General features: G+C 42.6%; 11 protein-coding genes across 12 annotated transcripts; 6 read left to right on the top strand and 5 right to left on the bottom strand.

The window, feature by feature from the left end:
• Window positions 1-3,697: 3,697 nt before the first annotated feature.
• elmod3 (ELMO/CED-12 domain containing 3) lies at window positions 3,698-14,235 on the bottom strand. Of its 2 annotated transcripts, none has more exons than XM_080499731.1 (13): window positions 14,190-14,235; window positions 12,093-12,861; window positions 11,322-11,393; window positions 11,163-11,237; window positions 11,014-11,080; window positions 10,622-10,690; window positions 10,455-10,543; window positions 9,887-10,010; window positions 9,630-9,752; window positions 9,398-9,528; window positions 8,348-8,424; window positions 8,106-8,233; window positions 3,698-7,704 (listed from the first exon to the last, which is right to left on the bottom strand). In XM_080499731.1, exons 2-13 carry the CDS (start codon window positions 12,126-12,128, stop codon window positions 7,454-7,456), a joined length of 1,242 nt encoding a protein of 413 aa, XP_080355857.1. In that variant the 5' UTR covers window positions 12,129-12,861; window positions 14,190-14,235; the 3' UTR covers window positions 3,698-7,453. The 2 variants fall into 2 exon arrangements, with proteins under 2 accessions (XP_080355857.1, XP_080355858.1); XM_080499732.1 differs by lacking the exon at window positions 14,190-14,235 and adding an exon at window positions 13,489-13,529.
• A 4,760-nt stretch (window positions 14,236-18,995) lies between these two features.
• star (steroidogenic acute regulatory protein) lies at window positions 18,996-21,295 on the bottom strand (the record flags this gene model as incomplete). The annotated part of the gene is made up of 7 exons (XM_080499749.1): window positions 18,996-19,123; window positions 19,257-19,350; window positions 19,962-20,146; window positions 20,260-20,418; window positions 20,619-20,746; window positions 20,905-21,012; window positions 21,232-21,295. The coding sequence occupies 7 exons, from the start codon at window positions 21,293-21,295 to the stop codon at window positions 19,004-19,006; spliced, it is 858 nt and encodes a 285-aa protein (XP_080355875.1). The 3' UTR covers window positions 18,996-19,003.
• Window positions 21,296-25,480: 4,185 nt separating this feature from the next.
• On the bottom strand, window positions 25,481-51,428 carry grk5l (G protein-coupled receptor kinase 5 like). Its single transcript, XM_080499773.1, has 16 exons — window positions 50,989-51,428; window positions 37,269-37,364; window positions 37,041-37,153; window positions 31,768-31,845; window positions 31,418-31,515; window positions 31,063-31,155; window positions 29,874-29,937; window positions 29,641-29,781; window positions 29,375-29,565; window positions 29,198-29,235; window positions 28,928-29,017; window positions 28,641-28,849; window positions 28,390-28,527; window positions 27,981-28,118; window positions 27,718-27,849; window positions 25,481-27,628 (listed from the first exon to the last, which is right to left on the bottom strand). The coding sequence occupies exons 1-16, from the start codon at window positions 51,038-51,040 to the stop codon at window positions 27,545-27,547; spliced, it is 1,755 nt and encodes a 584-aa protein (XP_080355899.1). The 5' UTR covers window positions 51,041-51,428; the 3' UTR covers window positions 25,481-27,544.
• A 2,597-nt stretch (window positions 51,429-54,025) lies between these two features.
• lsm1 (LSM1, U6 small nuclear RNA associated) lies at window positions 54,026-56,876 on the bottom strand. The gene is made up of 4 exons (XM_080499696.1): window positions 56,739-56,876; window positions 56,559-56,627; window positions 56,305-56,420; window positions 54,026-54,648 (listed from the first exon to the last, which is right to left on the bottom strand). The coding sequence occupies exons 1-4, from the start codon at window positions 56,782-56,784 to the stop codon at window positions 54,478-54,480; spliced, it is 402 nt and encodes a 133-aa protein (XP_080355822.1). The 5' UTR covers window positions 56,785-56,876; the 3' UTR covers window positions 54,026-54,477.
• Window positions 56,877-57,805: 929 nt separating this feature from the next.
• On the top strand, window positions 57,806-63,232 carry bag4 (BCL2 associated athanogene 4). The gene is made up of 5 exons (XM_080499177.1): window positions 57,806-58,019; window positions 59,678-59,797; window positions 59,984-60,214; window positions 60,345-60,614; window positions 61,597-63,232. The coding sequence occupies exons 1-5, from the start codon at window positions 57,909-57,911 to the stop codon at window positions 62,056-62,058; spliced, it is 1,194 nt and encodes a 397-aa protein (XP_080355303.1). The 5' UTR covers window positions 57,806-57,908; the 3' UTR covers window positions 62,059-63,232.
• Window positions 63,233-63,745: 513 nt separating this feature from the next.
• LOC308132177 (dual specificity protein phosphatase 26-like) lies at window positions 63,746-65,482 on the top strand. The gene is made up of 3 exons (XM_080499175.1): window positions 63,746-64,221; window positions 64,716-64,927; window positions 65,085-65,482. Exons 1-3 carry the CDS (start codon window positions 64,043-64,045, stop codon window positions 65,279-65,281), a joined length of 588 nt encoding a protein of 195 aa, XP_080355301.1. The 5' UTR covers window positions 63,746-64,042; the 3' UTR covers window positions 65,282-65,482.
• An 879-nt stretch (window positions 65,483-66,361) lies between these two features.
• LOC308132653 (serpin A3-5-like) lies at window positions 66,362-67,995 on the top strand (the record flags this gene model as incomplete). The annotated part of the gene is made up of 5 exons (XM_080499821.1): window positions 66,362-66,986; window positions 67,073-67,143; window positions 67,250-67,443; window positions 67,561-67,708; window positions 67,798-67,995. The coding sequence occupies 5 exons, from the start codon at window positions 66,362-66,364 to the stop codon at window positions 67,993-67,995; spliced, it is 1,236 nt and encodes a 411-aa protein (XP_080355947.1).
• Window positions 67,996-68,659: 664 nt separating this feature from the next.
• carnmt1 (carnosine N-methyltransferase 1) lies at window positions 68,660-72,472 on the top strand (the record flags this gene model as incomplete). Its single annotated transcript, XM_080498933.1, has 8 exons — window positions 68,660-68,796; window positions 69,064-69,277; window positions 69,759-69,925; window positions 70,150-70,290; window positions 70,590-70,768; window positions 70,959-71,072; window positions 71,450-71,553; window positions 71,638-72,472. The coding sequence occupies 8 exons, from the start codon at window positions 68,660-68,662 to the stop codon at window positions 71,839-71,841; spliced, it is 1,260 nt and encodes a 419-aa protein (XP_080355059.1). The 3' UTR covers window positions 71,842-72,472.
• Window positions 72,473-73,347: 875 nt separating this feature from the next.
• On the top strand, window positions 73,348-74,743 carry LOC308132056 (uncharacterized protein). The gene is made up of 2 exons (XM_080498999.1): window positions 73,348-73,771; window positions 74,003-74,743. The coding sequence occupies exons 1-2, from the start codon at window positions 73,385-73,387 to the stop codon at window positions 74,168-74,170; spliced, it is 555 nt and encodes a 184-aa protein (XP_080355125.1). The 5' UTR covers window positions 73,348-73,384; the 3' UTR covers window positions 74,171-74,743.
• A 4,085-nt stretch (window positions 74,744-78,828) lies between these two features.
• Window positions 78,829-96,177, top strand: trpm6 (transient receptor potential cation channel, subfamily M, member 6; the record flags this gene model as incomplete). Its single annotated transcript, XM_080499359.1, has 37 exons — window positions 78,829-78,999; window positions 79,286-79,499; window positions 79,580-79,704; window positions 79,815-79,986; window positions 80,072-80,246; window positions 80,641-80,764; window positions 80,941-81,013; window positions 81,304-81,404; window positions 81,531-81,665; window positions 82,326-82,379; window positions 82,554-82,688; window positions 82,792-82,914; window positions 82,987-83,261; window positions 83,655-83,883; window positions 84,851-85,003; window positions 85,104-85,259; window positions 85,421-85,549; window positions 85,655-85,906; window positions 85,993-86,167; window positions 87,165-87,279; window positions 87,359-87,555; window positions 87,647-87,779; window positions 88,098-88,536; window positions 88,662-89,358; window positions 90,685-90,782; window positions 90,899-90,998; window positions 91,271-91,317; window positions 91,916-91,980; window positions 92,063-92,088; window positions 92,189-92,239; window positions 92,341-92,406; window positions 92,496-92,794; window positions 93,364-93,446; window positions 93,520-93,725; window positions 93,852-93,903; window positions 94,020-94,132; window positions 94,910-96,177. The coding sequence occupies 37 exons, from the start codon at window positions 78,829-78,831 to the stop codon at window positions 95,002-95,004; spliced, it is 5,853 nt and encodes a 1,950-aa protein (XP_080355485.1). The 3' UTR covers window positions 95,005-96,177.
• Window positions 96,178-100,031: 3,854 nt separating this feature from the next.
• rorb (RAR-related orphan receptor B) lies at window positions 100,032-103,857 on the bottom strand (the record flags this gene model as incomplete). Its single annotated transcript, XM_080498976.1, has 10 exons — window positions 100,032-100,196; window positions 100,441-100,553; window positions 100,713-100,823; window positions 101,051-101,158; window positions 101,295-101,427; window positions 101,753-101,874; window positions 102,260-102,691; window positions 102,955-103,096; window positions 103,214-103,299; window positions 103,839-103,857. The coding sequence occupies 10 exons, from the start codon at window positions 103,855-103,857 to the stop codon at window positions 100,032-100,034; spliced, it is 1,431 nt and encodes a 476-aa protein (XP_080355102.1).
• Window positions 103,858-120,766: the final 16,909 nt, after the last annotated feature.

Here is a 120,766-nt window from a genome sequence, read left to right as displayed (position 1 = left end):
AAGAGAGTTCAGCAGGCGGGGAGAGGGGGGGGGGACACACCACACACACACACACGCACTCACACACTCACACACTCACACACACACGACAAGAGAATTGTTTGAGCAGATGACAGAATTATAACCTTTTCAGATTTGGTGTTTTCTTTGCCATCCCCCTCCCGTCTCCTCTCCAGGGGGCTGTTTGGAGAACCTGTCAGGCTCCTGAAGTGCTGAATGTTTTAAATATTTCACCTCTCGTCTGGTCAAGGTTATCATCCAATCTCCCCCCCCCCCCCCCCCCCCCGCAGAGAGAAGGTGATATGATTGATTGATTTGGACATGAAAATGTAACTCCAGATGAAAATTTCATGAGCTTTTTTTCACGACAAGTTAAATAGTTTGACTATTTTTCTTTAATTTCTCGACTAATCCTTAAGAATGTAATTAAAGACAAATGAAAGAAGCTTTCCAAGATAGATACATTAGGTCTGCTGGCTCAGGCCAACAATTATACAAAGCAATGATCTCATTTCGCAATATTTTTTTCATAGAAGTCAGCAAGATGAGGTTTATTATCTTGAAACGTCTGATGTTGAAATAAAGCAGTGTAATCAAAATACTGCACAGCCCACTGACGTCCTATTAACTCCCCTCAACCCCAGCCATAAAAATAATTTCCTCTGAATGAGTTGCAAGCTGAGGATGACCAGAAACACTCGCAGAGACACAAACACTATATAGCGCATGAAAAGCTGCTAAAACAATCCACTGCATGCTATTGCACACTGTGGTAAAATAGACTGAAGAGGATCGCATCTATGGAGGATATGATGACCACTGTGAGGAGCGAAGCAGATCATTGTATCATGTAGAGGCTCTTCCAGCTGGCAAGCGACGCAGACCAGACACAGGGGAGCTGCGTACTCGGAAAACACCGAGGCCACTTGACAACAGTAAAAGCGCTGGAAAATATAATGCGAATCACATCAATGGTCTGAGACAAATGACCAATTTGTGATGAGTAACGTCTGCTGCCTTCTGATGGAGGGAGGACACTCCTGAACCAGGACATTTCAGGCTTCGATTGCAGATTCAATGACCTCAAACACCGAACATCAAGCTACTTGAGTCCATTCCAGTCATTGTGTGTGATTAAACGTTCACTTCTCTACGTTTTACGACTGATTTATGTCTGTTGACAGTATTTTCTTCATGTGTATTGAAAAGAAGGAAAATATTAAACGTATGACTACAATTTGTAAAAATGTTTTTTTTACATGCAGTTAAGAACGGATGCATCTTAAACTCGAGTCAAATACTATACTTGTTCAATTGAAATACTAAACACCACAGCCTATTTATATATTACCTATAATTTATTTTATTTGACTTTATTTTGTAGTATTTCTTCATTCAGTTTTATATTTACTTTAGTTTATTGTAATCGTGCATTTTTGATTATTGATATCATTATTAGTACTTTTTTTTGTTATTTTCTATGTAATGGGCACATTTTTGTAAGCTCCCTGTAATTCAGTGAAAGGATGTTCAACCAACTGATCAGACATCAATAAGTTGTTCAGTTTATTCACATGAAGTTCAGCTGGACCTTGACCTCATCTGTCTTTGATACCACTTCATCCAGTTCAGGGTCATGTTGCATTGGAATCGTTTCCAGCTAACAAATTTTGATGACTGAGAGAAACTATGAACAACTTAAAGTCACCACCGAACCTCAAAAACATGTTTTTGGACTTTGGGAGGAAACCACAAGTAAAAAAAACCCCCAAAAAACCAGACACACGTGTGAAGAACATGCAATTCCTCACAGAAGGCCCTCAAACTGGACTCAAACTGGAAATGTGTCACTGTGAGGCGAGAGTGCCCACCACTGCACCGCAATACACAACCATTGCACCGCCGTTAAATTCCCACACGTCAGCATAAGCGGAGGAGCGTGCATTATGTGAAGCGTCTGTGCACGCAGCCCTGAGTGGAGCATCGGGATCTACAGGGCAGGAAACAATGACATCAGAGAAAGAGAGAGAGGGAGAGAGAGAGAGAGAGGGAGAAGAACAGAGTTGGGGGAGGGAAGGAGAGTGTCAAAGTGAGAGGAGAGTGCAGTAATCCAGCAGGCTCACTAGGTCCAAATGGAAGCAGCTCTGATAGAATGCAACGCTGCACCGTTCCCCCTCACTCTCATAGGGCACCCACATGTTTTCACACTTCCAGCAGGACATCTGATATGTAGCTGATTTCTGCCTTTTACGTTTTTAACCCTTTAAAGGGCTCCGGAGAGACATGAAGCGAACAAAACAGCGCAACTTACTAAAAGTACTCTTGAAGCGAAGCGCTGCTCTGTAAAGACCGCCTGCTTGGCAGACAATTAGACGGTTTGGAAGTGTGCTGATGGAACCATAATTCTGATCCGGTTCAGAGAAAGAAAAAAAAATGGCTGAACTAATTTTTCCATGCAGTGTGTGCTATGATTCAGCAGGTCACCACATATCCAGTCATCTGGCACTGTGGGACTGGAGCCCCGGGTCTGATTGAGCACAGATGTGGAAGCAGGCAGCATCACCAGTCGTTTGGAGGCACATCAACCTTACTGAGCCACCAACAAGAACATCCCAACCTTGTGCTGGAGAGGAGCAAACTGCAGCAACAAGGAGCAAGCAGAAATCTTAAATGCTGACCCGGGAAAATATTTTTTTTTAAACACTGAAGCTTGGAATATTGTCAGTAAAAGACTTTTAACAGTAACCTTTTAATACCTGCATGGAAGGTCGATCACCAGGATCACATATTAGGTTCACTACAACACCAAACCTCCAAGATAACAATAAACCAGGATTGTTTTGGAAGTAAAAAGCACTGTGGGAAAAAAAAAGTGAAATTCAAAATTCAAGTAATTTTGATGCAAAAATGAGTGAAACCTGTGCTAAAATCCTTCGTTTGATACGTTTATATGTTTAGAGGCTTGTTTTGCAGACTCATTGGGGAACATGTGTACCAATAGAAACAATTAAAGTGTGCACTCTAGTGGTTGGATTAAAGAAGAGCTAAACTATTTACAGTTGTGCCCTGATTCCAGACAGAACAGCATTTCTATTAACTATTAACATGCGGATATGAACATTAAAAAAAAAAAAAAAGGAGAGGGCTGTCTGAAGGTGTCATCCATCAATTAAACCGAACAAAAACTGCTTTGGAAAGTGTTAAGATACTTAAAGATTTAGGAATATTTTGCGTACCTTTATGTTTTGACATGTTTGCATTAAGCACACATTAAAGAGTACTACTGCGTGTGAGGGAGGATGTCGGGGGGGGTCAATCTGGTTTAATCCGGGGCTCTACAACCTTTATGAACAAGAGTTTTATATTTTGCAGCTTTCCACTAAGTAAAACCAAATTGGAGCCACAACTTTTGCTTTTTGTGACATTTTGGGTGATTTCAACCTCATAAAGTTGTGCAGCCATTTTTTTTTAAATATAACTTAGACATTTAGGCTAGATTTGTTTTTCAACATTCCTATTTCACAATTTTAGTTGTTTTTCCCCCCCTGTTCTTGTGGTTTGATGTTTATTTACACTTCATTTTGTTGAAGCTTCATGGAGCCACGGTGACGACAATACCAGAGAGGCCACTCACCATGCAGAACAGTCAAAGGAAGACTCGGTGGTTTAGTTTTTAAACAGCATTTATTTAGCTTTCTCCATACAATACATTTAATGTACAGCACATACTGTATTCTGAAATAACTCTTCAGTATAAAATAGGGCTTCTACAATCAAGGTACAGTCATAAAATGCTCTGAGGGACATGACGACGGCAACAGTTAAAACACCTTCATATAAAGCGCAGGGTATTGAGAGAAGTGATTGTATTTGCCGAGCTGCTGCTGTCTCAAGCAGAACTTCAGGCCACACCTCTCAGAGCATCCCACAACCTGCAAGAACCCGTTTCTCTTTTCTTTTTTTTTTTTAATTACATTTTTTCTCTTGGTTCTGGTTTCTCAACTCCAAACGATGAACAACGCATAAGAATATGATCTATTACATCTGCTGAAAATATAAGTTTTGATAATATGACAGGATAAATCAGGCCTTGTTTGGATACTGAATATATACCAAGGTAAAAGCATACACAGTATTATGACTGCTAGTCAAGCCTATATCTTTACAATCATATATTAAACAGTTTGCTTGTGACAGGAGCTGTAAAGACAGGATTGTTTTGAGTGTTTTTTTCTTTTCTTCCCGACATCAAACACTTAATCACTGCAAAAGTATACTGTACTACCACTGAAGCCACAAGAAAACCAGCTTATTTCGACATGGTAAACATCAGCCAATTGTAGACCGGTTTGAAAAGGAGTTTTTTAAATCTGCAGGTGTGCATCAGAGCGTGTGAGGGCCCATATAGTGTCTATAAATGTATCTTTAAATAGAGTATACGTAACATTGACCAGCCTTTGTGTTAGTTTGCTATAACGTAGTGCTTTGGGGGGGTGAATATACATTATATATGTCCAATTAGTATGAGAAAAGGCCTAGGTAGAAGAGAACATAAAGAGAAGAGTTGGACTGAGAGGCCAAACGAACATCAGGAGAGAGAAAGAAGAGATTTGTCTCAGGTTTTGAGGTAAGCAATGTGTTTCAGTATAATGCCCTACAGACAATCATACAGTTACAATCATTAATTCTCTATATACAAACTTCCTGATTTACATACACTGTACTGCTCCTCAGTTTAAAATTTAACAAAACAAAAAAAAACAAAAAAAACAAAACGAGATCACATCAGCGGTGCAACGTCTTTTAGAATGAGGAGGAGGGGAATCTGAACTTCTTAATGAGGTGGACGATAGTGAATATTACAATATGGCTATTGAAGATGGCCTGTTTCCTCTTGCATACGTCACACATACTATCAAATATCTACAACAGTGCAAATTTTCCTGACCGATTAAAACACTTGCAAACAGTTGGCAAATCTACACCAGCTCATCTCTGAAGTTTTACATGTTGGGGCACAGTTTAAAAACTGTGGTCAGTTGACATCGGAAATTTGTTAACATGCCTGCGATTTAACTCGGGGAGCAACGCCGACCCCGACTTACTGCGTTACATTAATGGAGGAAGTCTACTGTGGCACGATGGCTCAAATGAAAAGAGGGGTGGGGTGGTGGAAGAGAGGGCAAACCAGCACTCTAACCCCGCGTGGCTCCACTGGACGTAGGCACCAAATTTACTATCACCTTCTTAGAAGACAAGTTTGAGCTCAATACCACGTCAAGCCGATCCCACAATCTCTGGGATAAACAGACACTGTGCCGCCGAGTCGCGTGTCTACCGGAGGAGGCTGGAGGGAAACCAAAAAAAAAAAAAAGAGGATGAAATGTATGTGCTATAGTAGTAACAGTTTGCGCACTCATTGACACTACAGACTGTAACTGAGACGTGACATCAACAAGCTTTACGAAGAGGAGGAGGAGACTATAGGATGCTACAGTACTAGTGCTACCTGAACATGCTACAGATTGAGACTACAGCGATGGGGGATGGTTTCACGCGAGCACAGAGCAGGAACCAGCTTTGCTGAGGAGCTCGACCCGTCCCAGGCCACACAGCCACCGTGTGGTGGTTTGGATTTTCTTTCAAAAAAAAAAAAAAAGCAAATCAACGACCGTGTCGTTTTGGGTTGAATGTCGTCCACACGACTGCCATGTACCATTTCTTAAAAAAAAAAAAGAAAAAGAAAAAAAAAAAGGACAAAAGTACCGTTTGCAGCTTGGTGGATGAAGTACTTAGTAAAGCTGGCTTATTGTGTGCAGAGGAAAGCACCCCATCTCTAGTCAGTTCCTGTCATATGAAACACACACACACACATTCGCTTGCACGAGTGCACAAACCCTGAAGTTAGGAACAATTTCTATCATCACACAGCACTAGCGTTTTGATTATCATAGAGTAAGAGCTGGGATTGCATACTGTATCATACATCTCCTACATCCCCGAGGAGAGGCACCCTTCATCAATGTCAGCTCATGTATTTTAACACACACACACACACACACACACACACACACACACACACACACACACACACACACACACACACACACACACACACACACACACACACACACACACACACACACACACACACACACACACACACACACACACACACAAACAGGAATACATTTTTTAACTGGTCCAAAAAAAAAGAAAAAAAAAAAGAAATTACAATCACATGCTTTTAACGGAATGTAGAGAAAGCTCATTCCAGACTTTCGGCTTCAGCCCAGCGCGCGGGGCTCCGTTATGAAGCACTTCCTTCGCTTTAATCGTGAAAAGACGAGAAGTCGGACGTTGTGGACGTTCGGATGAATCAACGATGTGAAAACCTTTTTCTTCACGGTCAGCCTGAAGATTGATAACAAAACTCTGAAGTGCTCGTTGTCATAACAGAGAAGTTATGCTTAAAGGGACAGCTGCCCCCTTCAGAAAGGACTAAATAGTATTTTTTGTTTGTTTTTTTTACTTTTTCTAGTTATTTAAAATATATTCCCACTTTACTCGGGGAGCTCTGGACCTAGTCTAGCAGACCGCTGGAAACGAACAACTGGATGGACCTTCACACATCTGTACTGAGAGTCCGTTCTGTATCCTGTTGACATATTTCTGTCACCCTAACAGAAGGCAAAGAGATCAGACCGTCAAAACAAGCTGCATTGAAAGCCCAATGTGTGGCTTTTTTTTTTTTTTTAAACATAAGAATGTATATTCGTAAATTTCTGCTCAGAACTATCTGCATTTATTTTCTCTCTTGCCCACTCCTTTGGTGCCGACTGAAAACCTGCTTACGCCCGCCCTCTAGCCAGGCTTCCACGTCATTCATTTTTCTCCCCGTCGCCATAAAATTAACAAGAGCGTTCCAACGATACGCAGAAGGGGGGGGGGGCTGCCCTTGGTGGCGCGGCGCGTGATAAACCTGTATCTCTGAATGAGAGCAGATGCAAAAACCTTTTTTGAAAAGCCGCCCTGTGCCTCTCGACGACGCCTCTACTCCTGGTCGAATGTGGCAGCGAGTGATTTGGCTGCTAAACCCACAGAAAAGTGCAAGTATCCATTTCCTTCTGTTATTGTGACATCTTGCGTTACTGGCTTTATATAATTCACTGGTTTAAAAAATAAATAATAATAATAATAATAATAAAAAAGAAGAGAATTCAAATATAACTCTGAAAGATCGACATGCTAAATTTAATCAAAGTGCAACACCCCAGCCTCAGTGGAAGGAGTGGAAGTGTTTGAATAGGTTCAGATAGCAGGTCCTAAATCTGGTGGGGCTCTTCCTCTAGCTCTGAGTGAGACACACACACTCGCACGCGCACACACACACGCGCGCACACACACACACACACACACACAGACACACACACGTACACACACACAGTCTAGCTTAGATGAGTCTGGCCTCTCCCTCCATGTCTGGCGGTAGATCACACACTCCTGTGAAGTGCATCTCCTTTCCCTTGCTTCCCGGCCCCGTCCCAGCTTTGGCCCCGCGCTCCCCCAGGCTGGGCGAGCTCTGCTGGGCCTGAGGGTCCGGCGATGTCCCGCGGGGGATTCCACCTGCCCGCCGCTCTTTCAGGAAGACCTCTAGTCGGCGCAGCATCTGCTTGGGGTTCTTTTTGGCAAACAGCTCCACTTCTGCGGGAGAGGAAACACAGAAAGTCGGGGGACTCACGCCGGGACGACAATCTGGAATCAAACCGTGCTTCCGCAGTCTGGACGTTCCGTTTCAACGTTATTTCAGCTCGAGGAAAAGGCAGTTTCCTCGCTGCACTCACACATTTAAGCGCAATACCAGAGCGAATGAGAAGGGACCGAAAAGCGCTGAGGAGCACAACGAGTACTCAGGAATAAATGACATCTCATTTGTTTCATACACTACTTAGAAAACCAGAAGTGACTTTTTTTTCTTGGCTGGACTTCAATGTGTCATTTTTTGTGTGTGCTTAGGAAAAATACTTAGCTGCTGCCTTACATTCTAAGCTTACGGTGAAACTGGACTTTTTTTTTTTTTTTTTTAACAGCAAGATTTCTCCCACCTTTTAGTACAAAACCAGAGTCGGCGATGGTCTTCTGCTGGGTCTTCCACAGTTGGTACAGGTGCAGGTAAGTGGCAACGTAGAACTCATTAAGGACGCCAACCACCTGCTGACGACGATTGCACTCCCTGGACACAGGCAGAGAGGGACGCGTTGGGAGGAGACGCCGCGTGACAAAGAGACGCAATGTGGACACGGCGAGATGACGCAGGGGAGGGACGAAGTGAAGGAGGGGGACTCACTTGGACAAGGCCTCCTCTCTGAGCACTTGGAGGGCGATGCGGGTCATGTTGATTGACATCACACTGAATGGAAAGTTCTGAAAAATGAAGACATAAATAAATAAAAAATACAAGGTAGAGACAATATTCAAAGCTGCACATGTTTGGTGACCAGCTGTAGTGACCCATATCAAACAGGTGTGGTGCAATTCTAACAATTCGAGCAAAAAGCCTTGAATTCTGAGCGCAGGCAAACACCAGCACATTTGGTTTGTGAACGAAGCATATTGGCGTCATCGACAGAGCTCGTGCACAAGAAGTATCTGAATGAGGGATTTGCTTATCATCACTCGAATCTGCCGAGGAGGTTTGAATGGAGACCGGCGTGCCTCCGAGCACAAAGTGAAGTTTAATAACACAGAGTCTGAAGTGTTGGCGGGTGAAGTTCAGCTGAGGAAATATCTTTCAGCACACCAACACCAGAATGTTTGTGTTTTTGAGTGCTCTTGTATAAATGCCTGATATAGCAAATACAAAAAGGTAAATACACTAAATCAAGTGTTACTTTTCCCATTGATCAGACACAATCGTCAATGAACCGAGTTATTAGACCTGCCTTCACACGTGTTTTACGCACAAGATTATTACGTTTGCACGCCTTTCCAACCAGGCCAAACCTAATGAAGTCATCCCACCGTAAATATAAATCATCTGTTAAAATGTCATGGACACCACTCGAGGGCAGAAACTCTCAGTCCACTTCGAAATCCTTGAAGTGAACCGTGGTCCATTTGAAATGCATTATTAATGCAGCATAGGGCATTTTAATGGATCAAACAATAGGAGCGCCTCCTCCTTGCAGGCGATCATTGCAGGTGTGCGCAATGAAAGAATTCCTACCGTTCTAATGATAATAAACATCGTACAAGCCGCCGTGAGCGCTCAGCTGGTAATAATCATCGCAGTGACACACAGCATCGTTGTGGTGATTTTGTCTCCTTGTATATAAAGAAACCAAACTGTAATACAACTATAGAAATGCCCAATGAAATAAAAAAAAAGAAGTGATACCTGTGTCGGGTGTTGTGATAACTTGTAAATGTCTCTAGCCAGCGGTAGAGTTTCTGGGTCCATCACAAAGTACAAAGTATGCATCAGTCCCAGGAAGCCTGTACCACGCAGGTCCGTGGCTGGATCTGTACCTGCAGTGCACAAAGCAAACGCAGAGGAAGATGAATGCGGCGTAAAATCGTGGCTTCCTCTTAAAAGAGAATTCTGTAAACCCGAAGAGCGGGAGTCTCACCCTGAAAGCCGATGTTTTCCCAGTGTGAACCGTAGCGAGGGCAGTCCAGCCTGCTGCCAATCAGCCTCTTATAAATGGTCTGGAGGACACGCATGTGGACTGCCTGGCTGTTGTCCACATGGCCTATAAGAAACACACGCACACAGAAACATGCTCAAAGGAGGGGAGGGAAAACAAAAAACCCTCTATTACAGGCAAGTCATGAGTTTTACACCCGGCAGGACGAACACAACCAGACTGACCAACGGATCACTCACACTGTGCGATGGCAAACACCAGGTCCCTCTCCTCCAGGAGCTCCCTGTGCAGCCGCGGAGGCCCGAACAGGAAGTGTGTGATCGCAGCCAGTCCAGTCCTGCGGATGGTTGGCTGGATGTTCTTCTACAAAACCCCCCCCACACAAAAAAACTTAAAATTTACAGCTAAATGTCTCATGAGCTTGTTCCTTCGTTATTTTATCCACAATTAATACTCATTAGCCAAAGGATTGTTTTACTCATGTTTTCTACCGTCAGCAACTTACTTGTCTGTCGTTATTTTAATTGTAGTTTAACTTCTGCTTCTCTGTCAAACGTCTATGTCTTTGTCACGGCACCCTTGTGTGTTTTATTGGTACAATAATAAAGTGAAGCTGTGGTTACAGTTCATTGTTCAGGTACATGTGCAGTTTCGCGGCTCCTGGACGTCACTGCAGATCAACGACTATTTCCCCTTTTCCCGCTCTTGCGCTTCTGCTTTCAATGAGATGTTCCTCATTTTAAAAGGCCCATTGTTTTACAACGTTTGATGCTTTAATGTGTGGTTCCTCCATGTTGCATTGCTTACCAGCAAGTCCCCGAGGTCTGTGGTCTGAAAGTACTGCAGGGCCTCGTTGAAGGGGATGAGCGGGGTCGGGCTTGAGTCTTCGGTCAGAACTGTGGAGACACGGCATCAAGTTGCTGACAAAGTCTTGGCTTGATCAGAAGTACACAAACAGGTGAGACGAATCTGACCTGGTTGAATGTTCTCCAAAGCGTCCCACTCCTGCCTGGCCTTTTCCAACTCCGAATTTTCAGTTTCCTCTGCAAAGGAAACGACAAGACGATAGATGAGAAAAGTAATCCACTAAGATGTTCACACGCAAACTTTAATGTAGCACTCAGACGGGATGAGCACAAACTCCACCAATGAGCTGTGCTCAAACTGTCACATCCATCTCAGTCATAAATCCCTCCCGTCTGATTGATCCTCCAGAGTGCCTCTCTGAGCCCGCGCCTCCTCCGAGGAGGCAACCTTTACTCCTGAGTGAGCTTTTACCTGCAACTGCTGCCTTGTATCCAGGAGACACACCCAGACTCCTGCGGTAAGAAGATGCGTGACAAAAGGAGAAGCAGCGTACGTTTACCTGCAGGGTTTGGCTGGTCCTCGGCTGCCAGTGTCTGCAGGAGGCCGTTCTGCTTCAGGGCTGAAATCTGGACCAGAGACAGACGAGAAGTCACAGTGAAGAAGAGCGTCGCTGCTCCGAGGGAGATGCCAAGGAAATGGTTCAATTACCGGCAATGATCTGAGAGGCGCACTTCCATTGGTGTGGTCTTTGACATTATGACCTATAACGACTCCATTCATGACCTGCAAGGAAACAAACAAGCAAATTCAGAATTAAAAAAAAAAAACTAATTTCGAGAATGAAATTGGTTTTGGAGCTGCACTCACAGGTTTATGGTTGGAGTGTCCATTGGTGATCTCCTCAAACGGTTTACATTCACAGGACAAACCATTCAGACCCTAACGGAGGGAGGCGACACAGGACAGACACTCAAGACGTGTCCACAGTGTATGAAACAAGACTGGTGATTCATTATAAACGCATGCTTCATTATATTCCAATATAGTTGCATCACCCCCCCCCCCCCCCCCAAAAAGAACGTGATCAAACCTTGATTAAACCTTAAAACTTCTGTATATTAGTATTTGTTTTGCCTTGACAGACAAGCTGAATGAAAATATGAAAAGAAATTAAAAGTGCACTTCCTTTGAGGGAAAAAAAAAGTCCTTGTCTGGTTACATTGCTCTCAAGCGTGGAGAGGAACAAGCTTTGCTTGCTGTTTACAAATGAAGGATACAAGGATAAGCGTTGCACGGCGAGAGGTAATGTTATGGCTAGAAAATCAAGCCGGGGATAAGGGAATCACCCCGTCAGCTGCCACCGCCAGCAACATGCCAAATCAGAGATTAGAGCCGAGGACGCGAAGGAACCGTTGATCTCGGACTTTAAGGTAAACACGTGTGACAGAACTGCTTAAACAAATGACCTCTTTAATTGCTCAGCATTAAAACATAGTGTGGACTCGGAAGGCTCCCATTAGACCCCCGCTGAGCGTGACCATGTGGTCAGACGGTTGCGCTCCAGTAAGACTGACCAACACGGAAGTGCGTCGCCGCCGGTTTTCATTTTCACGAAACAAAAGGATCTATTGAGGGTACCTCGATGCGGGTCGTGACATCAATGTCTTCCTCCATTGCATGCAAGCGTGTCGGTGAATGAGCGCGTTCCTGATGCCGGCCTCTAAAGGCTTCTGAAGTGATAAGCAGGGATGGGTTGAAGAGCTGATGCAGGGACCACCATGGTTTCTGTTGTGCACGCGCCTGCGGTGACTCAAGGTCTCTATAGTTGACTCATTTTCTCCTTCATACACCGTTATCTTGATGTCCACATTTATCAGCTGCTGGAGGAAACCACCGCAGAGTCCATCATACTGCGTAACGGCGAAGGATGATTGTGTGGGTTGTTGTTTTTTTTTTTCTTTTCTTGATGGCAGTCTGGTTTGATCGTGGGGTAACGTGCAGGTATCAGTCCACAAGTGCTGGCTGGAGTAAAGGGTTATCCATCAATATACGCCTTTCCTGGAAACCTGCCTCCTTCCTCGCATCCAAAGATCTGCCCCACTCCTCAACCCCACCACAGGTACACAGAAGCTGGACAATGACATTGCTCTTCAGGGCTGGGATCTCCTTGTCCAAGAAACTTCATTACTTGGGCACTCCGGAATAGTCTCATGTGCATCTACGGGAAGTATCCTTTTATTTTACTTGCACCAAAGCTGTGTCGAGGCTTCCACCTTCCTCCAAAAAAAAAAAAAAAAAACCCCAGTCGGTAGAAAAATTTTAATTGCAGGAGTTTAGAGGAACATGGGTCAGGGGAGGTCTCGGAGAGCCAAAGTCCTCAGGAGGGATGGTCACAAGCACACAAGCCCTGAAAAGTAGACCAAAAACAATTATTCAACAAAACAAAGTTAATACATCCAAGATGCAAGTAACACACAAATCAATCATTACCTACTGTATACACAGTAATGTTAAAAAAAAAAAAGTCACGCAAAACCGATATTCAACCATGACAAAACCGATTTAAAGGAACATTTTATCCCAATAAGCAGCAAATAACACGTAAGAGAAGGTGATTGTAGTCAGAATGTTAAGCTGAAAGCACCTCAAATATTTTTTCCATCTTAAGTTCCTGTATAAATGTTTCAGATTTCATTAGATTGCCTTGCTATTTTCGAACATAGTCCTCCTGCTGCTTTGTTCTGGTGTGATGACTTGCTGGATTCTATTTCTCTTTATGTACGGGGATTACAACATTGGTAAGAAAACTGCCCCAATAAAGTGTCGTCATCCAGATGTAGCTAATCCCTATTAGACAAGTGATTTACTGACACTTTACATTGTTCCATATGCACCATAGATTGAACCCACGATTACCTATTAAAATGTGTTACAGGCAAACAAATGTTTCCACCTTTTCTGCAAAAAGGTCTTACAGCCTGCACGGGGTATATATATATGTGTGTGTAGTATACAAGATGCATAATGTACTTACCACACTTTGACTTTATTTGTAAGTATTTTCAATGCGCAATGTTGCGGCTCTGCACTCTTAAAGTTAAACCCGCAGCCGAGCGCTGCAGCCTCGGCTCGGACCAATGTCGACGAAACGACACAAAACCCTCCTTATTTTTATTTATTTATTTATTTTGAATTTTTTTTTTCAGATGACAGCCGTGGACAGTGACACACCGTGGAGTTGACAGCGACTCCCGTTATTCTCCGGAACGGGCGACGGGGTTAGCAAACATGTCAGCTAGCAGCCCCGCGGGCACAAAGACGCAGCTCCGCGGCTTCCAGCGGAAAAAAAACCACACACACACACACACACACACAAATAAAAAAAAAACACGCAGCCGCTGCAACGAGACCCGAACCCAATCTGCGACGAACACCCACAAAAAAAACAAAAAACCCCGAGATATGTCGCGAAATCCGCCCGTGATTTGAAAGTAGCGGAGAGCCGGTGGAGAGGAGAGGAGCCAGCTGCCAGGCTAGCAGCGGGGCTAACGGCGGAGAGCTACCGGACTGTAACGGGGATGGAGTCTCTCCTCAAACCTCACGGCAACGCGGCAACAAAGCAGCTCCTGTCTCCGCCGCCTGATGGACACGCTGGAAACATTGCGACGCCGCGGCCTGCAAAGCGATTAAGCGATGTATTGTCGGTTGATTCGTTTTTTTTCTCTTTAAAAGTACCTCAGTTTCTGATTGTTTCTCCCTCCAATCTCAGCTTCCCTTCCCCCGTCCAGTGGCCACGGTAATTTCCGAGTGCATCATGGGAAATGTAGTCTTCCCCGTCCGACATCAGCTTCATTACGTCATCGCTTCTCTCTCGCTCAACGGAGCCTGACTGCGACCTCCTTCTCTCTCTCTCTCTCCCCCCCCCCTCCATCGACACCACCATGCTCCAAATACAGCCACAGTTCCACTGGTTGGGTTAGGGTTAGAATTACATTATTAAATAACGTTATGAGTAATAATGTCATAGATGACAACAGCATCTTTTAATCTAACCTCCTCAACATGGGCCTTGATCACAGCTTCATATTCATCCCAAATTCAAGCAGATGTTTTGCATTATTTTGGTGCTGTGTGTGGCTCAATTTTTTTTTTGTCCAATTTTAATAATTTACATCTGACTTTGGTCATCTCTGTGTGTTGTGCCATTGTTTTGTGTGGCAGAGAAAGATGAGCTGACCTCGGGCCTTAAGGTACGCACACTGCAGCTTAAAGAAACTAGAAAATTCCAGAGGAAATGTTTTTTTGCCTATCTCTCCCTACCGAAATCATTTGATCTCCATCTCTGTCTCCATGGTGACAGATGGAAATAAATGGATCTCGTCAACTGTTCATCTCCTCCATGAGGTGCCTCTCCCATCTGCTTTGTTCAGGCCATGTTTTTTTCCCCACAGTTTTTGGTAATTTATTTTGGGAACGGTTAGCGGAATCATTAATAAAAGTTGTGCCAACCCATTCACTAACATTCTACATGATTTGATGTGCTTTTGCGTGTCTGTGCTCTCCACAGTGCAGGACTATAATTACTCATAGAAAAAATGTTAGAAAATAAATAAATGAATTAAATTAAATTAAATTAAATTAAATTAAATTAAATTAAATTAAATTAAATTAAATTAAATTAAATTAAATTAAATTAAATTAAATTAAATTAAATTAAATTAAATTAAATTAAATTAAATTAAACGGCCATCCACACAAAAACGGTCATCGTTGCACCTTGCCACTGAGGCAGGCACAAGAATTACTTTTTATTTCAGCCTGCAGCCTCCCTAATACCTTCTTTCAGGGATAATATTATCCATAGACACAGCCCAGGCATTTTCATAAACTAAATTATGACAACATTATTCCAGAAATAAATTAACCAGTTTTATTGAAACCTCCAAAGACAGGTGTGGAATATGAAACCTGGCCCATTGCACACAGACGACCAGGATATTTCTGTTTGTCCTTTCATGGTTGTTTTGTGTTGCATTTTTACCCAAAGCTGAGAAACAATGCCTTGACCTCTGGCCTTCAAGTAGAAACACACGGCTGTACTGCGAGGACAAATTACTTTTCAATTGCTCAGCATTAAAATAAAGTGTAGGTAGAGACTCTGACCATTTTTTAATAGGTGCTGTTTTTAAAACATGGAGTGCTGGTTATAGACATAGTATGTGTTTCCTATGCGTCCCTTCAAGGCTGGCAGAAACATGAAACATATAATAATGAGCTTGAGCTATTTTGTCACTCAGTGCCTATGTTGCACTTTTTTTTTTTTTACATAATTTTGTGTAATTTCAGGGCCATTTTAGATGTTAAAAAACTATTTTGGTCTAATTTTATTTATTTCGTGTCTCACCTTGGTCACCTCTATGTGGTTAAAATAAAGTTGTTTTGTGCATTGTTTTTTCTTTCTCTGGCTTAATCTAAATTATTGAAACCTAGAATCTAACATCTAGAAACCATCTCGATGCTTTTCTTTCTTTAAATCAACTTCTTCACTTCTGTCTGGGGCAGGTTTGGTTTGTTTGTTTCCATTTTGCATGTTATCACTGACACTTTAATCACATTTCTGTCATTTCATACTTCTTGTTGACCTTTTGCCTCTTTGTGGGTGTAAAATTTTTTTTTTTTATGACAATTGTGTGTCTTTTGACTATTTTCCATATCCTTATTGGTTCCCACTATTTGCATTTCTATCCTGTAATTTTGCCTCAGTATTTTTACACGTTTCTTTTATTCACCGTTTTGTTTTTATTTCTCATCCCTTTGAACATAATCGATCCGCTGCTCCCTCTGTGTCACTTTTTCAGTCTTTTGGTTTCCCATCTGTTTGCAGCCACCATGCATTTTGTTGTGAATTTTCAGTGATATTTTTGTTTTTGTTTTGCATTTCTTTGCTGCAATCCGGCTTCTCAGGTTGTTTTAAATCCCTCATTTACATCTCCTTTGCATCCACCCAAACAGTTCATCCCGCGGGGTCGCAGGGTTTGCAGACCATCACGGGACCAACACAGATAGACGATCCCTCAGGCTCACATTCACACTGACCTACAAGGCCCCTGAGCGCGGGTTCAATCTGGGGATCGTCTCGCTGTGCGACCCACCACAGCAGCAGCCCTCCCTATCGCCTTCATAAACAGAGCGACAACGAGGGCCTTCGACCCAACGACTGTCTTTTCAGCCCTTTTAGAGATTTGCTCTTACCTCTTGAGAGTGTTTGGTGTTGTCTTTTAATTTCAGGAATGTGGGTGTGTTTACATTTCTTGTCTGATAGAATGAGCTTTTTGTTTACAGCTGAGCTCTGGTCAAGGATGCAGAGATGGATATTGAGTGAATGAAAACAAATACTTGCGAGAAAACAAATTAATCAAGGCTGTCATCATTGCCAAGGATTCATTGTTTTGTCTTCCCTATCTTATTACACAACTTAATATAATGTCTCTTTCCTGCGCCCTGGATTTCTCGTCTCTTCTCATTACACACAAATAGTGGAATAAGATCTATGAAGGGAGACAGTTTAAATCACATCTGGTTACGTTCAGATCTTTTAAGGTTTTTAAGCAGATGTCAGTTATTACTTCCTGATATATTCTTACAGGGATTTAAAAAAAAAAAGGTTCTTGCTTTGTATTACGCAAGCAGGACTTCAAACTAATCTACTTGAACATGAATGTCTTTCGAAGCACAAATGAGTCAGGATCAGCAAAACTCCTCATTCTGTCTCGGGAATTACTTCTGGAAAAAGTAGAAAAATGGCTCCCTCAGCGGTCAGCTCACTTTTAAGTTTACTTCAGAATCCCACTTTAGGTCTTCCTGATCAGACATTATTGCATAGAATAGAAGTAGTGCCAGTGACTATCTTACTTCTATATTGATTATGTAAGACGGTCAGTGACACCTTTATTCGTCAACCTCACTGATCCTGCACAGCCCCTGTCGTCAGCTTTGATTCCAAGGAAATGAGTTGTTACAAAACTTTTTTTTTTTTTTGGATCCAACAAAACTACATGAAATGGGAGAAATGTTGCACAACTAGCAGTAATAGAGGACAGATTTCCTGTTTGGGATGAAATCCACTCTTACTCGATCTCAGGGAATGCGCTGCTGGCTCACACTGAGCCGCTCGAGTCGCTGAGCTTCTCACACTTCTCAACGGCCAAACACCTGCTCGTTCTGGCAAAATGTCAGTGTGAAAACTCATCACGGATCAGAAAAACACTTTTTGGGAACTACAATTGTCTTTTTTTTTTTTTTTTGTAAAGAGCCATAAAATCCTAACAACAATGTTTATATGTGAAAGAACATCTTTCATTTATCTGTAGCTGGAGGGAAATTTCTTTTTGGCACAAGGTAAGGAAAAAAACATCTTTACAACAAAGCACGTGTCTCGGCAAAGATTCACAAATGTTGATAAGCAATGAAATGAATACGAGAATAGTTGTATTTTATTTAACTTTGTGTGTATCAGCAAAAAAACCAAGCAACAAATCTTTCAACTGTTAATCTACTTTTCCATCACTGCAACAAAAGCATACATCAAACATATTGAGAGACACGGTTGACTGGTACAGTGGCTGGAATGTCATGCATCTATGCGATATCAATAAATAATACATGGAAGTATAAGTACAGTTTCACAGCTAAGGGAGCAACAACAACACAAAGGTTTTTACAATGAAACAATATAAGTTAGTGGTGCACTCTGTTTTCTGACCAGGTAGAGCAGAGAGCTCATAAATGAGTTGGTATCAAATTGCAGCCTTTCTATTGCACCAGCAGGAGGCGTCAGTGAGGCAGTAACTTTAAAACATAGACTGTATGTGAAGAGGTTTGCTACCATTAACTTGTAGAACTCTGAGGGGACTGTGGAAAAAAATACTAATTTAAAATACAGAAACTCCTCAAGATTCAACAAGTCTACCTTCATTTTTCTTGTAATGTTGTTGAACATCATGAACCCATCATGAAGAAAGTGGAGCAGAAGATTACACAAAAGTGATTGGCAAAGGCAGCAAACAATCACAAATTATTAAATTAGTTCAACATTGTCAGATTATTAAGTCTCTGGTCTATGAACCGGTAGACTCATCCATTCAATAAGAGATTTTACTTATAGACTCAGGAGGCAAATCCTAAACAAGCCATTTCAAAACTTGATTCAAAAAGTTTAAATTATTGTTCTATAATGTGTAAATTTGGGTCTCTGCACCTAAAAGGAGCACAAATGATCTAATCCTTGCCATGGCTAGAAAAAAAAAACCCTCAAACGACAAGAATTTATCAGCGATGTTACATCTTGTGATAGATTTTCTATTTCTGGGAGCTACAATTGTCATAAAACCTCAGAAAAGCACAATCTTAATCAGATTTTCTGAATACATTCACAATTACAGTATTTATTTATTTTAAAAAGCAGATTTACTTGATTCCTTTAATGAGCAGTGGTTGTTTTTCTGCCACTCTTGAGTGCACAGTGCCAAAGCCCCAGGAGACGCCGAGTGTCAGCAAGCAGGAGCCATCCCCATAGAAACATTATCAGCCATCCTTTGCCTGAGGTGGTTGGCAAAGTCCACCTGCGTCTGGGAGAGCACTTTGTTTATGATCGTCTTGGGGATCCAGCCCTGATGAGACGAAACCATAGTTTTGTTCATTTTATTTTCTCAAATACATTTCACAGACAGATTGATTTGAAATTATATGACAACGAATTCCGTCATGATAGTTAAATATCACAAATTATACGTAGTGATTTACCTTTAGATCTAGACTTAGTAACCAGGTGAATTTGGTTTTATTTGGATCGTCAGCACAATGCTTCATAACAATACAGGTGGGCCCATTCTCCGCTCTGAAAATAGAGGTAATTAAACATGTGAGAGCAAATAGTCATTCATTCCTTGCACACAGATCGTTTTCCTCATAACAATCTGTATTTTTATTGAATGATTACACAATCTGCAATCCAAAAGGCTTCATACAAAATAGGAAAACACTCCAAAACGTGACAAAGACTTTCAAGGACAGTACCGGTTTATATTATGAAAACTCATTTTAAAAGACAACATTAAAACAGAGGAGTCCAAATTAGGGTGGAAGATAACACATAAATGACACAAAACTCTTTAAAAACGTTTTCTAACGACATTCTGACAATCTGACATTCAAATATGTCTTGAGCTGTGTGCTACAACTCTCTATAGATGTTTGTCTTATATGGGCTTGCAGTTTGTTACAAGCTATGGGATATAAGAAGGGGAGGAAAAAAATGCTGCGCCAACAAAATGTCAATACTTTGGTGTCTGAACAGGGCATTCAGTATTGAATGAAGGATCTGACAATTTGGCAGGAATCTACCAACGTGCTGCTGAAACAAATAAAAAATGAATTTCTCTCCACACACACACACATGCATGCACATGTCACAGCTGTTAAAATATGTAGACTGACAGATTGATTTACCTGACAACGCCCTTCTGTTCGGGCATTTTTGGGTGTTGAGTAGACATCCCAGCCAGGAAGCAGGTGGAGCCTCGGCGTTTGGCACAGCGGACGCTGACAAAGTCCCTCGGTCCCACCAGGTTACCGGGTGTTTCTGCAGACACCTCATGGGTCACCATTGTGTCCTTGCCAATCTTTTGAAGAATCTGACGCGTCAAAGAGAAGCATTTTTAATGACAAAGACGTCAGTATTTTTTGCTGTGCTGATTAGGGATTTTAAATAAAAAACGAGGAATGATTTTTTTTTGTAAGCGCTTACTTTGACTTCTTTCACATTTGGATTCCATTCCCCCATCTGCTCCATGTTTCCCACCAGCTCTTCATACAGATTGTCCGGGTGTTGCTCCAACACCACTTCCAGCTTGAACACCTTCCCAACATCAGGCAGCACCTTACTCAGGACTTTGTCTCCGTTGGGCTGCAAAAATCGGTTGAAGCAGGAACTATTCAGAAAAGCATGAGACCACGAACGGCCATGCGACATTCCCAAAGGAAGTCGTGAATCATAAGACGGCCTTCTGTGATCATCCCTGCTCGAGCACCTGCAGTCACGACTTCCTGAATGACTCAGTGCCTCTGAGGACAATCACTCAGCCCAGCGTGTGACTTTGTACTCACAGCTACAGTTTCGATGGTCCAGCCGTCCTGCTCGCTGAGGATGCCGATGGCTCTCTGCAGCGCGTTCTCCCCCTGCTTCACGTAGGACATCTCCTCCTCGCTGTGCGCGTCCTCCTCAATCCGAGAGCCTGGAAAGAGAACAGCGGGTCACTAAATCATGGGAACGTCCCACAGTCGTGTTATTGTATTTCAGAAGGAATCGTCACACGGTTTATTATGTCCATCGCTTATATTCAGGGGGACATCTGTATGGAATTAAAGTGACTCTGTAACGACAACAACTCACTGAGGAAGGAGTTGCGTCGACGGGCTTGGCTGATCCAGTTGCTGGGCCCTGGACCAGAGAGTCTGCTCAGCTCATGATGAATGGCAACCATGGCATTCCTTCTCAAACCTGGAAACCATGGACAGACACAACTGTGATCATTCATCATCATTTCACATTCTGCAGCTGGAACCATGGGAAAAACACAAATGAAAGAAAAAAATCAAATTTATCTATTTTAAATCTTTTAGCGCATTAGTGGACCTCAGATTTTCTCTATTATAGAAAACCTGAAATACTTATACAATAAAGAAATACTTTTGAAAACTGTTTTTTTCCCTCACTCACCTGTCATATTCCTCATATGCCGATAGGAGATGCCGGCACACAGTTTAAAAGTTGCAGGCAGCATTTTCTCTTCCAGAAGTTTTTTAGGGCAGCTTAAAAGTAGAAAAATGAAGTGAGTCACAAAGATTCAGATTCTGCTCGTGGTGCAGATAATCTCGAGAGCGAAGTCGTGGCTAAATGGGTGAGAGAGAGCCGTCGAGATTATTCCTCCGTCTGCAGACGTTGGACACAGTGCGTATATATAAGAGCGCTTCCCACAAGGCCACTGTGCTATCATCACGTAGATAAACACACAGCCACATCACCTCACTTCTCCAATGGCCATGTCACCAAGGTCGCCGGACATGATGAGCATGTTTCAGAGTCTCACCAACACGGTGTAAGATAGATAACATCTAGTGCTGTGCCCCCCCCCCCACACACACACACACACACACATACACAAACAAACATTCCCATAGCAGTGAGCATCATGAGGAGACCCTGAGTGACTCATCCACTCCTCCATGATCCGTTCAACTCCGTGGAATTTAAGGGCAACAGTTTTCCATTGAGTTTTAGGGCCGTTTGTTCCCAATAATGACGTTAAAGCAACACATTTCTGGCAGCTTTTGAACAGAGTAGAAACGAGTCGTTAATGTTGCCGTTCTGTTTTGGGATGTGATGACCCTGAACTCTCAAAGAGCTCAAGAGAGATTTTCAACACACTTTTATCACATCACAACTGCTTCTGAATGAGATTTGCTGCTTGTGACAAGGTTAAAGTTTCTTTAAAAAAAAAAAAAAAGGAACACAGATTACATATCAAGCAAGTCTTTTAATTAGTATAATGCTGAGTCCAATATGTTTGATGTTTTAACAAGGTGAGGAGGAGAATACAACTGAAACAAAGCAATTTAATACTAAGAAATGGTTGATTTTTCTAGTATCTCTGAAGTAATGAAAAAGCACATTTTGAAGGCAAAAGTCAAGGTTAACTACAGCGAGGTTATTTCAAATGACATCACATTCATGACAGTGTGCAACTTGTGCTCGCATTCTGGTTATTTTCACAGATAAATAAATAAATAAATACAAGATGCATCATTGCATCAATAATTCTGTTTATTTCTTTACTTAAGTAGCCTAGACTATTTCAGGACTATTTCATTTATTTTCCCATGCAAATTGTAATAGAGAGGGGGAAAAAATGAAAAACATAATACAGAAAACAGGATGTAACAAAATAAACAAGCAGGACCCTTACATGAGGTTAAATAGAATTATTTGGAGTGGGAACAACAGTCCTGACAGGTTTTTCCATCGTTAAAACTTGTCAAACACATCCCATCTCAGCGTGCCGACAGCATAACTTCATCTTCGCCATTCTGCCTCTCTGTCAGTTGACTCACACTCTGTATGGACGTTGTTCCAGGAAGCTTGGCTGAGCGTCAAATGGCACGCCACCATCTGCTATTAACGTGTTTTGTTAAGCTGCTCACATGTTTTGCGAACCTTGCTTACTTCATCCAAGAGAAGTCTGCGCTATCTAAGATTAATATTGCCTCAGTGGGCTCCCACACACACACACACACACACACACACACACACACACACACACACACACACACACACACACACACACACACACACACACACACACACACACACACACACACACACACACACACACAGTAAGGGAAACCTGTCAGGAGAGTTAGAGGCCATCTGATTAGTAAAATGCGAACGAGCTCAGAGAAAATTAACGGGTTCATAAATCCCAAAGAGGGACTGAAGTCACCTTAACCTGAGACCTCGTGTCCCTCTGGTCGATGACTGGACCCATTCATCAGAGCCACCAGCCTTCTGCAAGGTGAACGCAGTCATTTAACATGAGAACACAGGCCCAGTACTATTCGCCCAATGACATGTCCACATCTCCACATTGGAAAAGTCTCTCTCTCTCTCTCTCTCTCTCTCTCTCTCTCTCTCTCTCTCTCTCTCTCTCTCTCTCTCTCTCTCTCCCTCTCTCTCTCTCTCTCTCCCATGTGTTTTTTTTATTGTTCGTGACAACGACTCATCAGTCATCGTGGTTCATATTCTGCTCTTAATGGCTCCCTGTTTGGCAAAAAGCAGCATTATGTTTTAATGAGCATCACTCCTGATTTCTCTAAAGTGGATCCTGCGCTGGCAAAAGTTCTTACAACCTGAAGGTCACAGAGTTTATCCCATAAAAAACTGACTCAGAAATCTAAGTGCCTTTCTATAATTGATTCGGCTTTTGATTTCTAGATAATGTAATCATTACAAACTGGTGATGTATATTAAAGACCAGGAGGGTTGGCCTTACATGTTGTTTTCTGAATTTTAAATGGAATGTTGTGCGAGATCTTCAAGACAAGTTCTTAATTACTGCTACTTGTTAGATCCTGGAAAAGGGATGCTGTTATTTTACTTGTTGCTGAAAAGCAACTCTCATGTTGAAGAAGACCTGTATAAATTAAAATAATAAGAAGCTTTCATGCTGCATATAATGTGTATCCCCAACACTGTGAATACGGCCCTGATGTTGTGTTTTGTATTTTACTTGTTTCCCCAGTGTGTTTCCCTTATGTTTGACTTCCATATGGTTCTGGGCGTCTTACTTGTCCGGTCTTGTTGTTTCGAACCCTCCTTGATGATTATTCTTGTTATGTCATTTGAATATTGACAAGCAGGTGTTTGTTTGATCTGTAAATCTTAAATGTCATGTCATACTGTACATGCATTTTCATCTCTTTGTTACACTCAATTATCCTGACAGGCCACGTCTTGTAGCATCACCTGGTTATCTGTATCTGTTGTCATGTTTGCTTGTGAAACACATTTCTCTGTGGACGATTATGTCTGATTTCATGTGTTTTATGTCTGAGGTGTGTTCCCATGTGCAGGTTAGTGTCTTCCATCTGTACATTGTTAATGCTTTTCTCCTCATGTGCGCATGCAGGTATCAAGTTATAGTCCTGGTTTCTGGCTTGATGGTAGACCCTGTCTTTATCCTCGCCTCATTCCATCCCCGGCTGCACCATCTGTTCAAGAGCTCCCTGTTTAGTTTGGCTTTTGGTTTTGTTTCTATTGGGATTTTTCTGGACAGTCCAGATTGTTTTTGTTTATTTTTGTGATTTGAATCTGATCTGGTTCAGATCATCTGTTTACCTTCCTTGTAACTAGCAGTCGAACATCTTTCATGTTGCTCCCAGGAGAACTGAGTTAATTCAGTATTGAATGAACATGAGGTTAGTCAAACATAAACTATTAGGACAACAGCTTTGGTGAATTCTTAAAAAAACAAAACAGAGAAAGAAAGCAGTTTAAATGTTTGACAAAAGTAACAGTCCTCCTGAAACTTCAATAATTTTACATTAGTCTACTAGTATTTACCATCTTGCTGCCAAAAGCAAACCATTGGCATCGCATTAACAGTTTTCTATGTAATGCATATTACATTTAAATAAGTTTGTTCTGTATAGAAAGTTGCTGAGTAAAATGTTTTGTAACCAACTGAAACTGGTTATGTCATGATAGATATTAGATGATAAAGCGACTGAATTGAATTGAAGCGTTCTTTATTGATGAAAGGTCCAGAACCTGGACTCTTCCACTGTGAAATTACAGCCTATTGTTGTCTGTGGTCGACAATTGTCTCTCTAAGCTATGACAGTTTATCTAGAGAGACATGATACGTACTACATACGTTTATTTTTAAACCATATTACTCTGGTTAAGAAGCACACAATATTATAGAGTAATTCTGAACTTTTAATCTGTTTTTTTTTTTTTTTATAAATTGGAATTGCATTTGCTCCTGAGGCCATGCCATGGTTTCCATTACAGATTACTTCTCCAATGTAGTGCTGCCAATATCAGTGATATTTACTTTGGGCCTTATGCTTTATTCTCCAGAGTACCTGAATTGTTCAATGATATTTTCTTTTCCTTTTTACTGTTAGTGGTGTAATCTTCAAAATCCAGGCAAAATTGAGGGATTTCATTATATTTTGGAGCATGGGATCATTACATCTCTTTAAAAAAAATGTACAAGATATAAGATTTACTGTCAGATGTTTGATCCAAACAATAAAATAGTAATCCATAATGATATTCATCCAAAAAAAAAATCTATTAATACATTCACGAAAACAATTGGAATATCGAATCGCATTGTACATTGAACAAAAGGTCACATAAAAAACAGACGGGAATAACGAGGCAAACAAACAGTAGAGTACTCAAACTATAGTACAGAGTTTATTGGGACTTGAAAGACACAGTGGGTTTGGCTTTCACATGCACTCAGCACTTTGCTGTACATCACATTAAGAAGGAAAAGTCCCTCATCTCCTCCTTCCCTTCATTTCTAACATACTAAGTCTGTGTATTGGTACTGATGCGTTCCTAGGCAAAGCAAACAGAGTATGACAGTCAGAGAATAAACAAAGTGCTGATGTCTGTGTGGGCATCGTCTGGGAGATCATGCTAACAAGGAGGCACTTTAGTCTGATTCCATTTTTTTTTTAATTTTTTTTTTTTATGTCAAGTATGCAGATAAAGAAAAACAGGCTCGCAAGAGATCAGTAGGAATGATCAGAATTACTGCATGGACCAGCTTTCACTATCTCATATAGGGATAATACCACATTCTTAAAACAATCAGAAGAGACTGGGCTCTTCTCTTTTGATTGGCTGTGCTGCTGCGAGAAGGCCACGTCTTTATGTGGTGCTTGTGGGGTCCTCTGGGTCCTTCCCCTCATACTCCGCTCTCCCATGGATTAAAGAAAATTACACCTTTCATAGCTGCTGATACCCCGTGTCTTTGATTACGCTTGGACACAGAAGAAGAGGAAGACCCTTTAGATTTGTGAGGCATCTTGAAGAGCATGTTAAGGGTAAAGTGTCACGGGGCAAACTACAGAAAAATATCTGTATATTAGACAACAATGGCGATGCAGCAATATTTTTAGAGGGAAAAGGCATAGGGAGAACAAGAACACTTTAGTTTTGGATGTAGAAAACAAGCGGCATGTGACAATATCAATACAATAATGTGCCTTAATGATCAGAGGTAAAACATTTTCATTTGGTAACAAAACAGCATGACATTATTTTAAATTGTGCAACTTGTAAGTCAGGCTGAGTGCATGTGTTCCTTTCCACTCCATGGGACTTTGCAGAAAACTGACCACACACACCCAAAAAAAAAAAGGAAAAAAAAGGATTTGTGTTTCTGTACAGCTTATAATTAGATTTTAAAATTCCACTTAATGTCAAATATAAAGTGAGGCTGTAAACCGAGGGAGACGTTTGTGTGTATACGATGGTAACATCAGTGGAATGAGGTATGCAGAAGCAAAAGGGATGCGGCTGTCCATACTTACACTTGTCCATGCAATGACAACACAACACAATTCTCACAACTCTTGCGAGTGTGCGTCTAACAGATTTTTGTATGTACTGTATGCATGTGGGCTTTAAGCAGTATGATATGTTTGCAGGCTCATATTTAGAGAAGGTGTATAAAACGGATCACATATTCTGACCCTCCTGTGGTTCTAAAGGACAGATAAAACCCTAAAAAAAAAAAAAAAATCCTCCAATAATTCAACATTACAACAGTATCACAAAACTAAACTGTAATCTTTGGCCTGAGTGTACGCAAGGCAATATACATTATGTGTTGAGGTTGTTGAGGTGATGTCTTCTGAATGTTTAGGAGTGATCTGAGGTATGGGAGGTGAAACATGGACAAAGAATAAGTTAAGAGTATGAGTTGTGCAGATGGTACCACTTGGAAGGTGGGGTTGTTGACAGATGGAGAGTTACTGGTACAAGATACAGGCCAGAAAGACTGAAAATGGAAGGAAAAAAAAAAAAAAAAAAAAAGGGAATTTCTGGAAAAACAGACAAACAAAAAGTAAATTCACCAAGACCCCATCTTCTATTCCCTGTGGTGGTCTTTATTATACAGTGGATCCCCTGAATATTAGCTTGGTTACTATCCTTTTTCGGTTTTCATCAACATCAGTGGCTCTGTTCTATCGTCCAACAATCCTGAGGGTAAGTAAAGTTTGTCTCATTATTTCCAAACATCTCTGCAACACTGACCATCCAACTACAAATGCCCAGGGTCTCAGGGTCTGCTCATCCCCCCCCTCCCTCCCCATGGGCTGACCATTTAGGCTTTTAGACAGACTGTCTCCGGCTGCTGCTCGTGCCCCAGCTCTGGACCAATCAGCAGCGGGGAAGCCCCTCAGCACACCTTTACGTGTAATGTGGCTCCCACACGGTCACGGTGCCACTAGGGGGCAGAGTTGGACATGGAGTCCACAGAGTTTACGCTGGAAGACTGCACTCGGCTGTTGGAAATGGACACCTCTGGGTGCTGCGGGAGGTGAAGAGAGAAGGAGATCGGCGTGAGTTGATTTGAGCGAGCGTGTCTGGGTTTGTGAGCGTGTCCGTGTCGTCACCCACATGCCTCCTGAAGATCCTGTCCAGCAGGCTGCGACGAGGCGGCTCGGGCGGCTGATTCCAGTCCAGGTCTGGAGGTCTCGTTCCTTGAGACCCAAACACATTCAAATCTCTGAAACACTCCGTTTCTATCATCTGAAGTGGATGACAGGGGAAAAGAGAAGAGAGGCAAATGTAAGACGAGGGGAAGAGGGGAGTTAGACGTGGCGGTGGTGGTGAAAATACACTCTGCTCGGTGCAGTGTCGTACAGAGTGCACACACTTGCCTCATTCTGCCATGGGATGGAAACGCTGCCCGTAGCAAATTTTGAGTAGAAATCGTTGTCGGTTTGGTCCAAATTTACCCCCTTGACTGTGGAGAACTGCTCTATGTCCAGAACATCCTTACAGTACACTGCCCGAGGCTGGGAGAGGGCAATGACCATAAACAAATGGGGTTGAGAATCAAAACAAGAGACGCGTTTATCTTATTAGATAATTTTGCTTTTACAGAGATTAACATGCTGTCCTTAAAAATAATCTTTCCCTCGGGGTATGCGTTTTTGACTATTTTTACTGCAGCAGTGATTCAAATTAGCTCATTCTGATAACGGCAAGATTAGCAGCATTTCTTTTTTTTTTTTAACAAGTAGTCAGCAGTGAGACTGATTTAAACATGCAGCGTGGACTCCTCACATCGGGCACAAAGGGAGGGTCCACTATTCCAGCCTCCATCCTCTTGAAGTTGATGTTTTTGAAAAATGTGTGGGCCTTGATTCCTGCCGCTCCATCCGCCTTGCAGCCCAGCCTCTGCTTCGGGTCTTTGGTGAGCAGCTGGGCGAGAAGAAGCAGAGATGAATCATTCAATTATTCATCATTCATTTCCCCTCCCTCCCTCCCTCAATCCCTCGCTCCCTCCGTACAAACAAGTTTCTATTGAGCCTCACCATTCTACAGATGGCCTTGGCGTCCTCTGTAAACTTGTCGTTGTACTCCTCCTCTTCCTCCTGCACCCTCCTCTCCACTTCCTCCCGTTTGACTCGTTCTTTGCGGGCACGGAAGGGCGATCGTCCCGCAGTCATCTCGTAAACCAGGCAGCCCAGTCCCCACCAATCAGGACTCATGCCGTATTTTTCATTGTTTATCACCTCCGGAGCTGGAGATAAATGAACAAATTGGTTTAAATTTGAGAAGAAAGTTTGCCGCCTGAGATTTTGATTGTCGTGGGTCTTACCCATGTAGCCCACTGTTCCAACCCGGCCTCTGATGAGTTCTCCGTCAGGCACTTTGATGGCCAGCCCCAGGTCAGAAATACGGATGTGTCCTGCAGAACAACAAGCAAGTGAGGTTTCGACCAAGACATGTTTATCTTTCCGCTTGAGGCGCCTGATTTTATACATTCCTGCAGATGATTATGACCCTCTGGTGGTGTGGTTTAACAAACGAGAAGCTGCGCAGTGCAAGCACCGTCTGAAATCTGATCTGCTGAAGATTGAAAACTCACCATTGTCATCTAAGAGGATATTCTCTGGTTTCAGATCCCTACAAATAAAACAAAAGGGGTGTGTTTTAAAATAAAAGGAGCACATGGCAATGTCATACAGAGGAAGGTAATCATTTCTGCAGGAATTTACATGACCCAACCAACATTATAAACGCATCGTAACACGAGTAATCTTACCTGTAGACTATAGATTCCCTGTGTAAATGCTCAAGTCCACATCCAATTTGTGCAGCGTAAAATTGGACCCTGTCTTTGTCGAAGCCCGGGGTGCCCATATTGTAGATGTGAAACTTCAGGTCCCCGCCGTTCATGATGGTCAGCACCAGACACAGAGCGTCTTTGGTCTCGTACGCATACGCTAAACTCACCTACAAGAAAACTGTGTTTAGAAGTTGTGAGAACTGCCGAGACGTGTACGGAAAACCCATTTCTGGTACACTTACGACAAATCTACTGTTGACTTTCTCCAGAATCTGCTTCTCGTTGAGAGCCATGGACTCTCCTTTCCTCTTCTTGATTCTCTTCTTCTCCAGCTTCTTGCAGGCATACATCTTCCCCGTGGCTCTGACCTGGCAGGCGCAAACCTGAGGAGAAAATTGACATTCCGTCCCCATTACTACGTTCACATGACAAGCATCGTGATCCTCAAATCAGCACTCGTGGTCTCGTCTCCCACCTCGCCGAATCCTCCTTTTCCCAGTACCCGGTACTGCCTAAATGTGTCCTTAGTGATTGGTTGCCTGACAGAACACAGACACAAGATCCATTAATACACGTTTATTGATTAAGACAGAGATAATACCTGCACGGCTCGATACCATTTCGATTCCGTTTCCTGTACAGAGGGTAGGGCCTCCTGTACATAATTTTACTTTTCCAGACACGGGCCCAATTAAGGCTGCTCTGAAAGCCTGCTGTTTATGTCTAACTGCGTTTGATAGGCACTTTGCATAAAATATTTTCCTGTCTGGAGTCATCACACTACTTTAAAATGTTGGCCTACTCATATAGGCGGCAAACTATTCTCCTCTATAAACTTCAAATATGCCAATTAATTTATGTGACATTAATGCGTTTGCACCTTTTATAAAGAACCTCTTGAACACCACAAAGGATGAGTCATCTAAACTGGTTTCTTGAGTTTGAAAAAAAAATAATAAAAAGACTTAACTGCAATAAAGCATGGTATGGACGTGTAGCCTATATTCCTCTACAGCAGGAATATCATGTTGTAATTTAAAATTTTAATCAAATCTTCCGGCACCTTGTTGAATCACTGCCTGAAGAATGAAAGAAATTTTGGAGACAAAGAGAGTTTCAATCCATACTCACAAGGTATGCCTAATGCTGTGGCTGGCGAATGTATGATATAAAATAGAATATCATACAGTCTAAGAGCTACACAGTGGAATAGCCATAAACATTCCTCAGGCCGGACTGGGCCTTTGTGTGTTCTCCCAGTGTGTGCATGGGTATTTTCATCAAAAAAACCTTGCATTTAATACAAATAAGTGTGTCCGAGTGTGGTTGTCTGTTTCTATCAATCTGTCCTGGGTGTATCCTGCATTCACCCACTGTTACCTGGGATCGGCTCCGGTGGCCTGTGACTCTGAATTGGATGAGGTGGTATATAAAAAAAACTATAACACATTTTAAAAGGTTAAATTGGCTTCTCCTTCACCTCCTTCAATTGCAATAGAATCCTGCTAAGACTTTAATGAAGCTATATAATATTTTCTCCAGCAATAATATAGATTTTTAATCATAGGTTGGGCTCATAAAATATCCAGTTTACCTTTCCACACTATACATTTTACAATTGTGCAAACTGGTGCAAACACCCACCCCCCCAAAAAAATACTGACCTCTCGAGCATCTTCCACTGCAGAAAGCGGTCAAAGTACATGCTGTTCTGGTAGTCTGCGAATGAAGCCCCGCTCAGGTAGTCGTGGACGGTCCTGATCCAACACACAAGTCATCACACGGGCAGCCGGGAGCACCGGGGAGGATCACATTTGGTTTGCAAAGTGCAGCAAAAATATAACAGGTGAGTCAGCGAGTGAGTGATCGAACGAGCGAGTGAGGGAGTTAGTGGGCAACTGAGTCACCGAGCAACTTAGTGAGTAACCGAGCGAGTGTGTGAGTGAGTGAGTGAGTGAGTGCGTGAGTGAGCGAGTGAGTGAGCGAATGAATGAATGAATGAATGAGGAATCGACTCACTTGCGGCAGTTGCTGAAGATCTCCTTACATGGACTGAGCTCCAGATTCTCTCTGCACTGGTCTGCAAAAACCTCAGCTATGTCCACACGCTGAGGCGACTACATCAACACATATAAACAGACACACACAGACACACACACAAATAATACATCACTTTTTATTATACGAACAACCATTACTTTGTTGCGCATGTGATTTATTGCACCCTTGCAAGTAGCTTTGCAAGCTTCCATTGGGCAGTAACTCAACATCATTGTCTGTTTTAAACATGGATCATGTTTAAAAGTTAGTAATATGACTTCAATTGAGTAGTAAAGAAAGTACAGTAGTAGAAAAGTAAAGAAACTTACTTGTTTTGAAAGAAAAGTCTTGAGGATCTGGTCTCCTCTGCTTTTTCTTTTTTCATCAGGCGTCACCTCATAGTCTTCCTGTAAAAGAAATATTGTGGTGTGATTAACAAAATCCTATCCTTTCATCCATAGATCATCAGTAGGAATAATATTAAATTAATAAAGTGTTTTTCCCATGTAAACATTTACTTTACTTTGGCAGCATGTGTTCCTAGTTTTCTTATTTGTGGGTGCAACTGGAAGTCAAAATAGTGAAATGTGGTTGATCAGTAATTTACAACATAATTAACTGAAATGTAAAACGTTTATGATTGGCATTTGCATTCCGAGGTTGTAAATATTGTCCTGCATTTGTACGGAACGTCTCTTCTTCATATGGAAAACATTTATTTACACTCATTTGGCAAACTGTCATAAAAACATTTTATTAGCGGCTTACAGGCAAAACAGCAGATTTCCTTCCGTCTCCAGAGGATTTCTTTTTTCTCTTCTTACGTATTTTATTGTACAGTAAGTGAAAAATCCATCTAGTTCCTTCAAACATTAATCATAATCACAATTTCCTTTTCGTGAGGCCACAACTCTTGCAACGCCTCAACGCACTTTTCAGCCCGTCTGCAGACGACAGCAGGAGGGTCTGTGACGATTCTGCAGACTTGGGCTGATGATGAAATTGATGTCTCTCCGTCTGTGTAAATAGCTTGCAGTCTGTCACTTTGGGAATAAATTCTGCTGAAAATATCCAGTATTGCACGACTGCCAACTGCCGTTGCCATTGGGGGGGGGGGGGGGGGGGGGGGATACATAATTTGAGGAGAATCTTTGTATGAGGCAGGTCAAACGTTCCTTACCAGAACAATAAAAACCTCTACAAAGGCCATTATATCATGACTGGTCCTGATTCAATGGTGGGCGTCGTTAGTGAGCATACTGGAAACAACCAATACAACGAAAGTTGTTGGTTTCACTTGGTCAAATCATGTATATCTGTTATGAACAGCTCTGTGAAATATTTGCTTTCCGAGACCCTCGACCACCAAACATCATTCTGAGAATCATTTGCCCCATGAACCTCAGTGGATTATTTATATATTATAAGGTGTGATGTTATGCTTTATTTTTTCAGTGTGTTCACCACGGCTTCAAAAGGTAAATACGCTGTTTATGAAAGCTTATTATTTCCATAAAATGTATATTAAATTAATTCTCATTGGAAATAAATGACAAATGGGCAATTTAAATGAAATGTTTGTATGAGTATACTCATGAAATATACAAACACACAAATCTAATGGAGGCTAAAGTTGAGTTTTAAAGCACATGCATGACTTTCCATCGAATAATGGTGGTATTTAAAAACTAAAAATGCGAAAGGGAGAAAATAATTCCATCATCATATTTGTGGATAAGTTAGGCTGCCTGTAATCAACTGTAAGAAGTGTTTTACACTTTCATTTGTGGCACTCTTTTCTTACTAAACAACTAAAACGCCATAACGAAAAGCACAAGGAAAGCTTTTTATAGGCTTCAAATATATGCTGCCACAGAGGACAGCAGTCCTGAAATTATAGACAAGCGTCATCAAGGAACGCTAATGAATATGAAGAAAAACAGTGAGTCCAGGAAGTCGTAATATGAACCCGACAAGGAGGAGCCAGTGAAGGAAGAGACAAAGAAATTCATTAGGTTGATATTCTCCTGCGTATGTCCTCCCTGCAGAGGTCCTCGAAAATACTGTGCACAAGTGTAATGAGACGAAAAAACATGTCTGTGAGCGTGTACTTGTCCAGAGATGTGACCATTTTAACCAAATGTTCTTCACTTCATCAAGACGGTTTTCAAATCTTCACTGCCCGACATTTGATCAAAATGACTAGATTTCCTGTTTCAGTGGTGAAAAGTCCCAGCAATTCTGTGTCACTGCCACTCGCGTAATGACAAATGCTACTTTTGCCTCCAGGTATGAACGGACATCGTTGTTGACACTAAAAAGGTTTGACCGTCGCACACTGGAGATGTCGGACATCTCGAGGAAGCGACAACATGAAAATCTGCGGCGACGCATTTGGTAGCCAGAGCTTTCAACTTCTGAACAGCGAGGAAAGCAACATGGCGACCGCGCCGCACGCTGGCTCGACTCTTTCTATTACTGGGCTTTTTCCAACATGGTCCTGCGTTGCCTGGCAACCCCACAGTAAACATGGTGGGATTCCTTGAGGTCCTGGAGTGTCACAGCATGTCACACCAGCGTCACCAGCTTTCCACTACAAAACACACATGCACACACTCGTGTCTATATGGAGCTCACACACACATACATAAGCTCGGGACTTGTTGAGACTGAGTGCAGAAAAGCCACGGCGTCACTCCCAGTTCAGCTCAAAGACGAAACGAAGGCTGGAGATGAACACATGAAAGTATAACGGAGTGAGACTGAAAGACAGAGAGAGGGCGATCGGAAGAGAGAGAGAGAGAGAGAGAGAGAGAGAGAGAGAGAGAGAGAGAGAGAGAGAGAGAGAGAGAGAGAGAGAGAGAGAGAGAGAGAGAGAGAGAGAGAGAGAGAGAGAGAGAGAGCCGCAAAGGGTGCCAAGCGTTGATTAACTCGGGCTTTGTTATCGGAGGCTCCAGAGAAATTACACACACACACACACACACACACACACACACACACACACACACACACACACACACACACACACACACACACACACACACACACACACACACACACACACAGTAAATGAGCTGTCTGACTCCCACCCTTTGCCGGCGGGGGGTCAGCCAAAGGGGAAAGAAGACACATGCACACAAAAAACTTTTTTTTTTTTTTTTTTAAATTGACGTTTTTGCGCTCTCACTGGTAAGAAACTACATTGAAGGAATCCTGAATTCATCAATCAGCCTCAGTGACCCTCAGTTGGATAGAAGGTGGGAGGATAGATGACAAAGTACCAACTTTAAACTGCAATCAGAAAATATAAACTATACATATATAATTCTAGGTATGTTTTATGATTGTTCATTTGAATATTCTCCATAATCAAAGTCTTTGGATCACTTTCTGCTATTTCACTTGTAATTCCCGCACACCTTCACCAGCTTCTCTTGAATGGATTATCGTTCCTATGTGCTGCTGCGCCATAGATTTAAATGAGGATTTTTTTGCTCTTTTTTTTTTTTCCCAATCATTGAAAAAAAAGTTTTCTGAAACCACGTCCCAGTTTTAAAATACAACAAAAACAGGCCTGATGAATAAATACTGAAGTTCACATATTTGAATATTCACTAAAAATGCATTTGTGATTTGCTGTTTGAAGCAACTGAACAATTAGACATACCACAAATACATAATAGTCCAGTATATACCATAACTGCAAGAACTCACATATACGTATTTATCTCCGGCAAAAAAAAAAAAAAAGAGTCTTCTGACCTGGTTTTATTATCAAGTCTCGTGTACAATTCTGTGAGCGTGGCCTGGGCGCTCGTCACATGGTGAGCAGAATGAGTGCTTTCCCCCCCTTGCTGAGGGTGTTGGTCACTTTTAGGGCTGGGTGGTTTAAAAGGAGGCCAGGAAGAGGTGGGGGGGCAGCAGGGTGTTGGGATTGGAAGGGGTGGCGAGGGAAACAATGCTGTCCTTTCTGTCCCGTCACATGGCCGCAAAGATATTCTGGGCATAGATAGATAAAGACTTAAATGTGTCATGTGGGAGGTATTTCGTCTAGACGCAGAGAAGGGAAGAGAGAAGGGGTGGAAGGGTGAGGCAACAGGCCGGGTGGCTGTGGGGATCTGGCTGGTTGAATAATCACTACTCAGTTTAATTGTCTCCTCCGACTGCAGTGACCCAGCATGGGTGTATTTGCAGGCAACTATGTAATCAACATGAGTACACGACGGCCAAGTGTGGACGGTCTGTGTTGTGACCTAAGGTTATCCATTGTTTAACGAAATCTTCAATAACATTCACACCTGGATACAAGCCGACGATTAAAGTACCAATCATGTGCAGTTCACAATGGAGAAAATTCCCTGTCATTTAAAAGAAAATAAATCCTTGACTTCATTCGAAAATAAAAAAATAATAATTATTATATATATATATATATATATATATATATATATGTATAACTAAATCAAATCCAAATGTTTTCTTTCCTAGGAACACCACTCAAATACTAAATGTTTCGCATTACGCGTTTACTTTGACTGTTAAATTGTCACTTTAATGCCATTGCCATTGTAGCATTATTTCTCTTGTTGCTCCTTTTAAATCCAATCTTATGTGTGTCTTACTGTCAACTTCTCTACTGTAACAATGCAATTTTCTATATGGTAACACTAATAAGACAAGACAAGACACAGTTTATCTGCATCTTGTCAGCAGTAGCATGAGATAATATTAGCAATAAAACTCTGAATTCAATGCTCCACAAACAGGCGAAGGCTGCATGTTTCAGATATCTCAGGTACCTAAAGACTGTAAGACATATTACCTCAGAAATACCTGTACTCTTATACATTCAAATAATTTACTCTGGCCTAAGAAAAGAATAGGTACAATTATAAATAACTTTATTCAGGGCAAGTTGGCTCACACTGTGAAAGTCTTAAATAAACTGAATTCAAAATAGAAAATGCAGAGCTGTTACAGACACTCTGCTGCATGATATTCTGCCATTCTGGCATATTGTATGGTATGTTAGCAAATGATAATAACAACATTCATATTAGTTTATTCCTCTAAAGCTGGTTTGGGCATTGGTGTTTAGAGATGGATTTCAGAGTCTGTTAATTATTCGAGGTTACAATATTCTTCTCAGCCAACTTCCAGTAAAGTAACACCTACTTAAGGTGTACGCATGCATATATTTACTACTGTTGTGGGAACCAAAATGTCTTTGCACATTCACTTTATGAAAATGAAAAGCAATGAAAGACTTGTCAACACCAACTGCAGGAGCAGTTTCCACGAACAAGTCAAACTGGTGGGGTGTGTTATTAATGTAAATGTCAATTAAATCAGGAACATATGTGCTTTACTTTGAGGCATTGCTATGTTGCTTGTTGTTATCAGACAGGACTGAACAACCTCGACATTGGGCCTTCAAAGTTGAACAAAGTGTAGTTTATTCAACTAGTAGTGGTGTGTGTGTGTGTGTGTGTGTGTGTGTGTGTGTGTGTGTGTGTGTGTGTGTGTGTGTGTGTGTGTGTGTGTGTGTGTGTGTGTGTGTGTGTGTGTGTGTGTGTGTGTGTGTGTGTGTGTGTGTACGTACCATTGCGTCCAGTAGCTGGATGCATCGTTGCAGTTTAGGTTTGGTCTCACAGTAAATACGGAAAAGAAGCCGTCCAATAGGCTGTTTCTCACAGATGTTGACATAGTCCTTCTCTGCAGAGATAAAAAAAAACAAAAAACAAAAAACAAAAAACCCATGCAAATAAATAAAGAATAAAAACACACAGCTCAAGGATAACACGAATATACAGAGCGCACAAACACACACCGATGCTGTTTCCCAGTTCAGTACACTGGCTTATGTGGGGAAAGCGAAGGATCTCCTTCCATTTTTTGCTCCGTCCTTTCCTCTTCCCTCCTCCACCTGTGGTGACAAAAAAAAAAAAAAAAACAACAAAAAAAACACAAGGTGAAAATGTTTTATTGAAAGAACTTCATAAAGTTGTCAAAGTCAATTTTCATCACTGAGGAGAATGGACGGCTAATGGCTAAAAGCACTGGGGGTGGGTGGGGTGGGGGGGTGTTTGTGTGTGGGCTCTGCCCCGAATGAAATCATAGTCTCAGTGTGTATATATAATTCATAGATTATGTCTCACTTCCTCCGTAAATCTCTCCTCACTCCACTGACGTTCTTCCTCACTCAGTAGCTTTTCAGAAAAGTGGAACAGTGTGTGTTTAATGTGTGTGTTTGTGTCCACAGGGGCAGAGAAGCCTCTTCTGACCGTCTCAGTTCCCATCAGAACCAGAAGGACTTTTTCCAGACTAGATTCCACAGCACTGAATAATCAGGCATCAGCTCACCACTTTGAATAAACACTTTACAAAAAATGCCTATGCAACATCACTTTATTATTTACTATTGTGATGTCGTTATATCGAAATTGTGGTATAACCAATGCTTTAGCCTCTCTTCTACTGATAATTATTAGGTATTAAACAAACTGTTTTTCTGTGAACCCTACACCACATTCATTAGCTATTTCTTAATACGTATTGACGGCTCTGATGGACCGACAGGGATTTCCTTTCCCCGCTCTGTACGGTGGAAATTTGCAGCGACCGGCCCAGTGTGTGAAGCAGCAAAGAGGAGAAGCAATGACAAGCAGACATCTTTAAGTAATAACCCAGGAATGTGAGCGGCACTACGTCATTCGGGAGACGGAGTAAAAGCTTTTGCAGTTTTCCCATCATTCCTGCAGATTCACTGCCTCGTCTGTTCCTCTTCTGCTGCTGGAGACACATCTGTTCATCAAATACACAATGCGGGGCTTACGTAATGTCGTACAACACGGGAACTTTAAATTGCAGAGTAAATATTAAGGTCACCGATTAGCCAAAGAGTTGGCGTGATTTTAGACCGAATGCAGGCCTCATTATTTTCAGGTCATGGTGAAGCTACCGCACAAAAATCTAATTAACAATTTAGCAAGCTTTCAGATCTTAAGTGTGGAACATTAATTTAAGAAAGGCAACAACAAGACAAGAAAAAAAGGCACTGAAAGGCAGAACAGCAACTGAATAGATATTGTATTCCTGTTTTTGTTTGACCCCCGTGATTGAATATAAGTAGAATAAATTCCAAAATTATAGTCGGCAATTTACTTTTGAAAACGTTTGGAAAGCTTGCGGGGGCTGCTTTATTATACGTCAGGCAGAGTCTGTTTTTAAACCAAGCGACAACACGTCACCGGAGCTCCAGCACACAGAATGGAAGTCATATCACCATGGGCAAACACTAAGCATGACCGTATTAATAACTCAAGTGAGACTCTCCTTAGAGAATCATTAACACACAGCACCTGCTGCTCATCAGCAGTACCGTAGACCAAGCAAGCTAGAAACCGGCACACTTCCTTATTGAAGCCCCAGTGGTTCTTTGGAAAGGGTTAAAATGCAGTTGTGCTCCCCACCAAGACGTCAGCCTGCTTCGCTGTGTGGTCCAATAGTTCAGTCTCTTTTAATAAAAACATGGCGACTGCCAAAAAGGCTCAACGGTGCAGCGAGTGGAGAAGGTCATCCCCCACAGGGCCACCGAGCTAAAAATGAACGCACTCGTGCTACTGTGAGCAGTTTGTGGAAAGACGCAGCCATGAAATGGCACCGATTTCCCGTGAAGGGTCAAACCCGTGTCAGATAATTGTACCAAACGTCGGCGCTCCACCCATGCATTCAACTTCAACACAATGCTGAGATATTCTTCCCCGTTCCTCTAGTTTCCTCTGGCCCTATTTTCAGTCCTATTTCCACATTTCCAGTTCTCTCCCTTCATTCAACTGTCTCTTTCTGTTCGCACCTCATTTGTCCTGGAATCCTTTGCTGCCTCGGTGAGGCCTTCGTCATCACCTCTACCTCGTGGTGAGTCGCGACTGCTTCAGGGACGTCAGCCCCCCTCTGCTTTAGGGTTAAATAAGGTCGGAACTTTAGAGCTCAAACGGAAAACAACCGAAAAATATCAGCTGTTCACCTGATTTTATCCCCCCCAAGTAAAGTTTGTATTTGTCCTTCTCCACTTTGTGACAGAAAGGTTCAAATGCCTACACTTTCCTCATTTAAGAAGTACAGATAGTTGTGGAGGAGAAAAATACTAGATCGAACTTTTTAAAACAACAGGCAATCTGTATTAAAAGTTAAAAAAAAAACTATAAAGTAAGTCTTTAAAGAGCAGTCATGGTTGGAGTTGGAGTTATTCAACCACCCATGAGCGAACATGCCATGAATGTGAAATGTTCCAGCCAGGTTAGTATTGTACCAGGAATTTAAATTAAATTTAAGCCACATGGGGATTTAATTTGTTGCCCACAGGTCAACTACTGACAATCCAACATTCAACGTGAACCTATTTGATGTGAGGGTAATGGTACGTGGCGGGACTTCAGACTTTATTGCATGAGCTGCTTTATTTACGGTTTCCGTTAAAAAGGTTTTTGTTGTGACTTCTTTTTGGCTGACCTGCTACTGAAGTGGCTTTAATCACTATGCAAGTAAATTAAATTGAATGCATTCCTGCAGAGAGTATATACATGAACCTTACAGTTGCTCCTTTATCATCTCCACACTTACCTAAAACCACTTTAATAGTTATAAAGGATGAGAGTTTTAAAACCTTTATTCCTGCAGTCTTAACCTGTTGTCTCATGACTCACGTTTCGTTCAGTTGCTTTCCAGACCCAGAGAGTGAAAACCACTGAGAAAGAAAGATAATGAAGTTCAGTTCAGGCAGTTCATTCTTTTCAGCAAATAAGTGCCAGCAAATCACTTTCCTGCATCTTTGTCAGCATATTTAATTTGTCCGGAAGGTTCCGTGCAGAGACCCGTGAGCACACCCAACCACTCCTTCAGACATGCAAATACTCTGCATATATAATCTGTACTTGACTTGAATACTTATCCCTCAGTGATTTTGGTCTGTGTGTCCAAGGCCTAAAAAAAACAAAACTCTTTTCACCAATTCAAAGTAGCTTATTGTGCTGCATTGCTTTTGTGTACATGTACACTGCTATAAAAGGAGGAAATAATCAACCAAGACTTGAAGGAAGTTTAAAAGAAAAAATGGCCGAGAAATACTCATGTTCAAGGCAGTACTAAGATTTTAAAAGCTCTTGTTTAGAAGAACTGGATTATTAAAAGCAAGGTTATGCCCATTAATGTGATTCATAAAATCTCGCTCTCAGCCCTTTGTTTCATTTCTTTCCCCACAGAGTCGCTCTCACTTTCAGATGGTCTGTCACTTACACACGAGCTGAAATATGCACTGCTCCGTGGATTGGCTGCACACAGGAACTTGTCAGTCTAATTCATTCCATGTGGGCAGTGTGGTCGCCACCCTTTATTTATGTTTCTGCTCTGACATCACAAAGGCTTGTCAAGTGAAGCAAAAATAAGGTCAGAGAGGCAACGACATCCGTCTGGCGCGACACCAGGGGGTTACCGGCATCCCAAACATTTGTGTGTATGTGTGTGTGTGTGTGTGTGTGTGTGTGTGTGTGTGTGTGTGTGCACACAGTGTTTCTACTGTGACCTCTCTCTAGTAATGTCCTCATGCTCAATTTAACCAACTCGGGCAGTCCTGCAGGCCCCATCAATCCACACATTCAAAAACGTCCCGGCTTAACTGGGAGGTTATATTCATAAAGTGTTGACACACACACACACACACACACACACACACACACACACACACACACACACACACACACACACACACACACACACACACACACACACACACACACACACACACACACAAATCCTTCCCATTAAACTGCTAGTAGCTCACATACTCGGTCTCTGAGGTCGAAAAAAATATTCTCCACTTACATCGCCACTCTGAGCTTTAGGTTAGTTCTCCTGAGGACGGCCTGTCAAACCACATCCTGACAGCCACGATATACATCTGGTATATAGCTACTGTACGTAGGAACATCTGTAACACAGAGTGTGACGTGAGAGCAGAGCGAAGGGCTGTGAGTGCGCCTTCACTGAGCAACGATACTGGTGGATTTCTGTGACTGATCACCCTCATCTCCTGCCTGAGCTCACGGACAACTGGTTATTTGTGTGTGAATATCAAAAGTCTTGCTTATTCTCACGTTTTCTTCATCTGAGCCGTGAAATTGAGTCACAACGTGATGGTCAACCCGCGACCACACATGATACAAATGCCCTTGTTTTGTGTTTCATCCTTCGTCCCCACGATGCCCAATGGTGCGGCACCTGGGAAAGCATTTGCATGTGGGCTGCAGGCGAAGGTTGGTGTTTTTGTGTATGCAAAAACGTGAGTGATAAACAAAGCAAGTTGGTTTTCATGGAAAGAACAGACACACTGGTGCATGAAGTCTTCCTTTTCCTTGCCTCCCGGGGCCCCGCGGTGATTCTTCGCCGGGTTTTCATTTATTAGAACAAACATCTTGATCAGTGATGACACTGCTAAATATCCATCTGTTAGAAAGACTGAAGATCAGCTGAATTAAAATAAATCACACCTTTTCAGGCCGCGCTTTTTGCAAGTTGCACAGCGTGTTGTGTGTGAATGTTGTGCAGCTACAGGAACAGGAAACTGGAGATAAATATAGATGGAAAGACTGAATATTTGGTAACACAAGAAGAATCCAAACATTTTTTTTGAAACCAAACAGCACGAGCAATATTGCCGCAGAGAAGTCAGATGATTTGCAAGTTGGCCAAGAATCTTGGAAAAATCCTTATTAACTTTCTTTACAGCTGACAATGAGTCTGTGCCTCACTACATTTACCTTCATTAAAAAAAAGGATGAAACAATGAAGATTGACTTTAATAGGACTTTTCTCATTCCAACTAACACACACTGATAATGCAGTGGGAAGTCAAGACGAAAGTGAAATGAGACATAGTGTTCCTCTCACGGACTCGAGCCCCGGGCCAAATCCTGACCTGGAAGCTGAACAGCATATGGGAATGGGAAATGGAGGTCACGTATACCTCTTTTACACATTGCGAGTCACATTCCCTCAATCACACATTCATACACGAGTCAAGACATGCAACCTCCACTGAGAACAAGTTTGAGTTCAGTGTCTTGCTCAAGGACACTTTGACATGGGGGAATCAAACCCGTGAGCGTTCAACTGAGAAACAACCCAATAACGTTTGATGCATCGCTCCTCCTGCAGCGTTCAGGCTCTCCGTGACCGACTGATACCACTTCATCAGAAAGGGTAGAAAGACGTAACCTGTGAGCATTCAATCATTCTAAAAGTTACATTACTTTCTTTTCTGACCTTTGGTATCTCATTTACACCCCCCCCCCCCCCCCCCCCCCATGTGCTGTATTTTACTTCTATTTAACCACTTACTAAACCTACTGTACTGACCTGAACACCTTTTACTCCCCCATCAAAACTCACCAGTTCAGAACTGCTTTTAGTGCTTAACACAAATCTATTTCTTTCATTATGTGCTTTTATGGCTGTTTTTATGAGGTTTCTCCATGTTATCCTTGTTGATATTGTAATATGAGTAAAGCATCCAAAGTGCCTTGAAAAAGCACTGTGCTAATAAAATGTATTATTATTAATATTATTATTATTAGTTTAAGCTCTTATGGATGGAATTATCCTGCATGTGTAAATAAGAGTTTATTGAAGATTTAGTCAGTGTGTGTGTGTGTGTGTGTGTGTGTGTGTGTGTGTGTGTGTGTGTGTGTGTGTGTGTGTGTGTGTGTGTGTGTGCCACAGGAAGCTGTGGGGGGAAACGTTTGCCCAGACCTGAGCAGACGGGAAGGACTATAGCAGGAAGACCCTCTTTGTTGGCCTGTTCCACCATGATGTCATGTCGGTCCGTCGGTCCAGCCTCCTTCTGACCATCCCTGAACAACGCTCTGCGTCCACGTATTTCTCATTAACGCAATAATAACACGGACGATCCAGCTGTAACATCTGCGAAGCTGCTCAAAAGCAAATATTTGTGACGTGCAGCTTTTACCTGCCAACACTTGATTATTCTTCTGTCTGCTGTGGGGGGTCACATGTTAAACCACTTAATGAGGGGGTGTCCTAAGCTCAAAATCAGTTATAGACAATAAAGTATGATCTTATCAGCTGTATTGATGCTGGCAGACAGCCGTGTCCTGACCAGTGAATATGCTGCGCTGACAACAACAACCAAATCCTGTCTGATCTCAACAACGAAGCTCGTGTACTGAGAGAGCAACACGCTCTCAACATACAGCATGTAGCCCATAGATATACATCTGCACCAAGCTTCAAGAAGAAAATACCCCACAGGGACTTTTTTTCCCCCTCATATCTATATGTCCTTGTAAACATTAGTGCTATAAATAGCGTGCAACTCAAGGGCAGCGGCCGTGGCGTGCTAACACAGACCGAGGTGGTCAAACCGGTCCGTGACCTCAGAGCTGGTGAGCGGTGACAGTTGTCGCTAGAGTAACTGTGTCCCTGAAAAGGGTATGTGCTCACATGTGCGCCGCAGTGTACAGGAAGAGCCTCGGTGTGAAAACCTGCACACAAAGGGCAGAAATCTCACAAAAAAAACAGCAGAAGGCAGGGTACGTATCCTGTCTGGGACCAGTCAGGTGCCACATGTTTCCTGTTCTATAAATACAAAGAAAAAAAAATTAAGTGGAATTTGAAACGGGAAAAGACATCAAAAAGACTGAAATTATATAACCCACCGAGCCGCCCGATCAAAGGACCACACACAGCAGCGGGGCATGCTGGGTAATACATGCTGTTTGTTCATCCATAAAGATCCAGGAGGACAGAGCATAGTCCACATGAAGCTCGCTGTAACAGCTCCTACGCTCCGACAGGGCACTGTGGTGTTTGTTCACCTTCATAAATGTTTTGATAGGGAGAACATTACTGCCATGTCTTTCTCTACTCGTCCACAAAGGACAGATTCTTTTTTTTGGCCAGATTTTTGGGCAGATGTAACTGATGCAGTTACATCACAAGCTTGAGAAAAGGTGCTCGCAATAAAGACCCAGCTTATCCAACTGATGGAGCACACGGTGTATTGCACATGGCCTGGTATTATAGAGTGTACTTTAATACATGTACATACATTTTTAGGGTAAAAAAAAAAAAAAAAAAAAAAAAACCTTCCCGGAAGTGAGGTTAAAGTGATTATGTTGCCCTTCTTACCGTCTCTGCCCTTTCTGTTTGTTCTCAGTTTCCTTTTTGTGCACACACACACACACACACACACACACACACACACACACACACACACACACACACACACACACACACACACACACACACACACACACACGCAAGCTGCATAATGGGATTTGTCTTGCTGCTGTGTTGACAATCCATGCTCTTTTGTGTGCACGACTGCGACATCCCTTGAAACAAAACTATGCAACGAGATGCATGATTTTGCTGTATTGAATGCTCTACGCACATGCATGACGTTGGCATCACCAAAAATACGTAAAAGAACACTTTGTGTCTCATCAATGAAAAAAACTAAAAAGTCCTCCCTGAACTGTCTAACCTTGGAAGCGTGTGTATATGCATTTTTTATTTTTTTTTGTTCTGTACATCCATCCAGTCTGGCATGCATCTCCCCACACAACAAGACACATTAGAGCGGAAGGTTCAAAAGTTAAAGTATTGATTCTATGAATAATGCACATCAAATATTCAGAGTATGTTCCATTAAAGAGATGCGCCAGCTGTGCAGAAGACAGGAAACACATCCAGACACAATGAAATAGTGCCTGAGTGGTCACCTGTACATCTGACAATGGAGGGAAAGATATTATCAGCCGGGCTTCTCCCTGGCTTTCCTGGAGTTACTCTAATAACATTTTTTTTTTTTTTTTTTTTCCACCCTGCATCCACTTTTCCCACTCGGTCCACCTTGTCCACTTCGACTTTAGAAAACTGTCTCCTATGTTTCCCAGAATCCCACTCAGGCAACCCCCGGAGAACAGGCGTGAACTTGTTGCATCCAGCTGAGTTACGTATACTGTACGTGTGGGTAGCGAATAACAATAGAGATAGTAGGAGCCAGAGAGCTGAATTTTTCCACTCAAGATAAAAATGAGTCACACTCCTACTCAAAACACAGTGAGTCTTATGGTGTGTTGTTGATGGGTATCGCTGCTACCGCTTTGTAACTGATGGAAAGATGATGAGCAGCCTCGGATTAAAGAGAACAATACTGTTGGTTTTAAATGTGGAGGATTCAGGGGATTGCTTGCTAATTTGGTAAAGAATAAAAAAATTGGCCTTTGAAAGCATCTGGATGGTTGACAATATAATTATACTGTCAAAATAAAAACTCCTTACCGAACAAATATACCAACATCACTTGCATATTATGTCATATTACAGAAATGTTGCTTCATAGTGGTGTGCAGCATTTAACACTGCGATGATTCACTTGCAAACATGTTGCTCATGTAGAGCATTAAATATCATCATTGGATAGTTTTCACGACACAGTGCAGTCAATATTATAGTATGAATTGAAAAATAAACCAAAGTGTTTTGTTTCCAGACTAAACTCCTTAAAAAATAATTATTTGAAGGATTTCTTCTCGACCCTATATTACCTCATCCTGTCAAGTTCATAGAACATTTGAAGGAAATCCGTGCAATAGTTGAAATACTTCAGTCTGCACAACATGGGTCCAAAGAGCAACACTGAATTTCAGTCTCTTATTTTATATCAGAAGTATTAACTGTGGCTGCCAAACGGTGCGGTGGCTCGAGGTTTGTCGGAGGCCGAGTGCTGCAGAAGCATGCATCCAGGAGGCTGACATTTTAAAGAAACAGTTTTTGCTTTAATAATCAAAGTGTGAACCGCGAACAGCCCCGCGGCTATTAGCACCAAACCGCCAGTGCAGGTTGACTTTCCTGTCAGAAGAACCCAGCGAGGAAATGGCACTCTGCTTTCCCTCCAGAGTATTTTACTCTCCCCTCCATTAAGGCTCTCTACCCAATAAAAGTTGACAGCATTATTCCACAGCTCTGTCCTTTCAGAGGGGTCCCGTGGGAGGAGCACTCCAGGCGAGTGTTTTCTGATTTGTGTGCCACAACAGAGACAAAGAGTCTACTGTATCTTGTTTATACTCACATTATCATTAGCTGGCAGGTGGATGGGACAACAGAAATCAATGCTGCGTGTTTGAAAGTTCAGGGTGCCGGCTCATTTCGCTAAACTTCTGTTTGTGGTAATCACTACAGTTATTTCGGCTTGCTTCGACTTGCCGTGTGACTCTGAAGCCCCCCCCCCCCCCCCCCCCCCTTCCTCCTCCTCCTCCTCCACGGGGGTAAGAAGGCATGCTCAGTGCACAGCACAAATCAGTTTGAAAGAGAAATACCTCATGCCTTGTTATCTGGTGCATACCTCCTTAGAGTGACTAATCAGTTGGTCTGCGATGCCTGGCCTTATCAATGTGCGATGGGGCAGAACACGGTAGGACTGAGAAAAACGAAGCCAGTCCGTTTGTTGCAATCTGGATTTGATCCTCAAACCATCTGCAGTTTGGAGAACCTCAAATATTTGGATACAAGCATTTTCAGTTAATGATCCTGCAAGGATTGTGTTTACCTTCGTGTTGTTGCACGCGTGCTTTTTTGCACGAAAAAGGCAGCAGACAGCATCAAATGCTGTACGATTGCTGGCCTCGCGACGCACAATATAAACTAAATTCTGGCGACCCAGCAATTGTTATGATTTTCCCTTCTCGACTTATCTTTCAATGAAGTGTGGGGCAGTGAAAAATAACACAGATCCTTGTGTCTCTTCTGTGTTTGTATCAGTTCTACTAAACAGGCTCAACTGTATAAATGACTTCCACAAGTTTGGATTTGTAGTGATCTTTAATAGACCCCCCCCCCTTACTTATGTAACGGTAACATCCCAAAACACAGCAGCCCAAATGAGAAAGCCCACAGGCAGCAGCATGGAATTCAGTCTAGTCGCCCAAACTAAATACCCCAGCTCTGTTACTGCAATTCAAGAAAGGCATCTGGATGCAGCAATGCAGTTTTTCCCCCTTACACTCATTCAGTTGGACAGCCGATGACGTTCTCTTGCCTGGCTTGGAATCTACAACTGCTGCCAGCAGGAGTTGTGAATGGGAACACACACACACACACACACACACACACACACACACACACACACACACACACACACACACACACACACACACACACACACACACACACACACACACACACACACACACACACACACACACACACACACACACACACACACACGCACGCACACACACACACACGCGCACACGCGCACACGCGCACACACACACGCGCACACACACGCACACACTGATGTTGCTCGCGTCACAGTGGCTAAGTTCAGGTTACATTTAAACAAAGGAATTCTTCCCCACACCCCTCAGCCACTAGCAGACAAACACATCTGGACTATACCCTGGTATATTAATCCTCCGTGTCGGCTACTATAACGCCACAAGCAATCGGATCCAACGAAAACGTGTCAGGCCCGAGCACCTCTGTTTCTTTTTGATCTGCTGGTGACTCGATTTCCTCGGCTGACAGAACTCGCACAGACAGCAGAGCCGTTTAGATCAGCACATCAGCATTTCCTGCTGCTTCGACACGGAAAATTTGTAAACGGATCCGCAGCTGTCAGATGATACTCGGATGACCGTGCTGGAGATTGGGGTGTTTCATTTTACCGCACACTCATCATCAGCCATAAAGTATCTTCCACAGAGACCGGAGAGCAGCGCCACAGGAAGATGGAGCTCGGATGGCAGGAGCCCACTCAGTTTGTTATGTAACAATCAATTTGATTAAATAGCTTATGGGCTGCATCTAACTGATAGTGCATCATACCATGCTTTATGTAAGACAGCAGTCACTTAACGAGATGGTTCAGTTTGGTCAGAGGTGCCCCCCCCCCCTTCCTACAGAAGTCAGAATGAGTTACATTTTCCAGGTCTGTGCTTAACGTAGAGGACCACATTGATCGTAAATTCTCTCCGTCCAAAACGTTTTCACCAAGGTCCAGCTGGTTTTAATCTCAAGGTAATCCTCCAGGCCCTTGTAATCAATGACGAGCGCAAGCAGGATTCTGGCAGTAAAGCTCAGGGCAGTCATTGCTGACACAGGAGCGCCAAAGAGCTGAGTGAGCTTGGCACAATGCCTTCTTTGCCCCTCTTGGCCTGGGGGATATCAATAGTTGCTTCTTCTTTTCTTTTTCTTTCCTTCTTTTTTTTAAAATTTCTGTGTGGCGCTGCCACTCTCGCTGTTTGACTGATTCGGGAGGTGTGAGGACGCTGGCATAAACAAGTCAAAGGCTGCAGAGTAAACTGGGCCTTCCTGTTGTGCGGAGCCGGGAGCGTTTGGACGGGGGATGCTCGCCTCTCGGTTCAGCTCTTGCTCGAGATGCACCGGCATAAACAAACAGAAATAAACACTCTTTATTTGCGCCGTTCGCATTCTTCCTCTGGAGCAAGTATGTGACCTAAAATGAGCCTCTGCTATGTGTATACTGTACTTGCATACAAACGAGAACAGCTCAACTTTTTGGCACCGGGCCCTGCAATACAACCCCGATAATGATTCAGGCAGTTAAAAGACACAACACTCATGGAAACCTGTGACAAGTCTCAGTGTGTCCACTGTAACACATCTTCAACTGTTTAAATCAGTTTCACGTGGCCGCTTTTACACAGACGTGGATGAAGCTGCTGAGAAAGTCATGCGTCGGCTATTGACTCAAAGAACCATCTCATCCCATAATTGTAAAAGGCCTTTTTCTTTCTCCCACACACAGTCAGGGCAGGGAATGGATGAGCACCAATGGAGCAGCTGGGACAAGCAAGATCTGTCATGGGTCATTAACTGCTCTTATTAATTCATGGAGCCTGATTCGCTCGGGCCGTTCGTGCCCTGCTCCAAAATAACAAACGTCTCGTCTGACCCGCAGCCTTCCTCACAAGGGTGGTTTTGACAGCAATTCAGCTTTGTGGTTAAATATACACCCCCATTATTTCTCAATAAACATCCTCATTCTTGAGCACAGATCTAGTGCTTTCTTTTCCACACCGTGTCATCTTTGTGCCACACAATCGATGAAAGGAGTCAACCAGAGTTCTGTCATGCCTCAGCTTGAAACTTCTCAGAGACGGTTCCCACGTGAAACCATGCGCAGCCCACAAGCAAACTTGTGAATGCACTTGTGAGAACGAGGGCAGGCTCACGGAAACCACAAAACTGAGTCAACTCAAAGTTAAGAGTAACGCTGGTTAAAAAAAAATAAATAAATAAAATGACGTGACTTGTTCAGTATGTGAGTATGTATGACAGTCTTACCAATTTGTCAGGACACTTTTGTTCCCTTGTCCAGAACTAAAGGGAAAAAAAACAACCTCACTGTGCACAGAGTGCAGGCCCCTTGGTAGTGTAGTGGTGAGCACTCTGGTAGGAGGTGGACTTTTTGTGCATGCGGTGGTTTTCTTTCCTCCCACAGTGTTAAAAACATGCATTTAGAGGCTAATTATTGACTTTAAATCTCCATGTAGGTGTGAATGCAGTATGTACTTTACTGCTCGTCTCTGTTTGCCCTGTGAGACGGACTGGTGACCCGTCCAGGCTGCAATGTGCCATCTCCCATCCTCCAATTGGTTCCAGTCCACTCTGATGTAGGAGGCGAATGATCTATCTTATGCTATGCTGCAATTAATATACACTATAACAGACTTTAAAACTGCAATGTAGGTGTCTTCATACCCCCACAGATAATCACTGATGAGAAACAATCATGGAGTCACAATGCACAGTGTTTACCTCCAGGCCTTCCCGCTGCCCTCAGCTCGACCCTGTATTTCACAAAAGGAGCTATTGATGACACTATATGCCTTCGTATTTCAGATCGCATTGCCAAACGGCATAAGGCCTCCTCGGTTACTGTTCTGCACTGATAACAAGACCCCCTCTCTCTTTCTCATTCTCTTTACAGGCCCTTTACATAGATTTCAACACCAGGCGCGTCATCAGATCACTGTTCAAATGCCAGCCAGCCTACACTCATTTATCCCCTCTGCAGAAAGGAGTTATTCCCAGCCTCTGTGTGTGTGCTTCAGCATGCAAAATGTTGCGAAAGAGCGCTTTCATTTGCACAGACAGCGAAAGCGGATGTGGGAGGCAGACCCCCCCCCCACCCTCGCCTCCATATGTGGGAAAAACGCATACAATCTGCCACAATTGGGTGAACATAAAATAATCCGTGAGGTTGCGTCAAGGTTATTAGATGATCCGTTCCACGGATGTGTGGATGATGCGTGTCGAAACGCCAAATGTCGACTCTTTCACTGTTGCATCTGTGGGGTCTACCTGCTGTTCCGAGCCGCAGGCTGCCGTCATCATTTCGTTTATTCCCACCTTTTCCACACAGCGAGCGCAAAATGTCACACGGCCAGGACTGCCTAATATTTGCACTTTTTTGTGGGGGGGGGGGGGATGTGTCAACTTACCCTCTCTCGCTTTCAGCAGTACAGTGTTGGCTACAATGTTCTCCAGCTCCATCAAAGAAAAAGAAAATCCTATAAATGCAGATGGGTTTTTTTTTTCGGTACACAAGCGTCTGCAGCAAGAGAAAAAAGAAAAATCAGCGTCTTTCCTCTCCCGAGTGCGCGCTTATGTTCTCCGCTCCTCGTCGGCGACCGAGACCAAATCACTCATATCAAAGTCGTAAAGGATGAAACAGGATGTCATAGATTTGCTTGCAGTGTAAGCTGGGCATGGTTCTTGTTATTAGCTGGAAGTGCGGCGCTGCGTTTCTCGTCCAATCCCCCCAAAACCATTCCATGCGTAAAAATGTTGTGCGAAATCTCTCTCCCGACAGGCAAGGGGGGGGGGAAAAAGATATATAAATAAATAAACAAATACGGGATCTCCTTGTATGCAAGCCTGTTTCTCCTTTCAACGGTACGCCAGGGTAGCAGCAGCTTTTCTTTCTTTTTTTTTTTTTTTTTTTTACCTTACAACAGCAGGGGTTGGCTGCCTGGGTGCACCAGAGAGGACATGAGCGCGCGCCCCCTCCCCCTGTCGGTGCGTAATCAAAATAGGCCGGGCCTCCTCCGGCGACGCTGCGTCAAGCCGCAAGTCCCAACTCCTGCTAAAGTTCAACACGGTTGTCCGCAAAAATAAAAGCGGTGGGAGTCGTGCGCGTACTCGTTTCCTTCTCGTCGTGACTCATGGCGCGTTTACAGCCTTCATTAAATGTTCAAGATAAAAAAAAAAAAAAAAAAAGGCGTCATAAATTATTCGCGCACTTGTAAAGCGACCGTAAACCTCTGCTGATTAAACACGTCATTGGCTGACCTCTGCACTGAGTCAGTTATCAGTCTGTTTTCAAAGTGTCAGAAAATGGGGAAGAAAATCCACCGGTCTCCAAAAAAAAAAAATGTATTCATATGAAAAGCCCAACCTACAAAACACAAGTTTACCACACACTCGCACTTATTCACACTTTACAGAAATGTGGATGTGTGTTGGAGCAGGGAACGACCACGACACTGGTCCTCCACTTCCAGCATGTAACTCTACCCATGATGGGTCATTGCAGCTGGAGCCCAGCAATTATTTAGTTTGACAATAAGTGTCTTGAAGAGGCCATTTCTTGAACCAAAGGCTGGCATTCGATCCCCCATCTCACCCTGCCCATCCGTTGAAATGTCTCTGGGCAGGACACTGGACTTCGGTTAGGTTTTATTGGTTCCTGTCATTATATACAAATGGAACAAGGAGTCAAATAAAGGACACGAGCACATATCGACCAAATGTAAACTGTGTCAAAGTAATATTCCGCTTGCTGGAATACAAACAATCCATACCAAATTATGCAAAAACTGTATACTAGTGATTGGTTGGTTAGAGTCACCAGCACAGGTATTAATGCAATGGTTTCTGTGTTTGTATCAGGGAGAATCTCCATGTCTGCTTAATGTTTTATCCAACCAACATATGGTCACTGAGTGTTGGAGACATTCTCATCTGACTGTGGTTGAAGGCAAAGCATTAAAAACATTCAAACCGGTGTTCCACCATGCCATACCGGAATATTCATTAAATCTGCAACAATACGGTGTTTTTTTCTGAGAAGAGGTCCGTTATCATTGAGCACCAAGCGTCTGTCTGCTGTCTTAGAACCGTAATTAGAGTAACTCATAAGTTATAATAACCACGTAGGAGGATGAAATATTGAGCAGAAAGGCAGCCGGACGCCCTCTAGTGGTGGAGTAAAGATGAGCCACAGAAGGCTTTGACATGTTTTGATGCCACATTTATTCATCGAAATGTTTTCTTGTTTCTATTCAATTTGTTTTACTCCTTGGCTCAGGGTTGAAGCTTGAGGTCATTTGAACCCATGTCGGTTTCAGAAACATCCAGAGTATTTTCACAAAGCAAATACATTTTACCATCTCTGTTTATCAAGTATAGAGTTGGACTCATTTCAATCATTAAATTCAGTTTAAATGCACGTTTTCATTCGAGAGAGGGGGAGAGCATGCAAACACGAATGTAAACCTAGATATTCCTACTGTGAGGCCAGAGTGCCAACTACTAGATTACCATGCAGCCGCCATAATATATTTGTGTATGTACCTATTGCATTCCTTTAAAAAAAAAAAAAAAAAACTTTTTGATAGCGCTGAAGACTGCAGTGTGTCTGGCACCATGAAACATTGTAAAGACAAACTTGGACTGCCAGTGTTTGATCAGTAAAGACTAAAAGGTGGAACCAAGTTCTTCTGGTTAGGGTTAGTTAGGGTCAGTTTGTGTTCTTTGTCTTCCAACGTTTATTCTTTGCAAACTGTTCTGAACTAATCTTCAATCTTTAACAATATGAATTCATTTAATTCAGTCATGTATAAACTGAGAAATCATTGACTGTTAACATGGACTCCCTCTGGACATCCCTTGCATGCAGAGCCCCAAACTATGTTTTAAAGGATTTTTATATTTTGAAGAATGACCAGATATTAGTTCAAAAGAGTATGAAAACTGATCACTTTCCTGAAATGTATTTCAGGGTTAGCCTCATTGGCTGCTTTACAGATTACATAAGCAAATGGCAGCCAGAGATGATTATAACTGGTATGAGAGGTTGATAAGTTACATTAACCAGGCATGATTTGAATTTACTCGAGGTTAAAAAAATGTGTGCATGTTCGTTGAAATCAAAGTGGTTACCGTGATGCTCAGAAAGAGGTCAGCAGCAAACCGTTTCTCATGTTCACTGCATCAGTTCAAGCAATCAACATGCTTATTGACCGATGAAAGCAGATGGGATCAATTCCTCTGGACACCCTCTCGTCTGTAAATGGGACATGAGGCCGTCTGATGTAGTGACATTCAGCCTGCCTGAGTGGACTTAGCACAGTGAACGACGCCCTTCGCTCTTCGATGGTACAATAAATGCACAACTCTGGAGTCAGAATGCAGCATGCAAAGTGGCCTTACTGTCCAGAAGGGTCCACATCGAACCAGACAGGTTCACCTTTTAATTAAAATGAGAGTAACAACATGGGGAAATGATGCAATGCCACATATACTCTCCAAGCAGACGTTCCACAGTGAAAAACTAAACTCTTTTAATGGACCAAAGCAGCAGTCATCTTGTCAATAGCAGATTCACACATCTCCAAATAAAACAACCCACTACAATATTGTGACAAAATACAAAGTGCTGCTGTAAAACAACTGCTAAATTCCCCCAACATAGTGATCTCAGAAACATGTTTTGTTTTTTTTTACACACTCTTCTCTCATTGAGTGCAGAACTGAAGGCGATCACAATTATTTTTTCCATACAATTCAAATCAATACAGTAAACAAGTGTAAAGAGGCTGCATGATGCATCATTCTGGGGAAAAAAAAAAAAAAAAAAAAACTAAAACAAAAATAAACAGGTGTGTGTCAACATAAAACAGTCTGATAGAAACAAGAGAAAGGCCGAGTTAGTATTCATCCAAGTTATCAGCTTTTGGTATAGAAAGGCCTCGGTCCTTCAGGACCTGCATTTTGACTTTCTCCGTCTCCTGCTTCGCTTGCTGCTGCAACCGCTGCTCCTCCAGAATCTCCTCGATGGAAACCTGCTGCAGAACCGTGTCGCAGGGTTTATCCACATCCTACAAGCAGAGACAAGAGCACAGTGGATGAAAGTCGTCGCATCATACATCATTACCCCTTTACAGTTGAATGCCTCTGGCTTTAACACAATCACATGCTTGGTAAAGCTGCCAGATGAAATATTGAATCTGGAGTGACTAAAAATTATGGCATTTTACATCTTAAAATAATATCCACATCCTTCATTTGCAGTACAACAGACGGCTTAATTCTGAAAAACTCTTGTTTGATGAAAAGGATATTTTTCAAAAGCCTGATCAACTGGATTATTAGTTGAGGGGGAAGAAAATGTGCAATTTCAACTATTATATTATTCCTTTGAATTTGACAACAGAAAATGCAACAATGTAAGTAAGCTTCAGCTCGGTGTGGTGGAAGATTTCTAATCGGCCACGATGTCTTCACACTTAGTCGAAATTTTTTATTTTTTTTTGCAGCCTTCAACACATAATTCATGAATTCACCTCGCTCACTGGCAGCCACACTAAATACAGTGCTGCAAAGCATGCTGAACAATTTGTCCATTATTCAAATAGACCCAAATCAAGATTAAAACCCACACCACAAGTGAGCCAAACAGAGACAACATGAACATTAATCATGTCAAAGCCTGGAAACAGTACGGCAGCGCCTGCTATTAACTTGTTTCAAGTCATCATCTGCAGCACAGCTCAAACCGGGACCCTCAACATGCCAACGATCTTCACAGACTGAGACGGCACTGCAGTCTGAAACACAGATTTGTGACTGAATGCATTATGCATATTCATTGAGGGAGATTAGTCTCGGCTCATGAGTCATGACGGCTCCATGTTCGCCAAGAAGGTCATATGTCAGCGTTATATGCATAACATTAAAGAGGGAACATGACGAGGGGAAATCATATCGGTGTGTCTCTATAATCCTCATGTACGCTCCAGAAGTATTAAACCTAGATTAATATTAAAGTGCATCCTTGTTAATAAAGCATGTAACAATATAAAGAGGAAGTGATGAGTCAGGTTTTCAAATCAATCCAGGCGTGCTCCAAAATGTACTCTGACTATAAAACTTCTAGCACAGCCCCTTTGCTGAGCATTTCTACAATACTTTTGGTTTTCAAGCAAGCTCAAATGTTTTTAAACAAGGAAGGTGACTCTAAATTGTATCCATGTTTAATTTGACCTACTTTGCTGCCACTTTATGATAAGCACTTTCATTCCATAATGAAGTCACCTTCCTTACTCATCCATTTCATTATATGGATTATTGAGACTTATTTATGGAGATAATCCGTCTGGCAGACCCGGGAAGAAAAACAAAAGGTTGAATTACAACCAAAACGTTTATAAGATCCACCCATGCATCATATCCAACAGGGGGACCTGGAGCCAATCCCAGTTGACTCCATGGAAAACAAGGGTTCACCCTGAACACACCACCAGTCCATCACAAGACAAACACTCACTTTCAGAGTCTCCAATTAAAAATAATCCGAATGCAAACCGGCAAAATAATGCAAAACTAACCAGCAAGCCCACTCTGACTCAGAACGTCTGGATGAGACGCTTGAAGAAATGGATTTGAGAGTCAATGATTTGTTTTTGACGTGAGCCAAGATGCCACTGGCAACGTATCAGCACGATTACTGGTGATGGATCTCAGCTTGGACTTACTATCTCTCCGAGCAGCACCACATTTTCTCCTCTCACGATGAAGATTCCTCTGGGGATGTCACCAAACTTTTTACCCACGTGGATGCGCTCAACCGTCTGGTGGAAAACTAAATTGGCTGGTGGAAAAGAGACAAACCACAAATTAAACCCAAAAGACTGGGGATTAGGAGGTTAATTGTGCCCTCAAATAAAACCGCGTTGAGGGAGAAAAGAAAAGAAAAAACCCAAGCTGTGAACAATGAATCAAGTTGTACCAAACTGATCAATGCTTCTCAGGTAACCGATCAGAGTCCTGCCATCCCGGAGCAGCACCAAGTGTTTCTCTGCAGGAACACATTCACGTTAAATCACAAGTTCAACCCGGGATTTCAATGTGTCCGACACGATGGCAGATCTTCGCACACTGAGGACTCGATCCTCCATAAAAAACTCACTGTCGATGTCGTCGATGAGGCTCGCAGTCCCTGGTACGTAGTTCATCTTGGGCTGCGGTTCGATTCACGTGCAGTCGCTGATCTTTTTGTGTATCGTCAAGCCATGAATGTTTCAAAACATGTTTCTTTCAAGTGGAGCACAGGAAGCGTCTTTATACGTGCCCAGGATCGACTTCCTGTAAGTGTTTAACCCTTCGTGCGCTTCTGACGCGCGACATTTTTATTCGGCATTTTCTAGAAAACCTCCGCTCAAGGACGGCCTCTCGAAATAAAAAGCGATGGTTCGTTTTTAAACGATCACGTTTTTTTTTTTTTTAGATATTGTTGCAAAAGTAATAATAATTTAAAACATTTTTTTATCAAGTTTGTCCTCATTGGCTAATCGCGCTGCGTGACGTGCGCGCGATGACAAAGATCGTCTGTACTGCAGGAAATCAACACGCGTTTCAGGTCAGGTGACATTTAGGGCCTGGCCTGGTGGCTCGTGCTCCTCTGCAGTTCTCCATGCACTACACTTTTTTTGTGTCACGGTACAAAAACACACATTTGCGGCCAAGTGGCTACTTTAAATTGCTCATGTGAACACAGAGGTTGTTTTTATTTTTATAATCGATTGGTGGCCACCGAGCATCCCTTCACCAGCAGTCTGTGGGAATAAACTTCAGCACCCCTCACTAGAAATATGAAGTTGTAGAGCAGACCACAGTATAATGTATTAATTTGATTACTGCGGTTCAACAAATACACCTTTATAATAATCCAGAGGGTGGGGGGGTAATTTGTTCAATAGAGGGTGAATCATTTTGATTTAATTTGAATTGGATAATTTAAAAAAAATGTCCAGTTGTGACACAGGCAGGGACAGTGGTCACTTTAGACCTCAGCGTTGACATTTCGCAGCGCAGGAAAACACCCTCGAAGTGAGTCGTCTTCACTTCGACACGAGCTCTTCCTTCAGGAAAGACGGCGAAGGAGCGCGCGAGCTGCGCGTCATTCACTCATTTCCTGCTTCCCATCTGGCGATTTGAGTCTCCGTGGAGAACGGCAGCTCTTTTTGACAACAGGCGGGGACCGGGGGACGGCTCGGAAAACTCCCCGTTTGCTGGTTCACGGTTCGTTTCGTCGACGATGACAGGTGACGGGGCGGCCGCCGCGGCGCGAGCTTAGCTGATGCATCCTCATCCTCCTCCTCATCATCATCAAATGCAACCCAACCTGAAACCTGGCTGGCCCTCGACTTGTAACTCCGGAGACAACCACGCCAACTGGAGCGGCACCATGGTGAGCGAGCAGGCAGCTGAAACACACACCCGGGCTGCTTTTCCCCTTTTTTCTGTCTTTTATTCCTTTGACAACTTTTTTGCAGACAAACACTTCGCGAGGCGGCTCGCGCGAGCGTATCCGTCCAACGTTAGCCGTACGGCTAAAGGAGCTAGCTGCCATTATGTAAGAGTTACGGCGAGTTCAGTCCTTATCCGAGTTTGTCACGTTCGTCTGGACGTGACAACGCTGCTGATAGTGGCACGGCGGTGTCAGGTCAGATATGTTTCAGCCGCCGAGTTCCTTCCCCCGTGACGTCCAGCCAGCCTGGCCCGTTTCCGCTCCGCCGCACCGGGACCGCTGCACCGAGACTAACCGGCTCCACCGGGGAGGAATAATGCCTTTGTTTACTTTTTTTCTTTCACGCATGGGTCACAGCCGAGGAAAGCACGAGCCTCACACTCCTCTTCTGACGACACGGGAGGAGTGACACCTGAACGAATGAGTGTGGATGACATGTGGGTGGTGGAGATCTGTGGCTTTGAGGAGAGACAAAGCTGCCAACGTGTTTTAAATATGAGTCCTACTTGTGTGAAAGTTGTGTGCAGTCAGGTTAAATATAATCCCCCTCTCCTCCTCCTCCTCCTCCTCCTTCAAATAGGTCATCTTATCAGTGTTATTGTAAAACAGTCCAAAACCTTAACAGTAAGGTTGGACACACTGATAAGATGATTTTCAGCAAGAACTTGATGCAACACATCTCACAGGTTGATGCAGCAGTGTGTTAGTGTAGTTCAAGTCTCCTGCAGCAAGTGGACCTCTGACCTTGTCTCTCCTTCTTCCTCCTCTCCACATCCAGAATAGCAGAAAACTGCCACCTTCCTCAAAGGTTTCTTCCTATAAAAACAGGAGTTTTTCCTGCCGCTGGTGCTTCCTCACGTGGAATTGTGGGATTTTCTCTGCAAAAGTGCCTTGAAATGACCGTGTTACTTGGCGCAATATAAATAAAGTTGAATAGAATGATGATTATTGGTTATGAACGTGTGGCATAACAGGAGCTGATGTCACCAAAGTGGAGACAGCAGTCACGCCGTGTGAAGAGGTCGCCGACTGTCTCAGCGTTTGTGTACAAAGAGTTCATACATGCATCCAATGTGCACACAGTTTGTTAGCCTTTGGCCATGGTACACCCTGGACAGTTTGCCAGTCCTAACCCTAACCCTATATACGGAGAGAGACAGACGATCACCAATTAACCTCTGCCCTGTTCTGGCTGCCGTTACACTAAGGAACTCTATGTATAGAGGCTGTGGACTGACGAATAATGCAGCAGTACGATGGGTCGGGCCTGCTGGTGGTAAGAGGTAATAGTTGTCAGATTGGTTTGTGCTGAGGGTGAACTCGGAGCCCTAAGATGAGATAATGTCTGCAATACCTGATGATTATATACAAAAGCATTCGGTACCCACTGGGAGATTATGTCACACCTGTTTGCATGTCTTGGTATGATCTAACATGCTGCAGGATTGTGCAGGTCGCAGTGTGTGCGGTTGTACAAATGTTAAGGCGTGCCGTTTTCTGAGTCACTGATGCCACATAGTAACTAAATTCCACCCTCGGATTACAGCGATGTGTCCACATGAAATGTGACTTTCCTTTGTGATTTCCTGCGTTCACAGGATGCTCCTCAGTATCCAGGGTACCCCTCCCACTACTGGTACCCTCAGTCTCATCCCGCGGGGCACTATGCAAATTCCTATCCCTCGGGATCAGACGTTCAGCCACAGTACAACCCGCAGGTACAGCCCATTATGTAACGTCGCCTATCCTGTTTAATCCGAGGATGGAGGTGTGAATCACCTCATTATCCTAAGTCTCTTAAGTGCTTTGACCTTTCCCATGCATTTTCAAGTAGTTGAAACTCTTACATCATCACAATGAGACATTTGGCCGTGACCCTTTTCCCTTCTGTGCCTTTTATGTAGGTAGTGCCTGGAGGTTATCCGAATGGCCACGGAGTGTACAGCCCGGCGCAGAGTCAATACTCAACGAGTGGTTTCCATCCGTCCAACCCTTTCTACTGCTCTGACCCTCAGCGGCCTGCTCCAGGCTCTTATCCTAATCAGGGCTGTCCAGCGGAGCAGAGCGGTGGGCCGTCTGGGCAGCCGCACTCTCAACACCAACACCATCACTACCCTGGACCACACTGTCAAGGAGTGAGTTTACTTTCGTTCGGCTGCCAGAGTTGGGCGTCACGGCTGAGACGTAACCCAAATCAGAATTATCCCCACATAGTGGAATATCGTTTTCCTAAATGTAACATATCCGTTTTGCTCCCGTCCTCAGGGTGCCGGATATCCTCCTGGACCATACCCACACTACAGTGAAGGCGGGCACGCGATGCCCCAACATCCCCCGTATCCCACCAACCAATCTCTACATCCCGGCCAGCAGGCGGATGCGTGGGGCCACTCTGGTCCGTACGCACCTTCACAGCAGCAGTGGCAGCCCGGTCAGCAGCCTCCACAGAACCACTATGGCAACCCTGTCCGTCCTCTGCATCCCCCAGCATGGCCCGGGACTGGAACTGGGGCACCACCGCCGTACCAGCCCAAGGTAGAACTCTACAATCAATATCCTCTTGTTTTGATGCTCAGCCTGTTAGAAAGCAGAAATAACTTGATATTAAACAACACAATTGCTTAAAACCTCTGAAAATAAAATGGTATCAATAGATTTGGATTAATTTGTGTCTATTATGAATGCAGGGATAGTTTTCTGTAGGTTTCGTTGGGTTTGGCATAATTTCATGTTTTCACACAGATTATGAAAGCATTTGATCGCAGATTTTCAAAATAATCACAAGTTGCATACATCAGATCCAACTCTTGACGGGAGATTTGTGCTGCTTCAAGTCGAAATGTGTGAATTGTATCATCAAATCTTTCCACACGTCTGATCTGAACACACAACATGGTCGTTAGAAGAAGTAACACCAGATGTTAAAACTAAAGATATTCTGTTACTGTATTTCTTCAGATTGTTTTATTAAACGAGAACAGGAACTCGCCAGCGCCACATTTGTTTCCGGAACTGAGTTAGCGTCATGATAGCCGTTAGCTCATATCAATGCTAACTAGGCAGGTCAGGCAGCTACATCACTGTGTGATCCACACAGCTCCATCCACTTTGTATGGGATTTTCTTTTTTTTGCAGTTTTAGATTTATTTAGAAACGGTGAGCTGTTAAACACTCCCAAAATCTAATGGATTGATCATTGGATGACGACAAATCGTCCCTTAAATTTCATGCAATTCGGGTGAGTCGCTTCTACAAGTTGGTAAAATGACATACCTACATACCAAGAAATACATACACGCAGACGAAAACAGCACCTTCTCAACCCAACTTTTATTGGTCGAGGTAAATAACATGTGGTGTTTATAATGCTGGTAAAAAGCTCCTCAACGTTGATACATGACGTGCATCAGTACACTGTGCATGTTGCTCATCATGTACTTGAGACAATCGACTGCCTAAAAAGAAATGATGTACAACTTCTTTTTTTTTTTTTTTTTTTTTTTCCATGTCTACTCAGGACCAACTGCACCAGCGAGCCCCGCAAGTGGGACCCAGACCAAGACCAGCACCATCCCCAAACCCCCCCAACGGCAAGCCAGCAGAAATAAGTTCACCTCCCCAAATGTACAACAGAACGGGCAGAAATGATCCCAACTCGGCGCCAGTCGATCCCTCGCCCTCGGCCCCGTCTCCGGCTCCGGGTCACGCCGGGCCTCAGCCACCCCTGAGCGACAACCCCGGCTTGGCGAAAGTTCAACAAGTCATGGGCAGAGTTCTCCTGCTTCATGAAGATGTCGATGAGTTTGTTGGCAAAAAAAGCGACAAGAGTTACCGTTGTCTGGAAGAACTGCTTACCAAAGAGCTGCTGGTGCTGGACTCGGTGGAGACTCAGGGACAAGAGGTCGTCCGGCAAGCTCGAAAAGAGGCCGTACAGAGAATCCAGGCCATTCTGGACCAGCTGGAGAAAAAAGCCTTCTGATTTAGACTTGGATTTTTTCTTTTTTGCTTGTGGATGAGCAAGTCAAGGTTTCTTCCAGATCTTCCATGGACATGTCAAGGGTTTAGCCCTGCTCTTTGTAGCTGTTATCTTTTAGGGTCCCCCCCACCCCCACCTCCATGATATTGTTACTTGCTTGATAAAAGTGACATGGACCCCAGAGGAAGACCGAGCAGTTATTGTCACATGGAATCAGTGGTTGAAGCCGTACTGTGCGAGCGTGGCTGATACGGTGGCGTTAGATGCGAAGGCTGACGGCTGCACAAATCGAAAGTGGCCGTCAGCGAGTGACCTGCTGGCGACACGACTCTTACTCAGCTCATGTGTTTCCGTCACGCCTTTGCCAGCATAACGCCAGGCAGAGTCACTGGAAGACGACTCGTTTCGGCGCCACATTTCAACTGCCGGCGGCCTCTTAATTTGCGACAAGAGTTTCAGATTATCATCATTCTGTCCCTCAGGATCGAGGCTCGGCTTCAGTCCGATCCTACGTTTAACAACATGTGCACTTCTTCTGCTGTCCACGATTCCGTTTTGCCGTTCCATTTGCATGTTCTCAACATTGTTCCCTCCTCCTGATCATCTCAATACATGTAGTTTCCTGTAGGTCACTTCCTTATCTCTGTATCTGTGCAGCAGAAGGCACGGCGCTTTTCTTTTTTTTTTTCTGACTTGTGCTCCCGGCCCCCGCATGCACTTTAATATCAGATAAGCATTGGATGAAGTCTTGACATCTCCGAGCTCATAATTGAGCTTCGAGTGTAGCAAATGAGTGAAGAACCCCCAGAAGATCACTGTCCCCATTACTCCATCCTTTGGATGAATCAGCTTCCTAAGCGCAGACCTAGAATCAGACCTACTTATGAATGCCATGTATTTTTCTCTAGGAACCACTGTTATTACAAATAGGTAAGAACAAGCTTAAGAATTACTTGAAGTTAACTCCCCTCTCTTGAATTGCCTCTCTAGAAAGAAAATGGTCAACTTTAGCCGTTTAATATAAGGTGTGGACAATGTTGGACACCGCAATTTGATGAATTTAGTTTAACTTTTTTTGTTTTCTCTGGAACAAATATTGAATCAAAATCAGCTTTGCACCACAATCCATTGTCTTATGTAGCACATATATTTTCTCAAGTTGTTTTTTTTTTTTTTTTTAACAAAAAAAAAACAAAACAAAACAAAACAGTGCCATATTTTAAAGGATGGTTTTCTATGAATAAAATAATAAAAAGAAATAGAATCGTATGGTTTGCATGGGGAGGAGAAAAAATATCATCTGTCATTATGTGTTTATTTTCCTGTTCTTTTACGTTTCTGGTTGTGTGTAGTTCAGATGTAATGCATGTTTCCAACACAAGATGGGAATCTTTGCCTGATGAATACTGAAATAATCAACTGACTGAAGAGGGGAAAGAAGAAAAAAAACCTAAACAAAAAAACCCATTAAATTTCAGTATATTTTTTAACCTGTGCACTGGATTTTATATATATGAATCACCTTTTCATATTGGATGCAATTTCATTCAAATGTTTTACGTTTGGTTTTACTTTTTGTAGGTGGTGCAGTTCCGTTGCCAATGCACCGCCAGGCAGCAGTCAGACCTCTAAATAGATTGCTATTTTGATTCAAAAGCATAACACATGCCTCCGGAGGCTTGAGGCTCTCGCAGGCTGGATTTAATTCATGGGTCAAATGTCCTGACAACACTCGGGACACCCTGTGGCGAGTGGATCTGAGGACCACATTCACCTGTCTGGTCTCTTCCTGTCGCTGCCGAGTTTCCGCCTGGATTCATTCCTCTTGCAGCAGCCTTCAAACCACCGACCTGTAAAGATCAGGGATTTCAAACGGAGCATTTTTATTGTTTTAAATCGGAAAGCTTTGTCTTCAATTTGAATCACTGTACAAACAAAAACAAACTAATCGGACTTCTACGTGAACAAAAAAAAAAAAAAAAAGGCAATGTCGTTTAGATCTAAACTCCCAGCGTCGTGGAAAGATGAGCCCCTGCCTCGGAAAGTGGAAATTGACCTCAGTTCGCCTGGATTAGCAGTGTTTGAGTTGGAAAGGCTTTTGTTCACTGGGAAAGCCATTATTAGTCACGCAGATGAAGTGTGGCCGAGGCTTTACATTGGTGACCAGTAAGTAATCTACTTTATATTTTGATGCAAATCTAGTGTGAACCGTACTTTCCTAACTTCAAATCTTCACTAATATTTGCTAAATGACAGAGTGAACACCGTTGACCCCACTAATAAACACTTACATAGACTTAGGGTTTGTCAAGCTTGTTGGAGACAAAGTGGAACAACTAATAAATCAGATTTAAACCTCCATGAGTAACATGAGCCGTCGCATTCTGCAATTCCACAGTGAGAGCTTGCGTAAACTGTAGCGACCCTATACCATAGTTTCCCCAGATGCCTTCTCGGGTCTCGGATCTTTTAAAAACCTGACCTCACACGCCTGAAGAGCTCGCCCAAGTCAAAAGTCCATCATGGAGAAATACGCATGTTATAAATGCGTGACACATACCTCGAAATACCTGCAGTTCTGACTATATATCATTTGGTATTGCCATATTGTGTCAGTAAATATAAAATGGTGTGTTTTGTTTTTTTGTTTTCTCCCCCAGACACAGTGCAGAGAACCAGGCAGATCTGTCTGTCCATCGTATCACTCACATCCTGAATGCAGCTCACAGTAAACGCAGAGGACGGCCAGATTTGTACGAGAGAATGAACATCACCTACATGGGCATAGAGGCTCATGACTCTTATAATTTTGACATGAGCGTTAACTTCCAGGCAGCAGCAGACTTTATCAACAGCGCTCTGAGCAGAGGAGGTAGGAGCAAGACGACATAAAGATTTGAATTTGGTGTCCGAATTGATCCAGCTCAAGAGTCATGTGGCGCCGGAACCAAAATCTGGCCATGCGTGGAGACGGGATGCAGCCGGGACCGGAACTGATGTCATCGCATGTCTTTCTGTCTGATCCCCAGGAAAAGTGCTGGTCCACTGTCATGTAGGAGTGAGTCGTTCTGCCACCCTGGTCCTGGCTTACCTGATGCTGAAGCAGAACCTGACTCTTGTGGAGGCTATTTGCGCTGTGAAAAGCCACCGGGGCGTGATCCCCAACAGAGGTTTCCTCCGGCAGCTTGTCACACTGGATGGCCAGCTCTTCGGCAGACATTACTGAACCCCGCCTGAGAAGTTTACTGCCCTTTCTTTCTTTCTTTTCTTTTTTTGGGTGGGGTGGGGTTCATAATATGAAGATACATTATGGATTTATCTCATGTGAAGTAAAATACGTGACAGCATGTAGCTTTTATACTTGTGTGTCATCAAATTTGTTCATGTGTTCCTCTTAATAAAAAAAGGATAATCCAACTTATTTACATTTTACCAGTTTGTTAATCTTTAATAAATGGAAGCTGCATTACATTAAAAATCTCAAATGATCATAATAAGTATCCATTATGGCTCTTTTTATTTTATAGAAGCATTTTACTGTACAATGCTGAAGCAACAGTTTGTTTCTGGATATTGAACTCCCTGAGTTTGCTGATGTGCAGAGAAGGGAATCATTACACAGAACACATTGGCCTGGCAAATAAGACATTGCAACAGAGAATAAACAAAGCCAAAGTTCAGCTTCCATCAATCTTATAAAGACGAGCCCTCCGTCGGTTTGGCCTGTCCTGTTCTCTCTGTGGTCGGTGAAGAAAAAGCTCCGGCAAAATGAAGGTAAGAGACTTAAAAGATTCGTTTAGCTCCACTCACTCATTTCATTTATGTTTAATTTAATTGATATATCATATATAAATACATGCACAATATGTGCAGTATACAAATCATCGTAAACAATTCTACTGAATTGTTGACTAATCAGCCTTTTTTCTTTGATGTAGGCTCAGAGTTATTATTTGTATTTAAAATCATAGCTCCAATCGGCAGATATTTTCTTTGACATTAAAAGAAAATCTCAATCACGACATCCGGCAAATTCAGTTCAACTGACATCAGTTATCCTTTCATCATGGAGTTAATTGAGCTTCTGATTAAAATGATACTCACTCCTCATCGCTGCATGAAAGCTGGTGACATGTTGGAAGTGGCCCTGCCCACTTTGAACCTGTGGAACTGAAATTTTAACTCTTCTCACTCAAGCCCTTCAACGTGACATGGTGGCCTCCAGCTATTTGTGCATTAGTAATAGCAAACATTGTGTAAGCCGACTAAGCAATGCCACAATTGTGGACTTTTGTCTCAGTTCGCCATGTTAGGTGCAGCTCTGGGTATCTGGATCTTATCAGCCCTGGTGTGTGAGGGGACTGCTGACCATCATGGACATCATGACTCGGGGGATCAAGACACTGCCGCCGACAGCAGCCTCTCCTCCGTGATTTCAGCCAACAAAGAGTTTGCCTTCCAGCTGTACAAGAAACTGTCCGCTCATGCTGACAACCAAGGCAAAAACATCTTCTTCTCCCCCCGTAGTGTTTCTGTTGCCCTGGCTGCCTTGTCTGCAGGAGCCCGGGGGGAGACCCAGAAGCAGCTTCACAGCGGTTTGGGTTTCAACAACTCCCAACTGACACAAACGGATGTGGACCGAGCTTTTCACACACTCCTGGAACGGTCCAACCAGATGTCCCCTGAAGACACCAGTGAAGGGACGGCGGTGTTTATGGACCAACGCTTCAAGCCGTATGCAGAGTTCCTGGATGTCCTGAAACAGTCATACTTTGCAGAGGGCTTCAATGTTGACTTTACTCAAACCACCGACAGTGCAAATACCATCAATAAGTATGCGTCAGATAAGACCCACGGGAAGATTGAAAAGCTGGTTGAAAGCCTGGACCCAAACACCGTCATGTTTCTCATGAGCTATATCTACTTCAAAGGTAAAAGGTTGCGTGAAATAATACTTCTTTGTTCTTTTGTTTTCATCGATATTTTCTAATTTAATGAGCTCGTCGCTGTGCCATAGGAAAGTGGGCCACTCCATTTGAGCCTGAGTTGACCAAGCAGGACATGTTCCATGTGCATGAGAACAAAAAGGTTCAAAGACACACGACGTATTGCGTACAGATTGAAATTTCATAACGTATGAATTATTGTGCAGCGTCTTCTTCAAATTAAAGCCGTTGTAACGGTCACGTTTCAGGTCCAAGTCCAGATGATGAATATGGAGGACAGCTTTGACACATATTATGACGTGCCAATCAACACATCGGTCCTCCACCTTCCCTTCAACAGCTCCTACTCCATGCTTCTGCTGCTGCCAGATGACATGGCAACACTGGAGAATGCTCTTTGCCCGGGCCATATCACCAAATGGCTGAAGTGGATGAAGTCAAGGTTGACATTTTTTTGATTTTCAAATTTTATAATATTAATATGAACGTTTGACATGATGAGTTCAAATCTCATTGTTTGTTTGTTTTCTTTCTTTTTTTCAAATTTTTTTTTATATAGGAGATATTATATCTCTGTTCCAAAGTTCTCCATCAAATCTTCTTACTCATTGAATGACATGCTGATTCAAATGGGAATGACAGACATGTTTGGGGACCGTGCGGATCTCACTGGCATTTCAGAGGGACAAAAACTGGCCGTCTCAGAGGTAAAACAAAGAGCGTGTGTGGCTGAACCCACAGTGTCTTCACTGTTTTCCATTCATCTTCTTCTCATTCTTTATCAATTGTGCTGTAGGTTGCCCACCAAGCAACCCTGGACGTTGACGAGGCTGGAGCCACAGCGACCGCTGCCACAAGCATTCACATCACACTTACGTCGTTCCAGTACATCCCCGTCATGAAGTTCAACCGTCCCTTTATGGTGGTCATCACTGACCGCAACACAGGCGACTATCTTTTCATGGGCAAGATCATGAACCCAGTTGCTGAATAGTAAATCTGGGCAGGGACATTGTACGTGTGATGCTACCAAAGAACAACGGCATTTGAAAGGAGTGGTGACTGAACACCTAACTCAAGTCTGTCAGCAACATTATTATCTGATTAAATGCTATTGTTGACAAACCTTTGGAGAATGTGTGAACATCTTTCTTAACTCGAAGTGAAAACTTTGTATTCACTCACAAATGATGCAATGTGCAATAAAAAAAACACCTAAATAAATCTTTGTTTGTGATCTTTTGCTTTGTGGTTTCATGCATGAATAAGAGTAATTTTTGACAATTTTCCCCCAATGATGTATGTTATTTTACTTGGTTGGGCAAGAATACTTTTAGTTAATCAATCTTATAAGGAATATATTATTCACTGCTCCTACCTCAGACACTGGATGCTGTTCTGTATTTTAATGTGTGTTCTGATTTGAATTTTATAGAATCTACAATGGGGGTGCATGTTGGGACAGTGGTAAGCACTCTTAACTGTATTTCATTCGATTTTTTTTTATGTGACGTTTTTGGAGCAACTGGTTGCAGTACATAAATCACACTGTAGGTGGCGATAACACGCCTCGTTGTATTTGAGACGCTGAAAGCAGCAAATGTCACGAAGAAGGAAATGCTGCGATCTGATTGGCTGATATGGAGATTGTTTCAAACATGGCCGAACCAGCGGAGGAGGGAGCGCCGGCTGGAAAGTTTATCCAGAAAGAAAGGATAAAATACAGCCCGGAGGAGGAGGCCAGGCTGGAGAGGCAGCACTTCTGGAGGATAATCAACGCTTTCAAGTTTTACAGGTTGAACAAACGTGTTTTGGATGAGAATACGTAAACGGCAGCGACAGTGTCTGTTGACGATCATTTCAGTCTATGAAAATAGCTCAGAGCAGATAAATGGTTGGAGTTAAAACTGTTTAAGTTGAGCGCTTTTCTCTTTAATGAGTCCACCATATTGTTAAAGCACACAAGGAGTATACAAACGGGAGCTAATTGCACATTAGCTCGTTCACCAGACGTCAGTTTATTTGTTAGCTTTTAGCTACCAACCGTCTGCTCTCTCGCCAGGCTCCATGTCCAGGAGCGAGTCCAGCGCGCTGAGCGCCAGTTCATCAGTCTCCCGCAACACCACCAGGATTTACTGCCCGGCGTTTTGTCCAACCTGGCCCGCATCAGCCAGTGTGCAGAACACAACCAGGAGGTGCTGCAGGCCATCATTCACAACAGCCTTCACATGTTTGAGAACATGGAGTACAGTGAGAGGGTAGGGCTCGACCAGCAGGTACAGTTCTCTCAACATTTCCACTCTTTAACCTCATTAAGATACTCGGAGTTTCTTGCACCTTTACGTAGATTCAGTGTGACTTATGTCAGTAGCAGGGAATGTAAAAGCCTTCAGACAATGATAAGCTCTGCTTGCGTTGTGTTGGATTCTTTCACGGTGTCTTTTGACCAAATGACTGCAGTCAGTAATAAAAACATCAACTCATAGCATTTAGTTTACATGGAGGCTCAGGTTTGAGTTCCTCCTTATAAATACTTCTCTTTAACAACACATGCATTGGATTCATGTTATAACAACTAAACTCGGTTGACTATCGGCATTGAATTTGTACACATAATTTAGATAGAAGATTTAAGATATTTACCGTCGTGTGTACAGTAAAGTAAATAAACAAACTCTACATTCATGCATAGTCAGTTTGTGCAATTTAAATTTACCATGCCCATTTTTTTTTATTTGGCTTCCATTCTTTTGCCAGGAGGGTGCAAAGAAGACACGTCCATCCTCTACATTTGACATGGACAAATTGAAGTCCACTATAAAGCAGTTTGTCAGAGACTGGAGTGACACAGGCCGGGCTGAGAGGGAGTCCTGTTATAGGCCCATCATCCAAGAGATACAAAGGCTCTTCCCAAGGGACCAATAGTAGGAAGCGTTCATGTTTATTTGTCCTGCATGGCATTGTGTATAAAGATAGTGTTGGTTTTCCTATTTTATTTTATTTCTTTAAACAGAAAACTAAGCATGACCACATAATAATACACATTTCTTATTCTTTAGTTTCAAATAATCGTGTTGTTGTTGTGGTGGTGATATTTACTCTGTGTTTTCTATGTGATATGTGCATTCTGTGCATTTTATTATGTCAGTGATGTGTCTAAGGTGAGCGTGCTGGTTCCGGGTGCCGGACTGGGCCGCCTGGCCTGGGAGATAGCGCGACTGGGTTATATATGCCAGGGCAATGAATGGAGTTTCTTCATGCTCTTTTCTTCAAACTTTGTTCTTAATAGGTAATCAATACACGAACATTAACACTCCTGTGATTCTAGTTGCCTCAGCCGGTTCATTTCGGTCATTGACCTCCCACAATCACAACAATTAACACCGATCAGATCCGGTATTTGCAAGGGCTTCCAAATGTTCACAATTACAGACGTTTTGTTGTTGTCGTTAACATATAAACGTTTACACTTATTTCTTTTAGCATATATGTTATGCAAAAACAATATTTCAAATGCATTTTTTAGACACTATGTGAAGCACTTGTTTCGTTGGATCTTTGCTGAAACGTTGGGCTCTCTACGTCCAGGTGTGAAACGGTGAACTCTTTGACCCTCTACCCCTGGATTCATCAGTTCAGCAACAACAAGAAGTCCTGCGACCAAACACGGCCGATCACATTCCCTGACGTCAATCCCCAGAGTTTGCCGTTAACTTCAGACTTCTCCATGGTTGCAGGGGATTTTGTGGAGGTCTACAGTGAGCAAGGTGAAAATACACGTATTTTATCCAGTGAAGACACACAAAATATCTGGTTTGATGAACATGTTGCCCTCGCTATTTGAAAGTTTACTGCAGTTTCCTCTTCAAAGGACACAGTGACTGAAACGTTCAGTAAATTCTAAATAAATTAATATTATTTAGGCCTGATTGTTCTGTATGTTTATATTCCTGCCAGAGTCCTGGGACTGTGTGGCCACCTGTTTCTTTATTGATACAGCTCATAATGTCATAGAGTATGTGGAGACCATCTGGAAGATTCTTAAACCAGGGGGAGTGTGGATTAACCTAGGTGAGTTCAGCATTCATATGAGATATGCATTGATTTATTGGTTAGACTTCTACTTTATCTTGCTGGAATATTTTACAAAAATTTTAAATATCTTTGGGAATTTATTTTTGTAGCCTCAATCTAATGAGAATAATATTGTCCAGTTAAAATGAGGCAATCGGTGACATGAATCTCAGTGTGTCACAAAGTAAAAGTGTGGTTACTTCCATATTTATCGTCTTTCTTTTAAACTGTTACAAAGAGCTACAGAATCATCACTTTTCAGAAGACTTTTTTCTTTTCCTTGAGATTTCCACTTTTGATCTGGAGATAAAAAGATTGTCACAATGTGCTTTAAAGTGAATCGTGACTTCACTTGAGTGTTTAAACCTCTTCAGGCCCGCTGCTGTACCACTTTGAGAACATGGCCAACGAGCTCTCAATTGAACTTAGTTACGAAGACATTCGGACTGCGATGGTCAACTTTGGCTTCAACATTGAGGTAAACTGAGGACTTTTATTAGTATTCTTCACATCTGACCTTTTCCCTTCGCATGCCATTAGCGGAATTCACATTTTTCTGCAGGTGGAGAAGCCGTCGATGCAGACCACCTACACAGAGAACGACCGGTCGATGCTGAGGTATGTTTATGACTGCGTCTTCTTCGTGGCTCGAAAACCTGCAGAGCTGTTCTCAAACGGTCAAGACGACGACGACGACGACCAACAGGAAATTTCACCGTCTGCTGCAAAGTCACCGCGGCGGGAGGATGTTGACTGCCTTACGTGACAAGAAGAACCAGTGACATGAACATTGAACTTAGCAGAGCAAGACTTGTGAAGAACTTGACAAAATAAAAAAACAACAACAAAAAAACAAGTACATGGACCCAGGAGGGGGAAAAAATGGACGTTGTATTCTTTAAAAAAAAAAAAAAAAAATCTCTTTAAGATGGCTCCCTTGGAACATTGTGCTTAATTACAGAGCCCGTGTTCTTTGTTGGACGGAATACACACCTGTTAATGGCTTAAATGTAGAATGTAATATGAAGTTTAGCAGTACTGTTGTCTGTAATGTTGGGATAAAAAAAAAAGAAAACATTTCACAGCCCTGGATGAAACCTTGAGTTTGAGATGAATCGGTCACTTTTTGCTGCTTTTGTTTTGAGTGGTTTTGTTTGATCTGTCAGCCATGAATATCCTTTTTAATTTAACTATTGAGGACCTACAGTTCATCGATACTCACTGCATGAAAGTGTGTGTGCCATGTTGAAGGAGAGCGTATTGTGAATATTTTTGCCTTTGGAATCTATTCTTTTAACTTTTGTTGCCAATGAATATATTTACTCATTTACATTAGTATGGCTTCACATGTTCAGGTAAAAAAGACAAAAAAAACCCAAACTTGTTTTAAAGTTGAAAATTAATCCCAGCACCTTTTTTGTTTGTTTTTTAATCACACTTTGGAATAAAAACGACACATTTAATTTTAAAACATCAATGTCTGGTTTTACTGAATCCACATTTTTGGCCATTTGTGGCTGTAAAAATATAAAAAACAAGACGTTACATCACTTACTACTGACAAGATTAAAATACCAATTTTGGAATGAAGCTGTGAGTATTTGTATGAGATGGCGGTACAAGTAGTACCTGAGATTTTTTTTTCTTCTGCCTTTCAGGGAGTTAGTAACCCTAATGTAGATACAGATCTGTTTTTTTCGTGAGAAGTAGGCAGGAAGAGATACACAAATCTCCATACAGGCACATATAATTTTATACTAAAATAGATTCTTACTCGCCTCACATGCATGTTTTTGGACTGTGCGGAGCAACTCAAGCCTGCAGAGAGAACATGCAAACTCCAGGCCTGTACTCCAACTCATATTCTCGCCAGTACAACCATGCAGCTAAGTTCTAAATATTGGAAGTGTAGTTTTGGACAAGAAGGTATTGTCCCCATGAATCAACATATTTTAGTCACCCACAATTCCTTATTCTCACGAAATTTTCACTTCAGAAACAAACACATTGAATGCAAAGAATTCAGTGGAGCGAACTGCTTGAATAAAGAAACGTTCGACAGAAATTAACAATGAAAGTACTTTTTTTGTAAGCAATCGCCAACTGAGCCGTAAATAAACCGCCACAGGAAGTCCATCGGGAGTGGGCGGGGTCAGAGAGCGTCGCTGCCCTCTGATTGGTTCTCACGATTCCTGTCGTTTCCGGTACCCAGTATTCTGTACCTGAACGCATCACCGCGTCGTGCGCACCTCGACACCGAAGAGAAATAAGGGTCTTTCTTGTCTCAGCCACGTGTTGAATGGACGTTGATGGCAAAGAGACGTGCTGAGGACTGTCTGCTTTTCGAGTCTTCCTCCAAGCGGTGCTGTGGTCTCCTGAGCCGTCTTGACATGCCGCTGGACAGCGTGGCTGCAACCAGCGGGGGCGTAAGTCCGCCGGTCCCCCTCGCTTTGTTGGGCAGCAGAAAGAGGCCGCGTCACGTCGGAGACCCGGACAGCCAAGTGGAAACGAAAACAACGCTGCCTGGCAAAGCAACGCACTGCAACGACAGGAAGCATGCAGCTGTTGCGACTGTGCACGGTGGTGGAAGTTTCCAGGAGCGACGCGTCTCCTCCGGCCTGGACACAAATCCTCCGAAACGACCTCGGACGGACTCCAGAAGTTCAGAAACCAATATTCACGGGCCTGCTGATAAAGTAAGTTAAGGACTGCAGTGCATTACTCGGAAGTGAGCTCCACGATGCTGAGGCCAGTGAGTGAAAGTGGGTGTAATGATAGTAAATGTCCACTAGATGTCAGCAATTACCCGCTTCATGGCTCATGGCGGTCTCAACGTTTGTTCAATTTATCGTTACAAAATGTTTACTTTTTTTTAGTTTGTTTATTTGCACTTTTCTGTTGAACTAATGGTTCTTGTGTTTCAACAGGATAATCAAGAGAAAAACACAGAGGACTCTGCCTTCAACTCCTTCCAGTACTGGCGGGTGCCCTTACCCGAGCTCGACCTTTCTCTGCTGGAGGACCGAAGTCATGACGCTCAAACTAAAGACAACACAAAACTCAAAGACTCTTCTTCTGATGCCATGGAGACCTGAACATTATTGATGCAATTTGTGCGGTCAGCTGTATGTCTCATTGAGATATTTTTGTGAATATAAGACTGCTTGAAATGCATCCAGTGGAGATGCAATGACGGGCTGCCGGAGGGCTGGACACTGTTTTATTGAGCTTAAAGTTGGTGAATAAATCTCACAGTTTGAGGAAACTACTGGTCAAACAGTTCTGAGATGTTGGGAAATCTTTAGTAACCGATTCCTGTTCATTGGTCAATCCGAGATCTATCCATTGTTTAGGACAATCTAATGTCACACTGTCACTGCTACATTTTGTTCATGTTCAATTTCCATGTTAGAATCCTATATTTTGTTGAAGGACTTAACTCCGCCTGCACAGAAAACTTGCAGTAGTGAATTGTGAATAGCCTTTACTTGTCTCATCCTTTTTAACTGCTTGAGCATTCCGCAAAGTGTGTAACACTGTCTCTCACACATTTACACACAAATAGAGGCAGCAGTCGGGCAAGATGCTCAATCCATTCATGTGGAGATGGGGAATTGAACCTGCAACCTCAAATTAGGCGATGACTGCTCTTCCAACTGAGCCTCAAAGCCCCGCTGTTGTTTTTTTAGAGCTTGTTTAGGTAGATGTTAAGACTATATGAAAAATACACCTCATTGAAAGCTTTTTGGGAGGCTGTATTGGTGTTTTTATTTCATATTTCATTGTTGGAAATTAAACTTCATGGTGGAGTGACTTTTAATGTGTGCTACATTATTTGAAGGGTTGGGCTTAGCACTTTGTGGACACACTATGTACTTCACAATTGTAAAGTATGTAACGGAACATTTAGTAGGATTACATATACTATACTCGCACACTGAGATCAAAGTAGTGTTCTGTTTGATTCTGCTCATACACAAAGAGGCATTTATTAGTTTTTTTCACACATTTATCACATTCATCATTTAAGTATTGCAGGTTTAGTTAAGTTGTTTTGAAAAGTGATTCCCCACCAGCAAATACACATCACCTAAAACACATTTCCAAATCCTGAAAGGTTTTCATTTCATGACCCATGTGACCCCTTCACATTCACATTCAACTTCTTGTCAGTTTTACAAACATGATATACACAGGTCATTGGCCTTGGTGTATAAAATATACTGTTAAGTTACTGAATAGTAGAGTAGTATGATGTAGATTTTTCTGTCCTGCAGCCACATGTGGCCCTGTGGTCCTTGTGTAGCGGCTCCCTGAAACTTTCATGAAAGTATTCATAGAAAAACCTTATTTCTCAAGTCTTTTATTTGCAAACCTGACCATCACAACGACTCATAGTGCCTATTTTGAAATTATTAAAAAAAATAAACCCAAAAACAAATAAACATCTTAAATATCTCAGACTCACAATGGCTACAGCAGTTAAACAGCTAAAAATAGATAAAAGATGAAAAGGAAAAGAAAAAAAGTCTTAACTGAAATAATTCAATCCAGCTAAACATGTCTGTCATTCATTGTGGTTATGAAAAGTAATACTGCAATCTAAATTGCAGTTACGGTTATATAGACATACATATATTCATGATTTGAATTATTTTTTATTTATTTGTTTATTTGAATTGTATTATAGTTTTGTGGCTCCAGACACATTTCATTCCATGCGATCCGTTTGTTTTGCAAAAAAGATCATGTAAAAAACAAACATAAATAAACAATAAAGTGTCATGTAAAAATTGTCATGTAAAGAAAATAAAATGAGGGTTACGTACAAATGAGGAATTTTAAAAACAGAAGAACAAGAACTTAAACGACCCGTTCTGCTCCGTGGGGCGCTCGTTTTGCCATCACTGTGGTGCCGGTGACAGCAGGACGTGCGGGGACTCGACCTGGACTGGTACAGAGGACGAATAAATGGAAGGAGGTGAGCATTAATGGAGTCTTTTAGCTGCTGACCAAGCACGTTGTACATGTTTGGCCCCACATAATATATTATTATTATAATAATTTTTTTTTGTTTTCCAGTGGGGTTTTCAGACCTCCTCTCTGTGGCTGAAGTTCACAGGTGCTCCTCCAGTCCCGCTCGGCTGTTGGAAGAAGAAGAAGGAGGTCATGAACTGTTCGAGGCTCCCCGGAGCGACTCTGCGCCCTTTGGACCAGGAGCTGATAAAAGTAGAGTTAAGATGAAGTGACTGACTGAAGACCTCCGTTTCGGACCCGTCAATTTAACTAATAATGGTACGTTTTTATACTTCGAACTAATGCATGTGTGCACTGAAGAGTCCAGCACTATTTATGAGAGTTTTGACTTTATTTTGTTTATCCATTCACGTTTCAAACGTAAGTCGTCCATGCACGTGAGCTTATCAGTCAATGTAATGTTCAGCAAATCAATTTACTTAGATAATGCAACTAGTGCAACGAGTTTGAGTTGTTGAGTGTGTTTATTAGACAAGTATTAATCTTTAACTTCGTGTTAACTGATGCCACGCTACTATTTAGTTGCAGTTTTTCTTTAAACATCTCTAAATGAACTGGAGACATAGGTATTTAATGTAAAGAATGGAAACATGTGACCTCAGTGGAGCTTGAGACATAAATAATATAAATATCTGTAGTGTACTACAGGCAATGAAATAAGTCTGCATTATGGTGGAACATTTCATCATTAGGACATTTAATATCTAAATAAAGGTCTTCAAAGCATTAAACGAATGTTTGTGATGTAGTTAAAGCTTGACAAACAATTATTATATGTTAACACACCTACAACATGACGCAATCTGTGGTTATTTGTTAAGAATCAATGAGGAGCGAACACGATTATTGTTGATAATTGACATGGTCCCTCTTACAAGGACGATGGTCTGAACATGTTTATTATACATTGATAATACAGTGTTATGACAAAATCAAATATTCATTAAACAGCCCTACCCATCACATCCTCATATATACTGTAAAGTGAGATTTAGACTGATAAAAAGTGCAACAAAAGTGTGCAAACTTAACTCTCAGAGAGACAGATGGAAATAATGAATCCACATTGGAAGACAAGATGTCATTTATTTGACAGCAGCTCAACCTCAGACCTGTTCCATGGTCCCCGGCACCCCAACGAATGGGTAGCGGAAAAGCGGTCGCCTAGTGCAGTTTAGAGCGGTTTAGACTGCATTACATGTCGTGAGACGCGAGCCGGAGCGGTTTAAACCCGTCTAGGCTGGTACTTTCTGTGCGGTGGAGACGGGGCTTTTCCCCATGTCTGTCCATGTGCATAAACTCTGAGCAGCGTCAGATGTGTTTCAGCGTACCGTTTGGGTGTTTATACAGCCGGACTCAGCGAGGGAGAGCAGCAGCTCCTCAGCCCTGTGGTGTAATCTCAGGAAAGGGATGTTGTGTATGTTTCCTACGAGCAGAGTTCTCTTTAGCTGAGGCTATTGTTAAATCTTCCTAGGAAACAGAACGCAGACTATATAAAAAACAAAAAAACAACAAAAAAAAACAAACTTGGGGAACTTGAAGAAAATGTTTCTCTGAAAGGGAGTGAGGAGTTGACTATTATGACTCACATCCTGTCAGTGTTTAGGTATTTTGAAGAGTGCAGTGCAGATCTACGCTGAGTCCGTCATGTGAACTGCTGCCGGCGTTACTATGAGCTTCACTGAGAAGAAGGTCACTCACTCCTCTTTTTTTTTTGGTTTTCAGGAAAAGTGTCATTTTTCAACAGGAGGAGTCTTGCTAATTCAGATGGGAATGTAGTACTTGATTGAGCCAGGATTTAAATACTGTAAGTAAAACTGTATCTACTCATTCCAGCCACGAAAGCCTTGGATTGAGGAGAACTTCTCCAAACGAGAGTGTGTGAAGTTTATCCCCTTGTCTTGGGACCTGCACAGGTAAACTAAAAACCCAACGCAGGGAATACATTGCAAAGTTTTCTACTATTCTATGGAATATTGTTGTTTGTAGACACATTGTTTTCTTGGCATGTACTGTATTGTTAATGTTGTCAATGGCTGGAAGCTGCCTAACTGAGAGCGATTTGGCATCCAGCCTTTCCTTCCTTGAATGGAATCATGTGGCTTATTTGATGAAACGTTATTTCCTGTTTCTTACAGATGCATTCCAGTATGCCAAGTGTGCCAAAACCTGATCAGGTACCGTTTATTAATATTTTGGGTCTTTATACCTTTGTTAAACACTGACATAACAACCTGTTCGCACACCTTCATCAACAAAAATTAATATTCTCTTATACAAGTTTCAAGTTTTTTGCTTCTTTTAAAAAAAAATTTTTTACACTTCCGGCATGGTTAAAAATAGAATAATCAGTATAAGGGTTTGAATTAGTAGAGGTGTGAATTTGTGGGCTGTAAGGTGATAGCTGAACCCAAGGCTGATGAAAGCTGAGGAGAACGAGCAAAAGACAGGAAGCTGAATAAGTGTAGCAGCCGTTCATATCACTCCCAACTAATCTCAAGGAAATACCAAATTAAGATCTCTCACAGGCTAAAAGCCGCAAATGGGGAGTATTTTATTTTTGCAAAACTGTACGCCACTGTCGGTCAGAGACTGCCGTCTCTCTGAAAAAGCTGAGATGAAAAGAGCTTTGTGTGAAAAACTTTGCTTGATCTTCCTCAGTTTTCAATATTTCATTTTTGTTTTGTTTTGTGGTAGATGTTGCTGTGGCCGTCTGATGGGGGAACACACCTGGCAGGAGTCTCCTCCTCCGGTGTCGATCTATCCCGGTCCCGGTGAGGACGGAGGTCAGGATTGGTCCGTTGACTTTCACACCACCACCAGTCCCACTGACGCCTACGGGATTGTGGACTTCAAAGACACTGCCACACGTGTGTGTCGGGCCAAGGTCGGTCACATCACCCATTAAAATGAATTAAAATAGGACAACCGAAGTTGACGTTGACACGAAGGATGTAACGAGGGACTGCACAGTGGTGGAGTGTTTAGCATACCTGTGGGTTTTCTCATGTTTTCCCCCCATGGCCCAAAAACATGCATTTATGGCTCATCTGTAATTCGAAATGACCTCTAAATGTGATTATTAATGTGTTACTTTAGGTCTGCTGTAGGTGTGTGTTACAATCCCACCTGCAGTGTTTGATAAAATGCAGCTCTGTGTTTTTATTTCCCAGTACGTCCGTGTTGCGGTGGACTCTAAACCTGAAGCGCTGCTCCAGCTGATGCTGAGGGAATGGCAGATGGAAAGACCCAAGCTGCTGCTGACGATCCAGGGAGGCTCAGAAAACTTCACGCTCCCCCCGAAGGTCAACCAGGCGTTCAGCAAAGGGCTGATGACAGCCGCCCTCAGCACAGGGGCGTGGATACTCACTGATGGCATTAATACTGGTAAATCCTTTCAAATCGTTTATTATTCCCCAGAGCATCCAAATCTTGCTCTGCATTCAGCTGATTTGCATACCCTCTAGGTGTGTCCAAGTACGTAGGCGAGGCCGTCAAGAATTTTGGAGGTCACGACCTGAGAAAGAGAAACACCGTTGGCCTCACGCCGTGGGGGGTGATTGACAATAACACGGACCTCATAGGCCGAGATGTCAGTACTAAAACCCTCTCAACTGATGCATCAACGTCATTCCTCCTATTCCTGTTTGTATTTGACTTAATTTCACTTGATGTCATCGATTTAAATTCACATGAATTCAGGTGTTCAGGCCCTACCAGCCGCTGGGGAACCCTTTGAGCAAACGGTCCTGTCTCAATGGTTTCCACTCCCACTTTCTGCTGGTGGACGACGGAACACTGGGCAAATCTGGCTGTCAGCACGGTCTCAAGAAAAAACTGGAGAAGCAGATCCACCTTCAGAAAATACATCCTCGTGAGTTTAGAGCACGTCTGTGTTCGTAGAAAACATGCGTCTGATCCGACTGAAGTTACATGGTCCTTTCATGTCTTGTTTGCAGGACTAAACCAGGGAGTGCCTGTGGTGTGTGTGGTGGTGGAAGGAGGTCCTGCTATTGTGTCCACAGTGCTGGATTATGTGAGCAACGTTCCCCCGGTGCCAGTGTTTGTTTTCGAAGGCTCGGGCAGAGCTGCTGACCTGCTGGCCTTCTTACACAAGCAGACTGCTATGGACAGGTTTGTTGTGTGTTCTGTTACACATTTCTGTTGTAGCAGACTGGAAAATGCAGGAGTTCCATACCAGAATATCCCCTTCATGGGTTATAACAGTTGATCAGAGTCACCTCATATGCTTTATACAAATCATACTCACATAGGAGAGTCTGTGTGGCTTCTTCTTTCTACAGCAGTAACAACAGTTACTGCAACTTCCACACTGGATTTAGTTTTATGTCCGGATGCTATTACTGCAGATCAGAGCTTGAACTGATGCATCACCCGAGGGAATTTAAATAAAATACTCATCTAGATAAAATGAAAGAAATAAACCATCTCAAAGACTTTCCTTATGGATATGTTTGCGACTTGTTGAGGGCGTGCATCTTGTGTCTTTATCTGCTTTTCTTTTTAGGCAGTTGGACGCTGATATCAAAGAAGACTTCCTGGTCAGGATTGAGCATGTGTTCGAAGTGGAGCGGACGGAAGCCACTCATCTCTACACTCTGCTGCTGCAATGCATGGATCACAGAAAGTCTGTGAGTGAAGCGTTCTGTCCTGTATGTTTATGGTGTCACTGACATAATCATTCAGGTGTTGTGAAGCAGGGATACATATAAAATAAGCAGGACGTTAGCTCCCTAGGACAACGGCGAGACACCACTGATTCTTGTTGCTACAGAAGACACTGACTAATTGTTTTTTTTAACAACAGATTACCATCTTTGACTCAGAGTCTGAGGATCAGTTGGCACCAGACGCAGCCATTTTGACTACCGCTCTCAAGGGTACACGTTTTCTCCTTCTGGTTTTGACTCGAGATACACAGATACAGTATATTTCTCTTGATATAGTTTGTCATGTTATAACAGGAAATCATAAGGCATAATTGGAGTGGGAATGGTGAAGATACCAGAGATTGTAAAACGATGAACTTCGTTAGGTGTAATTTAACCGGAATAAATACAGATTAAAATGATTATCAAGCTTTTCTTGTAATGATTTCTTTAAGAAATAAATTGAATTGGTTTCTTAATGCATGGCATTCACGTTTGTTTTCGGTCTAATTGTAAAACAGGCACCAAGGCCAGTCCTGCAGAGCAGCTGAGCATGGCGCTGGCTTGGGACAGGGCGGACATCGCTCAGAAAGATGTCTTGGTGTATGGACAGCACTGGCAGGTGACTGCGACATCCAATCGGTGCTGCAAAAATAAAATCTAATTTCCTCTTGTTAATCCAGATGAGAAAAATGGGACATTCTTACTTTCATTCTGATTGTGATTCATTTAACACGCTTGTTTACAGGTGGGCTCTTTGGAGCAAGCCATGCTGGACGCTCTGGTGATGGACCGTGTGAGTTTTGTCAAACTGCTGATTGATAACGGAATGACGATGAGCCGCTTCCTCACTGTGGATCGCCTTGAGGAGCTCTACAACATGGTTAATATCATGTATTCAACTGCCAAGCTTTAAAGTTTAAAATTCTGCCACTGATGGGATTTCGTCGTTTAAAGACAATCACTTTTTTCTTTAAACAAAGCATTTATTTATTTATTTTTTCATATAATAGCTTCTTCTGATAATTTGTTTTGTTTGTTTGTTTCACGACACTGTTTCCTATCTTATTGTCCCTTGGCTCTCACTTTGCGAAACAAACCGGAGAATTTCCATTCTTTTGTTTGTCACTTTTGAAGCACATATTCGGAAAGTGTAGCTTTGATAGAATTCACAGTAATGCACTGTTTTCGATTTGGCACTGTGTCTTCGTGGTCAATCTCTTTCCGGGTATTTTCCCAGTTGTTGTTTTTAGATGCTTGTGAAATCACAGAGCTCTTTGTCATGCATTCATATTTGGCTTTCTCAACACTCCCTTCATCTTCTGTCCCTTAAAGCCTGTTTATTTATTCATAACTCTTTAAAAATAAGTCCCTCTAAGAAACAGTCTTAACAATCACAGCACTGCTGCTGTTTCTGCATTATGCATCCGTGCTGAAAAGTAACCAGTTGTTTTTTTTTGTTTTTGCTTTGATTCTAGGATTTATATTTGTTCTCTTATGTATTTTTGAATCCCGAGATAATAACACAGATTTCTTTCCTCAGCCTCATGGACAGACACATCACTTCCTCCACCACCTTGTTGAAGATGCGAAACAGGTGAGTTATGAGGGGAATCTCCTGTCATGTACGTCACTCTGACTGTAGTGTAGTTTACACGGTGTATAATGTTTTCAATGGATTTATGTATTGCAGATTTGGTTTATTATTTTATTCAGATAGCTTGATTTATTGAAAAAGCCCTCTGTCGAGCGTTTCTACGTATGTGTGTAGACCTCTCTTCCCTTAGGTTACCGTCTCTCGCTCATCGATATGGGCCTGGTGATAGAGTGCCTCATTGGAGGAGCGTACCGCAGCACCTACACACGAAAGCACTTCAGAGCTGCGTACAGCCGCCTGCAGGACAAAGTAAGTTATGATCAATGTTTTTTTTTTTTTTTTATTCTCAAAAATCATTTGACTTCATTCAGTTAGATCAGAATTCAAACGGTCTCATTGTTGTCTGCGGAAGGGGAAACACAACAGCGCTGGCTCGTTTTCTAAACACCGCAAAGGGCTGGTAATAAACCCCCGGAGGAACAGGAGTCTGCAGGACCTGCAGTTCTACAGGACGGCTCAGCCGTACAAACGTAAAGTAGGTCATGGTTTTGACGAAAATCTTTCTTTGACTCTTCAAATGTTAACGTTCACACACTTTTCCTGGGAGGAGCGCGACGGGTCACCAGCAGGCAGTGGAGAGACGTCCACGTCGAGTCCAGGGCTCAGCGAGACTTCACTCCTGGTCTCCTTCAACTTCAACGACCTGTTTGTGTGGGCCGTGCTCCAGCAGCGGCAGCAGATGGCCCTTTTCCTGTGGCAACACAGCGAAGAGGCTCTGGCGCGTGCCACCGTGGCCTGCAAGCTTTACCGCTCTATGGCCTTCAAGGCACGGCAGAGCAGCATGGACGACGACATCACTGAGCGATTCAAGACTTATTCGCTGTGAGTATCTCGTCGTGTATTAAAATACAAAGAAATACTGACATATTTTGACGAGAAACAAGAAAACCCTTAGAAACAAGATCTACAGATGAAGATGATGTGATCTTCACAAATAAAATCCTCCAATCATAACATTATATTGTATATATTGTATATGCTTAATGTTGAAGAACCAGTAGATATTTAAAGTGGAAGTTGTCATTGCACAGCTTTGACATTTCTACAACCAGAAAATCAATATAAATCATTATAATAAAAAAAAACTATTTCCCTCCAAAATTCAGAGATGTGAAACAGACACAGCAAAGAATGTGGGGCGGTTTTAACATTTATTTAAATAATATATATATTTTAATGCAATGTAATTGTTTCATCTTTGTCTCTGATCCTCAGTGACTTCGGTCAGCTGGCGGTGGACGTTTTGGATTGTGCATTTCGCCAGAACGAACAAATGGCCATGAAGCTGTTGACTTCAGAGATGGAGGCGTGGAGTCATTTCACCTGTCTGCAGATGGCCGTGTCCTCATGTCACAGACCGTTTGTTTCACACTCCTGCACACAGACTCTCCTCACCGACCTCTGGACTGGTCCGCTCAACATGAGGAAAAACTCCTTTCTGAAGGTAAACCTGGAAGACGATGAAGATGAATGTAGGCGTACCCACTTAACACTCATATAATGTTAATTTGATCACAGTTATAAAGTGGTGTCTAATTAACCATTAGACTTTACGTTATTCCTCACATTTGTCACTAAATCAAAATAATTTTCAGCTTGATAAGCTTTTGTTTTTTTTTGTTTTTTTAATTATGGCTCCCTTTTTCCCCCTAGTATTTGTACACAATGTGCAAACACCTGTTATATTTTTATTTTACCCACTTTTATTGTAATTCAATACCAAAAACAAAGACAGCAAATGATCAGTATAGACCAGTATAGAGCAGCAAAGTGAATGGGAGTGAAGAAATGCATTTATATACCCCAAACAAATCAAAATCATACACTAGTGAAGCACATATCAATAGCAGCCCATTTCATGGATCGAACAGATCAAATCCATCCCTCAGTAACTTAGTGGGGTGAGGTTATAAAATATGTGTGAACAATCGTGTGGTCACTGGTGAGCCTCATTGTATGAACACATTTATAACATGTACCTAAATAGTAAAGTGAGGTCTATGGAAATAAGTGTTATATTTTTTGTAACATTTTGTTCTACCTAAATTTGCAGCATGTATTTCTGCTTAAATGGTCTCATACTCACATAAGTAACCAACACTGCTTTCAAAATGATGAATCTTTTCATACTTGACGCAGTAATATGCAGAGGGTAATATGCATCACATCCTCAATGGAGCATGATATCACACATCCAGCCCATGAACATCTAACCCATTTGTAAAAGCACGGGTCTCTGAGGCACAGAGGGACCAGGTTCAGAGCTCAATTAGTAAAGACAGAGGAACCGCAGCTTTGCTGAAACTTGTAATATAATGCCTCATTTCTTTTATTGGTAGTTTAGATGTTGTGGTCTGTTGTTTGTATCGACGCCTGTATAAACCCTTACAAAACACATCTCTGTGTTTCAGATCATTCTGAGCCTTCTTCTGCCTCCTGCCATCTTATTGCTTGAGTTTAAAAGCAAAGCCGAAATGTGCCACGTCCCACAAACACATGAGATCATTCTGTTCGGACTTGACCCAGTGAAGTCGGCCCCCGCCCCTGAGATAACTGATCACACGGTTAAGTGCCAGTTGTTTTGATACGACGTTGTCAAGCCATGCCTGCTATTGTGATAGCCGTCATGTCACACTGCTCTCGTTGGGTCCTCTGCTCTCACAGGACGGTGAGGATGCAGAGCGAGGCTCCTCCTTCCATGACAAATACCTTGGTCCTGTGGCAGAGACAATGTCCTCCATCACTCTGCAGTGTCTCTCCTGGCTCACAAGACTCTATGACTTCTACACGGCTCCTGTCGTCAAGTTCTGGTTCCACACAGTAGGTGGATGGACCTTGTTGTATTAGTAAATGAATGTTGAATATTCACACTTCTCAACGTGTATTGCACTGATGTTCTTTTTTTGTTGTTGTATTTTTTTGCAGATGTCGTATTTAATACATGCTTTATTTATCTCTTGAGTTTTCTGTCTCAACTTTAGATGTCCTACTTGGCCTTTTTGATGTTATTTTCCTACGTGGTCCTGGTGAAGATGGAGGGCTACCCCAGCATTCAGGAGTGGCTGGTCATAGCATACATCTTATCCACTGCAGTGGAGAAAACCAGAGAGGCAAGAGACATGCTTTCTCCTTTTTGCTTCCCATTGGTGTTGATATTCACCTTTTCACACAATAAGACATGATTACAGGCGACACATTGCTTTTCTCCGAATTAGGTTCTAATGTCTGAACCAAGGAAGCTGAGTCAGAAGTTGAAAGTGTGGTTCTCGGAGTACTGGAACGTCTCAGATTTCACGGCCATCCTCCTTTTCATGGCTGGACTGACCATGCGTTGGCATGCTGATCCCTACCGGACAGCCGGGCACATCGCGTACTGTCTGGACATCATCTTCTGGTTCGTCAGAGTCATGGACCTGCTGGCTGTCAATAAGCACGCGGGCCCTTACCTCACCATGATCACAAAGATGGTGGGTAGAGACTGAAGGTAGTCGTAGTAGGAAGTCGCAACATTTCTCCTCACCATTCTCACCGTCTTCTCCCCGCTCCTGCCCAGACGAGTAACATGTTCTTCATCGTGGTTATGATGGCGATCGTGCTGCTGAGCTTCGGTGTGTCCAGGAAAGCCATCCTGTCCCCGGACGAGGAGCCGTCCTGGAGTCTCGCCCGAGACGTCGTGTTCCAGCCCTACTGGATGATCTATGGAGAAGTGTACGCAACAGAGATAAATCGTAAGCGACTCAATAGGAAAGCCTCCATAATTATTAACCTATGTTTGTTTAAAGCCAGTGAGTTCAACCTTTGGTTCTGTCTTGGGTTTTCTACTGGGGAGTGTTTGTTGGCGAATTGCTGCAAGGTTAAAATACCACTTCGTCTTTGTTTGCCAAACTCAACCCCGAGAGTGATGCTTATTTGAATTACCCTTGTATTAGTGTTGAGGATTGACTGCAGGGTAAAGAAGAGGTAGGTTATATCTTTCCTTTCAGACCTTGGATAACTAATTAACATTGGACATTGATACATGCACAAGTGCAAAATAAACAGAAACAATTCTTACCTTTACAATTTGCACTGGAATTCACGTGTGATCTGAGGTGCGACTGTGATGGATGAGCTGTTTGTTAGTCAGGTGGCGTCTCCACCCTCACATATGATCATAAACTTTGGGTCACGATGGAAAGGATGAGATCGTGGTACAAGGTGAATTGAGTGAGGAGCTCAACAATCGACAATGGTATTTTGTCTGTGTCATGTCTCGTTGATTGATTGATTGATTGATTGTTACTTTATTGTCATTGTACAGGTACAGGTACAGGTACAACGAAATTGCATTCACATAGAAAGTTTTGGGGAAAGAAGGACACATGAGGTGAGGAGAGGAGGGAAAAAGGCAGATTAAAGACTGTGTTCTGAGGAGCACAGTCTGTAATTGGGAGAAAAAAAAACACCTCGGGCACGTTTAGCATCAACACAGACAGGTTACAACATTTCTCGAGACAGCATTTGGGATACATGAAGGGAAGTTCTGCAGTCCGCCACTAGGAGAAGGTTTTTTCAGGCGCGACGCCTTCACCAGGCACGCAGCCGCCCTCTCCAGTGGCCTCTGCTGGTGGTTGGGGGTAGGGGCACAGCGAAAGCGGTGAATGTGTGTGTTGTGTGTGTGTGTGTGTGTGTGTGTGTGTGTGTGTGTGTGTGTGTGTGCGTGTATGTGTGTGTGTGTATCAGCAGCATGTGACGATGGGCAGCCATGCCCGGCGGCGTCTTTCCTCGCGCCGTTCCTGCAGGCAGTTTACATGTTCTTCCAGTATATCATCATGGTCAACATCCTCATTGCCTTTTTTAAGTAAGCGTGCCTGTAGTTTGTAGTTTTTGTTCTCCAATTGAAGACTAACTGTGAGGTGCGTTATTATTCTTATTAACAGCAACATCTACTTTGACATGGCATCGACGTCCAACAAGCTGTGGAAGTACAACCGCTATCGGTACATAATGACCTACCTGGAGAGGCCATGGCTTCCGCCACCTCTTATCCTCCTCAGTCACTTCGCATTAGGATTAAGGGCCATCTACAGAAGATTCAGTGGAGACTCTGAGAGAGAAGAGAGATGCTCTGGACTCAGTGAGTACCACGGTTTGTATGTTCAGCAATTATCTACACTAATACAATAAAGCGATAAATTTGCTTCTCTTTTGTTGCTCGTCTTTACTAGAGCTCTATCTTGGCCATCAGGATCGCAAAAAGCTTCACGAGTTTGAAGAGAAGTGTGTAGAGGCCTACTTTCATGAGAAGACTGAAGGTCTCCACAGCACTCAGACCAACAGGATCAGAGCCACAGCTGAAAGGTTGGGTTGATCGTCTTGTCGATCAGTATTAAGCAGGATTGACAAGCGTGCCTGGGACTTAACAATAATTGCTTTCCTGTTTCATTTGGATCATTGCAAAGTATGAGACTTGAAAAATTCACAAGCTGTTGCGCTTAGATAAACGTTTCCCCTGTAATTACAACTAATATTAAAAAAAACCCTAAATACAGATGATTGACCAATGTGAGGTCAAGCGTTTGTGTCAAAGCAGAAAACTGTTTGTGTCACTGTGTGACGTAGCTTTAGAAAGAGGTTTCAGTTTCACACATGTTTATTGGTGTATTTCTTTCCCAACAGAGCGGAGGAGATGTGTAAGATGGTGGGCGAGGTCTCAGAGAGGGTCGTCTTCATCCAGGACAGCCTCTCGGGGTTGGACTGTCAGCTGGGTCAGCTTCAGGACCTTTCTGTTCTCGCCGTGGACACCCTCACTCTGCTGTCCGCCTCTGACAGCCTGCATCAGGAGGGCGCTCGCCTGGCTCAGTGTAAAGTCCTCACACCGTCCCGCCACGTCGTCCCTCACAGCTGGAGTCTCCCGCATGGAAATGGAGCAGACGGCGATGTTCCTAATGCACGCCGCCTGGTGGCCAAGTCTTGTAAAAGCACTCCACCTTCTCTCCTGAAGGGCTGCACTCTGGCAGGGAGCAGACGTCCGTCACAGGAGGTTCACGCTGGATCCCGGGGGGCCAGGGGGGGCCGACATGGACACACTGATGAGTCAGAGGACAGACTGAAGGAGGTACTTATTGTTTCTTTAAGGCTTGTCATTTTATCATGATGTTGCAATTTAGAACTTAGAATTGGCGAGTGATCCGTCCAGGACTTGAACAATTTGAGTTATTTCAACATGTTATTGTTTTATAGGATCGACAGTCTCCTACGCTACACCATCACTATGAGAACTGGATGGGGCTTTCGAGATCTACATCCCATCCTTCCTTCTCCCACTTTTATGCTACTGGACTTCACGCCTCTGTTCAGGATCAAACTCCCTGTGAATCCTGTGAACTGTCCCGCTGTGGATCACCCCTTTCCCCCAGAGGCCTGGACTCACCTTATCCTAAACTATGGACATGTGATCCATATTTATATCCTAGTCAGGAGGAAACCTCTGTGGACGAAGGAGAAGAAGAGGTGCATGAAGAGGGTGAAGACACCGAGGAGCTGAAAGAGGAAGAACCGCAGAGACCACAGTCAACTCTAAGATTAAGCAGAGCCTCCAGCAAAGCTTTCCTGCTGTCTGATCCTCGAGACATCCCCGAGGGGTTGATTAATCCGGCCTTTTCTCTGGGCGATAGCCAGCCATCTTCCCGGTCCAAATATTCCATCCACTGCAGAAGACCCACGAAATCCCAAAGGTGGGCATGTGCGTCCAGAGACCGCCCGTATGGACACTGCAGGTCTCTGTCATCCAGTGTGGAGAATATCACTTTTCCTGGAGCCCCCGTCAGTCTGATGAGGGGATCGTTTCCTTCTCTCAACAAACCGCTAAACAAAGAAAGTTCGTCTGGTGGGAGGAGCTTTAAGGATGGTGCAACACTGCGCTGCAGCAGGAGCCAAGGTATGGATCCATCCATCCATCCATCCATCCATCCATCCATCCACCCACCCACCCTGTCAGTACTACAATTCTACACACTACTATTATAATACAATTGAAAAAGTATGACTGGCAAATTTTAAGTTGGGCAAAAAATGTAATGAGAATAAAACTTTATTTTTCATTTTCCCATAATTGTATTCACTAAGTTAAACTTCCATGTGTTTTACACTTTAAAATTCTCAATAATTTTAGCTGAGAAATCATGTCACTTGTATTTACAATGTATGAAAATATATTGTTATATTGTTGCACAAGATCAGATGTTTATTCAAAGGCCATAAGTATCACAAAATTAAAAAAAAATGTTTTCACTTGTAATGAATGTGAAATAAAACTCTATAAAATAATAATACAAATCTTGAATAAATGCTAATCAATACATTCAAATGCAAAATAAAAGCATTAATGTATAAATTAGTAAATGATAAAATACAATTAAAATACACACAAGTATTACAAGGGCAATCCAATAAATGTTTTACAAACCAGTAGGAAACTAACAATAAATCAGCCAATAAAATAAAATATTTCTTCTTTTTGGTATTTTTCCTGTCCGGGTTGCCACGGTGGACCATCTTCCAATCCCGTGTCTCCTGTGTTCTTTGACCTCACTCCAAAAACCTGCATGACCTCCCTCCACGCATCCAGGAATCTCACTGACCTTCCTCTTTGCTTCTTGTCTGGCAGCTCAATCCTCAACATTCCTCCTTCATACGTGACCAAACCGTTACAGCCTCGTCTCTCTCCCTCTCCCACTGAAGGCTAGAGCATGATCTGCTCCTCTAACTTACTCATTCTTAATCCTGTCATCCTGCTCATATCCAGCAAATACTTATACAGCCTCCACTCGGCCATATACACTTCAGCATCCTGCGCTGTGGTTTTGGTCGCGAGATAAACTAAAACAAAAAGTTTAATATAAATTAAGTTAATGAATGTCATTTTCTGAATCTTTTATTAAGAAAATGACACGCTGAAATGGTCTAATAATAATAATAATAATAAAATGATGATAATAATAACAACAACAACTTTATTTATATTGCATGAAACGCTTTCATACATAAAATACAGCTCAAGGTACTTCACAATTTAAAAAGAAAGCAAATCGAATACATTAAAAGGTCATAACTTCAGTTCAAAACTAAATGAGGTGTAGTGGATTACAATGGTAAATCTATTGTATTGTGTTATATCTTCTTTTGGCTGTGTTTATTTTTGTTGAACATGTTCACAATCATTGTAGTTGATTGTGTGTGTTTGTGTGCTTGCGTGTTTCAACAGAGTGGTACAAGTCCTCTGACTTCATGCAGGTTATTGACGGTCGAGGCAAAAGCCAGAACAGGAAGACGGTGAAGATACAGGAAATCGGTCCCGATCCTGTAATGTGAAACAAGATTTGTCATTCAAAGCTGACCGCAGATCATAATACTCAACCCTGAATGATGGTCTTTTTATGAATTCAGCGATTCGTCTCTTTCTTTCTTCCGGGTGATAGGTTACCATGCAAACCCATCTGTCTGATGCCTCCTGGAGGCCTCAAAGGCTGAGAGGAGAACCCACATGCTGGTCAGCTTCGACCAGCCTCAGTCAGCTCAGTAAGGACCTACGGCCATATTCACATTATGAGTACATACTGTATCAGCAAGTAGGATATATTCACTCAGCTGTAGTAAATAGGCATCCCCCATTTGAATGTATGTGCTCAGTAGCTTCTGGCAAATATGTATATGATAATATAATGTCATTAAAATATACCACGTTTATTATGCAACCTCAGCATACAAGTGCAGCAGTATTGAATCACATGAATAATATACAAACAGCTTGTTTTGTTACGCACGTTTGATGATTGTACATTTTATTTCAGATTTTGAACCGATGGATCTGTTGCAGAAACAGGTTTTTTCCTCTAAGGTAGGTTGTAGGGAACAACTGGACTCGGTTGGATCAGTAGAATTTTTTCAAACATTTTTTCTACATATTTTAGCAGTACAATGCAGTTAATTCAGCATCCTTTAACTAAATTGTGTTTGTATTTTTGTCTTTCCATTCTGTTGCATTCAGATACAACACATTTCTGAATGTTCTATTAGGCAAAGCTACAGAAAGAACTTCGGTACACTTCAGACGTGGTTTCTGCAGCCTTCAGCGTGCATATTTTCACAAACTTATCCTGACAATATGGCTTTGTGGACACTTCCCTGGCAAAAAGGTCACTGGTTTTCGCTGCTGTGTCACTGATCTCAGCCCGAGCCTTGGATTTCAGTGTGATATTATGTCAACTGCATTTACTACAACTGTGCAACAGCCACTGATTACATCAGAAACACTGTTTATTTTTCTTGAACAAATGACATAACCTTTTTTGTTTACATTAGAGTTCACCCTGCAGGCCAGAATGAGTGTATTTGTTTGACAACCCTGCTCCAGACGTTTGTTGTAACAATAGAAACACTAGAAAAATGAACTATGTTTGTATTACAGTATGTTATTGGCTTGTTTTGACATGAAGGATATGTGGAGTCCAACTCATTCAGCATGGAACAGCTGGGCCAGATCCATGAGTCGCAGATCTTCGTAAGTCAGCCTTTCTTCTGTAAAAAATTTGACTTTATAATGAAACTTACACGATACATTTCTCTTTATGTGACTGTGGCAGTCTCCAGAGTTCAGTGACACCCGAAGGTAGTCCTTTGCTTACAGCTCTGACAAAATTCCTTAAAATATACCAATAGTGTGAGTATGTTGATTATCCTTAGATTCACTTGTATTTTTCTGTCTGCAGCCAAAAGCTCATCCTTCCAGTCCGCTGACAACTTATACCCACACTACTCAGGTATGGACATAATATGGCAAAATCACATGTTGGATGATACTGATTCTTAAATATGAAAAGTGCTTGTCATATACTTGAACATGTTTCTTCTGTTGTCACAGCGATGGAGCGAAACAACCTGATGAGATTGGCTCACACCATCCCCTTCACTCCTGTTTCACTTCTGGGTAAATACCCCATTTGACTTGTTGATTTCTCTGGGGTTCCTGTTGTTTAAAAAAAAAACGTTTTTCTCTACTTCTTTCTCTCTGAATAGGAGGTGAGGAGGTAAGCGTCTACATCCTGGAGGAAATTCCTTCTGATGCTGATCCTCAATCCAGCTCTGTCACGACCTGGTCACCGCGAGGCCTCTCTGCCATGCTGCAGCCCCTCTCCAGTGAAGAGGGCTCCCTGGACGGGGGTCTCCGGCGGGGCTGCAGGATGCTGTGTACCTGGGCGGAGCAGGAGGTGCTCAAACCTGGTCTGATATACATCGTCAAAGCATTCAGGCAGGAGGTGGTCCGTGCGTGGCAAAGGTATTTCCATGATAACACGGCGCGGCAGCTTTGTTTAAGGGTGAGTGTGCTCATCGCAGCTTCACATTAGATCATCCAACTTGTTCTCATTGGTATCCGCTCATTTTTCAGAAATGTCGTTCAATTAAAAGTGTTAGTCATAACGTTCAGATCCCTTGAAGGATTTCTGTGTAAAAATGACAAGATGCATGATGAAACACATCACACGTCTGCTTCACTCTTCTCAACATTATATAAGCATTGCCACTGCCAGTCATCTTTAGGCTACTTTTCTGCAGAATAATTAAATAAACTATTATATTATGTAATATTTTTTTACATAACAGCGTATAGAATGTCTAGTCAAGAGTGTAAAATGTTCCTTGGAGAAGTATATCAACTTATATGCCATTTGTATCATTAAACAATGGCATGTATATGATACTGGCAATTATACTCTTCCCTTCAAATTGCATTGCATTATAAAGGCATTTACCATGTTTGTTTTCCCTCTGAGTGAAACGTATCGTAATAACACCCTATTTACTGTATATGATGCCCTTTGAGGGGTTGAACTGCATGTGGGCAAGAAATTAAAACTAAATAAGCCTTTCTCTCACCTCTTAAAAGGAAATCCAGCAACAGAGGGCGGCTCAGAAGATGATGCATATGTTTAATCAGGTCAAACCTGATGACATGTATCACTCACCAAGGTGTGTATTTTTTCCCCTGTACATTTCTCTCTTGTTTGTTTGCATTTAAATGATGCTTTTGTATGTTTTCTAGATTTCTGGATGTGTCACTGGTCCTCTGGCATTCAAATGGCCAGTGGCTGACCATTGAGAGGAACATGTCTGGAGAATTCAGGAAATACAACAACAACACAGGGGAGGAGATCACCCCCTGCTGTTCACTGGAGGAAATGCTGCTCGCGTTCTCCCACTGGACCTTCGAGTACTCGCGCAGCGAGCTGCTGGTGCTCGACATACAAGGCACATGTTCCCACTTCTTCTTGTGTGTTTTTGGCACGCCTGCGTATGTCTGCAAACGTACGCCGCTGCACGTACAGCTGTCTTTATGTTTCTCTCTGTTTGTGTTGTTTGTTGTGTTATTGTCAGGAGTGGGAGAGGAGCTGACTGATCCAACTGTTATTATGGCAGATGACCAAAGGTACAGTAATAATTTCTGCCAGACATTTTTTGTTTTGTTTTTTTGTGACACCTGATTTCAGCAATCGTTCGGATCGGGGTTTTTTAAACGTCGTGGTATGTCTGACTTTGTTGCAGCGGCAGCAGGAGTGAGATGCTCTTTGGTCCCGATAACCTTGGAGAGGCTGCTATCAATGGCTTCCTGCAGAAACACAACTGCAACGTGTGCTGCCACAAACTGGGACTCAAAGGTCAGGAAATGAACGTTATCAGGGACACGGGATAAACGAATATGTCAGAGTTTAGTTTAACCGAGTGCACCACAAACATCATATTTGCATAAGGTATAGAGTTTTTGTTTTGTTGTTGTTGTTGTTTTTTTTTTTCTTCTTCATCAGTGTCAATGCTTTCCTCTCGTGGATGCCTGCATATGCATGTATTTGTATGTCACCTATGTGTCGTCACTCAGGAGGCCACCTTGGCTCTGAGAGTAATCCCCAGCAACTTCAAATGAAGACAGCACACTCCAACAGCCAGCTAATTAAGCCACGAGTGTTCGTTTATTTCTCTAACAACAGTAGTGTTTGAGGCATGGGGGTGGGCCCTGCTTTGTGCGTTGTGCTGCATGGCCTTTGATTACGTATTAATCATGTCTTTGTGCTGGCGATGTGCTGCTGAGACATTAGCTTTGATTAGCTATTAATTAATGTCTCTGGGTAGACATGATACCGGCATCTAGAGGATAACTGCGCGGAAAGAAACTGTGCTCAAAAACAAACAAGCCCAGCAAACAAACACAAACATTCAGACACAGTTGTTTTGATATTTCAAAGGTGCGTTGTGTTTCCTCTTCCTCTTCTTGTGTCCTCTCCAAGATTTTTCCAACAAATCAAACCAAATTATTCATGCTGGATGCATGGACTTCCTCCCAGGCCTGTCAGTATTCTCTTTCTTGTGGTAATGACTGTGTTATTGGAGCGACGTGTCGCTAACTGGTGTTTTTTTTTTTTTTTTTTTTTTTTTTTCAGATTTAAGGAAGCGTCCGGACAGCTGTGAGAGCGGCGGCGAGGAAGAGCCGGAGTCAAGGAACGACGCACAAGAAGACGTCGAAACCACGATGTGACCTTTGACTGAGGACGTAGGGACAAGCGGACAGGTGCAATTTTACTTATACAGACATCGTGTTTGTGCTGACACAGGACAGTCGCTGACCCTTTGCAGTTCAAAAAAGGGAAATAATATATGGAAGTTTAGTGTCGGGACATTTTAAGTTATTCAAATCATTCAAAATGTGCAACAAAGGCTTTTCAGCAAAATCCCTCAATGCAGCACATTGTAAGTACGAAGGTTTTTTCCCATTGTGATTAAAAGAATTTCAATAAATTCTTGAATCTTGAATTAGAGCCAGCTTAAAAAAAAAAAAAAAAAGTTTAATAGTTTAGATAATTATCCTCCCACAGCCTATGGAATAGTAAATAGCTATTACTTGATGTGTAGTTAAAATAAGAATGAAACATTTGTTGAAACATGATAAATCGAACTATATGTATGCATGAATCAGAAAAAGAAGCCAGAAATGCACCCATAAAATTTCTTTTATTTTTTTTTCTTCCCACAACAAAATGTCTACAAAAGCGATAAAATATAGAATTTAACAAAAATCACTTCAGACCTTCACATTGTATATACATCTCAAAGGAGGACTCACTAAGGCCCCTGCATAGCTCTGAACTTCAACCCAGTCTGATCCATCAGCTGAGGGTGTTTGTGGCTCTTGTTATTGCAAATACACGCATGCACACACACACACGCAGACATACACACACACACACACGCCCACACACACTCTTCCATTGTCATTTGTCAATGAAGATAAGAGTTCATGGATTTATACATGGAGTTAGAGTTCAGAGTCTGGCAGAGTCCTCACCAAAAAAAAAAAAAAATTCAAATAAAATAAAAACAAAAGCATAAAATGTAAAAACTGTTTGTCAGTGTAATCAAATACACATTTTCCTTGGAGTTCCCCTTTTGATTGGTTTCTCATGTAAACTCACACGGTAAAGCATCTACGCCCCTCTCTGCCAATCCGTCCTCTCCTCACTAGCTATGGCACTTTGAAAACAAACAAAATGTCCTGTATGTTATTGTTGTTGTTTTTTTTGTCTTTTTTTTTTTTTTTTTGTCTTTTGTTTTGCTGTTTTGTTTTGTTAGTCCTGTGTAAAAGAGGTTCTGTTGCCCAAGTACCTTTCAGGTTTGGGGTTTCAGATTGCTACATTTTGTTTTATTTGCTCTTGCTGGGACGCAACGACATTCTAAAGAATAAATTAACAATTTTCAACACTACTCCAATTGCACACGCGTTTTGCATCAAAAGTTTACAAAGCATTGGTAGAGCAAACATAGTCTCACTCTCTTTTATGTCTCACGCACATTCACACTTCAGCTCACACAGGTTTTCTTAGGAACCGGAGAAGGAGGTTCGGAGTATATTTGACTAAGTGTAGGAAATGCCTTTCAAACCAGAGTGTATTAAAAATGTCTGCGCAATTCTTCTGAGTCGCCGCGAAGGCTGACGACTAGGATTATTGTGTGGTCTTGTGATGTCATTCTGTGTTGATGGAGTGGTAAAGGCGCATGATGCGTTCAGCCCCTCACACTGAACAGGCTACTCCATAACATTCAGAATAGATTGCCCCCCCCCCCCCCCCCCCCCCTCCCCACATCGCTCCCTCCCGCAGCAGTTTCAGGGTCTCTGATCCGGGTCAATAAGGCCAGTTCAGAAAGGGCCGTTTGCTGATTTCATTGTACCAACTCACACATTCAGAGGTTGAGAAAAAAAAATAAATAAAAAAAAAAATAAAAAAAAAAAGATTTCAAATCCGACAACAAATTTAAAATTGGTTTTGTATAAATTAGAGCATTTTATTTAAAAATTCAGCTTGTGGAAAAAAAAATCGCCTTGAACTGACTGAATTGATGTGGACTTTGCCCTAAAACCCGTCGCCCACCCTGCCAAAATAAACCCGCTCCTATGAAACCCACATTATCATGAGAAGAGAAAACACAAATAAGCCCCAAATGTTTCATTGCAATGAAACGTCATGCAAATAGAACAGAACAACAATAGGCTAATAGTAATAGAAGAATAGTAGTCATAATAAGAACAATAATAATAGTAAATAGTAATAAAATAAAAAATAATCTTACAATGCAAACATGACAGTAGTAAATGCCTCCAGGTCTTATTGCTACAGTATCTTACTTACAGTGTTGTTTTGCCACTCGTTCTCGCCTGCACATACCCCCCCTCACAGTCCCATCCCACCCCGCTGATTCACAGTCTAACAAGGGGGGAAAAAAAAAACCCAAAACATCACACACAAAAACTTCATATTCAGAGTTGAAATTCACTGTCCCAGGGCAGTTGTGATGGTGCTTGAATCACAGCCTACTAGTGGACTTCCCTCACTGTCCCCAAAGCAGCAGAATAAGATGTAAACATGAGTGTATGACGATGACAAGAAGAGCACCCTGACTTGTAGTGTTCTTACTTTTTTCTTTTTCTTTTTTTTTTTGTCTTCCTGTGCTACATAATGGTGCTTCTCATATAATCTGGGCTCTATAAAGAAATTTGGACAGTGAATTCATGCTCTGTACGCACATACACACAGATATACACCTATCAAAGCCTTGTCTGGGCAGATTGTGTTGCCGCCATACAGTTGCAGCAGTGTATGCTACTTTTTTTTTTTCTTTTTAAATCCTAAAAAGGTTTTCTTTATAATTAATATTATTTTTTTTTTGTAAATTTGCAAAAATATTAAACCCTCTTCTAATGCAAAGTCAGAAAAAGAGCTGCTCCCTGAGAGATGCTTTGTAGTGCATCAAGCCTTTATGAGCAAGTGATTGTCTGTAAGAGTCACTGGCCTCTGATCTGTTGTCGGGTTGGGGTGGGGGGTGGGGGGTAGGGAGGGGGGGTATGCTGGATTTTTAAGGAGCCTGTAATTTGATCAATAAAGCTAACACTAGGCAGATCGATGAACAAGATTCAAAATGATCAAAGTGGTTTTTGGTTCGCTACACTATTGACATGGATTTTCTTTTTTCACATGAAAGAAACTTACGAGTGTGAACTCTCCTCGTATGAAGTCAAGCATTTGGCCACTGTGTAACAAACAGGAGTGAATTCTTCTTCTGGAATAAAACTACAGCCAGTAGTGTCAACCACATGTCACATTCCAAAAGTCCGAACGCTGATAGTTCATGACAAAATAAAGACCAGCATAACAATTATTTTGGTGACATTTTTGCTTTTAGCATTTAGTGGCTACCTGCACAATTTGGTGAAACACAAATCCTCAATTTAAAGTGACCATTTGTCATTAAAAAAAAACAATAATAACAGCAGATGTAAATGCTCAGCAGTGCCTGCTTCTCTTAACACAGTGGCCAAATGTGAGTCACCGAAAAAGCAACAGCAGAAACAGTCTGATGATTAAAAGGAAAACAAAAAAAAGGATTGTCTATTGCAGTCAACTATATAAATTGTTAACATAAAGTAACATGTCTGAGTGACGTTGCAAATTTCTCAAGGCAAAGCTTTTGTCACATTTTTCCAGCACATATTTTGTCACACCGAAAACACGACAGCGCTTGCGATGAAATGAGTGCCGTCTGTAGAAGTTCATTATTTTCAGACCAAATCCGTGGTCAGAAGGGAAATATAGTGCATTGTCGATTAACTGCTACACTGGTCTGGTCAGCTGAATCCGAAGAAGAGGAGGAGACGAGAGGAATGAGATCAGAAAGGCAGTGTGAAAGTTATTGCTCTTTAGAGAAAGGGGTCCTTCATATTGACATCCATGGACTGGATTGTGCAAATAGTGATTGGGTGAATGAGGGTTTAAAGCAGTCGTGCAAATGCAAGTTATGTGAATTTAATTCAAGTTCCTTGTGATTCTTCTTTTTTTTTTGTTGTTGTTGGAATATTTGAACATTTCCTCATTGTGATTTAAAATCCACTTCTGTTGGCCAATTCCTCTTGTCAAGGTCCGAATACATAAGAGTTACAGGGTGTGGTTGGAGGATTATGGGAAGAGGTGTCGGGATGTATGCCAGGTCCTGGTCTCTTATTATCTGTCTCTGGTTGATTGTTCAAAAGCAGTCCAGCTTTTATTGGACGTAATTATTGCAGCGAGAAATAAATGATTGATAGGATGGCAAATCTGCCAGATTCTTCTTTTTCTTGCAAAATAGAATATTTATGTAATATATTTTCACATTGAAAAGTAGTAGCCATTTTTTTTTTTTTTTTAAATCCTTCATATGCTCTCTTTACATTTCTATAAGGTCTGATCAGAAGGATGTAATACCTTCTTTACATATGAACAAAGTCCAGACAAGGCTTCTATATATCAACAAACCCAAATCAGTTCCCGGTTTTTACCCAGTATTCTTTTACAAGTCTCAATTTTACAAATTCTGTACACAAGAAACTATCAAATAAAATAAAAACACATAGACATGGTATAGCCAGCCACACTGGACTGCTGTATATTTAAATTAGGACTAACTTATTTTAACAGAACAAGAAGTAATACTGGAATCCGCTCTCCACTAGAAGAATATCTACAGTAGCTTCTCTAAATCCACAATTCCCTCCCCCATCCAGCTTCTTCAACTTCACAATGTCTTCATATCAACAAAAAGAAATGAAATTAACTTTTTTTGAAAGTTAAATCAAATTAACTTACCCATTGTTTTTTTCCTTAAAAGATTTGACAGCTTAAAACTGTTCCTAGATGTTTTAAAGTCTGTACATTTCTGGTCAGTCAGTTCAGTTCGGGTGGAAGCCCCGCTCGGGTGGTGGCTCGGGGTGCGTTTCATTTATATATACATTCTTCAGACTGTATCGGTGAACGAGATGGAATAAGTGCTGGACATTCCTAGTACTGTTGGCGGTGAGTCTGAGCTTTTAGCAGACGACTCCACACCCTCCAGTCTGAAATGTGTCTGGGGGAGCTTGGACATATGTGGTTGCCACGACGACGACATGGTTGACACGGGCGCCGTCGTCTCGTCACGTGTGGATTTCTTCTTTTCTTGGTCCTCTGCTGGCGCCGTTTGCTGCATGGGGACCACAGGCAGTCACTTGGGCATGGCCATGGTGGAGTTTGGGTCTGGATTGAAGAGTTCTTTGTAGAGCGGAGGGAAGAGGACGTTGACCGTCTCCGGGTGGAGCTGCTGGAAGGCCTGGAGCTCCTCGGTATGAAGCGTACACAAGGCTGACAACGTTGGGATTCGGCTGATGAGCTGCCAGACGGAAAGGAGAGGGGGTCAAGGACAAGACAATTAAGACTGATGAATTACAGACAGAGGCGGTCAGAAGCCTGTGTTTTGTAGAACAGTTTACTTTTTTTGTGTCGTGTATCTGCTGCACTTGTCCTTGAGGCTGTCTCAGTTTGATTTATCTATTCCTTTACTCTAAGGATTCGTGTACTTCAAGCCTCGGGGGCTGTCTTGATGTGATTTATCTCACTGCAAAGACTTGACCTACCTTAGCCAGTGCGTCTTCGTCCATGTGGTTCTTCTGCATTATGTGCTGCAGAGCAAAGTAGATCTTCTCCTGGAGCTTCTGGACTTTCCGAGGCTCCATTAACCAGGGCCGATCTAAATAAAACAAAACACGTTCATAGTTTTAGTTACAACTTTAAAGTATTGTCATTTTGCATATCTTATGTTGCCTTTTTTTATTATTTCTTTTTGCACCCTGACGTGGAAATATCACATTTTAATGCACATTGCCTTCTCTCGTCACGTCACACTGACCTGTGGAAATGAGTACAGCCGCTGAGAACAGAGCGATCTCCTCTTCTGTCAGCTGCAGCGAACACAAACTCTTGGCAAAGTCAAACACTGCGCTCACTAAGTCGTCACAACCTTGGAGGGAAACACAGAGAAGGGCAGACAAAAAAGACATTTTATTCCACGTATTCTGGTCATGCATGTGCTGATGAACAAAAATACCTTAGAGAGAAAGAGGATTTTTCTTATTTTTCCCCCATTATTTTAGGATAAGAAGTTTTTTGTTTTTTTTTGTTCAGTTCCAGCCCATTTACCTCATTTCTATTCAGTAAGACAGAATATGTTAGGTAGCATTGTCTTACCTAGAGCTTTGAACATCTGCATGCCTCCGTACTTCCCCTCAAAGAGAACAGTGTTGTTGAGAGGGTTGAATGCCCTGCACATCCGCACCAAGACTACCTCCAAACAACCTGGAAAAAAATCACAAAGAAAGGAGATTCCAGTTGATGCGTGACGGAAAGAGTAAGAGCCTTTTCTTTTCCCCGAGCAACGTGCGAAAACAAAAAGACGGGGACCATCTTGGGAATGTCTGTAGCGTCCACTCACCAGACTTTAGGAGGAGGATCTGGTCATTCTGGCACAATTCCATGAACCCTGAGATGCGCTTGGCGAACTCCACCACGTACTGGATTGCATGGGTGATCTGAATGGCACACTGCTGCCACAGCACATCCCGCGGCTGCAACCAAAGACACAGAGGTTAGAGTAAACACATCAAACTTAGACAAGGATATCTTCACTCACTGAGAGGCTACAACTATGTTTATTCACAATTTCGTGAGAAAAATGCAAGTTGAACTGAATTAAACTTGTGAAACACATTTTTCTTAATAATAAGTTCTTAAGAGAAAAAGAATGATTTCCCATCATGCTATCCACTAACTACCTATAAAGACTTTATTAAATCATTCAGTGTATCACAGGATAGGCATCTTGTTTTTGTGATTCTAACTGTAAAAGGATAAATGCACATGACAGATATTATTACTGTAAATGAACCTCACCTTGCTCTGATACATCTTGACCTCCTCGTAGGAATGTGTCTGCCAGGCTAGCTGCTGCAGCTCGTCCGTCGTGTACTGACACGTCTCCAAGTGAGATTTTATGATATTCTGAGCAATACGGTCTGAAAGAGAGGGTCGTTCATTTACTCCTTTCCATGCTCATTTATTTATTGTACAGTTTCATACAACAGTGTATGCATATGTGTGGAAGCGGTAGAGGGAACTACATCCTCAATGTATTCTATAGCTCATGTGGTGAACATTCAAAAAAATATTGAGATTTTCCTTCTTTAAATTGGGACGCATTTATTACTTATTTCACCAAAACTTTATGGTATGAGTGTGAACTATGCATACAGTCGTATGGCACCCTGTCAGGCAGGTGTGTAAGCCTGTCTGATCTGTTCTGTTCTCAGATTAGGAGTCTGACTCAATCGCTAGTTTTCCATGTGGATTATTCGTGTGAAATTTTCAATCGGGACAAATGTGTTGAAATGCGGCCTTTACCTAGTTCTCCCATGCTGACATTATTCGTCCCCAGCTGACTCTCCTGGTATCCTCCGTAGCTGAACAGGTTGGGTACTGGCGTCAGGTCATACACTGGCTCTTGCTTAATGTGCTTCATGCCCGACATGTCCAAACCCGACTGGTCTGGAGACGGCTGGGTGGAATCCATCCCATAGTAACCTCCTGGGACTCCTCCTCCATTACCATGGCCACCTTTGGGTAACTCAATTACGTGGCCATTGGCATAGGTGCCCCCAATCTCATGGTTGAGGGTGGACAGTCCGTTGGTGAGGCTTGAAGAGTAAACGCGCGCCAGAGCTTCTGCTTCACCCGTCTGCTGTTGCCGCTGCTCCTGCAGTCGAGCCTGGTGCTTCTGGACTTCGGCATACAGGCTATCGCGTTGCTTCTTGGACATGCGGCCGAATTTCACCGCTGTCAGGGGCAGAAAATGCAAAAGAAAAAAAAAAAAAATCAACTCCTATTCATAACTGCAGTTTAGTGAACATTCTTTGCTGAAGAGTAAACAGCAACATGAGATATCTTAGGAACTCATCTCAATGCATTGTTGCTCTGTGTGTGTGTGTGTGTGTGTGTGTGTGTGTGTGTGTGTGTGTGTGTGTGTGTGTGTGTGTGTGTGTGTGTGTGTGTGTGTGTGTGTGTGTGTGTGTGTGTGTGTGAGTGACGCTGGGCCTCACCGTCTCTGGACATTCCTAGAGCGAGACATTTCTGCAGACGGCAGTGTTGGCAGCGGTTGCGGTTCGTTCTGTCGATGAGGCAGTTCCTCTGACGAGGGCAGGAGTAGGAGGCATTGTTCTGCTGGCTTCGTCTGAAGAAACCCTGGTTACAAATATCAACAAAGTATACAGCTTTCAGATACGCGAAGGGCAGACTGAATGTTGTAGCACAGACAAAAAAAAGAAAACATGTTTCGGTGAAACAACCGTCGAATCTCACCTTACATCCCTCACACGTAATGACGCCGTAGTGGATACCTGATGATTTGTCTCCGCAGATTTTGCATGGTATAACTTCGATTTGGGCTGTAAGGAAAAGAAAGAGAATAGAAAAAGTGTGAGTGTCAAATTTTGAACATGGCGTGAATATCTTCTTCGGCGTTGTGAACAAGTCCTTGCTGAGTAAACCCTCTAAGATGCTCGTGTCCACCGGGGCGTCTCCTTTGAGGTTAAAAACTCTCCCTAACCTGCGAGGCTGTGCAACACGAATGGGCTTACACTATGTCTTTATTCAGTATTTGTGTGACTTCCACTTCAGCTTCACAAGGGCACAGTGACACGCAGACACTCATTGCAGAACGCCCTTGTGAAAGTTCTTGTAATGACTTGAATGTTGAGTACTGCATATGGGCACATTACACCACAGTACACTACTCTCCACTAACCTACACACACACACATCCTGAATACACATTAAGAAGAGACCCCCCCCCTGGTAAGAATGATTTTGCAGAGCGATAAAAGCTGGTACATCAGCAAAAGAGCACATTCACTTGTTAGTCCTATCTTTTCTGTGTATCCACACAGTCCTCACATAATATTACTACTGTTGCCATCATACTCACTGTGTATAGGCAGCTCCATGTAATGTCACAACCAAAGGCACAGAAAGGCTCAACAGAAACTACGACACACAGAAGCACTTCTTTCTCCTCTCTTGGAACATACTATCCATAATGTATGGAAAGCGAAAGCTGCAGTTGCTGTTAACAGATATGACATGGATGTAGAGGTAGGCAGGTATGCTGCTGAGATGGCACAGTCTATAAAGAGATTAGACAGCCTATCTAATCCTAAATTATTTCCCGACGAGCTGGTTCCCTCCTCTGCTGAGCACTAGCTTAGCCTCAGCTGAAATAGCCATTTGCATGTAATCGCCTAGCGTAGTGCCACCTGTGGGAAATTTGCACGGCTTTATGAATATTCTGAGACGTCTAGACACAGTTGACAAACACTGCATGTTTTGGTTGAGGTTTGTACTTAATTCGTCTTCATTTTGCATATTGTTTAGCTTTAAAAAGAAAAAAAAAAGCATCGTGAGTGTGTATGTTGCCATAAGCATGTCAGCATGTTGTGAGTGTGTGTGTGTGTGTGTGTGTGTGTGTGTGTGTGTGTGTGTGTGTGTTTTAACTGTCTTTGCTGGAATGAGTGTGCAGTATACATAATTGGATAATCTCTCTTGAGGATCAATGAAAGCAGTCCTGTCTGTCTCGCAGCTGAGCAGGTATGGACTAAACAATCCATCTGCACCTCAGGAAGTCTGACCTGTTCATGACCAGTTGCAAGACTGTTTCTAAATTTCAAATGACATCAACGTGGTATGATTTTGCACTATCCCCTGCGATGCACGTTTTGGAGGCGAACAAGAAATTCAAGATTTTGTATCATAATTGAGCATTTGTAATACTAAATTAATATGTAATATGTTTGTAAGTGTAAATGTGTTTTTCTTTTTTTAATTCGTATGTTCTGTTGTTGAAAAACCACGCGAGACATAAATTGCTCTTCTGAGCAGCATTGTTCCACAGATCTTCCACCACGCTTCAAGCACTATATTTAAATGATATGCCAGCCAGCCACATGGCAGATTTTCACCATTGGTCATCCACTGCTCGACTTTCCCTTTAAATTAACCTCAATGCTTCGTAGAGACGCACGATCCTATTAATTCTAGAAACCAAAACCATCCATCCATTTTCACCAAACTCCATAAATTAATTTATGTTCACCTTTATTTTACAGACTTGCCTATCTGCCCCCTGGTGGCTATTGACAGGTGTGAGCTGTCGACGTGACATCTCACGTGCCACGACCTTGGACCATGCGTTAATGAGCCGCTATACAAACACATCTTCATAGTCGTCAGAGAAAGTGTGAACAGGTCTCTATTTAGTTCATGTCCATTTATAATCCACCTACAAATACCTCAAATTCAACAATAGACACTGTCAATCTCAGTGGACGGCGTGGTGACGCCTGACCCGTGTTGACGGGTGATGAAACATTGTGTTTGACTCTAACTTTAAGTTACTTCATGCTCTTGAGTTGCGGCGCAGCCCAAGATGTGACCCATTTCCACCAATTCTCGACCAGCTGCCTCCAAACTGGGTCAGAGCAGAGCGCTGGTCCGGGACTACACGTTGGGCTTCATACACAAGCCTGTCAATGAATGTGGCCTGCAACAGCCTATTTATAGTCTGTAAAACAGGTCAGTTGCACCCAGGACATGGCTGTTATCTGAAGACCACGTATACATGAACAGTGAACAGATGACAGGGCGACAGCGTCAGCTGTGCATCATTCCTTCTCACGATCCTTACTTTTTGGGATTGCAACAGTAAAGTCTCCCCTTTTTAAAAAAAAAAAAAGAAAAAAGAAATGTCTGATTTAAATGTTAATCATGAAACAACTTCATTTCTTTGTTTAGACAATCTAAGTGTTCAGCCTGCTGCAGGGTAATGCAGATATATATTTGTATAAATGTTCCATAGAAGATGTTTCCACCTGAGAGGAGTGTGTTTGCTGTTTCTTTACAGCGATTACATTATATTTTGACTTTTTTTTTCACTCCATGACAGATTGTACTCTCTCTTTCTATCACATAATTATTCCCAGGAAAGCATGGGCTTGTGGGCATGTGCATTGTTTGCATTTCTGTGGAGATTTGAGTGAACGTTTCACTTAAAAAAAAAAAAAAAAAGACAGAGAAAGATAAAGTATGTGTACATATATCTGTGTGCCTGATAAAGTGTGCATATGTGTGTGTGGGTGTGTGCATTGTTGAGTGTGTGCGAGTGTGTTTTGTTCTTTGCCAGTGGGGACTGTCAGGTAGGATATAGGGAGACGGTCATGACAGCATTGCTGTTGCCAGGGTGACCACCCACTCGCTGCACTCGTCTGGCTGTCACAGCGATGATGTGCTAAGCTGTCACATGCTTAACGGAAGTGATGTCATGTGTGTGTGTGTGTGTGTGTGTGTGTGTGTGTGTGTGTGTGTGTGTGTGTGTGTGTGTGTGTGTGTGTGTGTGTGTGTGTGTGTGTGGAGCCAACTTGGTGTATCATCACCGACGGTCTTGTCGCTCCCGCTCAGCAGTGGAGGCTTTGTGAATTGTTTACTAAAGGACTCCCACTTCCTCATCCAGTCGACAATACCTGCCGACTGCCGTCTACGCCGCAGCTGCAGCGGTGGATTATACATGGAGCAGCAATAAAATGCATTTATCTGCTGTGATTGGGGGGGGGGACGACAAAAACTGTGCTTGCTATTGTTGAAAAAGTTGGGTGTTATGATAATGTATTGTGGGTGTTGGATTTCATGGTTTGACTTTCCAAAGGGAAACTTTAGAGATTAAAAGCTGCAGAAAAAGTGGAATCCTGAAGTGGTGCAGAACTCCAGAGGAAGGAGTCCAAACATGTCTAACTGACACCGTTTCCCAAACAAAACTTTTAACGTTGAAAGCTAATCATTTCTGTTTTTGTGATATTTGTTTGGACTTCGTCACGTCTTTCACAAGATGTGGGTGGAGCCAGGTTGGGTTGACCCCGTCGCCGGGGCAGAGTGAGTGACAGTGCCGTCAGCCAGCGGGAGCGTGAGCGTTATCCTGGGGTTATTATGTAAGAGCCGGACTGCAACGCTGGCGATTCTTCAGCTAAGAGGAGGATCAGGCACTGCACAATCTCTTGAGAGGGAAAGAACTAACTCAAAATGAATTTCACTAAAGAACGAGGCAAAGATAGTCCGTGTAATATGGGAGTTGCACTGTGTGTGTGTGTGTGTGTGTGTGCAGTCGATCGTGGCCATGAGGGTTGTATTGCGCTGGCACGTGTGTTGTGATAATTGATTTTTAATGAAGTGAGAATCTCCTGTGTATTTCCTGGGCTGGCCCTTTCTCTAAATAGAGTCCTAATTATCTACATTGCACTGCAGAAAAAAAAAAAAGTAGCAGTCTTGCACTAATAATACAGCAATACTTTACTCTGAAGCACATAAGTAGCTCAAACAGGGTTGTGAAAGTTATCCACTCGTGGATACACAAGAACAAAGTGGCTGTTTTCAGACGGCAATTTCATCCCATCCATACTTGCAATGTAACAGCAAATTAGGACCACTAGGTGTTGCTATACATGTTAAGTTAGTGCACGTGTTTTGTGTGTATATGCTTGAAGACCTGTATTGTATTTATTGCTTTTTTTGCGGTGAAGTTGAAGATCGGCATAAAGATTCTGGTCCGGAGGGTAGTATAGTAGTTATATTTGAGTTGAGAGTCTGCAGTAGAAGATGAGTGAGTTCAACATAAAGGCACAGAAAAGCATGAAGGCATTGATGGTGTGTGTGTTTTCTAAAGGGTCAGACTGGACATGCATGTTTCATTAATTTCGCCTGCAGCTTGAGTCGACAACAGAGAGATCTCTAAAGCAACACACAGTATTTTGCAGGCAACGCGATACATTAGAGGCTGGTAGTATCGCAGTTTACGGAACAATTGGAATCACTTTCTACCGTAACTTTTTGCCAGTGAGACTCACTTCAGAAATGCAAACACGGCTGCGACTGTAGTCCCAGGGGTGGATTTGTTGGGGGGATGAATGTGGGCGGTTTCTTCACTTCATTAAAAAATATGCATATACTGTAGCTCCTTTCCGATTAACTAGATATCTTTTGGGGAAAATGAAAGCGATCGGCACTTTACCCCCCACCACTCCTTGTTAAAACTCAACAACTCAGGCGCTGGTCTTAGATGTCTATATACTGTGAATCATGTTCGCTATCCACTCCGCTTCAGTCTGTTTGACTTTTTCCATTTGTTCCTCCTCGCTGTAAGTGGCTGTGTGACTGGGAAATCATTCCTGTTTCCGTATTTCATGATCTATTTCCATCTCTCAGCGAAATTCTGTTTTCCTTGTCTCGTCGAGCTAACAGAGGAGCGCCCCCCCTCCCCCCCCACTCTCTCTCTGCCAATGATGAAAAACACTGTGAAAACTTTTGTTGGCGTGATCGCTGAGTGGATTAATGCACACTGCTGGGAATAGCGTATAGCAGTGCTGCTTGGGTTATCTCCCCTGTGTCTCCTGTCATGTTTCCACATCATACTGTCCCATTAAAATCAATGAAACACTGCCACCGCACATGGTTTCAAACGGACTTCTGCTATGTGCTGTCATACTTTTCTCTCTTTCCTGTCTTTTTTACCATCTGAAACGTCTAAAAAAGAGTACATATTGAAAAGTGGTGGACGAGCTGCTTCGCTTGAATTAATGAAAAAATAAATAAATGAAATAAATTATACTTTACTCTTTTTCATCTGTCTTGCATTCTATATCTCCTCTTTTTCTTCTCTTTGTGATTCAAACTCCAGCATACAGTATTAAAACGTCATTGTTTGGAGGTCCTGTGGCTTTTGAGATTAAAGAGCTGAAGACATTATCATGAAGTCCAGCTGGAGCTTCGTGATGCATCTCATTCTTCAGTCTTTACTGCCTGTTTCTCAGTTTACTATTCAACAGTTTTCACCACTCACATTTATAGACTTTTTTCAGCTGACATTTATTACATTCAATGCCTGCACATCGCCCACTTAGATAAAACCAGTGTAGTGGATCCATATATGGTTTAAAAAAAAAACCCAGCCATGCTATGTTTTTCTTAAATTACAATTTTTTTTTATACATATTTCTGATGCCCAACTCACATGTTTATTTATTGCATTAATGATCAGCTTCCTAAAATCAGTGGAAATGCCCCAATCGATGTATTTATTAACTTGTTGGTGAAAAATAATTGGAAACCATTTCAGTGAACCACCGATCAGTTTTTGTTTATCCTCAAGCATTTGAACAATCGGGAACAGGATAGACAGGCAGTATTCGTTTTCTGATATTTACTTGACTATTTAAAAAAACGGATTGTGAAAACAAATCTAACTTTACGACCTCGATACCAGCGGCAAAGTCAAAGTGCTGGTGATAATCCCTCTAAACTAAACTGGGCCTGAGCTCACTGAAGCATAAGGGCGACATACTGACGTGTAACGTATCATCAGTTTATGTGATGAGGAGCGCCAACCTCGGCTCTCGTTGTTTTTACGGTCTGCTGTGTGGTGCATTACAGTAATAATCATAATGCCATGCAGTGGTCTCGTCTCCCCTCCCCCTCCCCCATCTCCATCGACTGCCGCCGAGCTTGTCTTTGTCCACTCTGTAACAATGTCAGTCACAGTGTTGCTGTACGAGCAACGAGCATACATCCAACACCCCCAGCTTCCGCTTTCCCATCCGTCCATCGCCCCCCCCCCCCACTCCCTCTGTTCACTTCGCCAACACACACTCACACTTACAAACAGTCAGAAAAACAGTCGTTCCTGCCCTCCCCCCATGCTGTATGTCAGAGGGCATGAGCTTGTCCAGCTTGCCATGCGGCCCCAAAGCACTCTGGGTAATTGCTCAGATAGCAGGTCTGGGATCAGCTGCGGTTTGCTCATAGAATATTGTGCCGTGGCTTGATTGGACGCCATGGCGAGAGAACAGAAGGGGGCCACTGGCTGTCATCCAGTGCATCGATTCACATGCGCAGGCACAGGCACAGGCACAGGCACAGGCACACGCACGCACGCACGCACGCACGCACGCACGCCACACACACACACACACACACACACACACACACACACACACACACACACACACACACGAGACATATTCAGACAGACAGAAGCAAACATTCAGACATGCTTCACTGCATGCATTACTGCAAAATACTTTTTAAAAAAGAGGTCTTGACTGAATGATTTTTTATGCCTACAACCCCCCCATCACACCTTTAACACACACACACACACACACACACACCACGCACGCACGCACGCACGCACGCACGCACGCACGCACGCACGCACACACGCACACACACACACACACACACACACACACACACACACACACACACACACACACACACACACACACACACACACACACAGAGCCAGTGCAGCATGTGTCCTCTGATAGATAAGGAAAGAAGGAGGCGTGGGAAAAAATCCACAGGGTAAACCCAACCTCTGCCTGAACACACACACACACACACATATATATATATGCAGTCTGCCCATCTGCCCCCTCAGATCTGCCTCTCATGGTCACTGTATGCGCACACGTACATGCAGGCATGAGCTCAGACTCGAACCCCCCCCCGGGTGACCTGTAGGACCCTGACGGCCTTTGACCTTTTTCTTGAGGACCAAGAGAGTGCAGCAGTGTGGAAGGAACAAGTCCAAGTGTGAGAGGCCTGCATCTGGTCATTACTGTCCTGAAATCAACCATGAGAACACACACACACGCACCCACACACACACACACACACACACACACACACACACACACACACACACACACACACACACACACACACACACACACACACACACTCTCTCTCTGAGGCGCTGCCGCCTCCGAAGTCAACACGCAAACATGCGCAGGAAAACACACACAGGCGCTTGTACAATAAGTGTTTAAGGCCGTCTTTGTCTCGCTCTCTTACATATTCCTTTTCTTTCTCTCTCACGCCTTTGCCCTCTTGTTAGCAGACATGCATGTGTGCACATTGAGCGGTTGCACACTGAGCCGTGTTCCTGCTTTGTTTGGGTGAAGGAGAATCAGTGTGGGGATGAACTCACGCTGACTGAGATCCTGTTGTTTCATATCTGTGATAATAAAATAACATTTCCTTGGCGGTGGCCATCCTCGCTTAACCTCACTCGCTCCTCCTACTATGGTGTTTCTCTTGAGCCTAATTGTAGATGACAGTGTGTGTGTATGTGTGTGTCTTTGAGGGGGAAGGGAGAGGAAAGGTGGCTATCCTCATGTGCAGAGAAACAGAGAGAGAGAGAGAGAGACGTCCAGGGAACGACAGAAAACTGTTTGGTTCTTACATAAGGTAAAAAGAAATGTTCCCTCCGTTTTGTTGGAGGGACATTTTTCCCCGTGATAGCTGTTGGCTGGTCTGATACAAGAACGGGGGGGAAAAAAACGATCAGGATGAATGAACTTTAATGCAATAATGAGACTGAAAAGCTCCTTTGTTGGTAGTTAATAGAATCCAATCAATAAGCGAGACCGTGTCTGTGTTTCCCTCCAAACCTGATTACATATTGTAGAAATTATTCATACAAGCCGATGTACATGAAGAGCCCAGACTGGATTTTACTCTGCAAACATTTATAAACTAATGTCCCCACATGCCCCAAAAAAAATCATTTGTTAAACAATTTTTGAGATTTTTTTTTAAACCACTTTTATGACAGATGTGTTTATCTAAAGCAAGCTTCAGTTGACGTCATTACATATATTGACACTTGTTAGTACTTTGCCAGGTTTACGTACAAAACCTATGATCAGATACCAGCAGATGACAATAGGCCAAGGAAATATTAATACAAGGCATCACAATATCTGTAGCAAAGAAATACTTACTCGTACTATTTATTTCTTCAGTGTGATATACTCTAAATATGACATTTTGGTCAGATGATATAAATATCTGTATGTGGTGAGAATTAATACCAAACAAACTGTTTGAATCCAAGGCCCTTAATAAGAACTAAATCATGATATATATGATCCATCGATTTCACATCCTTTGATTGAATAAGTGACATTACTGTTGTGAGGTAACTAATTCCACTAATTCAGACAGAATCTATCGACATTTAATTCACTTTCTCTGAAAATCATGTTTGATTATTATTCCTGTGCCCATTGAAACAATATGAAAATATAGATATGGCCATTAATATTTGAATTATCATTGCCACAGTATTAAATAAACACAATAATATATTTCTGCAATATCTTCTATGAGCGATTGAAAAACATCCATCACAAGTAATTATGCTTCTCTAGATTTTTCTATTGATCAAACAGGTCATTTACTTTATTTTTGGGTCAAAAACTAGCATGCACTTCATATTTTTGCAGACCATTACCTTTAGGATGCTCTTGTGCCTGAATTTGGTTGTTCCCAATGAAGTTCCCTATTTTTCTAAATTAAATCATAGCATACATTTGCAGGGCAGCATTTTCAGTTGAGAGTGTGTCTGTTTATACAGCAACTTTCAAGAACGAAACTCCTCGGTGTTACTACCACTTGAGTAAATATTCCAGCTCCGCTGCTTGCCAGTCGATGTGTCTCTCGGAGTGAAAGAGGCTGTCTGCTTGAGAGTGAACGCAAGCATATGAAGGGGTTCCCAGTTGGGTTCATGTGTGTTCTAAAGGAGATCTTGAAATTCACGTGTGTCTGTTTAAGCGAGTGTGTGAGCATGCACATGTGTGATTGTATGTGTGTGTGTGTGTGTGTGTGTGTGTGTCCTCTCCCAGGGATGGCCGCTAATAGCTCGCCTCGGGCAACAATTTAACTCAGCCTAACAAGGTTCTCCCCAAAGTGGCCCCAGGGGCATCTCTCACAGAGGCAAATTGATCACAAAGACTATCACACAGCTCAGTTCAGCTCGACCCAGCCAGCATCGCTCTTCACCTGCTCTCTCTCTCTCTCTCTCTCTCTCTCTCTCTCTCTCTCTCTCTCTCTCTCTCTCTCTCTCGCTCTCGCTCTCTCTCTAGTGGGATGATTTAACAGAATGCGTTATGAGCATTAAATCGGAGTGCAGAAGTAGCAGCAGCAGCAGTCTTGGTTTCATAATTGCATTCTCCTTCTGAATGGTGGGAGACCTCACATTAACAGCTACTACTTAGGGTGCACACACACACGCACACGCACACACACACACACACACAGACACACACATTTGAGCAGACACTCACGCTCATGCAGGGTTAAGAGAGGTATCTAAGGATTTGGACACAGTAAAAGAGAGAGGAGGAGGAGGAGGAGGGGTGGAGGGAAAGAAAGGTAGACCTAATAAGAGTCCCTTCAATGAGATTACAAGCACTAAAACAAGCTAATCTTTGTCATTAAGAAAAGATGCCGCAGTAGGCTAAGTCATATTAAAGGCTTATTGTAGCTGGCGTGTGCTTTTCACCTGCCAGCACTGGACACCTTCACAGTAGTGCAAGCGATTTGCAACTTCGTGTCTTTTTTACACCTTCATAGTAAGAGTGAGGAAGCAAATTAGACCTTTTCCATACAAGAACAATATAGTTTGTGCGTGTACAGAAAAATAGTTTTCAGGTATATATTTTCATTCGGGTTGTTGCACTTATGTGCACTTGGGTATGATTATGGGTAGAGGCTGGAAAGTTTTACAGACACACCCACAGTATATGGACTAATCTGCTTTGAGTGGCTGAGATCTAAAAGGTGGTTTGCAAGAGTGGACTTTGGATACAACTATTTCAGGTGACGCTGTTATTTATGACTTATTCCAGATACTCTATGCAAAGCAATATGAGGACAGAATAGTCTTTTGTGTGTGTGTGTGTGTGTGTGTGTGTGTGTGTGTGTGTGTGTGTGTGTGTGTGTGTGTGTGTGTGTGTGTGTGTGTGTGTGTGTGTGTGTGTGTGTGTGTGTGTGTGTGTTGTGTTTGTCACTGTTTTCTCCCCATTGTTTCATGTAGGCCCTCTCTTGCTCAAGCGAACATGCGCACACATCTGCGGTTGCACTATTATATAACTCCTAAGTCTCTTTTACTTGAACCTCTTTTTCCTTATCTCACTCGTTCACTCACTCACAGTCTCTCCTTTCCACTCTCTGTTTTTGCTCCTATTTTCATGGGGGATTAGATTTTGAACTCGGTTCACAATACCCAAACAGGTGCAGAAAACAAAAGGCAAAAAAAACATTAAGAATCGATGTCCTGTCACTTTTCGACCAGATGAATTGGTTCAATTTATGTTTTCTCAACTCCGTCCTCCAAGTTGCCCTCATAACTGTGTCATATAAAACCAGAGCTAAGTGCACAGGTGCAGGTGATTATACTGCCTGACTTTGGACCATCAAACACAAAACCAGACTTGTAATAATAATAATATGATCATTTGTACTCTTGATGCATGCACGTAAAGAGCTACACCCCCAAAGTTATCTGCCTTTTTGTTCACATTTGATCAGTTTCGATGGTTAATAAGCGCAGTCACCCTCTTCCCCCAGCTTTTTACTCCAATGTAAATTGTCAGAAAATTTGAATATTGAATTGAATATCATTGTGCGTCCACTGAGACATGCTGCCTTCATGGATGAGTAAAACTGACAAAACAGAAGGAGCTGTCAGAGGACTCTATGACTTCAAGGCAGATTTAGAGTTTAGGAGTGGTTCGGGCTGAAATCCCTCCCGGCTAAGATAAAGTAGAGACACAATCCAAAGCGTGCTGTATAGCCCACGCTTTTGTGTGCATAGAGATTTAGAAAAAGAGAGAGGAATTGACTGAGGGGAATGTGTTGGAATAGACTCCCCGAGACAGCCGCGGAGGGATAAAACCAACATGGAGTGCACGCTGAGCACATGCTAAACAAACACGGGCTATGATAGCGGCTCAGTGGGACTATAGAAGTGGCATCCAGGCCACACACCCAGCATGGCGGGATGTTTTTAGTAGCCGGCTCGCAAAAAAAGAGGTCAGGCAGACTCACTAGGTGAGGACGTGACTGTGTGTATCCGAGGAGGCAGAAGCAAGTGAGTCCTGAATACAAGATGGTGAGTGCGAGTGTGTGAGTGTGTGTGTGTGTGAGTGTGTGTGTGTGTGTGTTGTAACAGCACTCTGCCGGGACCTCAGTCAGTCACTATGGCTGTGCTGAGGGATTAACAGTGTGGCCTGCATGGGCTTGGGGTAATCTCTCCTCTCTTCTTACATAACACTGGGCCATTAGTCAGCACAAACACACAATCAACAACACCGCGCTCGACAACAGCCAACACACACACAAACACACACACACACACACACACACACACACACGGGCTGACAGAGAAGAGGTTCGCTCGGGCCAGGTGCCCACTTTAGTTTGCAGAGAGTGATTTTATGGTGACGAGAGGAAAACAGTGATTCAGTGAGAAAAGCTGCACGCCAACTTGCTGCTTCCGACTGGGCAGCATTATCAGGTGGTACTGTTGCTGTTCAAAATAACTAAAACAAGCAATATATTCAGACTGAAGTGTTCACTTTCATAGCTTTTTTTTTTTTTTAATGAATCATGAAATAAATGATTAATACCACCGTAAATTGAGGTTGTGTTTTGATGCAAGGACAATTACTGGTGTGTACAAGCTGCAACAATTATAAGTTCTCAATTGTGCTTTACGCTTGATTACCTGTTTATACAACAGCTTCCACTTGTGAGCTCTCAAAGAACGAGCTGTTGTCAAAGCTTATAAATGCTAAATGGTGATAGTTATGGAGTGTTTGTTTCTATTATTATAACAAATCGGAGCAATGAACATTACAAAACCATTTAGAAGTCTGGCATGACTTTGAATTGATCTAATTCCTAAAAGGTGCAAATACTTAAATCTCAACTGAAGCCGTTGCAGTTATGTGCCATAGATTTATCTAAACAGACTGCTTCCGTTGGCTTTGACTAAAAATTGATCCCGGGAAGCTTTCGAACTGGACAAATCAATGCACACACAAGCCTCTGAAGCAAAGCAGGATGGGACTAATTCTATTGGCATGAGGCCGTCATGCGTAGTATTGCTGTGTGCGTGTGCGTGTGCGTGTGCGTGTGCGTGTGTGTGTGTGTGTGTGTGTGTGTGTGTGTGTGTGTGTGTGTGTGTGTGTGTGCGTGCGTTTGTGTGTCAGTGCTTTCATCTTTTGCACGCGCCCGCTTGATATCTTGACGGTCAGTGCAAATAACGTCGGAGGTGAAATAATTATCGGCAATTTGTCGCACATTTCCAGTTGTAACATTCTCAATGGGTCCTGGTCCTTCTTTTCTTCGTTTGATGCTGCTTGGCATCACCTCACTACTTTATGCCCCCCCTCACATTCTTTCAGGTCCTGTCATCCTGTCATGGGAGACTGTGATTGACACACATCGCGAACGGAGGAGATCAAATGGCGCGATCAACTCGTCCCCCCTTGTTTGTCCCTCCAATGCTGAACTCTTTGACCTGTCTGACTCGGGGGCATCTATGTGACGCAAAAGACTTACAACACTCAAAACAAAACACAAAGCATACACAGAGGCAAGCTAATGAGGGTGACGATGAGGATTGCCGGTAAATGCTTGTCCACAATAACAAATCACGTTTGTGTGGTTGAAATTTTACCAGCATCGTAGAATTATTAAACAACCAGATTGAATCAGAAAAAATTACTACAATTAAAACTGCTTATCATCACTTTTACGATTCTATGTATTTATTTGGATATTTTCTTGGCGGGTGCTTCTTAAAAATAAAACTGTGCTCCAAAACACATTTCTTTTCTAACTTTTACTGATATACCTGTATTACACAACTGTTTTTGTTGCCTTTGACAGCACAGCATCAGGATTTAAAAAAAAACTGAAATAATTATACAGTCTCCATCAGCATCATATACCACACTAAGCCACACTGAACAAAAAAACACACACACACACACACACACACACACAAAACTCAGTTTTATGAGATGCAGAAAAGGCCTTGATGATGATATTCTGTGTGTTTTTCTCTGGCTTTTCCAGGCCGGGCAACGGGGTGACATCATCTTCAGCCAGGGCTTCAAGAGTTGTGGCTATTGTTAAATGATAATTACCACCGCTCATGAGGGGCCTCTATTTTTTATAACCTTGTGGTTGTGAGCACATTTCTATGTAAGAGCAGCCGGGACTACACACACACACACACACACACACACACACACACACACACACACACACACACACACACACACACACACACACACACACGCACGCACGCACGCACGCACACACACACAGGTTGGGAGTGGGGGCCGCACGGCCCACGCTGATTTAATTCTATCTGACAAAACCCTTTGGGGCGTGCAGAGGGAGAGAGGAAGATGGAGAGAGAGAGAGACACAGTGAAAGAGGGGTGAGAGAGACGCTTCAGGGGCCTCTTCTGCCAACCACGGCTGTAAAGTGAAAGCAGGAGCTTTCTGTGCACCCCCCCAAAGCCTCGCATGCACGAGAGTGGTCGCAAGGCCCATTAAAATATGGATAAAATACAAGGTGCATGACAGAGGAGTTTGCCACAGGTTCAGAGAGAGAGAGAGAGGGAGAGAGGGAGAGAGAGAGAGAGAGGAGGGCATGTTTGGCCTTCTCATGTTTTTTCTTGCTCAAGGTTTAATGGCCTGAAGCTGAGGGAGCACATAGCTTTATACCACTCAAACATAAGAGCTAGATAGATAGATAGATAGATAGATAGATAGATAGATAGATAGATAGATAGATAGATAGATAGATAGATCTATAATAACTGGTGTACTGAGAATATCTATTTAATATCTATTAAATCGTCATTAAATGTCTAATAATTTGGTTATAATTAATATATTGTATGGAAATATTATATTGTGTCAGTATATTATTCCAAAAGTTAAGTGTTAGGCATCAAGTTCATTCTCTTTTTTTAACAATATATCTGTGATTAAATTCCGCAACACATAATTTACCACGTCTACTTTTATTGGAAGTTTATACTTTCCACAGGTGGATCAATAAGCAGTTTGTCTTATTTGATGGCATTTGTGGCCAAGCAGACATCCTGTTTGTTTTTTGTTTTTTAAACTAATTCGAGTGTTTCCAAAGTCCCGAGGAGCTTCAAACAGGTGAAACAGGCTAAATTATAAAATGCAGTTCAAGATCCCTCAGCTGAACGAAGTGTTGCAACTTTGCGTCAGCGATAATTGCGCAACATAAGAACAGCAAATAAAACAAACCCCACAGCACTAAGCCGGTGGTAATAAGGTTAAATATTAAAGCCTTTGTGCCGGACTCCTAACGGAACCGCAAATTATGACCGAGGAGCAACGAAAAAAATAAACTTTGTCCTTTTGGAGGAATTTAACTGCACTGGGGCTTAGTCAGGGTAGAATGAGCCGTGTGTGTGTGTGTGTGTGTGTGTGTGTGTGTGTGTGTGTGTGTGTGTGTGTGTGTGTGTGTGTGTGTGTGTGTGTGTGTGTGTGTGTGTGTGCGTGCGCGCGCGCTGGTCGACATTGACATTGAGTTTCAACATCACCGACTCGGTGCACAGAACGGAAATGGGTTAGTAGAGCGCTTGAAATGCAGCCTATCCATAACCTATTCGATTAGGTTTATTAACACAAACTTATAAATTAAAGTTTTTATTCATTAAAAAAATAATAATAATAATAAATGATCCCCTTCACATACTCTGATCCGGTCTAGTTGTCTGTAATTTCCGCTGGTGTGGAGCTCAAGTCATTAAAGCCAAACATCATGAAGCGCTCTTTTCTCCCACTAACTGCAGCTTCTGAGGCGCTGCACTCCTGCAGGCTACAAACTTAATGTACACATGCATGCACGTCCTAAAAATAAACTTTTTAAGAAGTAAAGTGCCTGAGGCTTCAGAGAGATCCAAACTGCCGTACACCTTTACATTTAAAAAAAAAGAAAAGAAAGAAAAGTGATCAGAACTTCTATTTCCAACATTTGAGAAGAAACGGAAAGCAAAAACCCTGCCGTGTGTACGTGTGCGTGTTTTATTTTATTCGCGTGTGTCAGACGCGGAGCTTTTTGGGGATATAAAGTGCGGCGGCGTGTGGAGCCGTGTGATGGATGTCTTACCTCGCATCGTTGCTGGCGTCGCTGGAGCTGGTGCTGAGGCTCGCTTCCCGAAGCAGCAGTCATGAAGAAACAAACAGAAACACTTAAAAACGGGGGCTCGCTGGGGGAAAGATCCTCGGTGGAAAACAAGAAGAAGAAGAAGAAGAAGAAGAAGAAGGAAAAGAGCGCGTCTGATCTGCGTCGACGTCCACTGGCTGCCCTGAGTGGAAGCGTCTGTGCGCTACAAGCATCCCAGAGCGGGGGCGCGGGGCGGCGGGCTGAGGTCTGTCGGTGCGTCGGTCGGTGCGCTCTGGTCGTGTGGCCGCGCTTCTCATTGACATCTGCGCTCTCACCTCTATGGGAGGGTTTCACTGTTTTCTTGCCGGCTGAGGGAGGGAAGAGCGGCTTTACCCGGGGGCCCCGGATTGGACTGGAGCACTTTCCGCTCCTCCCACTCTCTCCTGCTCAGCCGGCAGCCCCGGAGTCTGCACGCGCGCGCGCAGCCCGAGCGCACTCCGCCGCTGCGGCACGCTCACAGACTCAGGGAAGTTTTTTTTTTGTTTTTTTTAATGTCACCTTCCAAGTTTCGTCAGTCTCGTGCAATTCATGCATGAACAGGGAAGAAGTCAAGCTTAAATCTGTTTGTATGTATTTCTGACACCTCCGGCTCAGTGTGATCACATTTTATGCTTGATTTTGTGATTTAAAGTCACAGATGAGCCTGTAGTTTGTTTCTTCTGTTGCAGGCGCAATTTAAAAAGCACGATTTAACAAACTGACAACATTTGATCAATTTATTTTAAATGAGTTAACTACGGATATTGGAGCACAGACAATAATGAATATTGTGAATGTATAAAATGAATTAAAACCATGATTGGACTCTATGTTGGCAGAAAACACATCAAAGTAGATAGATTATTTGTACACACTGCATATAAGCTGAAAGTATGTTTGATGGGCAGTTGATGGAGATGCATAGGATACACTCAGCAACTTTTTAATCTGAGTTACAGTTATTGATAATATTATATATGTAACAATTAATAAATAAGTAAATAAATTAATCAATCAATAAATAAATTCACACTTCTCCCATAAAGGTTATATACCGTGCTGTATATAGAGGTTAATAGATCTTATGACACAGAAAGAAGAGCAGCTCAAATAACACAATTGTCTCAGGTGTCCACAGGATGGTTTCCTGGGTGGGGTCTGTTCCTTCCTCTCCAGAAACATTGAAATACTGACCTGGAAAATTAAAAGGCAGGTCCACATCGGACCATCACCGCACTGTACAGTACAATGACTGTCCCAGTGCAGGCTGCAGGGTGTGGCGGCAAAATGTATGGAGTGTGATCGGAACTGGTCGTAAAGACTCATCACTTTGTGGTCGGATGAAATTAAGAGATGTCTTGTAAATATACTTATCTGAAAAGTGTCCGTGGTGCGCTGCTTGAGTCATTTCTGTTTCTGTTTCTGTGGTGATGTTTCACCGTATTTTCACAATATAACTTTCACATTTTGTAACAGATACTTTCAAGAAGACTTTTCAAGTAAAACCACACATCGTTCATCCCAAACTGTTCCTGTACATGTGATATATGAGGGGTTAGTGTGTGTTGCCATTTTCCTGATCTTGTAAGGCCAATGAGCCTATATATTTTACATTGTACAATATAAATAGTAAGATATGATGCTTACATCATTTCCAGGCATCATCACGTGAGCTGAAAGTGATATTTTACTGGTATAGATTTTTAGTGTTCATAGTTGATGTTCATGTTGTCATACACTGCACCTGCTAACACATAGAAG

Source organism: Blennius ocellaris, assembly GCF_963422515.1.
Source record: "Blennius ocellaris genome assembly, chromosome: 7".
NCBI lineage: Eukaryota > Metazoa > Chordata > Actinopteri > Blenniiformes > Blenniidae > Blennius > Blennius ocellaris.
Note: the sequence above shows the minus strand (reverse complement) of the source record. Positions and strands in the feature narration are given on the sequence as shown.

Bases quoted from the DNA above. Each gene is read 5' to 3' on its own strand.
- elmod3 (XM_080499731.1), bottom strand. From the start codon at position 12,128: ATGGAGGAAGACATTGATGTCACGACCCGCATCGAG. The intron at 10,011-10,454 runs GTAAGCAATGCA...GGGGTTTTGTAG, and splicing joins CAGACCTCGGGGACTTGCTG to AAGAACATCCAGCCAACCAT. The intron at 7,705-8,105 runs GTGGGAGAAATC...CCTCTCCCGCAG, and splicing joins CTCTGGTTTTGTACTAAAAG to AAGTGGAGCTGTTTGCCAAA.
- grk5l (XM_080499773.1), bottom strand. From the start codon at position 51,040: ATGGAGCTGGAGAACATTGTAGCCAACACTGTACTGCTGAAAGCGAGA. The intron at 31,846-37,040 runs GTACGTACACAC...TTTCTTTTACAG, and splicing joins TCCAGCTACTGGACGCAATG to GAAGACTATGAGGTGACGCC. The intron at 29,236-29,374 runs GTAAGATTACTC...TTTTATTTGTAG, and splicing joins AGGGAATCTATAGTCTACAG to GGATCTGAAACCAGAGAATA.
- lsm1 (XM_080499696.1), bottom strand. From the start codon at position 56,784: ATGAACTACGTACCAGGGACTGCGAGCCTCATCGACGACATCGACA. The intron at 56,628-56,738 runs GTGAGTTTTTTA...GTGTTCCTGCAG, and splicing joins CCTCATCGACGACATCGACA to AGAAACACTTGGTGCTGCTC. The intron at 56,421-56,558 runs GTACAACTTGAT...CTTTTCCACCAG, and splicing joins GAGAAGCATTGATCAGTTTG to CCAATTTAGTTTTCCACCAG.
- bag4 (XM_080499177.1), top strand. From the start codon at position 57,909: ATGCATCCTCATCCTCCTCCTCATCATCATCAAATGCAACCCAACCTG. The intron at 58,020-59,677 runs GTGAGCGAGCAG...CTGCGTTCACAG, and splicing joins CCAACTGGAGCGGCACCATG to GATGCTCCTCAGTATCCAGG. The intron at 59,798-59,983 runs GTACAGCCCATT...CCTTTTATGTAG, and splicing joins AGCCACAGTACAACCCGCAG to GTAGTGCCTGGAGGTTATCC.
- LOC308132177 (XM_080499175.1), top strand. From the start codon at position 64,043: ATGTCGTTTAGATCTAAACTCCCAGCGTCGTGGAAAGATGAGCCCCTG. The intron at 64,222-64,715 runs GTAAGTAATCTA...TTTCTCCCCCAG, and splicing joins AGGCTTTACATTGGTGACCA to ACACAGTGCAGAGAACCAGG. The intron at 64,928-65,084 runs GTAGGAGCAAGA...TCTGATCCCCAG, and splicing joins CAGCGCTCTGAGCAGAGGAG to GAAAAGTGCTGGTCCACTGT.
- LOC308132056 (XM_080498999.1), top strand. From the start codon at position 73,385: ATGGCAAAGAGACGTGCTGAGGACTGTCTGCTTTTCGAGTCTTCCTCC. The intron at 73,772-74,002 runs GTAAGTTAAGGA...GTGTTTCAACAG, and splicing joins TTCACGGGCCTGCTGATAAA to GATAATCAAGAGAAAAACAC.